This window comes from Onychostoma macrolepis, chromosome 02, assembly GCF_012432095.1.
Source record: "Onychostoma macrolepis isolate SWU-2019 chromosome 02, ASM1243209v1, whole genome shotgun sequence".
Classification (NCBI taxonomy): domain Eukaryota; kingdom Metazoa; phylum Chordata; class Actinopteri; order Cypriniformes; family Cyprinidae; genus Onychostoma; species Onychostoma macrolepis.
This window is the reverse complement of record NC_081156.1, coordinates 7255024-7376919: the sequence shown is the minus strand read 5'-3', so window position 1 is coordinate 7376919 and position 121896 is coordinate 7255024. Positions and strand designations below refer to the sequence as shown.

The window sequence follows — 121896 nt, the reverse complement described above, 5'->3', positions numbered from 1 at the left end:
ATTGGGACATGCTCCCCTGATTGCTTGGGGGGTGTTCAAAATCAGGCTTAAAACTTTCAAGTATGAGGCCAGCCTTAGGAGACAACACTTCCCTGCCATTGAATTTTCCAGCTTTCCGTGTTGTCACTGTTATACTGTGCAAGGCACTATTACACATCTTCTGAAAGAGTACTGAATGAAATGTTGAGTCAGACAGTGATTTACAACTGTGAAGCTTTGGGGGTGCTGATGGAAGTGAACTACTCCATCTGTGTTTTGATCAACGATCTAAATCTGATCCAGACCTAGTCTTTGACAAAAATGAGATTTTCTCAGCTTTTTGTTCAAAATGTTGCTTTAAAAAAAACAAAACAACAATCAAATGTTGATGAGAAAATGCATGAAGCTAGAAAATAATGTTTTTTGTTTGTTTAAAAGCACATGCTCTGTTTTTTTTTTTTTCTTTTGACATAATGCCTGTTCAGAAATTCATACAACAAAATAGTCTGGGGACATGAAAGTTTTGTGAAATGATCAAAAATGCTGGTGGCAGCTGGCAACTTCAAAAAAAAAAAAAAAAAAATGTAGGTAAGGAAAAGAGTTAGACATAGATAGATAGATAGATAGATAGATAGTAAAATGAAACAGATACTATGGTGTTCTGGATGGTTGTCCAGAACAATCACTATTGAGTAAAAAAAAACAAAAAAAAAAAACATTTCATCAGTTCTGTTAAAACCCTTCAGTTCAGGGCCCATTGACAAAATTACACAGACATATAAATTCAATTCGCTGCTTGTCAGAGGAGACGCCCACTACCATCAAAGGCCAAAAACAATCACTTGGTCTCTCATGCCACTTGCAGTCTAACTGTGTGGCTGAATTATAAAAGAGGAAAAGCTGTCGTGTAAAGGTCAGACGGCTGTGGTCTGCTTGATGCTGTGAAAGCTGATGCGGGTGGGGGAGGTGGGGATGGACATGGCTCTCGCCACTCTGACTCGCAGTGCGTGATTGTCCTGCCAGCGATGCCAACGCTTTCTGGCTGCAGAACGTACCTATAAAGAAAAAAAACAAAAAAAAAAACATGAAATTTATAGTATTTTACTTTCAGCATTTTAACTTGTCTGCACTGACTGAGGATATTCTGCAGAATTCCATGAAATGGAAATGGTAAAATATACAAAAATCTTTTTTTTTTTGCATTTGTTTAAAATGCACAGCACATTGCTATATGGTTGCTAGAACGTTCTGAACCTTGTTACGCAAACAAAGTTTAAGTAGATTGCTGTGGCGAGTGGGGCGGGACCGAGAGCCGTGGGAGCAGAGCGAGGCCGGTGGGGTTTAATTACAATGAGCGACACCTGCGCCACTCACCAGTCTCTAGTCCCACGGAGGAGCTCAAGGAAGATAAAAGGAGGAACGACGACAGTGGAAGACGAGAGACGACCAGGCCTGGACTTTATTTTGTGTTTCGATTGCGGCAGTCGTCCGCGAGGGGCTGCCGCTTCACTTTTGTATTTGTTTATTTTACTATTAAACTTGTTTAAATGTTTGCTGGTTCCCACCTCCTTCTTCCCGTATCTATGAACTTTGCTACAATTGCATCTTATGATTGAATCTCATGTAGATTGCATTTTATGATTCATTTTATTATTGCCACCTGTTTAATTCAGTAAATGTTTATTATTATTATTATTATTATTATTTAATCAATTAAAAACAATGTTGCATAAATCATCTCTTCTGTGAGCAATTAACTGCATCTTAATTTAAAAAAAATGTATTACGAAATTTGTATTACGAGCACTTGTTATTTGCCTCTTTATGATGAATTGCTTGTATATCACTTTGGATAAAAGCATCTGCTCAGTGAATAAATGTAAATGAATTAATGTAAATGTAAAATAAATTAATGTACTGTATAAATGAATTAGTAAATAAACAATGTAGCCTACAATAATTTGATTATGGCACAATTGCTGAGATACCTTTTTAAATTCAGAGAAAGTTAAAGAAAAAGGGTTGGTGTTGTCCCCCTCCGTACAGATCAGGCCCTTGTCCATCAGCCCGAGTCCGACCCGAGCCCATCTTTTTCTCCCCTTCTCCCAAATCAGATTATATTGTTTCAGCTATTAAAACAGTTCAGTTTTGTATGTAATGGCAAAATGATTGTATTTCGTTTCGTTTCGTTTTTTGGTTTCACTTTATTTTGATGGTCCTTTTAACACATTCTATTGACTATAAGTAATGTTGCACCTACATTTCTACTAACTCTCATTACTATTATTATTAAGTTAATTTAGAAAAACGTTTGGAGCATTTTTTTGTTCGTTAAATAAGTTTTTTCTTTCTTAAAGTAATGACCAAGCAGCCAGCGGCAGACCAGCAGGTTGATCATAGCCTATGTTTGATTGATTTAGCCTTCTCAAATCATCACGACTTGCCTAAAATACAATCTATAGATACTAAAACAGTTCAAGCATATAACAATGTTTAAACGTTAAACCTAGATAAATGTGCTCTGTTTCCAATAGTTTGTGCGGAGAGTCGAAGCTAAAGCACAGGACATGGAGGTGCCAGCGCAATCAATTGCATTTTTTTCAATGGAAACAACTTGCGCCGTAATTTTTGTTCATAAAAGTAAGAGTAATACATCATTCGGAACTGTAAAGGGTCTACGTTTATTTGTGTGCACTCACAATATCAACAAAACATTTTATAAAATATATAAAATCATTTTATAAAATAAAGAAAACAATGATGCTCTGTCTCAACTTGAACAGGAGCGCTTCACAAAAATGAACCGAAGGTCAGCGAATACATGCCTCACAGACATGATAAATATATCTATAGAAAGCTTTTAATTACTACTTAACAAAATAAATCAAATCAAAAACAAAAACTCTTTCATTATAATCCGTGAAGATGCACTTCATGGTAATTACTTTTGCTGGGGCTTTGCGGCAAGCTTCAGCGTATTGCGTGTATTTGAACGCAGAACTCTTCAGCTGCACTGATGGCGCTCTCTGCTGCTGCGGGACTCTAAACACCGTCGAGCCACTCTTCTCAGTCGCGGCACGGTCTCGTGTTGTTTCCACCATTGTTTTAGAGGACAGATGGGCACTGGACACCAACACCAAAGTCTCTCCCCAGTTGTGAAGCATGGTGAAAAGAGCATTGTGGTTTAGTGCTGCTCCAGGGCTTGGATGCTGTGCAAGCATTGAAAAAACAGTCCATTCTACGATTTATCAAGGGATTTTACAGGGGAATGTCAGGATAGCAGTTCATGACTCAAAGCTTTAGAAAGGTTAGTTGATCCAAAGCACACAAGTAAATCAGCTAAAGGTTTAAAAAAAAATAAATAAATAAAATCTTTTCCTGGAGTCCTGACCTTGAGCTAATGCAGATGCCATGGCAAAGCCCCAAAGAGAGCAGAGCTTTCAAGACAACCGAAAAATATTCAAATTATATTAAAACAGTTTTGTGGGGAGAGATGGTACAAAATTATAAATAAGCAGGTTTTTCTGCTAAGAGAATTGACACGTTATTACATTCAAGAGTTACTTTTCACATCCTGCACTGACAATGATTATTGTCCCGGTAGGCCACAGAAGACCACTCACATAGTTTTCCATTAAATTGTATGATATTAGACACAAATAGTTGTTAACTTCTCATTTGGTGTGCAAAGTCTTGGTTACGTACGTAACCCTCGTTCCCTGATGGAGGGAATGGAGACATTATGTCATGACAACATTAGGGGATTCACTTAGGAGCCCCAATCATCTCTGACTTTAAGAGAAAACGTCAATGACTATCCTTATTAGATGCGCCTTTAGAGAGAAGTGCATCTTCACAGATTATAATGAAAGAGTTTTTGTTTTCGATTTGATTTATTTCGTTAAGTAGTAATTAAAAGCTTTCTATAGATATATTTATCATGTCTGTGAGGCATGTATTATCTGACTTTCGGTTCATTTTTGTGAAGCGCTCCTGTTCAAGTTGAGAAGGCGCATCATTGTTTTCTTTATTTTATAAAATGATTTTATATTTTGAGTGCACACAAATAAACGTAGACCCTTTACAGTTCCGAATGATGTATTACTCTTACTTTTATGAACAAAAATTACGGGGCAAGTTGTTTCCTTTGAAAAAAATGCAAGTGATTGCGCTGGTGCCTCCATGTCCTGCGCTTTAGCTTCGACTCTCCGCACAAACTATTGGATAATGGATACAGATTATTCTTGAAAAAATGTGACAAGCCTTTTGGCGACAGATGTACTGTTTCTGCCATCCAAAGTGACTGAAATAAAGAAAGAATTTAAAATAGCTGTAAAACAATCCTTACTGTGACCTATTTTCTGATTTTCTTGAGCACTTTTGAGTAAGGTTTCAAAATTATGAATAATATAGTAACACTATATACAAGCAATGTTACGGATTTTATCAGGATTTTTATTGTGGTTTGTCATCAAACTGTTACCGTTTCATCCCTAATTGTAACCCTCCTACTTGTAAACAACTTGTAAATCTTTAGTGATCTCTAGTGGGGTTCACAACTCCCCGGGTTAGGAACCACTGTCCTAGAAGGTGTACCATGGCCTTTATTCAAGTCGCTTGAGTCAGCTTCTGTAAGAATTCTGACTCTTTAGATGATCTTGTTACTGGCCCTGACATCCCTTAAAGGGGTACTATTATGCTCTTTTATAAAGTCTTGATTTTGTTTTGGGGGTGTACTAGAACATGCTCTCATGCTTGGTGAAAATCGCATTATTTTTCACATAATTTACATTATTATTGCACATCTCTCCCCAGCCTGGCACAAACGGCTCGATTAGTTCTGGGTTTGATGAAGGCCCGCCTTCTGAAAAACTAAATGTGTTGTGACTGTCCCAGTGCGTTGTGATTGGCGAACAGCTTAGACGGTGTTTCAGTACTGCCCCTTGCCAAGGCAGCAAGTTCGTCAATATTGCTATATCAATTCAGACCCCAAGAATATTGAACAAGAGGATCGCGCAGAACCTTTGCACGCACGGAAATTGCAAGACATATCAAAGCGGTAACATTATTGTTGTTGTGGCTAAATCACGTTTTAGATCGGATGTCAACAACAGCTTAAAAATAACTGCATTTACTATGTACAGATAAGTGCGACGGTAATATGTATTATGTTTATTGTTAATTCTAACATTATAACATGAATTGCTGTGAAACTGTTATCTAGTTGAACTTATTTATAACATAGTCCAACAGATTTACACTATTTGTGGTGGCATAAATATGCAAATTAATTCTCTGCCAGCGGAAGTGCTGTTGGAGTAGAGATCGAGGTTTCCCCAGTAACGCTGTACACAAAGCAGAGCTCCGCTCACAAACGCTGCTTTATCAGACATTACATGCAAGATGAAATGAAAATGACATCCAAAACTTTCTGAAAACAGTCGGTTTCCTTCAGAAATACAGTGATATAAAAACACCCGCACCGGGTTTCGATTTTGAAACAGTGTAGTGCTCAACCAAGCGTCTTCCCGACCCGCCAACCATTCGAATTTCAGTAGGCGGGATTTATTTGAATGATATTCTAATGGGCCAATTTCTGATATCACAAATACAAGAAAACAACTTTGTAGTCCAAATGAGCCGTTTGTTGTAGTTCTTGAAAAGGGATTTTTTAAAAACGAAATATCTCCCTTTGGAGTTGACTTTGAGATTTGTAACTTTGTAGATCTTTTTATGCCCAAACATACACTCTACACACTGACTAAAACTCAAAAAGTGAAAAAGCATAATAGCACCCCTTTAAGAGGATTGCTGATTTACATCCCTCATCATCAAGCCCATCGTGTATGAATTTTGCTCCCAATCGAATGAAGGTTTTGTTACAACCAGAGCTTACCAATCTAAGGTCGCCTCTAATCAATTTCACTCTCAGGTTGTGGTGTTGAGGTATTTTTTTCTTCTTCGACCTTTGAATTAAAGGAGGCTGAGAGGCTGCACAGGCTTTGTCTTGTTAGAATATTATTGATTTATGTTAACAGCATGAGCCTGTGGCATAAATCTGTTCAGTTGTTTACTTGTTTTGATGGCCACAACAGGGGTGAATGACGAATGTCACAGTAGGTAAAGAAAGTGATCTCTTTTCCTTGAGGTACTCGCTTTCTTTGCTTCCACTGTTACATACATTAGGGGGCACTTTTATACATATTCTGAAAGAATATTGAATGTCTGGATCAAAACAGTGAAGAAGAGGCAGAACCAAGTCATTGCATATGTAAGCAGATAAATTTAAAATAATGTGTTCGTCAAACATTTAAACAGCATATAAATCAAAACTGCCTAATGTTACCGAATTAAATGTGGACCCAGGTATTGGTTTAGGACTGTGAAGCTTAGGGGGTGTTGATGAAAGTTAACTACTACATCTATAATTTGATTTTCATTCTGAATCTGATCGAGGCGTAGCCTTTGCTTTTTTAAATAAATTTGTCCACATTCAATTGTTGGTAACAACGGAATACATAAAGCTGGAAATTGTTTTTGGTCACACTTTATATTCGGTGGCCTTAACTACTATGTACTTACATCAAAAAATAAGTACAGTGTACTTATTGTGGTCATATTGTATTGCAAAACACTTTTGCTGCTATTGAGGTGGGTTACGGGTAAGGTTAGGGACAGGTTTGGTAGTATGGGTAGGTTTAAGGGTGCGTTAAGATGTAAGGGATGGGTCAACAGTGTAAATATAAATTTAATTGCATGAATTAATTACAGATGTAATTACATATAGGTATTTTAAAAAATATAAGTACAATGTAAAAACATGTATGTACACAATAAGTGCATTGTATCAAATGATTAATTTAAATGTAAGTACATAGTAGTTAAGGCCATCTAATATAAAGTGGGACCTTTTTTTTTGTTTGTTTTTTAAAGAAGAGGCTCTGTTATTTCTTTTGACATATTGCATGTTGAGATATTCATACAACAAAATATTCCGGAGGCCATGATATATATATTTTTTGAAAATGATAAAAAATGCTGGCAACTTAAAAAAAAAAAAAATGCTACCGGGGAAAGAGCTTGCAGATTAGGGGTGTAATGATCCATCGATATGGATCAATACATCGATAAAAAATGTCTAACAATGCGATATATCGATGCCATGCATAAAATATTGATATCTGAAAGAATAAATAGGCACCTTGTTTTGGCACTGTCCATATTTTCACGCAATGTCCATCTATGCATTACCGCAAACGTGTGCATTCTCGTTCAAACTCACGTGTCAAGACTCAATAATAAGTAATAATATAATAATGTTTAGTTAAACTTTTATTTATTTAAATGTAGCTAAAATAAATTGTTTGCAACCACTTACCTTAAAAAAAAATTTTGTATCATTTTTTTTCAGTGTAGTTGTTTAAAATAGGTGTACAATATCATAATATTGATAAATCTATCAATATACTCCTGTCTCGAATCGTATTGTAATCATATCTTAGCATTTTTTGAGGTATTGGCAAATATCGTATCGCTGGGTATGAGAATCGATATCATATGATATCATATTGTGACGATCCCTGCGATTTACAATATGCATAGCAGCATATTGTTTTAACCCCGAATGACTATTTGTAAAATCATCATTGTGATTTGTACTGATTTAAAAATAACCAGCATTTATAGCTGTAATTTATGTATAGCTATGAGCAACAAGTGCAAAATAAACTGTAAGCTGTCATGCTCTCAATCGCGTAGCATGACTGAAGCTGAATAGACTTAACCTATGAGAAAGCACATTGCAGCGTTGATCTGGTGCGCCTTGTACGCACTGCGGTTGCGGGAATGGTTTGTTGGAACTAGCACAGGTTAATCCTCACACTTTAACAGCATTTATAGCTCCTAACAGGGTGTGTAACTATGAGGAATGATTACCTCAAAATGTACCTCGGTATGTACCTTGTGCCACTGATTATCCTTATCTGTGCCAATGTTGGCTCACATGCCAGGTCAAGAAGTTTATGAAATGCTTATAAAAAAGAAACGCTCAAAAAAAAATTTGATCGTGTTTTCCCACTGAGCGCCCCTCGATAGCAGCGTGAGATAGCTGCAACATAAACCTTAGCTGCAACATAAACCTTAAGAGTGGAAGGCATACTGCCGTCGTCCATTCGTTGTTGCAAAAAATTTAGAATGTCAGACACGGGGCAGTTCTTCGGGTCCCGACCATTTGATTCACACCATCTCTCAAACACTGCCCATTTAGAAGTGTACAGGCGTCTTGTAAGGGGCTCGCGCCTCCATAATCGTGTCCATCACGCGGCGAGACAACAAGCCCAGGTTTACCGGATCCCGCACACCATCCACACATTCAGGGTTGGGGTGCCACACCGAGCCGTCCGCCTGAGACAGGAGATCCCGTCTCAGCGGGATCGGCCACGGGGGAGCCGTTAGTATTTAAAACAGATCGGAAAACCAAGGCCTGTTCATCCAGTATGGGGCGATTAATAACACCAACGCCTTCTCCTCTCTGATTTTGTGCCGAACTTGTGACAAAATCTTCAGCGGGGGGAAAGCATACAGACGGGCATTCGGCACGGTGTCGTGAGTGCGTCCCCGCCTAGGGGAGTGCGTGACAGAGAGGAACAGAGGAACAGAAGAACAGAGGGCAATGAGTGTTCTCCTCTGTCGCAAATAAGTCCACCTCCGCTTTCCCGAACCGTTCCCAGATCAGCCTCACTGTCCTTTGGTTCAATCTCCATTCTCCGTGAGGAATCCTGTCCCTCGATAGCATATCTGCTCCGCTGTTCAGGCAGCCCGGAACATGCGCTGCTCGAATGGAAAGCAGGTGGTGATCGGCCCACAGTAAAAGGCATGCTGCCTGTTCGTAAAGGGCTCTCGAGTGTACACCGCCCTCATCGAGATTGAGTCCAACTGCATCCCCAGATATGTGATTGACTGGCTGGGGTGTAACATGCTTTTTTGTCTGTTCACACAGAGACCTAAGCTCTGCAGGTGAAGTAACAGAGCGCGTTTGTGGCTATTGAGCACATCCTCCGAATGGGCCAACACGAGCCAATCGTCCAAGTAATTCAATATGCGCATTCTGCTCGCTCTCAGAGGGGAAAGTGCCGCATCCATACATTTCGTAAACGTACGCGGTGCCAGCACTAGCCCGAATGGCATCACCGTGAACTGATACGCTGTGCCTTCGAACGCAAATCTCAGAAAGCGCCAGTCATGAGGGGCAATCTGGATATGGAAATATGCGTCTTTCAGGTCCACCGAAATAAACCAACCTCCGGACCGGATCTGTGCGAGTATCTGCTTTAGCGTTGTCATTTTGAAAGCACCCTTTATAATGCACGGTTGATAGGAGACCACCACCTTTCTTTGGAGCGACAAAATACCAGCTGTAAAACCACTCGGCGGGACACTTCTATTGCACGTTTCGCGAGGAGATTGATAATTTCTTGCCTCAGCACCGGCTTGTTGTGCGCCGGAACTGACGACATGACCACGCCATTGAATCAAGGTGGTCTGCGCCGAAACTGAAGCGTGTAGCCGTTCTCTATTACGTTCCGTAACCAGTCCGAAATGCCCGGAATGGACCGCCATGCGCTTGCAAAAAGACACAGAGGGCGGAGCATCTCATCCTCTGTGTTCTGAGCAACGCCGCTGTATACTGGGGTCACGTTCAGAGAGCTCACGGGACAAGTGAGAGCGCTGTATGTTAGTGAGGGTCGTGCCATGCCGATTGACGGGGAGCGCAAGCCTTCTGTTGAATGTGTGAGCGACATGGATGCGTGCATGTGAGAGATGTCGAACCGCTGTGAGGCCGCTATCGCTGGAGGAGGAGAAAAAATCTCTTTTTGTGAGGGTGTCACAGACTTTATTGCATTCTGAACATTCACAACACAGACATTCTCGTAGTCACCTGCAACCGCCAAGGGGACTTCACGAGAAAATCTCGGACGCTTTGTGGCGGGCCCGCCGCTCGGCACTCTCCTCCTCTGTACCCTTCCGTCAGGAACGAGGCTTCTGCTCTGCCAGAGGAGCTTCCCCAGGACGGCTACCCTTCTTGAAGCCGTGCCACCCCTTTGGTGTCCTCTGCCACGGAGTTTTGGAGCGAAACAGAAGGCTCTGGGTCTGGTGCTGATGATATGGAAGCAGATGGGGCCTACTTCGACGGCCGGTTGGAAGCAGATGAGGATCTACTACGTGCTTCCGGCGCGGCAGGAAGTGACTCATCGCTCTGGAACGTTTCTGTGCCTCTGAGAATCCCTCCGCGATAGTCTCCACGGCGTTTCCGAAAAGGCCGGATGGAGATACAGGAGCGTTGAGCAGCGCCCTCCTGTCCGCGTCCTTAAGCTCAGTGAATGTCAGCCACAGATGGCGGTGGAGCACCACCATGTTGCCCATGCTCCGTCCGATCGCCTGTGCCGTCTTCTTTGTGGCTTTAAGTGCAAGGTCCGTTGCCATGCGTAGATCCTTGAACGCCTCGGGATCTGCCCCACCTTTGTGCAGGGATTTCAGGAACTGTGCCTGAAATACTTGGAGCACTGCCATGGTGTGAAGCGCCGAGATCGCTTCTCCCCAGGCCGCGTATGCTTTGTCCGTGACAGGATTCCTCGATGGGCGGAATACGCGTATATCCCCAGGCTTCCGCCCTGTCGACCTTAGTGAAAATCTCCGACCCACTGGCATGAGTGTGAGTCGATTGGGGTGCAGCCCAAGCCTTAGTGACCTCGTCGTGCAGGTCGGGGATGAACGGGGCTCGTTTCCTCGGAGCAGCAGCTCGGCGGACCTAGTGAAGGAACCACGAATCCAACTTGCTCTTAGTAGGTTCGTCGGGGGATTCCCTTTCAAGACAAAGATTGTTCAGGGCCCTGGTGAGAATCCGGAAGAGTTCATCCTGGAACGCGGCGTGTCCCTCCACTTCAGAGTGCTCCTCTGGAGTGTGAGCCCAGTCCTTCTCAGACACCATTAGGGACATTGCCTTTCTGCACGGTTACCCACGTGCGGCTGTCGTCCCACCAGCGATTCGCTTGCAGAGAGAAATCACAGAGGGCGAAGTTCCTTCGGGCCTTAAGCACCCGCACTGAGAATTTCTCACAGTGCGAGCAGCCCGACCTGGTGAGTGTTGCCTCTGCATGGGCGAGACCCAGGCACAGGATGCAGAACTCGTGAGTGTCCGGGGCCTCGATGGGTCCCGAACACAGCGTGCAGATGTTGGACATGCTGGAATGCTGAGAGGGAAATCCGTCTTCTTGCGTCTTCTCCACAGCTGTCTTCGGTAGGATGCGTGAAAGCGGAAGATTCTGAGCTTATGCTGCCAATACGGTGCATTATATAACGGCGGGGGCCCCGACCCTAATCGCCGTCTTGGCTGGCGTTGGCATTGGCGTTGCAACTTACGCAATTCCCACAGTACCAGCTACTGATGCATATGTAATCCCCTGCATGTTCAATTAGTAAATATGTTAGCTAACTTGATAATTCTATAAGCTACCAATAAAAGTGACTCCACTTAATTTTAAATATTTTTAAATCCCACAATGCAGCCATTTTAATAATGTGCACACATTCTATATGTGAGCCAGCTTATATCTATACACACACACATACACATACACATACACATACACACACACACACACACACACACACACACACAAATAATATCAGTTTGACCGTTCTGTTTTGACATGGAAGAGGGAAATCTCTGGAGAAAATTACAGATGTGTCAAGTGATACTGATATTAAGAAGATACCGTTATAGGTGACTGAAGAGGCATTCTATAAGTAATAAAAATGGCCCTATTAAAAGAGAGCAGTTTGCAGTGTGCTGATAGATTGCTCTGCTCCTCTTGGTGTTTGTGTGCAGCGAGTCAGTGTAAATAGCCTCCCACGTAATAATAGACTTGGGTGACAGAAAACAGATAAGGTGAAGGGGTGATATGGCTGTGGAAAGGGCTTGTATATTGATAGTCATCTTCCATTTCTGTCCAACCATGAAATTAAACGCATCATTGACTCACCTCCCCATTAAGAAAGCAGTAAAATACCGACACAAAGAATCCCTGTTAAAAAAAAAAAAAAAGTCATCAGTTAAACAGTCACCTTAATTAACAAAACACTGCAAAATGCTAATAATAACATTTTTTAAAATGTGAAAATTACAATTTAATATGCCATTGTGATTGACACAAGAAACAGAAGTCCATAGCTCTTAAAATATAATATTTTCTGCCTTTTTCAGGGTGTAAAGTGTCAGAGAATTGTGGTTTGACAATGGGTCTTGTACCACAGGGATGTTCTCAGACTAAAAAAAAGAAAAAAGAAAAACCACCACTACCAGCAACAACAAAAAACTCCCTGGAACAAAGCTCCATCCAAGAATAATTGGCACATGTTGTTACTAAGGTGTCAGGCTCCAGTTCTGAGGACTGACTGCAGCGAACAATCAAAGGTTGCAGGGAAATAATGTTCTCAGGGGAAACAAAACTATTTTCCACATTGAAGCCCTTAAAATATTCATGACGGCAGAAGAGGAGATAGACTTCAGACCTCTTCAAACTGAAAGAGAGCAGGAGATCCCACTTAAAAGGTGACATAAGACCAATAAATGGTCCCCAGTTCTCTTGCACAATGTCTTTCCCAATGACATCTCTTAAGTTCTTTCTGGTGTAAATGACAGACACAAGAGTAAATAGAACTGCAAGTGACAATTACGATACCCAGCACCCAAGGGAAATCACACTGATTGCATAAAAGCAATGGCTCATGCATCATCCCATGTATGACTCAAACCAGCAACCTTTCTGTTATTAGGCTTTACCTAATAACTAATAATTAGAGCTTTACTCAGTGGACCAGACCTCCAACAAGTTTGGCACGTTACAGAGACCAATTTGAGTAGGGATACATAAAAGGATTTAGAGACATGGCACAGTTATCCTTATTTCTCCTGTTGTCAGAAATAGAAAGAGGCATCTGCTTGCTGTTGCCAACTTGGTGCATCCAGTGTAGACAGATTCATTGATTCAATTGGGTTTTATGTGCTTTTGATGTAATGTGTTGTGTCATTCACGTCCATTGTCCAGCTTGTAAACTCTAAGTGTAGCTACACTTTCTGTTTCACTTCCCGTGAAAACAACTTATAGTTTCTAGCATTCAGGCAGATTGTGAGGGTCGTGGCAGCCTGTAGTAAACTCGCGTCTGCTATCGAGTCCGGGATGTGAATCCGTCACTTATCTCGGTGCATCTCGGCGTACGACAAAAGAAAAGAAGACAGGATCGCGGCCGCGCCTCTAGTTTCTCACGGCCGCTCCACACGCGTGCTGGACGGCGATCAAACGGAAGGGGCGCCGCTGTCACGAGCGGAGGTAGTCATTCCATGAATCATGCCAGTTATTTTCTCTTATCTCGGTTGTTTTGTCATAAACTATACTCCATTAATTTATACAATAAATATATATTTCCAAGATGATCAAATCCGTATGCACTGCCTCAAAGTTTTATTGCTTGTTTGATCAGCCGTTTGATCAACGGTCTCTACGTAGCGTTTTATAAAGACGGCGGACCTTTTACAAGTTTATTTCCTTTATCGACAAAAGCAACTTATGTCAGAGACAAAGGATAATGAATATTAACATTGTTGCTAATTAATTACATGCCGAATCCATCATGGCGGAGAAAATTAATCGTAGATGGAGGTTTTAATCGCAGGTTAGAATTCTAATCCCCGATTTGTTAATCTCAGTTTAAAATTAAGTGGTGCAACACAACTCGATTTAAAATAAAACCCAGATCAACAAATCCTCGATTAGCTCTAAACTTTGCTTAATTTAATCCTTGTTGGTGAAACCCACCCTATGTCTTGGTGAGATTCACATAAACATATTTTGCAATAATGTACTTTATGGGGAGATCACGTTCTCTGCGTTATGTAAACTGGAATGCTGCGCTTTGGAACAATAGACCTACAACTTGTGGTGAAAAGCAGCAGCAGTCGTCCAGTGAGCAGAGACAAAGGTACTCCTCTCAGAAAACGTACAAATAAAGATCATTTTGGATATTTAATTAGTATTTGGAGCATTGGGATCGCTAGAGGAGGGCTTAATGAACTCAAAAAAAAAAAAAACAACAACTCAAATTCGACCAAAACTGACTTTTTTCACTTCTTTTACTCAAAATTAGACCGTGCGCATTCCGACTCATTTTGCCAGCACGGGTCACATATGTTTTTTTCTTGTTGTTTTTCTGTTGGGAAAAAAATAATAATGATAAAAATGCATCCCTTTTGCTGATTGGGTTCAATTTATGATAAACTACATACTTAAGTTCTAAAAAAAAGTTCTAAAGGATTTTTTTTTTTTAAATGTTATTAAATAATTCATATAGCTTTTTTGCTTTTTGGGAAATGGCATGCTTTAAAATATATATACAATAATGTGTATACACACACACACACACACACACACTCTCTCTCTCTCTCTAATAGTAGTAGTAATAATCAGAGGCGTCATGCCCATTCAAAGTGAATGTGCCCCCTCAGATTTTTGAGCCAAGTGGATTTTGAATGCAGCTTCCAAAAGACAAAAAAAAAAAAAGCTGATTAATATTTTCTATATTTGATACAATTATACCCGCGTGATTAGAACGTTCAGTGCGTCATATCATCAGCTGCTGAATACAAATCTGCATTCGTTGGCTGGCGCTGAGCCAGAGACAGAAGCGTTTTTATACAATTCTGTTGAGTTTATGAATGCAATGACCAATCAGAGGCATTCAGATGAGTCATCGCTAAAATGTGTTCTTCACTGGCTCGCTGACTGAATACTTCTTTCTGGCGAATTCTCTCCTCAGAAACAACAAAGTGCAAATGTGTGTAAGAATATGTAAGTAAGATATTAATTTCATAGTGTAAACAGCTTCAGTGATTTTAATGGGAGTTTTTGAGAGTGCTTGAACTCTAGACTGTCAGTGAAAATGTTCTTTGATAATGTAAATGTTCTTTGCTCTCTTTCTGTACAATGAAAGTGTTATGATTAGTAGCCTAACTTACAATGTTTTTATTCATATTAACTTTCGATGTTAAATTCACATTAAATATAAAGTCAGTCGTATTAAAATATGTTATGGCATGACACCCATATCTGTTAATTAAGTAAACAGACAGGTTTTTATGCATGGTTAATAGATTATATTATTAGGTTACTTTGACCATCGCCCACTAGATCAAATAACATAATCTATAAAGGTGAGAATCAAGATATTTCATGATATAGTTAATGCGTTTGGGAATGTTTCAAATAAAAAGGAAAAAAATAAATAAAACTTGAGTGCTGTTGTGGCTGCTGTGTGTCACATGACGACTACCCCCAATCGTGCCCCTCAAAAATAATGAGTGCATGACGCCCCTGGTAATAATTATTATATAGTAATATATAATAAATAAAAATATATAGACCTAGTTTACACCGCTGTTAAAACTTTGGGGTTGGTAAGATTTTCAAACGATTTTGATAGAAGTTTCTTCTGCTCACCAAGGCTGCATTTATTTGATCAAAATGCAGTAAAAACAATATTGTGACATTGTGAAATATTACTACAATTTTAAAGAACAGTTTTCTATTTTTTGGTATTTTTTTTTATTTCCTGTCATAGCAAAGCTCTGTTACTCCAGTGTCACATGATCTTTCAGAAATCATTCTGACATGCTGATTTGATGCTCAAGAAACATTTCTTCTTCTTCTTTTTATTATTATTATTATTATTATGTGTTGGAAATAGTTGAGTTGCTTAATGGAATGTGGAAGTGCTATGTGCCTTAAGATGCTGGTATGTTCCCCATCTTGTAATGGATCTCCACACGCTTTTTTGTTTTTGTTTTGTTTGTTTTTTTACACAAAATGGACATACGACTACAACTACTCCACTTCATACTTACTCAGAGAAATATTTGTGCATATATTCAGCTGTTAACATAAATTAATGCACACATGATATTTCAGAGTCTCTGTCCAGTGAGAAAAGACATTAACAGACACAAAACGTTCTGTGCTTTCAGCTTATGAAGCAACAACACATACTGTACAGCATGTCTTGACTCTGAATCACAGAGAAACATATGCCGATTGACCAGGTTCTCAAGCCTCTGGCCCTGAGAGGGGAAGACAATACAGACACATCTGCAACAAAGTCAAGCTCCAGTGAGCAAACCTTCACTTCGAGGTACTTTCATCAGCATGTTACAGATTAAGGACCTTCTGCACCCACCGCATGGCCTCATCTGCATGTCCCAGATCACTATGACCCTCTGGGTGCTCCAGGAGATCAGTGCTTCATATTCGAAGTTTCATGTTTAACAGGCATCTTTCATTTAATTATTTAATGTGGAATATGGTTCTTCACATTATTAGTCTGTGAAGAGAAACACAGTTTTATCTTCCCATAAGATGGTGTAACTCTACGATGATAACAACATCTAACTCGTGGACTTTCCATGCATTGTATTCATTTAGAGGTTGTGTTGAGGTAGTACCTTTTTTATCTGTCTTTTACATCCGTAGAATATTTTACTACACATGTGTCTGTCTTGTGTTGAAAAACCATAAGAGACTCATTGGAGACACATTGTTCAATATCTCACAAATCTTTCAGATCTCACAAATCAGTCTGCTGACAAGTCCCCTCCAATTTTCATAATTACATTTTTAATGAAGCAATCCTCTTGAATTGCTACTGTACTGTTAAGGTCAAATTCATTAGCTAGGTCCTGAGGTAAAAGGAGGAAGAGGCCATCTGACACACACACACACTTCAGATGATGTTTGACAAAAACTATGCAAATTACTATGTAGCTCTATAGCAGATCTCAAGGATTGGGATCAGGGCCAGTCAAGCTTTTTTTTAACTGATCGGTATCGGCTCTCCTAGGCCCGATCCTACGTCCTATGCTGGAACGCCACTAGCTAGTGAATGTGCGTACAGCAGTTAATAGATTAGACTAACATTAGGTTATTTTAGCTTTACCCTTGAGTTGGTTCACCCTGAAAGAAAACTACAAGTATTGAATCGGGACTCGTTATCGGCAGATATTCAATATTTAATTACTCGGATCGGATTGGGGCACAAAAAAAACATGATCGGAACAAGCAGAAATTATAGGGATGATTTGATAAAAGGTGCAGAACAAGGGTTAAAAAGTAAGTCTCTTTGCATTAGCTGACTTTAACTACATAGAGAAGTATTTACATAAAAATGATACAAAATGCTTATTGTGTACATACTTCTTATTATTTTATAATCTTTTAAAGTACCTGCATGTAATTATACTGGTGACGAGACTTCAAACCTACCCTTAAATCTACCCCTACCCCTCATCCTACCCTTAACCCTACCTGTATCCCAACCTTAATGGCAGCAAATGCGTATTTGGCAAGAGTCGTATTTGGCAGATGCATATTTGGCAACAACAACAACAAAAACGTATGTACAGAGTAAGTATTGTATCAAATGCTTAACATAAGTGCATAGAAGATTAAAGCTTGTCCAAGATGGGGGGCAATGGGAAGTGAGCAGGGATTATTGGAGTTGGTTTGTTGAATTAGTCATGAACCCAGAGCAAAAAAAACAAGACTGCATAATAACATATGGCTTCATGCTATATGAGTGAATGAGAAAGAATGCAAATGAAAAGGATACAGTAATTTCGATCATAACCCAATATGTTGTGGTGCAACAGTTTAGCTTGTTTTGGTGCACTTCCTCACAACCAGTTTACAGTAAATGTAAAAATACAGTATATGAATGACAATGTACAGTAAGAATCTATATTATATTGAACAAGACAATGCCTTGCTAGGGCTGGGGTTCAAAAGACACTAAGTATACAGTAATATTATTGCTTGGACTGCACTGACACTATCAGACAAGAACTAGGCTTGATGACATAGTTGCTTTATAGCTGAATCGAATTTGTTGGATAATTGATACATTTTGCAACATCGACACTATTATTGAAGTAAATGTCGAACTGATTTGAGCTGAATAATAACACAATTTTCTTCTGCTTATAGCTGAATTGAACTTTCACAGTCACTGAACTAAACCAACAGTGAACTGACTGGGGCTGAATAATGACACACTTTTATTGTTAGAACTGCTTTACAACAGAACATGAATTTGTCTCATATTTGAGGAATTGTGCATCACGGATTCTGTTATGTTCCTGTTTATTACTGTGAAGCTGATTTGAAACAGTTTGTATTGTGTAAATAACTATATAAATAAAGGTGATTTGAATTGACAGAATGTACTTTTACAGTAAATTATTATTTGTTTTTTGTAAGTACAAAACACCTTATAATTTACAGTGAAAAATATAAAGCTTCTACTTTTTTTTCTACTTTCTACTTCTACAGAAGGTCAATTTTTAAATAAAAAATAGGGGATTGCTGCGTCATTTTACCACACACAGTGAAGGAAATAAATAAATATCTAATAACAAGGGCCTCGACTCCCACATAGCCATTAATCCAGTGACGGGCAGCTGATGTTGAGATGCTCTGTGTGCCTACACTTTTGCTGCATTTCAGAGTAGCAAACTCTCGCCCACTCTACCTATTGACAGCAAACTGTAACACAGCAAAGCCACACTGGCAAATTATATAAATATGTTATGATATAATTTGCTTTAGAAATTTAATTCATTAGTAATATGCCACTAACAATGCTTTATAACGAATAGATGGTGAAAGAATCAGGACTCTAATTGAAAGCTTTGTGATCTTGCATCTACTTCTTCCTTTTAATCTTTATTTATATTTGTGGTTCTAGAGAGCACAATGATTTACAGTTAAAAATAAGAATTATTTTGAACTTTACTACTTGTTTTCCCTTTAATTTATTTTAACAAGTGCATCTTATTTAATCTAAATATAAACCAATAGTATTCTCTGCTATCAAGTATCCATTCTTGTAACATTGTTTATGTTTTGGGTAAATTTGAACCTGCTTATTTGAGCATGAAAACAATATGTACAAATAAAAATAACATAAAATGAAATGTTTCAGAGCTGTGTGCCTCAAACTTTACCATATTTCATGACACTCATCATATCCAGTTTACATTGGTACACTGATTTCTATGCTGCTTCTTTTTTTTTTTAGTGGATCCCCTAAGTGAATATTTAATTTTCAAAAACAGCTTCCCATCACTGAGCCAGAGCGAAACTGCTGCTCGTTTGTTTGATTTGCAATCAAGCAGTATTCTTCTCCAGACCAAAACACTTGTGACAGTGGTACCTGCAGCTGTACGGCTGTATGCTGTCCATACCATAAGTGCATAAGTTTTCCCTGCAAATATTTCTGTGCATCTTTATAATTTGTGAATTGATCATTCTTTTGCGTCAGTTCTTTCTTTTCAGTGAATTGGCCAAACCATTCCCATTGAACCATCTGAAGTGGTTTCTTAGTCAGTAAAACAAACGGTATTTAGATACTTAAACATGGTTTCCAGTTTGAGCCCTGAATGATTTAGTCTAGTCACAAATGTTTCTAGCGTGGAACTAAAAACATTAGCGGAAATATGACAGGAATTAAGAGTTAGTTGTTTAAACTTAAACACAGCTCTGTTGCTGTTTACAATACGTGATGCTCAGTCATTTGTTATAGGCTATTAAAATTATAAGCTGTTATTTTTTAACTATAATAACTATACTAGTTCGTAGTTTTTGTATAAAAATGGTGTTTACTGTAAAAAAAAAAAAAATAATAATAATAATAATAATAATAATAATAATAATAAATTTGGATAACTCAGTTATCCACTACTCAGTTTATAACACTTTAGCTGGCACAAAAATGTGCTGTGACAGCCATAGAGTCCATTGAGAGTCAATTGTTAGTCTTTTTTAGCACTACATGAAGAAATGTAACTTTGAGCTGTTATAAAACTTTATCGAAACAAACAGCAATAACAGAGAGCAAGAACACACACACATACTGTGTGTTCAAGCATGTATATTTGCTATATTTAGCGGCCAAGCAGTTAATGGATGAGTGAGTCCTTGAGAGTAAATGAAAACGGCTTGTAAATATACATTTATATGAATAACATATGATCAAATTACATAGAATTGCTTTGATTTGTGTTTATTAAACTAGGTCTATTGCCTAAAACGTGTTCTTGCAAAACATGTTCCATGAATGCTGGACAGAAAGTTCTCTCAGAGTTGACTTTAATATGAGCATATACTAATTGTTAGAATTTTTTTTGTTTTGTTTTTGTGCAAAGATTCCCCCTCTCTGTGTGTACTGTCAGATGAAATCATGCAAAAGCAGCATCCTGATATTTTTTGGACATGACATGTTGGCTCCACAAACAGCCATTAAAAAGGCTTGATTTCCTCACTATATTCCTCTGACAAAATGTTAAATATAGTCCAAATCACATAGTCTTGGGCAACCCTTACCAAAAAGAAGCATACTTTAAGTTTATTTTATTGAGTATACTTAAGTAAAGTTCAAGTTTATTTTAAGTATACTTCATGTAGTAACAATGTTGTGTAAGTTACTCTAAAAACTTTATTAATTACTAGTTACAAATTACATATTCAACAGTGTAATTGCATTACTGTACAAATTGCTCTCTCCAAAAAGTATTTAATCACTTACTACTAATTACTTTCTAAATACTATGGTATATACTTTCTAAATACATATTTTAACGATCTAAGCGCATGATCTAAAGCGCACGGTGCAGGTGCACTTAGGGCGTTTCCAAATCCACTTTTGCTTGTATAATGATGGGAAAAACGGTCAGCGCTCCTGGTGCGTGGTCTAAAGGGGTTGTCCCTATTCTCTTAATGAGTAATAGGTGTGTTTTGGGCATAACGTGCAATAAACCAATCAGGGTCTCATCTCCCATTCCCTTTAAGAGCGAGTTGCGCTCGCGCCATGGCGGATTCACTATTTTCACGGCGGAATTTTAAGGCGCACAGACTGAACGCGTGTCCAGAGAGCAAACTGATCTGCTCATGCGCGAGAAAATAGGTAGACTAATTCTGATACACGCAATGACTATCCATTATGACATGTATGATATTTTTATATGTATGCCCACACAATTATATTATTTTACAATGTAATCCTTTAATTTTTAATATTTGGCACGTTTGTGTGCTGTTGCTTATTACAGGAAAATGAGAACTGCGTCGGGCTGAAACTAGCAAAAACACTTGCGCCGCATTGCGCTGAGTGTATGATAGGGCCCTATATATCAACCTCGACAAGTTAATGAAACAAGGATAGAAATGAATTAATTTTTTCAAATAAATAAAAGATAACGACATAAATTATTCTGGTCACACTTTTGAGTATAATTCTCACTATTAACTAACTATTAACTATGATTTTTGCCTCAATATACTCCCAATTACTGCTTATTAATACTTAGTAAAGTAGTTGTTAAAGTCCGTGTTTAAGTCAATATTAAATGTGTGTTCTAAGTTTGTCACACCACAGAAAAATGTGTTATTAAACACCCAGCCAAATTTGAATGCTAAAAAAAACAAAAAAACACGGCAAGTAAATAAAATAAGGTATCAAAATCTTGAAAAAATAAGCAGTATTCTCTGCTCTGAAACGCTGGGGGGCACTGGCGGCGCTGAAACCACGCCCACTCACGGGAAAGCTGGTGGCTAATTCGTACGAATGACCACACCTAACCCTACCCCTAAACCTACCCCTTACAGAAATCATGCAAAATCCTGATTTGTAGTGCACATTTTACGAGCGCGTGCGTTCTCTGGGATCGAACCCATGATCATATGATCATATCATCTTATAACGCAATGCTCTTCCAACCAAGCTACAAGAAACCCAAACTATAACGCAGATAAAAGAGTACAAAACATTAATATGAAAATGACCTGTTGCCAATAGGGGCACAATTGTAGTATACACTCTGATGGGTTGTATTTCAGGGATTTGGACAAATGACCTATACGGGCGTATTGGTTGGAGGACAGGTTGAATAGTATACTTGTAAGTGTACTATTTCAATACTCCTTGGGACTAAATTGGCCCACTTTCTAGTATATAAAATACACTTTTAAATATACTTTAAGTATAACAGTAGTAAACTTTGAGTACACAACAGTAACACTTTATTTTAGGGTCTCTTAACTAGTTGCTTATTAGCATGCATATTACTAGAATATTAGCCATTTATTAGTAGTAATTAAGCACATATTAATGCCTTATTCTACATGACCTTATTCTACATCCCTAATCCTACCCAATACCTAAACTGAACAACTACCGCACTAACTATTAATAAACAGCAAATTATAAATTTATTGAGGGAAAAGTAGTAGTTAATTGTGAATAAGTGTTCCCTATTCTAAAGTGTTACCAACTAGGGTACCTCTGTGTTTTTAGTTTGTACTGCAACTATACTAAAAGTGGTAACACTTTAGAATGGGGAACACTTATTCACTATTAACTACGACTTTTCCCTCAATAAATTCCTAATTTGCTGCTTATTAATAGTTAGTAAGGTAGTTGTTAAGTTTAGGTATTGGGTAGGATTAGGGATGTAGAATAAGGTCATGTAGAATAAGGCATTAATATGTGCTTAATTACTACTAATAAATGGCTAATATTCTAGTAATATGCATGCTAATAAGCAGCTAGTTAAGAGACCCTAAAATAAAGTGTTACCCTAAAAGTGAACTTAAAGGTATACTGATAGTTTACTAATTAAATACTTGTAGAATTTTTAGTATACTTGGAAGTATAGTCTCAGTAAACTACTAGTTTAGTAGTTTTATACTGCAAGTATACTCGTAAGTTTTCTTTAAGTGAACTTTACATCATACTTTAAGTATACTACTATGTCCCTATTTATTAATTTGTATATATTTTAGTATATTGGGCTTGACTGAGACCTGGATTCGTCCAGAAGACTCAGCAACCCCAGCTGCTCTCTCTAACAATTTCTCTTTCTCTCACACCCCACGTCAAGTTGGCCGGGGTGGGGGCACTGGCCTGCTCATTTCAAACAATTGGAAATACTCAACCCACTCTCCCCTATGCAATTACAACTAATTTGAATCTCATGCTATTACTGTATCAGCTCCTATAAAACTCCAGATTGTGGTAATTTACCGCCCCCCTGGCCAAATTCTAGGCACCTTCCTAAAGGAGCTGGACGGGCTGCTGTCCTCCTTCATGGAGGATGCCACTCCACTCTTAGTCTTTGGCGATTTCAACATTCATCTAGACAAGCCTTATGCTACAGACTTCCATTCACTCCTAGCTTCATTTGATCTCAAACACCTTACCACTACTAGCACGCATAAATCAGGCAACCAACTTGATTTAATTTACACACGCAATTGTACTGCAGATAACATTTTTGTACAACCACTACATATCTCTGACCATTTCTTCATTACATTTACATTACACTTTGCCACCCGTGTGCCACCAACCCCTTTACCGGTTACTTTTAGACGAAACCTACGCTCCCTTTCTCCCTCCCATCTTTCCTCTGTAGTATCCTCCTCTCTTCCCTCACCTACCCATTTCTCATCTCTGGATGTGAATACAGCTACTGGCACTGTATGCTCTACTTTAACCTCTTGTCTAGATGACATTTGTCCTCTCTCCTCTAGGCCAACACAGGCTGCCCCTTCTAACCCCTGGTTAACTGATGTTCTTCGTGAGCATCAGACCAAACTCAGAGCGGCAGAGAGAAAATGGCGCAAATCAAACAATCCATCGGACCTGAGTAGGTATCAGTCTTTGCTCTCATCTTTCTCTGCTGACGTCCACACTGCCAAATCCTCACATTTCCACAACAAGATCAACAGCGCTCCAGACACGCGTAATTTCTTCAGAACATTTAATTCTCTTCTCTGTCCCCCTCCACCACCTCCCACCACTTCTATACCAGCTGATGACTTTGCCACTTTTTTCACAGACAAAACTAGAACAATCAGTAGTCAGTTCTCAGCTCCACACACACAGGACCTCCAACCAACCACATCCACTGCTAATACTCCCATCTTCTCCTTCTGTCCCCTCACTGAGGCTGAAGTATCCAAACTTCTCCTCTCCAGCCATCCTACAACATGTCCTCTTGACCCAGTCCCCTCACACCTTCTCCAAGCAATCTCTCCCACACTCTTACCGGCACTCACACACATCATCAACACATCCCTCCTCACAGGCATCTTCCCCACTGCGTTCAAACAGGCTCGGGTAACCCCACTGCTCAAAAAACCTACATTAAACACTTGTCTGATAGAAAACTACAGACCAGTCTCTCTCCTTCCATTCATAGCGAAAACACTCGAACGAGTTGTCTTCAACCAGGTATCATTGTTTCTTTCACATAACAACAAACTGGACGCTAAACAGTCAGGTTTCAGGAGTGTCCATTCAACTGAGACTGCGCTACTCTCGGTCATTGAAGCCACTCGGTCACTCGGTCACTGAAGCGGTCAACTGGTCACTGGGGTTCCTCAGGGATCAGTTCTTGGACCCCTCCTCTTCTCCACATACACTACATCACTGGGTCCAATCATACAGACACATGGCTTCTCCTACCATTGCTACGTGGCGGACATCTCTGCATGGATGAAAGAACATCACCTACAGCTCAACCTGGCAAAGACTGAGCTTCTTGTCTTCCCTGCCACTCTGACTCTACAGCATGATTTCACCATCCAGCTAGGTACTTCTACAATTACCCCATCAACTTCGATCAGAAATCTTGGTGTAATCTTTGATGACCAGCTGACCTTCAAAGAGCACATTGCAAAGACTGCTCGATCTTGCAGGTTTGCACTACACAACATCAGAAAGATCAGGCCCTTTCTGATAGAGCATGCTGCACAACTTCTTGTCCAGGCCCTTGTCTTTTCTAGGCTGGACTACTGCAATGCTCTTCTGGCTGGACTTCCATCAAACACAATCAAACCAGCACGACTGGTCTTCAGCGAGCCCAAAAGAGTCCATGTTACACCTCTCGTTATCTCCTTGCACTGGCTACCGGTTGCAGCTCGCATCAAGTTCAAGTCATTGACGCTTGCATATAGAACAACCACAGGCTCAGCACCCGCTTACTTCCACTCACTATTACGAATCTACATCCCCTCCAGAAGTCTGAGATCTACTAGTGAGCGACACCTCATTGTACCATCACAGAGAGGCTCAAAATCACTCTCCAGAACATTCTCGTTCATCATTCCTGGCTGGTGGAATGATCTTCCCACCCCTATCCGGAGTGCTGGATCCCTGTCAATCTTCAAGCAACATCTGAAAACTCATCTCTTTCAACACTACTTGACTTCATCCTAAACTTAAAAAAATAAACAAATAAAATAATTTATTTATTCCTTCCCTTGCTAGTTTGTACTTATTTGAACAATGCCTGAGACTTGGTGTTACAAGCACTTCGTCTGTCTGATTGCCTCTTCAAGATGAATCGCTTTATGTATTCCCCAATTGTAAGTCGCTTTGGATTTGGAAAAGTGTCTGCAAAATGACTAAATGTAAATGTAAATTTTGTTATATGAAAGTCTGAAAATACATCAAAAAGAAAGAACAGGGTATCTGCTTGTAAACAATTACATTTTATTCTAGCTTCATGCATTCCTATTTGTAAACACTTGAATGTGGGAAAGTTTCATAAATACAAAAAAAATAAATAAAAAATAAATAAATAAACAACATTTTACACAAAAAGCTGAATAAAGACTATGAATTGGATTCATAATGATAATCAAAATGTAGATGGAGTCGCCCCAAAGCTTGACAATCATTATTACCACTTCATGGGTCAGCATTTTATTCGTTACACAGTTTTGATGCTGTTTTATGTCTGATGATCATGTTAGATTACGTGTGGAAGCATCTGTTGTTTTTATGTTTCTTCTTCGCTTGTGTTTTGGAAATTCTGTACAGAAAATGTGTACTAGCGCCCCCTACCGTATAACAATGAAAACATTCTCGGAGCACATAACAAAGTATAGCTCAAATAACTTTATTTGGTAACACTTTACAATAAGGTGTCATTTGTTAACATTAGTTAATGTATTAACTAACACGAACAAACAATGAACAATGCATTTATTACACTATTTATTAATCTTTGTTAATGTTAGTTAATGAAAATACAGTTTATAGTTTATTCATGTTAGTTCACAGTGCATTAACTAATGTTAACAAACACAAATTGTGATTTTAATAATGCATTAGTAAATGCTGAAATTAACATTAACTAAGATTAATAAATGCTGCAGAAGTATTGTTCATTCTTAGTTCATGTTTACTAATGTTGTTAACAAATGTTAACTCATGAACCTTATTGTAAAGTGTTACCCTTTATTTATATAAGTATACTTAAATGTCATTTTAAGTATATTTCTGAGAAGTAACTAAAAAGTAGACCGAAAGTATACTTTACTATTTTTAGTTTAAAAGAAGTATACTAATAGCACACTTGAATAGACTTCTTTTCCATAAGGGAAGCCAAAACATATAAGCCAAATCTGCTTATACTGACTGCTTTTTAGTCTAGGCAGAAGGAAACACTACAAATTTATAAAACAGTGGGTTGTTTGCATCACCAAGAATAGCTCTTGCTTTCTGCAAAACACACCGTTCAAAGATGACTGATAGTCAGATCTGTTTAACAAGTATGATCTTGCCACACTGTTTAACAACACCATTCAGTGAGTTCATATGTTTAAAATTTCAACTGCCATAATAAAAAAAACAACAAAAAAACAAAAAACAAATGACAGATTTAGTGTAAGAGTTATAATACATGGGCATAAGAGTCCTGCTAATATTACATGTAGAGAACCTCTGTAGAGAGTGAAGTTGCTGCTAGCGTTTCATACATACTGCCTCAGCATGCACATCAAAACGCATCTTGTCAATAGTAATTCCAGGATATTTGTAGCTGCAAACCCTTTCCACCATTTGACCTTTTATGTAAGATGTGGAACAGGAAGGCTGGATCTTCAGTCAATTGCCATGTCTTTTTTACATCAACAAAAATCATTGTCACAACATCTAATAAAATCATTCACCACTTGACATTTCTCATCCCTGCTTAACAAACTAACAATTACATTGTCCAGTGTTGGGGGTAAAGCATTGCACGTAACATGAGTTACTAATCAGCTTAATATTTTTTCAAGTAACTAAAATAATGCATTACTTTTTAATTTACAAGAAAATATCTGAGTTACTTTTTCAAATAAGTAACGCCAGTTAATTTGTTTTTCCATTTATTGGCTGGCATCGCAGCTGAAAGGTTTGTTTGAGCTGCGCCCTCTACTGTACAGACATAAATTTACATTTCTTTCAGCCTGAGGCTAATTAATCTGTGTATCATTTTCTGCCCCCCCCAAAAAATGAAAAACAAGAATTCAGCATAATTCTAATCATTCTTAACGTATTTATTGCAACTACATTTCATCTGTTTTCTCATCATACAACCAGACAAATGAATGGCTTAACATAACTCATACCAGGGCAGAGCCTAGACAGGGCTTTTTTTCTGTCTAGATATAAATTCTATGCTTTGCATCAGCTGGGCATGGCAGGGAATGATATGCCGGCTGTCATTGCTTACCCATGTTACCCGGTAAGTTTGTTTGTTTAATTAAATAATTAATTTAAATCAAACACTAATACAAAAAGGAAAGAATAATGCATTGACTTGAAAGAGTCAATGAAATAGCAGAAAGAGTAGTTTCATTCCCACAAACGGGTTGAAATCGAATATTCAAGTTGTTTATTCATTTTTCTACCCCTGAACGAAAAGTAAAATATTGAGCTGAATTCATGTTTTTAATTTTTTGGCAAAAAAAAAAACCAAAAACGAAAAAGCAACCGTTTCTCATTTTTCTACTTTCAAAATTAAATAAAAATCGAGTGCACGAATGATACACAGATTCTTATTCATTTGACTTTTGATGTGAAAGGCTTTTACATTTGCAAAGATTTAACTTTTTTATATCAAAAACAAAAAACAAGCCCAGCCTAGATGAGAAAATAACACAAAAGTAACGCAACACATTATTTTCTATAAAAGGTAACGCAATTAGTTTTTAGGGAATAACACAATATTGTAATTCATTACTTTTATAAGTAACTTTCTCCAAACCTGACAGTGTCATCAGCAATTTCTAAAATAAATTTGTCAGTGAATTTACTCACACAAAAAGTGCGAAAGAACAGAATGATCTTAAACTCCAATTTAAATTCTGAATCAATGTCATTACAAAAACGCGGGTGCATTGTATAAAAAGCAGAAGAGAAGTCTACAAAGAACAGTCTTTTATGTTTTTTAAGCCATCCTCAACTCATCGTGTAGCCTGTCATTGCTGCAAGGGATCTAAAAACAGTTGCCAATAAAAGTTCATACCTGACTAATTTCTCAAAACATTTCATCACCAAGGATGTAAGAGCAATGCTGCAACGGCTATGAAATCATTTGAAGTTTTTGGATATTTTATGTTTCCTACAGGTATTACTATGGCCTCTTTGCACAAATGAGGTATTTTCTGAAGATTAAGCGACTTCCGGAAAATACTATAGAAAACAGGATCCAGCTGATATGCATATCTTCAGTGGATGTCCTCCAATCTTATCTGGGCCAGAAGATTTCATCACTTGCTCTCTTTAAACCTTGTATAACATCCAGCTGATTAAAAAAGTTATTACACTTATTATGCATTGTCTCAATCCATTCATTTCACTGGTAAAAATCCTCCGAATCAAATCTATAAAAAATATTCAATTCTTGTACTAATTGTTTGTCAGACTGATAACCAATCAATTTTACGGGGCATTACTCTTACTCTTGGATCCAGTTGTAATATGCATGCGCTCTCATGCAGAGCCAAGTCTATTTCTTCTAAGATCTCTCTCTATTCTCTCCTTATAATAATTTTTTTTTGGCCATCCTAATTTTGTACTTTATTTCTTTTTGCAGAGCGCTCTTTCTTTCTGAGTGAAACACATGAAATGCTTTTTTACCTTTAATCAATAAGAGATTGGGTTATCCACAGCCATTCTCATGGCTGTCTAGTATTATTACAAAGTTTATTAAAAAAAAAAAAAAAAAAAGTTTATTACAAAGTTATTAACCCTTGAATAATAAGTTTTAAAATAGACTGGAGCTCTTTTATTAATTATATGTACCATTTTAAGTTTTACGTGAAATGCTCTATTTTCAATTGGCAACCAACCAAGAGACTGAAAATGGGTATTATCCACATGAGTGAAATAACAAATTTTTATTCCAATCCTGTTCCTGCAGACCTACCTAACTGCAGAGATCAGTTCTAACCCTAGACAAAAACACTGGCCTGTCTGTAACTATCAATTGCTCCTGAAGATTCTAATTAGCTGGTTCAATTGTGTTTGATCAGGTTTGAAGCTTATGCTGCCTTCATGTGCTATCTGAATTATCATAAATACAAGTGTCCTAGTCCTGAACCTGGACATGAATGGCCTTTCTAGTTGTATATAAAACTGGGAAACTCAGAGGCAATTTTGATTACTCCGAGTTTTCAACTTTGCAGTTGTCTATAGATTTTTAACTAGTCTGATTATTGTGTGTTAGCAAGATGTAAACAATCCAGGTCCTCCCTGAGAACATCCAACTGTGCACATTTTATATGTCACCTTAAAAAAACATACCTGATTCAACTCATCAGTTCGTTATTAAGGAATTTAAGACCTGAAATGGTGCATTTTCCACTATGTTTCATACAGCATTTACACCTGTATTTAATGTTGTCCACTTGTGATCAAATCGACCAAAAGCCATCTTAATGTCAGGTGTAAACAGAGCCAAAAAAGTTGGCTATGGGCAGTGATGCCTCTGCCTGTATGCAAAGTACCGTGACATCACCAGCATTTCAATATGAATTCTAAAATGTCATTTCTAAATCATGTGTGTCAATAATTATGTATGCCAATAATTATCTTTTGAAAACTGTGGGAGACTTGTCATGGTTGTCTTTTCTGTAATTCAATGAGAATGAAATAATTTTTGACAGTGTTAGCAGTTCGCTTTATATACAGTATATATAGTTTCTGGGGAGAATATTAAAACCGAAGTGTTGTGCTGATATAATGCTCACAGTTAAACAGTAACAATAAAACCTGTCTTCTTTGATTTGATTGGTTATCTCAGTCATTTTAGCATTGACAAGCACTGTTGGACTGCTGATCAGCTCAGATAAAACACTGTACATTGTATGGTGCTGTACAATATCTTTGCAGCACCAAAGTACAGTTATTATTAGGCAGTTGTTTTCAGTAATTTAATCATACATGTATAGGCAGAAAATAGTGTACTGCCATTTCAAATGAAGTCCATGCCACCATTGACCATGTGGTTAACGGAAGCATGGCAGAAGCTGCCATATTAATTCAAACTAACCTACAAAGGTCAGCTGTCAGCTCCATCATCAAACATTCAGCCATGAAAACCAGTCAGCTAGTTACAATTTATAATACTTTTGCAGTACATTAAATGGCATTACTGTACAGAATAGTGAACAAAATATAATTGTCACACAATTATATGCCATTTACTGTACAGTCATAATATTTACAACATACTGTCTTTTACTCTAAGAATTGACAGGAGATAACCTGGTGGCCACTCACGCATATTGACTGAACAGCAGTTGTTGTCTGTTGTGGAAATGTTCAGCACAAAGAATGGCATACGTCTGTCTGAAATAAAGCATGTTACGGATGAAAGCAATGACACCTTTGCCATTGAGGCATCAATCAGCATTCCAGCTACTGCTTGCCTTTTAAAGAAGCTCCAGGGGCCTTTTTTTCTGTAAAATGTTGCATAGAAGCTTTCCTACATTTGATCTAAGACCATTTCTCAAATGTACGCAGCTGAATGGTTTCAGATCTTCAGCTTGTAAATGCCCCCAATTAATGTCATTAGCACATAAAAGAGCACCAGTTCCGAGAATACCAAATACCTGCTACTCAGACTCTGCTACAGTACAAGGAAAACTTTTTTTTTTTTTAAATGTGGCCCCAGTTTGTTTCTGTGAAACAAATTTACCTGTTGCCTTCTGAGAAACATCAAGCTTGAGCGAAACAACTGTGTGCAAGAAACTGAACATTATTTCTAACATTATTTCCTATAATCCAGAGGGAAATACGATTATTTTTTGCAAACTTGTTCTTTTAAACAGTTTGTTTCAATGAACTGGTTCTTTTCACTAGTTCACACAATGTCACATATATGCAATTATATCATTAAAGCATCCTTTATGTGAATAATGATGTGAAAGACGAAAGGCTTGCATGTCTGAAGCTTATAAAGTGAATAAATTAGTCCTTGTTAGCTCACGTTTTTAAAATCATAATAACTTTTATTTCGCCCCTTTATTGAAGTGTTCGGTTCATGCATGTGTATATCAGAGGCTCATTGGTCTACGGTCCATTCAAACAGAGTCAAACTGTTTCCTCAGTTCATGTAGAGATCTTGTAGATCTGTGCTGCTTGAGCCACAAACTGTTTCAGGTGTTTCAGTCCGTAAACTTTAGTAAAATTTTGTAAACTGATTCAACTAGTTGACCAAAAAGAACAGGTTCAAAAGAATGATTCATTTGTGAATCAGACATCATTCCGGACTGTTTGTCTGAGGCTCTGGATTACATGTTCAGTTTCTTACACAGACCGATCATTTTGCTTCATAAGACCTTAATGTATTGTCAGGAGCTACGGGTATTAATTTTGTGTTCCTTGATATGCTGTTTTTATCCTCAAAAACATGCAGCTGCTGACTTGCATTTTATGAATCACCAAGGACCTTACTGTTCTAAGGAGGAAAAAAAGTCACCTACATCTTGGATGGCCTGAGAGTGAGTAAATTAACAGCACATTTTCATTTTTGGGTGAACTATCCCTTTAAGGTACAGCGCTGTGGTGTACATTCATTTATTTCATTTTTTTGTGAGACTTTCTTTTTTCAGTACCGTACTACACACTACCAATGTCAACTATTCTTTACAGAGGGTTTCTGTCTACCAAAAAACCACGCTGTGGACATAACCTAATTGGCCAACGGGCAAGCATCCAAGTGCCTGGACAATGAGAGGGAAACATGTGTGTGGCTATATGTGAAGGTGCTGTGGCAGGCTGTAGACCAGTTCTTAAATCATACAACTCTATAACATTTCTAAAAGAACTTGAGCAGGCCTGTCAGGACATATATATCGGTTATGTTATTGCGTGGCACGATGTCAGTTTCCACCATGCAGAACTTTTCCGAAAATAGTTTCAGGCTCTTCCTCGGTTCATGAGTCTCTATTTTACACCATATTCCCCTTTCCTCAGTCAAATAGAGTAATGCTACTCTACATGGATGTGTAAGGCTTGCAATGACAATTTCGAAGCAATTTTAAGCCTGCATTTGTCATGACACAAGGTTTTTTTTCGCAGTGCTTGAACGAGGCAAGGATATTCACTGTGATGTTGATGAAAATTTATGGCTAAACGTTGAAGGCAGGTTTGATTCAATAACATTGTGTATTTGAAATTATCTCCACTTACAAAGTGTTTACTGTAAATTACTGTTTCAAAATGCAACCACAGTATTGTGGTGAAAACACTGTAATTTTATTATTTTTTTCCAGCATACAATGCCTTAAAAGTGTTCTTTGGTCACATTTTGCATGTATAATTTTTTATGGCTTTGTCAGTTTGTTTGACTAATGTAAGTGTAATATCCATTATGATCACTGTGTATACCATATTATACTACAGTAACCACCATTGTTTGCTAATGAATTAACTGACTGTTATAAGCGCTATATAAAGCGCTATATAAATGCACCATTCAATTAATTCAATAAGTGCTAAGCTTAAAGAAGATAATACTGTTGTGTTTTGGCAATTAAACTGTGTGTAGTGTTTTTCCAAAAACTGTGATATAGAATTACGACCTCAGCGTAAAACAGAAATCTTGTTTCAATTTTCAGATTTCAGATTTCAGTAACTGCATTTCAAAATCCAATTGTATTGTTCAAAAAATTGTGAAAAAGTGTAATAGGCATCTAACAGGCACTAAATCAGCATATTAGAATAATTTCTGAAGGATCATGTGACACGAAGACTGCAGTAAGGATGTTAAAATATTTGTTTTTCCATCACAGTAATATATCTATTTTTATTTGTAATTATTTTATTTTTTTCAATAATACTTTTTTTTAAAGACTTTTAAAATCCATTACATAAATTTCACCTGTCCTATAAACGTTGGAACGTTCCAGAAGACAATTGCTATAAGCAAAAATACAGAAAAAAATGTTGGCAACATTTCTAATTCATTCCTGTTTCACAATATGCTTTATGTCATGAATCCTGTCCGTGGTCTTCCGTCTGCTCGCCACCAGAGGTAGCCTTCCGATTACATTGACTCTCGCGCTATACAAACTGTTACACGTCACCCTGGACTACATTTCCCATGCTCCACTGCACTGATCTCACCTGCAGGCATTCACACACACTGTCGAGTGGGCCGAGTATTGTAAACACACATCGCCTTTGAATAAAGCTTTGCAAATGGATCTGCACGCCTCTCCACCTGTTTACTCCGTAACACTTTACTACAGTCAACAAAGTGAAAATTAGTGTTCTTGTTATTCTTTAATTCTTTCTTGACAATAACAGTTTCCAGTGAGTTTTGGGCATACGATTAACTGTTTGACCAAGATTCATGTAAGTAACACAGACTGAATGAAGAGTTTTGAAAAAAATGGCTTCAGTTTTGGTCAGTTATAAGGTACTTAAATTTAAAGCAAGTATCACATTAACTCTTTTTTTCACCAACATTTTCTCTGAACTGTTGTATAGAGAAAGCAAGACAGGCATGAATATCCCTGTACAGACATAATGTATCACTGACCTGAAAGGACTGTAGAAATGAGTTGAAATATATAAACACAATTTGAGATATGTCATCCTCGCCTGGGTTCACAAAGAACAGCATGTATGTGATACCAAGTAAAGGCAGAAGCACTAGAGTGGCCTTCACCGCTTTCCTGCAGTCACAGAAAGAGAGAAAATGGAACAGTGAAGGAGAGAAGCAAAAAATGTAATTAGATTTATGGCACATAACTGATTTGACACATTCCCTAACTTCAAATATTGAGAAAATGTATGATAACTATTAGCCATGTCAGTGATAACAAATTCACACCAATCAGGGCTTTACTATATTTAAACTACATTCAGATGTCCCAAATGTAACACGGTTGCAGACAATATAAAATGTAACACTCATAAAAATAAAGGTTCCAAAAAGGATTTTTGTAGCGATGCAACAGAGGAACCATTTTTGGTTCCCCAAAGAACCTTTCAGTGATCAGTTTTTAAAAGAACCTTTTTTTTTTCTTCTTTTTTTTTCTTAGAGCAAGGAAGGCTTATATAATCTAAACCTTTTTCCACTACAAGGAACTTTTTGTGCAGTGGAAAGATTCCATGGATGTTAAAGGTTCTTCATGGAACCATCAATGCCAATAAAGAACCTTTATTTTTAAGAGTGTACAGTGTAATATTTCAACATCTGAAGGTTAGGTACATCAAAGGTACATAAAAACATGGAGTTCCTGCTCTCCCTGTTATCAGGTGTGAACTGCAGAGCAGCTGAATTCTGATTATTTTCGCTATAATGACTGTGTGCCAGAGACGTCATGCACCAATAAGCTCTTCAAATGGAATCATTTCCATTCCATTCCAAACCATTAATTTCCTGTTACCCTTAAATACAGTAGTTTGTCTATAACATATCATTTGGCCTCTTATCAAATGTGACAACAAAATACGGCTCTAATGGACAATAAGCCAGCAGAAGAGAAAATGAGAAAAGATCTCAAACTATGATTTTCAGAGTGACAGTAAGAAATAAAAAAAAATATATATATATGCACTGTTCAGCAGCAGCTATAATATTTTAGATATACTTAGACATTTAAAGCTAGGAAAAAGCAGACTCATATTTCATTAGTATAATAAATCACTATGCTTGTGTTACAATATTGCTTCTGCACTTCTACTTCAGTCTCACACTACCACAGTTCTTGCTCTCACATCTCTTTCTGTGTCATCGTGCCGCTTCAGAGCTGCCTACTTCAAACCCTGCCATATTTACATAAGTACATACAAGACACCTCTGTACACTGAAAACACATTTTTGTGATAGGCTACATCATGTTTCCCTTGAATATTCTGTTATAAACCCCACCACACAAAAATTAAATCTGTATGTTTAAAGTTTTCCATTTTAATCATGTAGGCTATACTGTATATGATTTGCATTATCTGTGCAAACTGCTGTTTGCATGCACTTTATAATATTGGGTCATTCACAAACTATTCAATATTTACCAGAGATGGAAACTCGAGTCTGCGACTTGGACTCGAGTCGCACTTAAGTCGCATAAATAAAGACTTGGGACTTGACTTGGACTCGTGACTCGTGATACTCGTAAAAAAACGCAAGTCATTTGGTATGGGAGTTTATATGAATGTATCTCTGAGGGAAAATTTCTTTTCATCTTGCCTCCGTATAATGCATATTAAAGTAGTGTTCATAACCCAGTGCTGCTCTGTTTACAGCAGCAACCAAGGAAACGATCTGCATTAATTCAGCATGTCTGCTGTTTTGTTTCGTACAGATGTTTTATGTAGAATAGTTTCACAAAACTAAAGTCAGATCATTTTGTTTTTGCTTCAAATTTCGAAATAATACAATACAATTTAGATTAAAAACTGCTCATGCTGGATGTATGCAGCCTCTTTGTTTGGATTGTGTTGTGTTTAAAATACAGCGGTTGCTGTATTCTTGAAAAAGAGCACAGACAAAGCCTTAGTTTGTTTATATGAGATTTATTTCATTTGTGTAATTCATTTGATTAATTGGGGTTTGTTTTAAAATTTAGTTTTGTTGTTTGACATATTCAATTTTACAAAGAAATGTGCAGCAGGACCATGTATGCTGGGTTAAAAACGTCAAACAATAATAGCAGTAACTTCAATGATATTAAGTATTCTTCTGAAAGTAAAAGCTACCCACACACATTAAAAAAATAAATAAATACATGTGCTGTCATCCACTCTGCCAACATTGTATGGCAAGTTTGCCACAGGTTAAGCGCAATTGTTTTCTTCTAACAAAAAAGTTAAAAAATATATATATCATTAAAGTTAGTAAGTATGGGTTCTGATGAACTCTGAAATCCAAGCAACAATGAAATCCTAACCTTTTTGAGAAAAGAGGATTAATTATACATAAGCTTGTCCTCAAGACTCAGACTCACTCCATTAATACTTAGCAAATCAAGTGAAACGCCACAACAAAGTTTGCAAATGCATTCTCAGCAAACTCAGATGAAATGTTTCATTTTATTCCCTGCTCTGACTGAAGTAAGTATTGCCCTGAGATACATTCACACATCAGGAAGTCATGCTTTCAGGTCAAAAGTTTCAAAAAAAATCTAAAATGGTAGACTTAAATAGTGGAAAAACTTAAAAGTCCTGAAACTTTAAATCCTCAATCCTCAAAACCAAGTAATCTCAGGTGACATGACAACACAGACTTGTATAAAGATAAAGATGAGCTTTTTTGATTGGGTTTAGAACAGGGTTTAGTGTCTGGCATGCAGAGAAATCTAGATCACAGTACAAGATCTAGATTTTTTAACGACTTTTAATCAGGTAGGTAGGTGCTGTTTTCCTTGATCTATGTAAGGCATTTGATACACTAAACTACAACAAACTCTTATCTAAATTATCATATTTTAATTTCACAGTTAATGCAATGAAATTGATTGATTTGTATCTGATTATGAGGAAACAGTGCATTGAAACCTTTTTCATCCTTAACAGTGGGGTTCCTCAGGGATCTATCGTTGAGTCTCTTTAGCTTGTACCTGAACGATCTTCTAGAAGCTTGTCCTGATGTAAATTTTCAAATATATGCAAATGACACTGGGATTTATAGTGTATACATGCTAAAATTAGAGTACAGGTGGTGCTCAAATTATCTTCTGCAATGACAAAAAACTCTGATTGGCTCATTCAATGCTGTCTAGTGCTAAATGCCCAGAAAACCGCAAAAATGTCTCTACAGATTCCAGTAAAATGTACCTGAATTCAGTGATCTTTCATATTGTATAACACAAGCAGGAAAGTGCCACAAGTATTGAAACTACATGAGGGTAAATAAATAATGACAGCACATTTATTTTTGGGAGAACTATTCCTCTTCTGAACATGAAACAGGATTTCATTCAGCCTGAGCAAACACATCTTACTGCTCTTGCTCATTACAGTTATAGTGAGCAATAGTTAGTTAAAGATCTTTACCTGTATTGTATTGTTTCAGATGTGGTAGAGGCCCTCAGCTTTGTCATTAAAATGCGCACAATGTTGAAAAGGAACACAAAATTTATCTATATCGGAGAGAAAGAAAAGAGATGTAGGTCAGTGATTGTGCATCTTCTCGAAATAGTTTGATGTTTCTGCACATAACATGCAGACATTTCAAGCTGTGGAGAGCTCATAAAGACACTAGTAGGTTTTGCCCCTGCAGAATGGCTTACATTATATACTGTTATTATAATGCTTTTACATGAAGAAGATATAAATAAATAGAACAGATTCAACTTCTTAGCTAACAACAGGTCAATAATTCTCTTAAAGCTCAAGTGATCTATCTGAAAACAGCAAACATTGCTATCATATTAAAAGTTGATATCCTGGAAAGGACTGGCTTAATTATTTACTGATGTTAATAATTCTTCAAAATCGCATTGGGTATTACATTTACATTTTGGCCATCTCAGTCTTTGTAATGGTTTAAGAGTTAATTTTTGTTCACTTTCTTTCAAATTCTTCACACTGTTTCTCTATTTGCTGGAGGAATTGACAACCACAAATCAGAGGTAAGCAATAATACAATAATACTCACAAGAAGAACTAAAATCACAGGCCCCTGATAAATGTAGTCTATGTACTTTCCAGGTTCCTTCCCAAACCAGCATCTGAAACACAAATATTTTGAGTGTGTGGACTACTTATAGTTTACCATTTATATATTACTTGTGGATTTTTAAAAAATTGCATATGTGTTCAATAAAATAACCCTTGAGCCAATAACACTAATGAAAATATTTTTATTCAGTGTCATTGTCAATGTTATGGTGTAAACTCAGTAACAGTTCACTAACTTACCATACAGAATGTGCTTTTGCAGAATAATAGAGAACCTATTTGTTTACTCAAAATATTACTGTTCCACTTAAAGTACACTTAAAGTACTAAAACGTGGGACAATTAGTCTCAAGAAGTACTGAAATAGTACACATTCAGTTCTAGTTCTATTCCTATACTTACTACATAAAGTTATTTGGATAATTAAAAAATATACTTGAAATTTACTTTTAAGTTTACTTCATAAAATTAATTTGAAGTGTACTTCTTTTTTAAGGGTCCTATGACTTCTACGCAATCAGACTTATTTTCACTTTGCAGATGATAAAACAGTTGAAAAAACTCTCATAGACTTACACTGAAGAAGAGAGTCGAGAGATGAGAGTCAGCTCATAACTGCATAGCAATTCACTTACAACGATTAAAAACACCAAAGTGTTGAGGCAGTGTTTTTTTTACAATTCCGTTGTCATGAACAGATTTTTGGGTTACACTTTATTTTAAGGTGTCCTTGTTACAATGTAATTATACATTTAAGTACTGAGTAATATTAATTAACTACATGTACTTGCTATATGGGTTAGGATTAGGGTTTGGCTTAGGGTTACTTGCATGTAATTATGCATGATTTATTGTTATTGTAATAGTAAGTACATGCAATGTGTAACAAGGACACTATAAAATAAAGTGTTACCAATTTTTGTTTTAACAGTAGATATAACAAAAAGGGCACACTTATTTCTTACATTTTTGTTTCTTATTCTAACTATTCTTCCAATTTTATAAACATTTAATCTGCAGGAAATTCCGGTAACACTTTATTTTGATAGTCCACTTTAGACATTCCACTAAAAGTAAGTAACTTTGCAACTACATGTCAACTAGCAGTCATTAGAGTATTAGTAGGCTCTCTGCTTAATATCTTCTAACACTTTATTTTGATGGGTCCACAACATAAAACATACTGACTACGAGAAACTTTGCAAATATGTCAACTTATTCTACTAACCCTAAACCTACCTTACTGAGAGTTAGTAGACGTGCAGCTGCAAATCAATGAGAATTAGTTGACATGTAGTTACAAAGTTACTTATAGTTAGTCGAATGTCTAAAGTGGACTATCGAAATAAAGTGTAACCGAAATTCCACTAATTTCCAAGTATTCTAATTGCAGGCTGATTAATTGACATCTCTTGCCAGATATACTCTACAATTACCCTGTTTAACATTTTTTCACTCCAATCATAAGCATTTCTTTCTGCAAATCAGCAACTTACTGTTCGTTTTCATTGTAAAGTTTTCCAATGGCCCACGCTATAATTATCGGACACGGTATACCTGAAAGAGAGAAGATTGCATACATTGGCAAATCACACTTCACAGACAGCAACTGAAAAAAACAAAAACCATGAAAATGAAACATTGTTTTCCCAACAGGTGATTATCTATTGAAATGTACTAAACAGCGTCATTTTTGTGTACAATATTTCAGTGCAAAAAGCTTTTTATACCCCAACCACCCACAACTTAATCAGGCACTAAATGCACTGAACCTGTGCTGTGGGAAGTTTGTGTGATTTTTTAAATATGCGCCTCATTCACAAATGTCAGCACTATTTGCCTGCCACAATTAACACTGAGCTAGTATTGCCCACAGAAAGATGGATGAACAGAAATGCATTTGAAAACTGTGTATGTGCATTTCTTTTGATCATGGCATTCATCAAAAGATGATCAAACGACAGAAGAAGAGTGTGAAACACTGGCACTTTTTATATTCGTAAACTGGGAATTGCACCCTGCTCGTTACATGTAATACAATTATTGAGCTTATTTAGGCCAATACCCAATATATAGTATAAACTTGCATGCAAATAAACAATGCTGTGCGAGTGCACAATACTCATGAATGAATGTTGTGAAGAAGATGAAACCATATTGAACAAAAGCATTCTCTGAAGTGTTTGATCACACACACACTGTAGGTCAGTCTTATTTCAACAAAGCCACGTTAAACAAAGGGTTGTGTTGTGCGTAGTGTTTCGAGGCCAGTGATTTCTTCACCTAAATGAGCAGGGAGCAAGAAATCATGAATCTATTAGGAATTCACATGGAGGAGCCATTAAACACGTCTGGTGAAAGACCCCAAGAAAAAACAGTTTAACAATGACCAGCAGGCTGCTAACAGAACACATCAGATATTGAGCAAGAGAGATTGTCATGAATTACTTGAGTCTATGTCATCAAACGTATTCATTTTGCAATATGCAGCTGATGCCAGTAAGCTCTCAACCATACTGGCAGCTTTTTAACCGCATTCACTTGTATCACTTTTGCATGCCTATGCATTTTAAAACATTTTCACATTACTTAAAAATAATAATAAAATAGCAACAAACATCTTTTCTTACTACAAACTGTTGTTTGGCAATATTAAACAGCCTATTATTATTAATAGTCACCTTCTATTCTGACCATTAGTCAAGAAACACAGCAGGGGTCATGATAATTACAGCTTTAAGAGCATTCTAAAAAAACAGCTCACTCAAAGCGAATCTCGTGTTTTAAGTTATTTCAAATTTAATTTAATTTGGATGTGACTGAAAGTGATAGTCCGAGTGGGTGAGTTGTTTGCTTTATAATTAGTCCCTCCATTTCCACTAATTTGTTTGACTGATTCATGCCAATTTACAAACATGATAGACAGGCATTATGACACAGCAGGGGTAATGAGCCGATAGCAGGATAGAAACATTGCCTCCTCTCATGACCTTTTGCCTGTATGTAACAGTTCCTCCCTCACACCCAAGCAATGCTACAGGAGCTATACTGCAATATTATTCAGTTTTTTATCTTGTTTTGTTTCACTTTTTTGCCTCCTCAGAGAAAATGTCACTACTCTGTGCATCTTGCAAAAAAAATAAATAATAATATATATATATATATATATATTTGGCCTATATCTTAAACAAGAAACAGCAGAAACAATTTGGTCAAAGGAAATTTATGCCAATAGTGGCATTTTGTCTTATCTGCTGAGCTGGACCCATTAAATCAGCAAAGTGACAGAAGTGTTGGTCGCTTGACTGAAGTATGATTTTCTTGCACATGTACACACTGCAGCTAAATCTGGTTGTCCTTTTATTGCTTAATCCTGATCTGGACACACACAGTTCAGTAATTTACGGGAGTGACAGCTACAACTGAATTGACTCCTGAAAAATTATATGTAGTGTATACAGAACCAAACAGAACAACTTGTTGTTAAAGGGGTCATCGGATGCGACATGCACTTTTACATGTTGTTTGAACATAAATGTGTGTTGGCAGTGTGTGTACAACCACCCTATAATGATAAAAATCCACCCAGTGTTTTTTTTTTTTTAATCTACTAAAATAATTACCCGAGTCAATATCACTGTAGGGTGCCTTTTGGTGTCCTATACATACAGTAAATAACTAATTTGCCATGATAACTTAACATAAAAATGACTATGGAAGGGTGTGTTATATTAGGCTAAGTTTTTATATTCATAACAAAAGTATTACTTGGCTCTTTAGATACATTTTCTAGATTTTTCTTAGTTTTGTGTAAGAGGATGCATGTTATTTTGCTATGTCCCATGCACTGCTCATTAAATTTGACTGAGAGTAGAATACAGTCAAATCATAAAATTAAGTATTTTTGTCCTCTATTAATATTTTGTAATTTTTTTGTTAAACTCAATTTGAGTGTATTGATCATTTGGTCATAAAAATTTTATTTTTATTTAATAAAAAAGAAGAGTTTGGCCATCCCCTTTAGTGACATCAGGACAACAGATTTTTTTGTCAGTATTTTCAAAATATGTCAATTTAAATTAGGGGTGTCAACGTTAACACGTTAACGCATGCGATTAATCTAAAAAATTTAACGCGTAAATTTTTTTTTTTACGCAAATTAATCGCTTGATAAGGTTTGACCCCAACTTCTTCCCGTTATCGCAGCGCGGAAGGTTATCTATCATTGTGTGATGATGGTACAGCGAACCAGTGTTGCCAGGGTAACGGCACAAGTGGGCTATTTTGAAAATACAGTCGCGGGAAAAATTACATTGCCGTGGGTTGCTGTTTTTTTTTTTTGCGGTTCAAATAGATCCTTTTACTAATGTGTATTATACTTGGAATGTATCCCTGGCAACTTAAGAATAGAGGGGCGGTTGTAACATCAAACAACGTGAGTTTCAGCAGCGCATACACAAATAAACATGACAACAGCCACTATAGATTATATAAGATCATAAACACACGATTACGATAGGATATTTGTATGTGACTTTCTCAGAAAAGAAGAAAGCAAACTCATTGCCTTTGCTGTCGGAGAGTATTTCACTGGGAATCTGACTTGGGGGGGTCGTCAGTCTCTCAACAGTAGCAAAAAGAGTGCGAGTGTTGTTTAAGTTACTGTTTTTGAGGTTTGAGAAGAAGGTCTGTCTAGCTGTGGCTAGTTCCACATTGAAAGCATGAAGGCTGTCTTTATAGATGCTATAGTGAATTTCAAGTTTCGTCTTCCGCCACATCAGCTCAGCTTTTCTGCATTGTCATTTCATACTCTGAACTGCTGTTGATTTTCTCCAAGATGATTTTTGTCTGCCAGTCTTTTTGCTGACTTTTACCGGAGCAATATCATCAATAGCATTCTTAGCTTTTGAGTTAAATGAATCCAGGAGAAGATCAACAGAGTCTGCAGAAATGCTTGGTGTTAAAGATATAGCCTTCATAAATAGCGCACTAGTGTTCTTGTTAATGCATCTCCTTCTGACAGAGACAGATCTAGATTCAGTGTTAACAGAGATCAATACTTCAAAGAAAATACAGAAGTGATCAGATAGTGCTACATTCTTAATAACAATGGATGAAATATCTAGACCTCTACTGATGAGTAAATCTAGAGTGTGTCCACGATTGTGTGTGGGTCCATGCACATGCTGAATCAGGTCAAAAGTGTTTAAAAGAGTTATAATTTCTTTTGTAGTTTTGATTTCTGTATTATCTATGTGAATATTAAAATCCCCTGCAATAGTAAAAGTCAAACTCTGAGGAAATCATTGATAACAGTTCTGTGAACTCTTCAACAAAGTCTGGAGAGTATTTTGGAGGCCTGTAAATAATGATAAACAGAATGCGTGGAGCACCTTTCAGCACAATACCTAGGTATTCAAAAGACAAATACTGACCAAATGACACTTGCTTGCATTGATAAACATCTTTAAATAGAGCAGCTACACCTCCACCTCTCCTAACAGTCCTGCAGACACTTGTAAAGTTAAAGTTAGGAGGGGCTGTTTCATTGAGGACTGTTGCTGTCTTCTAGCCATGTTTCATTTAGAAATATAAAATCCAGGTTGTTTGTGGTTATTAAGTCATTGATCAGAAATTATTTATTTTTTTAGTGAGCGAATGTTTAAAAATGCTAACTTGATGGAATTACATTTTGTGTCTACAGCAATCTTCGATTGATGAATTATAGGCAGATTAGATGGGTCAGCCGTACGGCTTGAGAAGGCCTTAGACTTTCTATCACGTGATAAAACAGAGATAGAGAAAGCTACAGGCACACTGGGTTCCTGTTTGTTCTGTAAACATTTGTGCACGTTGCTGCTAACATAGCGGGGACCCGATACACATCACTGAGAGTAACTATCAGTTGTTTTTGGTTCACCTACAGCCAATGGAGGAGGGTTTGGGCCCTGGCGTTGTGGCAGCGGTTGGAGAGCTCTCACAGGAGGAGGAGGGAGACTGCTGGGCTGCAGTCTTTGGTGGTTGTGGGGCCCGCCGTTTTTTAGTTGATATCTGGGGGCATGCAGCGAAAGAGTGGGAGAGTTTGGTCCCAGCATACACCAGTTCCTCCATTTTCTGTGAGAAGCTTAGAAGTGGAGATGCTGGAGAGAGGGATAGTGTGTCTGGTGAGCGAGGCTCTGGCTCTGGTGTTTCCGGTGACTGTGATATGTTGTCCTGGCTTCCCTTGCTGTTTTCCAGAAAGTCGTCCTTGGGCGCTGAGTCTTGGAGCTGTTGTAGTACATCACAGTTTGTCTGTGATGAGGTCTGTGGGCAGTGCTCAGCTGGGACAGTTTCCAAGAGCAGTGCTTGTTGTGGCTGCGTTGCATTATCAATGTCCTTGTGGGATGTGTCAACCACATGATGACTCGGAAGCTGATATGAAGTCCTGTGGTCACTCATATTCTTCATCAGAATGTTCCGAAGTTCCTTGTTCACATCAGAGACGGTTGCTTGAGGAAAGCAGCATGTAGTTGTAGTCCTGCTACTGATGTTTCTGATAATAGAGTCGCCCACTATCAGAGTCCTGGGCTCGGCTGCGCTCTGAGCTGAGTGCCGCTGTCTGCTCGACCTCGAGTGCCTGTTAGTAGCAATGTTAGCTGCTGGCTGATATGATCTATGTTGAATCACATTTGGGGATTCCTCACCCACATTCATCAATACTTCAAATCTGTTCTCAAGCTGTATAGGGGGTGGTAGAATACCAGTGTTTGCAAGCTTTGTCATAGCTGCATCTGGGGTAGAGGATGCTACCGCAGCAATACGAGATACTCGTGACAATCTGATGTCTCGAGTGCCTTTAGGTCTCGCTCCCTGTTTTTGCCATCGATTAATCTGTCGATCAGTTTTGTTTTGTTCCTCTACACTTGGTATAAACTGTTGAGATTCACTAGATTCACAGGACTCACCAGCTGTATGCTGAGGGGGTCCGTGATGACGATCTGCTGTGTGTTCCACCTGTTTTGGATGTCCAGCAAGTAACTTTGTTTCAAGAACCACAATCCTTTGTAGAAGTTTGAATATAATTTGAAAGCAAACAAATAACCCTGTTTAGAAAAGGGACATCATACCTTTCAGAAAATATAATTTGCATCTTAATTTTGCAATGAAAACGTATTTAACAGTAATGTATATATCCATGACAGGGTGGATATATCTTATATATCTAGTTTATGCTTTAAATATGATGCCCATAATTATCTAAAAAAGAATGTGTGGGAGCTCAGCTAATATGTTTCTATAGTATTTAAGTGTCTCACATCAGGACAACAGGACATCACCATAGTGTCTCACTCTATGGTGATATTGACCCACCCCTTTCTCAAATCAAGCCATTCTCAGCTTCTTGTTTGTGTGACATCACACAGACCCAGGCCCTCCCACAATTGTTTGATTGGCAGTAGAGTTTCAGCACAGACTGGACTGGTGTCTTACCTTAGACCCACCCTGAGTGAGCTGTCATCAGTCCACCATTGTTTCGACGCTGGAGCAGATGTAGACACTAGATAAGTATGACTCCTAAGCGATTGAAGTGTTTTGTTGTTGGATGTAATAATGAACATAGCAGTCATCATTTACTCCCGACATCTGAGCTGCTGAAGACACAGTGGATTATGTTTTCTTGTGAAGGGAATACACCCCCCAATATACCTAAATGCAATATACCTATCTTCGCGCGAATCATTCGTGATCCAGCTTCACCTTCAGAAGAAGTGAGTACACTTTTTTTTTTTTTTTTTTTTTTTATGAATCTTTGCAAATTGCCTTTCCTAATAACGTGCTAGTTAGCAAGTTTCACGATGAATGTGGCTAAAGTTTACCGTCTCTCAGAGAGCGGCTCGGAAGAGAGAGGCGGGGTGTGCAGAGTCCATTTGGATTTAAAGCGGCATGCAAGAAAACGGCTTGCTCTGAAAAGACTACCATTGAGAAATTTCAATGTTATAAACTTTTCATTAAGACCCTAAAGAATCATATCAACTTGTGGAAAATGGGCATCCGATGTCCCTTTAATTACATATTTAAATGCGTATCAGAGTTGTCATGCAAGAAATCACAGTGAAGGAGGTACGTCTTAACTCAGTGTTGCCAGATCTTGACATTAAAAAACAGCAAACAAGAACAAGCCTATAATAAATTTAAAACTGGACACGCTGCTGTCTGGGCATGCTGCTGTCCTTATTCCCCGAGGACAGCACCCTGCTAGTACTTCTTGGTGACTTCAACATCCACCTTGACAAGCCATTTGCTGCTGACTTCCACTCTCTCCTAGCCTCTTTTGACCTTCAGCGGCTCAACACCACAGGTACCCATGAATCAGGTAACCAGCTCGACCTCATCTTTATACGCTATTGTATCACAAATAACATCTTGGTCAAACCCTTGCATGTTTCAGATCATTTAATTACTTTACATATTACTTTTAATCTACACCTACCTTCTTCCACAACAGAACTGCACTCCACTGGTTTGAGTCTTACCGCACAGGTAGGTCCTTCAGGGTGTCTTGGGGAGGAGGGGTATCCAAATCACATCAGCTGGTCACTGGGGTTCCTCAGGGATCAGTTATTGGACCCCTGCTCTTCTCTATATACCCTACATCACTGGGACCCATCATTCAGGCACATGGCTTCTCCTACCATTGCTACGCTGATGACACGCAGCTCTACCTCTCATTTCAACCAGATGATACAACGGTACCTGCTCGGATCTCAGACTGACTGACGGACATCTCAGCATGGATGAAAGTACATCACCTGCAACTCAACCTGGCAAAGACAGAGCTTCTCATCTTCCCAGCCACTCCATCAGTACAGCACCAGTTTACCATTCAACAGGGCACATCAAGCCAGGAATCTTGGGGTGATCCTTGATGATCAGCTGACCTTTAAAGATAATATTGCAAAAACAGCACGATCATGCAGGTTTGCACCACTTAACATCAGGAAGATCAAACCCTTCCTAACAGAACATGCAACACAGCTTCGGGGACACTATACTGTAAAAAAGCACCGTCTTTCGGATGAGACGTTAAACCGAGGTCCTGACTCTCTGTGGTCATTAAAAATCCCATGACACTCATCGTAAAGAGTAGGGGTGTAACCCCGGTGTCCTGGCCAAATTCCCTCCTCTGGCCCTTGTCAATCATGGCCTCCTAATAATCCCCATCCACTTGATTGGCTCTATCTCTCTCTCCTCTCCACCTGTAGCTGGTGTGCGGTGAGCGCACTGGCGCCGTTGTCCTGTGGCTGCCGTCGCATCATCCAAGTGGATGCTGCACACTGGTGGTGGTTGAGGAGAGACCCCCCCCACATGATTGTAAAGCGCTTTGGGTGTATAGCAATACACAATAAAGCGCTATATAAATGCATCATTCATTCATTCATTCAATCAGACCTCTGCAAATGATTCAAAATGCAGCAGAATGTCTTGTTTTCAATGAGCCCAAAAGGGCCAATGTCACATTGCTTCTCATCTCTCTGCACTGGCTACCAGCCGAGGCTCGCATCAAGTTCAAGTCATTGGTGCTTGCCTACATAACTTCCACGGGCTCTGCACCCTCCCACCTCCACTCTTTTCTAAGCGTCTACATCCCCTCCAGAAGCCTGCGGTCGGTAAACGAGCGGTGGCTCGTGGTCCCAACGCAAAGAGGCACAACATCTCTCTCCAGGACATTCTCTTTCACCATACCCTGTTGGTGGAATGACCTACCTACCTCCATCCGGAGTCCGGACAGCCAAATCCCTCACAAACTTCAAGAAACAACTGAAAACTCATCTTTTACATGAGCATTTAACTGCCTTTTCTTAATTTAAAAAAAATAATAATTATATTTCTTCACCTTTTCTGTTCTCTTACTATCCTTATCCCTTCCTATCCTAGCTTTTACTACTTTGAACGATGACTGAAATCTTATATAACAGGCACTTTTATTACCATCTTTTATTGCCACATTTATTGCCAGTGTTTATTGCCATCTTATGGTAAATCACTTGTTGTATTCCTCATTTGTACGTTGCTTTGGATAAAAGCATCTGCCAAATGAATAAATGTAAATGTAAAACCAGACGTGTCACATGTTGCGAAATGCACCTGGCTACTTTAATATCTCCATAAAAAAGATCGCTATATGAGCCAAGCCCAAACAGCAAGCCCAACGACGCCTAATAAATGTCACTTATTATACGTGGACATGGCAACCAAGAGTGTGCTCTAATATTTTCTAATAATTATCTTGGTCGCTGTAATATTTGGTCAAAAATAGCGGAAACCAAATGCTTGAGAACTGTAATTTATTGCATTCATTCCCGTATTTAAATATAGTTGTCACTCCTGAAACTTTAGAGTGTGTACATGGTCTGGATGTGCTTAACTGCATTGGTGGACTGCTGCCTACAGGCAGCTCTGAAAACCCACAGAATCCTCTAGCTACACAGACAGAGAACGCTGTGAATGTCAAATATCAAACAGTTTACACAAGTCCTTGGAATGGCATTTAGCATTTTCAGTAATACATGCCTCCAAATATTATGTGGAGCTCTTCACAATAATCTGTACTGCACTTTAAATACTTTATAACATTTAATTGCATTTGTGCCAGAATCTTTCAAGTGCTTAATAATGTGACAATCTGTTATTTAAGATAATGAAATTCACTCATTTTCAGAATGTTGACACCAGTTGTGTTGGGTTGGGTTGCGTTTCTAAATATAAAGAGCTCAGATATTTAAAATGCCATATTGGATATAATAAAATTATAGAACATATAATGAAAAATGGAAGCATTTTATAATTAGCATGACCTGTGTGGCAGCACTAATTTGACATTTCAGTTCAATGCAATCAATAACTGAGTTCAGCAAATGTCATCACAATTAAACTGTCTGCAATTAAGCTGATATTTTGAAGAATGTCAGTATCCAAACAGTAACTTGCATAGTATAGGGGAAAATACTATAGATGTCAATGGCTACCATCAACCGTTTGGTTACAAACATTCTTTAAAATATTTTCTTTTGTGTTCAACAGAAGAAAGAAACTCATACAGGTTTATAACAATATGAGGGTGATTAAATTATGACAGAATTTTTATTTTGGGGTGAACTATCCCTTTAATCAGGGGTATACTGAGATTGAATTGAAACGAGACACTGAGCAGTTGAAATGATGCTTACAGCCTATCTTTTCCCATATTCAGCTCCTTCTTGGAAATCGCCGCCTTGCAGGACAACCTCAGCCCTGAATGGTAAATTCAATGTGCACTGTGCAACAATACTAGGTTAATCTCCTCACATATATGGTTGAGGAATATATATGCTGGCTGGACTTCAGAGGCAGTCAAAGAGCTTAGACTGTGACTAATTTGGCACTCTGTGCCACCAAACACTCAGTTTGTGAGATCGGCCACTTGACTGCAGTGTTTGCTGAACTTCACTCTAACAAAGAGCAGTTTCAGAATGTTGATGCAGAAACACATTATGACTCATATTCGACCAGGAGACTGGCTTGTTATGTTCTGAAAGATGCATAAGATTTTCATATTTTAATCATTCAGAAACACAAAAACGTCCTCAGGTTTCTTCTGGCGGAAAAGCTTACCAATTTTAGGATCTTCCTTTTAGCCTGGCCTTAGCTGCTTCTGACTCGACTGTGACTCCAGGTCATGCATGTCTTGAATTACCTCAATGACTGAATAATTCTGACTAAATCAGAGGCTTTGGTGTCTCAGCACTGAGACCTTGTTCTCAATCACCTTCAAAGGCTGGCTATCATTGCTAACCATACTCTACGTTAGCAGCAAAGTTACTAGATAGAAACCCAAAAGTTGATGCTTCAAAAACCGCAGAACACAATAGTAATCCATATGGCCTGAGTTGATGAATATCTTCTGAAACTAAATAACTGGTTTGAGTATACTTACACAAGTTTCACAATGCACTCAAAAAATTATTCTTGGCACGCTTTATTATTAAGTATTTGCATATATTTGATTTTATTCAAATAATAATTTTTAAAAAATGCATGTACTCTGATTCTTCTCCCCGAGTTGCCATCTTCCACCATTTTGGAGAGTATCCCAGAACGTAATCAGCGCTGTTTACGCTCATCATGCGGGCGCTGTCCAAACAGTCTTAGCCCAAATGTGACCTCAAGCTGGCACTGCTGGCCTCCTGTCGGCAATAGCATGTACCCATTCAGCCAGAGCTGGGCGATGTGTGGCAATGATGGCACAGCGTGAATCACGGCAAACAATATGAGGGCCGATTGTTGGTGGGAGGAGTGTGGCCCAGATCAGTCCAGTAATCATGTGGCCCAAATCAGGCAGTGACCTGACAGCATATTATGAGAGCCATGAAAAAATTAAATATGATAAAATGATCACAGAAATTTTTATGTAGTATTGTTTAAATTTAATCTTTGAAATGACAAGTCAAAACAGAACAAAACATTATCATATCAAAATTAAGCAAATCAGTAAATCAGTCAACTGCATTAAACTGCACTTAATTATAATTTGATTATATTTTATATTATTATTCTCAGTACAAATAATCTTAGAATCCTTACATGGAGAAAGAGAGAGAGAGAGAGAGAGAGAGAGAGCGATATCATTTAACCATTGTCATGTAATATTTATTTGGTTTATCATGGGGCACATAATTTTATTAATATGCTGTCATGCACAAGCATTAAATAAAATGATCATAAAAGTATTTTATTTTTATTCAAATTCTCGGTATCCATGTGATGCTTTGTGTGAGGGACAGATCCAAATTCAAACCATTCATCAGCGATATGTATCTCCTTCCTCTGTAGCTATAGTAACAATTTAAAAATTTGCCGTTAGGAAGTTTTACAACACGTTTTGCAGCAGCGATATCAAACGGTCATTGGCTCTTGCCGGTTTCCTCATAGATTGCGACATGCCGTGTTTCCGGTGATGCGTGTTTTGAATAAGAAACATGCGCCCTCACGGAGTGGATTGATAGTGTTTTCAGCGCTTAACAGCTTTAATTATGCCCTGCTCCTCGCACTAAACTATTATATCCTGCCAGAAAGGACTGCGACTGCAATATATCGTCATTTGGACTTCTGTGGTACTGCTCTTTGACATTTCTGCAATAAATTCTTGATTACACGTGTCTGTCTGTTACGTTACTCTTATAGACTAACTTTATACACTCACTCTTTATTGGTTAATTTGTTCTTTATAAAAACAAAACATTTTCAATGCAATACGTTTTTTATTGCACAGTTACATGACCTATGGATTTTAAGGCTGATTTTCTATTCAGTTTAATTGGCATAGTTTGTGTATACATTACCAAAACATTTCACAAAATGAATAATGGCGATTATAGTCATACACAATACAGTAATATCAAATATTAATATTCTGTATTGGGTCTGGGCTATATAAGGCTCAGGTGTGGCTCAGATTTGGGGATTCTGGTTTACTTAAGGCTGAGAATTGGTACCAATAATAAATATAATAAATTTTGGCCCAGTTCAGGACCAGTTAAGGGTGATTACTGGCTGAGATTCGGGCCGGTTATGGCCCATGCGTGGCCCTTGTCTTTAATCCAGTTCTGGGCCACTTCAGGGCCGTCATTCTTTGCGGTACTTAGGCCGAGGGAAAAGTGATTGTGTGGCCCGGAGCTGGGCCAGAAAAGATGTGCTGTGTGGGGTCTACTGAACATAAACAACGCTGATTACGTTCTGAAATTTGTTGTCATCCTGAAATATGTACATAGGTACATCTTCCAACATGGTTGTATGAGGAATGAAAAGCTACATAAAAGAATTATTGCCAAACATTCAACAATCCAGAAACATAAAATCCTAGACTCTTAAGTATTTTCTTGTTTAAATCCAAATGGTGACTTTTTTTTTTTTTTTTTTTGGATCAGGCAGAGTTTGCAAACAACGTGCCGTAAAAATTTCTGAATATCACACTGTGACTGGCATTGGGACACTACTCATTCTCTTTGTTTATCCTTCAGGACTGTGAAAGTGCTTAGGATGAGTCTGGGATTGCAGAGACAACAGTGGGAAGGTATGTCTTTTGGGCAGAGGCCGCTGGTCCTGGAGATGAACCTATGGATATTGGTGTGGAAGTTCTGTAGTGTCACAATTGGATGTTTGATGCTTTTTAGACTGATTTATGAGCTTAACTTATACTACACAAAAACCTCAAGTGCACGTTTGAAGTCTTTCAGAAAATCCTGATAGAACTGGATACAATCAAGCAGTCACCAAGGCACACCAAGCAACGACAACTGAGATGACTTGTTGCCAATTTAAATGTTAAAAGATTAAAATTTATATGTAGAATGTTCCTTTTATACTCATGTAGTCCTAACATGTAATTGCATGGGAGTATGGTGGCGCAAGCCACTCAACCCCTGAGCCTTATGTCATTTTTTCTGACCACTATCCTGTTAGTCTAAATTATTGCATGTCACAGATTTTTTTTAAATGTTAGTGCAACATAAGTAGTACTGTTATCATTGATATACATCATGTATCTGTCTGTCTACCTCAAGTTTCCACAGTTCTCGAGGAAACTGAGCTTATTTCTGCACTCTGTTAAAAATGTTTGCATGTATTTGTGAAATTGTATTAATTGTGAAATTTATTTTTGAAAATGCTGTTTAACTTTAATGTGCATGTAAATATGAAGACACTTTATTTTTGTATATAGCCAAAACTTTGAAGCATTAATAAATTGATAAACTGTAACAAGGATGGTCTGGCTGTTCTTTTTGTGTGTTGTAGTTAGATTTTGTTGTAGCACATAGTGATTGGGTGGGTGGGGGTTAATAAATATTATGAAATACATTGGGTTTATTAATAAACATTACATAATGTTATGCATTTTAAGTACATTGGGTTTATTACACGATAATACATAATCCTGTTTAATTAATTTTAAGAATTGGGCTTAAATATTTTTTGAGTGTGTTTCAATCATGCTTCAAAATATGCTGATATTTACATATTTTTCTCACATCATTTTGTTTCATAAAACATTGATTTATCATCTGAGATTGTATGGATTACCATTGTATTCAATATATTTATTTTTTGAAGTGCCATCTTTTGGGTTACTATCCACTTGCACTATACAGACTCAAAGAGATGGATTATTTTTCTTAAAAAATATGATGTGTGTTCCACAGAAGAAAAAGGCTATAGAGTAAATAATGAGAGAATTTTCATTTTTGGCTGAAGCTTTAGATTCCTTTAATGAACTTTAGATACTACCACCTGTAGTTCCCCTTCAGGAACTCGAGCTGCGTCGAAACGCTTTGGGAACGCCTTCAGCGTGACCACGCTCTGAATCACGTGTGTAATCAGACTAATGGATGGGTGAGACGTCACGAGCGGGGTGACGTAGAGACCAGGAAGCATAAAAGCATGTGTGGTGGAATCGGCATCAGCTTTCTGTGATTCAGCAAGCGCTGTGTGTGTCAAAAAAAAAAAAGAGCTCATTACGAAGTGTTTGTCACTGCGTATACTTTGCTCTCAGAGGACTCTCTTTGAGGAGTTGGTGGAGGGAATAGAAACGGGCGATCCCCTATCTTATTCCTTTCCCACCAGATCCAGCAGTACAGAGGGTTTGACGCTCCGCCTGTCTTTCTCTGAGGAGGTGGACGTGGAGGATGTCGATGAGCTTTCGAAAAGCATATTGTTTGCATAAGCATATTATGAATGAATTCATTATGAGCAGCATTCCTGGGGAGCGGAGCTCGCGCAGTCAGCTCTCGAGGGGGCTGATTGTGCTTCTCCCTGCTGCAAATGCTCCACTCCCACCGGGCACGCTCCGAGGGGTGTATCCGTGCCTGCGAGCTCGCGGTTCTGGTCCCGCTGCTGCTGAGGCACGGCGGCGATTGAGATCGCGGGGATCGCATATGGACCTGGTTATCGGGTTGGAGAAGGGCTCGCCCTTTTTCCTCCTGCATTCCCTAGATCTAGCGCTCTCTCTCTCGGGGTTCGGAAGCCCACGCTGCGGTTTCCTCCCCCTTTGAGTAAGAGCTCGCTGCTGCAGGACTGGTTTGTCATGATCGATCTAAAAGGTGCACATGTCTTCATCCTTCCTCATCACAGGAAGTTCCTGAGGTTTGCTTTTGGGGGCAAAAGCTTACCAACACTGAGTTCTTCCTTTTGGACTTGCACTCTCACCCCACACTTTCACAAAGGGTGTGGATGCTGCTTTGGCTCCTCTGTGATCCCAGGGCATCCGCATACTCAACCACATCGACGAATTGGTTGATATTAGCTCAAAAAAAGACGTATGGCGGTTTGACATCGAGATGTCGTTCTCGCTCACATGAAAGAGCTGGGGGTTAAGACTAAACGTCAAGAAAGGTGTGCTTTCTCCATTACAGAGGACCATTTATCTTGGCGTGGTGTGGGATTCGACCACGATGCAGGAACATGTGTCCCCTGCTCAGTTTGAGTCGATCCTCACGACTGTCAAGAGGGTGAATTAAGTTAATTTTTTTTCCTCATTAATGTACACACAGCACCTCATATTGACAGAAAAACACAGAATTGTTGACATTTTTGCAGATTTATTAAAAAAGAAAAACTGAAATATCACATGGTCCTAAGTATTCAGACCCTTTGCTGTGACACTCATATATTTAACTCAGGTGCTGTCCATTTCTTCTGATCATCCTTGAGATGATCCTTCATTTGAGTCCAGCTGTGTTTGATTATACTGATTGGACTTGATTAGGAAAGCCACACACCTGTCTATATAAGACCTTACAGCTCACAGTGCATGTCAGAGCAAATGAGAATCATGAGGTCAAAGGAACTGCCTGAAGAGCTCAGAGACAGAATTGTGGCAAAGCACAGATCTGGCCAAGGTTACAAAAAAATTTCTGCTGCACTTAAGGTTCCTAAGAGCACAGTGGCCTCCATAATCCTTAAATGGAAGACGTTTGGGACGGCCAGAACCCTTCCTAGAGCTGGCCGTCCGGCCAAACTGAGCTATCGGGGGAGAAGAGCCTTGGTGAGAGAGGTAAAGAAGAACCCAAAGATCACTGTGGCTGAGCTCCAGAGATGTAGTCAGGAGATGGGAGAACGTTGTAGAAAGTCAACCATCACTGCAGCCCTCCACCAGTCGGGGCTTTATGGCAGAGTGGCCCGACGGAAGCCTCTCCTCAGTGCAAGACACATGAAAGCCCGCATGGAGTTTGCTAAAAAACACCTGAAGGACTCCAAGATGGTGAGAAATAAGATTCTCTGGTCTGATGAGTCCAAGATAGAACCTTTTGGCCTTAATTCTAAGCGGTATGTGTGGAGAAAACCAGGCACTGCTCATCATCTGTCCAATACAGTCCCAACAGTGAAGCATGGTGGTGGCAGCATCATGCTGTGGGGATGTTTTTCAGCTGCAGGGACAGGACGACTGGTTGCAATCGAGGGAAAGATGAATGCGGCCAAGTACAGGGATATCCTGGACGAAAACCTTCTCCAGAGTGCTCAGGACCTCAGACTGGGCCGAAGGTTTACCTTCCAACAAGACAATGACCCTAAGCACACAGCTAAAATAACGAAGGAGTGGCTTCACAACAACTCCGTGACTGTTCTTGAATGGCCCAGCCAGAGCCCTGACTTAAACCCAATTGAGCATCTCTGGAGAGACCTAAAAATGGCTGTCCACCAACGTTTACCATCAATTTATTCCAATTGTTGCTTGTTTTGGGGAGTTTCTGCCTTTACTCTCCTCTTCAGCTGGTGAAATTCATGTTCAATCGATTTAAATCTGGAGATTGACTTGGGCAATCTAAGACTTTCCATTTCTTTGCCCTTATAAATTCCTTGACTGAACTGGCAGGGGGTTTTGGGTCATTGTCCTGATGCAATATGAAGCACTTCCCAATGAATCTGGTGGCATTTTCTTGAATATTGGTAAGCAAGATGCAGGACAGTAGATTGTCAGAGCATCACTCCAGCTTTCAGGAAGTTGTTGGTGATTTTACAGACACGTCTTTTAGGGTTCATTTTCACAGCTTTTATGATTTGTCTGTCATCAACTACTGTTGTTTTCTCAGCCGATCAGGTAGTTGTTGGTTGCTGGTGTCGCTGGTGGTTTCCGAACTCTTGAGTTCTCCATGCCCTTTGTTTTTGCTATAGCTCTAATTGACTTCCTCTTTTATTTTAGCATCCAAATTGCTTGCTTTTCTCTCAAAGTCAGCACCCTCATCTTCATCCTGGATATAACTGATACGACACATTCCCTGCTTTTAATATCTGAAGAATTAATGCAACAGGACACAGTTGATCACTTAGAAAGACCTGTGAGGCAACTGTTCCAATGCTTATGCTCACATCAGATCGAGGGATGAAACTCTAAAAGTGCTGAACTTCTTAGCTGGTAAAACATCTGTGTTGAATCACCCAATAATAAAATGTGACATTCTGTAGTTTTGTCTCATATTCATCTTTTAATCATATTTGTAAATGTCTTGACTCCACAGCCAACAGAGCAATTTTGTTTTTACTGTTCCAGTACTTTTGGAGGGCACTGTATATGCTTAAAACCTTTGATTTTGTTCAGATATTTTCATGGGAGTCATTGTACCATGTACCATGAGTGCAATGATGGCAAATATGTCCCTCACTTTTGATTTATCACATAAACGACTTTTGCAAACCTTTTCTAGGCTGTTCACTGATCGGGATGAAACCATTTAAATAATAACCTATTTGGTTTACTTTATAGAAGACTTTGAAACGTGTCAAAAAAATTCAATCAAATCTGAGGAGACCACGTTTTATGTTCTCATTACTATAAATGACTTTTCATTTTAGACAGAATTAATTCTTTTCACTAAATTTGACACTCATGTAAGGGCTCACTCTGAGGGCACAGAAAAAAATGTGGGCTTTTCACAGGATTTCAGTAAACAATGTTAGCTGATACGCTACAGTATGTTAGCTTAAACTCTAAGCATGCCAGCTAATGCTTTTGTGTGCCCATCCTCACCTTGGAAGCTCTCTGTGGCATCTAGTCAAAAGTGTGTCTCCTACGTGGCATATTAAGTACCTTTGCAATGTCCAAATTCTTTGTGATATTCACAAGAATCACATGAAAGGCGGAAATGTTCCAAATAAACCAAAAAGAATAGCAGACTACATTTCAGCTTTCTTATTCAATGCAAATTGCAGATGATTAGGCCTTTCAAAATAAGCAGACTTGTGTAGAGAAATCAACTCACACCATCCAATGAAGAGGAAGACCCATTTTCGAAGCTTGTCTGTGGAATATGTCATCACAATAGCCGTGTGAAGATAGCAGCCCTCCACAAACATCCAGAAAAAATTGGTCACCACAAAGTAATTATAGATTGTTGTTATAAGACGACACCAGGGCTGTACAGAGAGAAAGGGACAGGGTGTTAATTGAGGTGAATATAAGGATGTTTTACAATACTGAAAACCTTTTACAGACTTGATGCTAAAATAAAACCTTTTATAGGTCATAAAACAACCTCACGTCTCAGTTTTTTCAAACATTTTAAAATGTGTTTTATAAGGTGCTATAACTTGAACTCATGGAAACAACATCTAACAGTTGTGTTTTTTTTTTTGTTTTTTTTTGACTGTACACTCTTAGAAAAAGGTACAAGCTGTATATTTTGAAATGGCATTCATCAAGGCTATTTATCTGTCTTTTGCTTTGGAAAACACTCCTCTCATGTCACTCTCAATGAACACATTGGTCCTTTGTTCTTCAGTAAAGCTTTCGACAACAGTCATTTTTACAGTCTAAATTAGCATTGTATGTTAGAAACAGTTCAAAATGAAGTACATTTGACTTTTGATCTCTTCTCTTCACTGTCAATTACTTTGTCAAGTTTGAAATAAATATGCTGGAAGACTCTGAGGCACTAGATACCAGCAGACTAAAATAACACTAAAGTGTTTTTACAGAGAAAAAATACCCCATGCAATACCTTCAGTAATACAGTAATACAATAATGGTGAGGACTCAATTGGTAACATTATAAATGTATATGTTAGAAACCTACTGATGGGTTTACATACTAATAAGCTGATAAGTAAGTTTATAAGTGTTTCATACCTCATTCGTCTCATAAATGTTTTCGTCAATCAGTTGAAGCAAAAACCACATTACATTCCTCAGAATGAAAGTCGTAATTAAGTTCCAGTGGATTATGTTGCGAAGGCATCGGATGCTCCTTGAATTTAAAAAGATAAATCAATGAAACAATAATTTCAGTAATTACACTGTGACACAGTTTTAGCATTGCATGAGCTGATTAAGGACTTACATATGCATGAATATGAAACTGTGCAAAGAGGAGCCAGAGTTAGAATTCTGAACATGTATTTAAGGAAATGTTCAGTAAGACTTTCTATGAAGCCTGCATATTTAAAGATTATGCGTGTAATTTATTTTTCAAGTGATTCATGTGTCAATTTCACCTGAGGAGCGGAAACACTGTGACTGTGCTATCAAAATATTGTGGTTTGATGAGCATCACATCAGCAACCTTAGCTCATGCAATTAGAGTAAATAATGACAGAAACTGTCCTTTAGCATATATGTGATCCTAATCAGAATCTAAGTGTCCTTCATTTTCATAATATATCAATTTTTCCTTCATTGAATTAGCATTTCTTCACTTTAAGCACGGCCTTAGCACAAGGTATTACTTACACACTACACTCAGAAATAAAGGTACAAAAACTGTCACTGGGCCGGTACCTTTTTAAAAGGTACACTTTTGTACCCATTAGGTTCAAATATGTACACTTTAAGTACTAATATATACCTTTGAGGAACCAAAATGGACCCTTTAGGTACAAAATGTACCTTTTGAAAAGGCACCACCCCAGTGACAGCTTTTGTACCTTTATTTCTGAGAATGTATGGTGCTTAAAATAAACCAACACACTTACCTCAAGCACAGAAAGAGAATGAAGGCGATAACGAGAGCTCCAACAGATATACAGTGACCAAAGTAGTTGATGATGAGGGCTATCTTGTAGTGCATGGGGTACTTCCTCTGTAAAAAATTAAAATAAAAAAAAAGGAACTCAGTGCCCTAACATATGAAATGATAATAAATGATTGTAATTATGGCACAAATCAATAGTTGTTACTCAGTGACCAATATTTTATGGAAGCTTCCAAAAGACTTGAAACAGATTAATTTCTATATTTCTCCTGAGTGCTTGAATGAGGTCACAAAACTGTGACACAGCACTAAAGGCATCCAATTGTCCTTTTGCATAATGCTTGCACGCAGAAGTCGTGTGAAGTGATGAAGTAAGATGAAGACTATATATCAGTTGCACAGCATCCAATACTATGTATATGCTTACTATTTTTGTGTCAAATAAGCTACTCCATAACATGCGATAATAGAAAAATAATGAAAAAGAATGTTAGGCCAGAGGCATTATGGATTCTGTAAACAACATAAAGTAAAAGCATTGACAGCAATATCTGATCAGACATTTTCAGTTGCTTTCAGTAAGTACATAATATATATAATGCACAAATCTGGCAAAGAGATTTTATTTATTTATTTTTTAAATATATTTATTATTTTATATATGTTTTATTTCATTAATTTTATTTATTTATTAGATCTTATTGACTTATAAAAGACCATATTCAAGTGTCATATATTAACATTCAAAGACCATATTCAAACATGAAACAACAGTAGAGTAAACATTGCAGCTGGACAATGGGAGAAATGTTATTACAGCGTTCCCTGTTGGAAAACAGATCAAACGAAGCGTGTCAAATTTACTGTAACTCACTTGACAGCTGTATTTAAAACTTTATGCAAAGGCATAAGAAAAGAAAGAAAGAAAGAAAGAAAGAAAGAAAGTTAATGCCCAGTTCAGGTTTTATTGCACATTTTACCCACCTTTTCCTCTAAAATAGGCTCACAGTTGGAGTAGTTACTTTTCAGTGCCCACGTGCCATTGTCCAAACACTCTCTGTACGCAATTCCTGCAGAGAGGAGAATGAAAGCAGAAGTTTATAAGTCAGCGTAGTTCTTAAAGCCCAAAAAAGCTGTCTTTTAGTTTCTGTGCATCTCCTGAAATGTTTCATTGTTCAGTGCTCACAGCTCAAGTTCAAATTCACAAGTTAAAATAAATGGGTAGTCAAAAACTTCTTTGAAGAAAATGTCCTAACTCAAGAACTTGCTGAATGCGCATGTATAATATAAAACAGCTTGATGGAACTGACTCATTTAAAGTTTTATCCAATTTCAAGGGCTGTTGGCTCGGTCTAGAGTAAACCTTCCAGTTAAGAGTTCACCTATTTGATATGTTGTTTTCCATTTGGCTATTTGAACATGTAATATGCAAATGCACAGAAGGATTTACTTCATTTCTTATTCCTAGGTTAATTTGAATATCTCAGAAAATCCAGCATGCTTTGCACCACCATTTTTTCCCACTTCATGGAAAATTCTTATCTCTTTTCCAAGCTGAACTTAATAAATTAGATTTTTTTTAAATCCCGTTAATATGTTGCATCTCATTATTATGGCAATTTAAATAGAGACTTCAGAATTCACAAACAGTCAGCTGTTTTTATCCATGCTGAATGAAGAAGTCACTTCTTTTTCAGCTTGTTTTTCCAAGGATTATTATTATCATTAATTGATTGATTTGATTGATTTTAATTTATTCATTTACAAACATACTGTTTGTTTGATATCTCAAATGATTTCATCATGGCAAGGCAATACATTTATGGCAAAAGCACTGGGTGATGTAGCGCCTAAGAAAGATAATACACAAAAGTATGTGTTATATTTAATAAAAAAAATACATAAGACCCATCACCCATCAACCAAACTAGGTGTCAGAGGAACTGCAGCTAACAGCCAGATCCAGAACCAGTCCTCTGGTTACCAGAGCAGCAAAGACACACCAGCGAGATAAGACTGTTTTACAACCCAAAGAAATTTAGAGTGTGTTTCACTATCACTTTGAAACAGACAAATCCTTTTAATCCTATACATTATATATAACCACTTGAGAAATATATAAGCACAAAGCAATCCAAGCAAACATCAAATCTTCCCATCTCATGATTTTCCCGTTAATGTTGTATCAATGTAATTTGTAATTTGTATTAACTCTCGACAAACTCCTTTACATCTTAGTATTATAAGAATCTTGAAAATGTTTCCCCTATCACCCAATTAAATTTCATATGCAAACAGAAGACAAAGGATCATGAACTTTCCCTCCAAAAGTGCAATTCCTTATTGCCTCGCTCACCTCCTGAGGGTGTGACATCTTCACACCTAAAAAAGTTTACAAGATGATTCTGGAAGAATTAAAAGTTTGTGAAGATGATGCTGAGCTAAAAGTCTCTGAAGGACCCCCAATTTGTCTTTCCAATTCCCCCAACAGGCTCTGCACCAAACCGGGTTCTCTCTCATTAAAAATAAACAAATAAATAAATAAATAATGAAAAAGAACATTCATTTTACATAAAAATAAAAACATAAATCCCGCACACTGTCAGTACTTGCAAACATAACCAAAAAAAAAGATTTATTCACGTTTGGATCCCATGACCTTCATCAGTCATATACAAATATACTGTTACCACACAATCTAATTTTTTTTTAAATTACAGCAAGTTGTCAGTTTGGTACATTTATTTTTTATTGACACAGGGAACTAGCAAAAATGACAGTCCTCTAAAACTATTAGCTGAATACATTAATAACTGTTAACTGACACTGACCATAAATAAATGCAAAAATAAATAAAACAAAATAAATGTAATAAAGGCCAGGTTTCAGTGAAATATCTCCTCCACGACATCGTTACATCCATCATTCTGTGTGTATTTTGGTTTCTTTCTGTGGATTATGAGGTTGTTGGATATGACAGCAACTGTCTAGGTAAAAATACTAGTGCTGCCAAACGATTAATCGCGATTAATCAAAATAAAAGTTTTTGTTTACATAATATATATGTGTGTGTGTGTGTGTGTGTGTGTACTTTGTACATTTATTATATATGTATAAATATACACACATACATGTACATTTTGAAAATATGTACATGTATTTACATGTATATATTTATATCCATATAATATATATTATACATAAATGTATTTAATATATGAACATAACATATTTTTCTGAAATATATACATGTCACAATTCATAGGAGCAAGGAGTGAGAAGACGAGGAGTAGGTCAGAATAAACAGTCTTTTAATGACAAGTAATCCAACGCAGGAACACAGGAAGACATATAGACATACTATAACAGGGGACAAAACCAGCAGGGGAGAACACAGGACTTATAAACAGGGAACGTAATCAGGAAGAACTGAAACAGGTTAATTAATTACTCAAAAACAATGGAAACTAATAATTAGAACAGGAACTAAACCCAATAAGGACAAACAGGAACTAAACGGGAACACACACACACACACGTGACAATACAGTGGGTAAAAAAATGTATTTGATCCCCTGCTGATTTTTTATGTTTGCCCACTGACAAAGAAATGATCAGTCTATGATTTTAATGGTAGGTTTATTAACAGTGAGAAACTGTTTGATTTTCATTTTAATAAGTGAAATAAGTATTTGATCCCAAAAATAACTGTCAATCTCCCTCGGACTGGGGCTCCATGCAAGATCTCACCTCGTGGAGATTCAATGATCACGAGAACGGTGAGGAATCAGCCCAGAACTACACGGGAGGATCTTGTCAATGATCTCAAGGCAGCTGGGACCATAGTCACCAAGAAAACAATTGGTAACACACTACGCCGTGAAGGACTGAAATCCTGCAGCGCCCGCAAGGTACTCCTGCTCAATAAAGCACATGTAAAGCCCATCTGAAGTCTGCCAATGATTCAGAGGAGAACTGGGTGAAAGTGTTGTGGTCAGATGAGACCAAAATCCAGCTCTTTGGCATCAACTCAACTCGCCGTGTTTGGAGGAGGAGGAATGCTGCCTATGACCCCAAAAACACCATCCCCACCGTCAAACATGGAGGTGGAAACATTATGCTTTGGGGGTGTTTTTCTGCTAAGGGTACAGGACAACTGCACCGCATCAAAGGGACGATGGACGGGGCCACGTACCGTCAGGGCCAGGGCATTAAAAATGGGTCGTGGATGGGTATTCCAGCATGACAATGACCCAAAACACACGGCCAAGGAAACAAAGGAGTGGCTCAAGAAGAAGCACATTAAGGTCCTGGAGTGGCCTAGTCTCCAGACCTTAATCCCATAGAAAATCTGTGGAGGGAGCTGAAGGTTCGAGTTGCCAAACGTCAGCCTCAAAACCTTAATGACTTGGAGAGGATCTGCAAAGAGGAGTGGGACAAAATCCCTCCTGAGATGTGTGCAAACCTGGTGGCCAACTACAAGAAACGTCTGACCTCTGTGATTGCATACAAGGGTTTTGCCACCAAGTACTAAGTCATGTTTTGCGAAGGGGTCAAATACTTATTTCACTCATTAAAAGGCAAATCAATTAATAACTTTTTTTAAATGTGTTTTTCTGGATTTTTTGTTGTTGTTATTCTGTCTCTCACTGTTAAAATAAACCTACCATTAAAATTATAGACTGATCATTTCTTTGTCAGTGGGCAAACGTACAACATCAGCAGGGGATCAAATGATTTTTTCCCCACTGTACATGCATGTATGTGTATTTATATATACATAATAAATATACACAGTACACACACATATATTATGTACACAAAAACTTTTATTTTGGATCCAATTAAACGCAATGAATCATTTCACAGCACTAAAAAATACACAAATGGGTTTTGAGTCACAGTATCCATCTTTCATTTGTTTAAAAGGGTCATGGCATCAGAAATCAATTTTCCTTCATCTTTTAAGAGGACTTTGTACTATGAAAATATCCTGCAAGTTTCATACTGTAGCTTAAAATGTCCTTCTTATTACAAAAAAAAAAAAAAAAAGCCATTTACTCAACCAAGCTCCAAAAATGGCTGATTTGGATATTGTGTTATCCAACACTCACTGCCTTCATTCTCTTAATGGCTGAAGCCTCGTTTACACCACCAGCAAATTTTTTGCTGTATGTGGAATTCTTAGTGCTGTCGCTATAATGATAGTTGTAGACTGCACATTTGGACATATCTTTAGAAAACATCACAGATGATATGGACGGTAAAGCTAAAATATAATTTTAATTTGACTAGGAATTAGTTCTTGTTGCTACAGTAGTTACATTCTCCTGCTGGAGAGTGTATGAATTACATGAATTACAGCTGTGCTAGTCATTTAAATCATTCATCAAATAAATTATCTGTTAATATACAATTTCAGATGATTCATTCATACATCCATATATTCATGTCTTTGTTTACGGACAAATCATATAGAAGAGTGAAATCACACCATAAATTCTCTGTCCTGTCTTGTTTGCACTCGAGATGGGCAACATGTGAGCGCCACTGACACGTCTTCACTCGTATTGGTTGTCACTCCTTTATTTACATCGCTAATATTATAATGCCTTTCAGATGTTTTAATGTGCCCCTATTGAAGTATTGAAGTTCAGCAGAGACACAGTCTGGACCAAGGGGATCCCACGCCAGTATGGTATACACCATAATATGATAAAAATGTGATAAAATTGATTTTGTGACTGGGCATAAACCCAAGGAATTATTGAAAACTCTAACAATATAGATCACAAATTCAGTATTTCTGTCACTTCTTTGCATGCTTAGTGGAGATGAGGTGAGAAGTATCCTTAATTTAACATGTTCTGGCTGATTACACTTACATGTTCTGTTACAAAACTGATAAAAAGAAGAAAAAAAGATAAGATGGGTAGGAAACCGGTTACAATTTGAAAGCTAAAATTTGCAGAAATTTTAATTAAGAATATCAAGTACCTGTTAAGAGTGTGTTGACAGTCTGTGCAGCTGGATGGTTAAGCTCCAGAAAAATCAATAATAAGGATTTTTTTTGGCCATTATAGAAAAAAAAATTAAACTGAGCTTGTGGCCTCCAACACTGATATCTGACTCAAGCCTAATAATAGAAGTAGACATGTCCAGATCTGAAACTGGAAACATAATGATCTAGGTTTCAGTGTATCTGAGCCTGTCTGGTACAAAGGACTCTCTGATGTGTATATTACAGTCTGTAGTTGTTACACATCGTATCACAACAACAAATACCAGAATGCATGTACAGGGGCCATTACAAGTTGTGGCCTAATGGTTAGGGAGTCAGACTCATAATCCAAAGGTTGCGAGTTTGAGTCTTAGGTCCGGCAGGAATTGTAGGTGGGGGGATTGAATGTACAGTGCTCTCTCCACCTTCAATACCACGACTGAGGTGCCCTTGAGCAAGGCACCGAACTCCCAACTACTCCCCGGGCGCCGCAGCATATATGGCTGTTCACGGTGTGTGTGTTCACTGCTGTGTGTGTGCACTTTGGATGCAGAGCACAAATTCCGAGTATGGGCCACATGTCACGTCACCTTCACTTTCACTACACGGCATTAACCCAAACTGTGTATATGCATTTTAAACACTTACATTATGTTCTTTCTTCACCCATACAATAAATACAGGTCCCTGAATAAGATTGGTTTTATAGCGTATTTAATTCAGCTGCTCAGTTCATGGTATAACTCATTTCAGGGGTGACCAAAATTACGATTTAAAATCAGTCGAGCTATAAATGTACTTTCATATTTACAGGTAAATAAATTTATATTACAACTTCAAGTACTTCATATTACATATTCATATTACAACTACTTTATGACCCCCCACCATAGTTTTGACGTCCTTCAGGGGGATCAAGCCTTCTTTATAGGGGAATCAGACCCCACAAACCGCCACTCCAATTCGCTCCCTGCAGTCCAAGATCAATCTAGATTAGTTTGTTTAGTTTGATTAAATGTGTCAATAGATTGAGAAAACAGGATAAGCCTCATACAGTACAAGCGCTGTTTCTGCCAAACACATTAAGCATCTCAAACAGCTGCAAAGTAATCTTTTCTATAAATTATTTTCTGTGTTTCAGAGGAAACATAGCAACAAGTATTCAATATCCCATGAATGTGATATTGAATCAACTATTAACCATGATTTTTGCCTCAATAAACTTCTAATTTGCTGCCTATTAATAAATAAGGTAGTGGTTAAGTTTAGGTATTGTTGTAGGATTAAGGGATCTAAAATATGGTCATGCAGAATAAGGCATTAATATGTGCTTTATAAGAACTAATAACAGTCAATAAGCTAGTAATGTGCATGCTAAAAAAGCAACTAGAGAATTTATAATTGGTCTCTAAACTAAAGTGTTACCTCTAGTATAGTTTTTTTGTTACCCAACATGTGGTTGACAGCTGAAACCGTACAACACTCATCCACCCAGGGGATATGGGATAACAGAGAATGGTGGATTATTTGCTTTAAAATCATTATTTCTAAAATGTTTGTTAAATGAGTATAAATGTATACATGTATGTATATACAGTGGTGTGAAAAAGTGTTGGCCCCCTTCCTGATTTTTTATTTTTTTGCATGTTTGTCACATTTTAATGTTTCAAATCATCAAACAAATATAAATATTAATCAAAGATAACACAAGTAAACACAACATGCAGTTTTTAAATGAAAGGGAAAACAAAATCCAGACCCACATGGCCCTGTGTGAAAAAGTGTTTGCCCCCTAAACCTAATAACTGGTTGTGCCACCCTTTGCAGCAACAACTGCAATCAAGCGTTTGCGATGACTTGCAATGAGTCTGTTACAGCGCTGTGGAGCAATTTTGGCCCACTCTTCTTTGCAGAATTGTTGTAATTCAGCCACATTGGAGGGTTTTCGAGCATGAACCGCTTTTTTAAGGTCATGCCACAGCATCTCAATAGGATTCAGGTCAGGGCTTTGACTAGGCCACTCCAAAGTCTTCATTTTGTTTTTCTTCAGCCATTCAGAGGTGGATTTGCCGGTGTGTTTTGGATCATTGTCCTGCTGCAGAACCCAAGTTCGCTTCAGCTAGAGGTCATGAACAGATGGCCGGACATTCTCCTTCAGGATTTTCTGATAGAGTGCAGAATTCATGGTTCCATCAATTATAGCAAGTCACCTGCTGGTATGATGTTCTTTTTATGAAATGCTGTGTTGGTTTTACGCCAGATGTAACGGGACACACACCTTCCAAAAAGTTCAACTTTTGTCGCATCAGTCCACAGAATATTTGCCCAAATGTCTTGGGGATAATCAAGATATTTTTGGCAAATGTGAGACGAAAAAATCAGGAAGGGGCCAACACTTTTCACACCACTGTATATATTTACTGTATGTGTATATATATATATATATATATATATATATATATATATATATACATATATTTAATCTTTAAAATATGCTGTTTTAATTAACTGTATTCATAAAGGACATATCATGCAAACAGTGGCTGTGTAGTGTATTTTACAGGATTTAAGTTAATCAGGAAATATTAACCTATGTATTCTAGTTTTCCTGTAAAAAAAATAATTAGCATTAATCAATCTGTTATGCTGATTTTATGAATGTTTAGTAGTTATTTGTAACTTGGTGATTATTGGGAGCTAATTTTATATTTATTATGTTTTCACCATCATTATGGTTTGAGTGTTAAATGATGAGGTCTGCAGGTTGCTTCCGCATATATCATCTATAGGACGGACTGGCTCTGGTTCTTGTTGCCTTCAGCCAATCAGATACAGTTTTTTGCAGCTCAGCTTATTTAGTCTCTGAGTGGCATTTATGGCTCAAGTGTCTGGCTCAGCTTATTATTATTATGAGTGTAATAAATAAACCCTGAAAAGGGTGATCACGATCGCAAAGCAGAGCAGTATTCTATCACCCTAAAGGGGTTTATTTTGCGATAACAACCAAATTACATGGTTTATTACATGGCTACTTGCCACATAAGTTCATAATTTGGCAAGAAATATTGAGTTGAATTATTTTATTAGCTCTTTAAAGACAAAGCTTCCGTGAGTTCCTAACAAGCAGCTTTGACCCTAGACAAACGAACAAATTCAAGAAAGAAACGCTGGTCTCAAATCCCCAGATGAGCAGTCAATACACAGCATTGCTATTGTTGAAAATCATTATCAGGATTGTGGGAATAATTCCTCAGACGCAGGGGTGCAGATACACATTTGCTGAGGGGTATGCAAGCCTCATATTTTCCTTGATCGTTAGACAAATAAGAGTAACATCTTTTGACAAAAAAAATGTTTGTTAAATTAGTTTAAATATAGAATTAAACAAGAATTAAATCTATAAAATATGCTGTATTTATTGAACTATATTCATCCAAAATAAAGGGGGCGTATCTTGTAAACAAAGTGTTAAAAAATACAGGAGTTAAATTAATCTGGAAATATTAACCTATGTATGAAGTGAAATAAGCTAATATTCCTGTAAAAATGAACTAGCATCAATCAAGCTATTATATGCTTTTGACAATTAAGAGATCATTGTACTATAAAAACGTCCTGTAAGTTACAGAGCTTAAACTCCTCATTCCTCACTGCAAAAATAGCTTTGCTTAAACCAGGTTCAAGAGCCTATTTAGAATGTGTGAGTCTATGATGTCACAAGGACCTAAAATACTTTTGCATATGACTGTCACTTTAGAAAAACACATTCGCTGGCTCTCTCAGTCATAAACAACTGAGGAGAGAAGAGCAGATACTGAAATCTGAAGGCCAATTCATCCTGTACTGACAGACACAGACAAAAATTGAGCATTTCGGTCAAAGATCTAGATACAAAAGGAAAATAGTAATTTTTTTACAAAATCACGACTGTTTTTGGAGAAGAAACTGCACCTAAAACAACAACACATTACTCCTTTTAAGTCATAATATCTTCTGTGGCTGTTCATTTCTTCACCCGCTCTGGACACATTTGCTTTCTTATCTCTGTGTGTACAGTAAACTGATAAGATATTTCACAAAATATATATATGTTAAATCTGCAATATTCTAACCTGCAATCTTTCCTGATATTTTTAGTCATAACACCCTGCTTGAGCCATTCCTACCTGTTCACTTGTTTTGTCATTTTCTATCATCTCTTCATTGTTCTCTCTATTTTCATGTTAACTTTAAGTATGAAACTACTTACTTACTATGAAACAGTGGTTAAAAACTCCCAAAAATATATATTTTTATAAGTGCTTTAAATTAATAAACTATTAAAAACTTAAATATATGCTAGATCAAGCCTTTAAGACATTTATTTATTTTTTGTGAACAGCCACGTACAAAGCAATAAAACCATTTTATTTGCTAAATGATAAATGAATTAAATTTTTATCTGCAGAATTAATTTCAATAGAAACCGAAGCAGAAACATATTCTGTTCCAAATAATTGGTTCTAGCAACACTCTTCATCACAAGCAAGTGACAATCATTTTTAATGCGTTGTTTTTCATTTTCAACTCTTTTTTTTCTGTCTGTGACTGACTTTAGAGGAGCTAATGTGTGCAGTTGATATGTAATTTTGTAATTACACATTAAATTTTTTTAACTCATTTAAAATGCTACACTCAGCTTTTGATTATTTAACATTTTATTAAAGATGATTTTCAAAGAATGATTTTGGCACAAATATCCCATTGCATATCCCATTTTTGCACCCCATGTTTCACAGACCCACAGCCAGACACAGCATTGTAAATTAATGAAATTTACTGTGGTTCACAGAATACAGTTGACAGCATGTGAAACACTATACTATAATTTATTTATCATAATGAATAATCTAACCCTTAACCTGTTTTCAACCACTGAGTTTTGCATTTCACGAGAACACAAAATTTGGCTTTGCCGTATAAACAGCGTGCTGAGGTGTAAAATCTTGTTTTAGATATGAAGAGACTGGAGACTGACTGCCTATTTCATTCACAACAGCTCCACAAATCAGAGTTTTCATCACTGCATTGACAATACAAAACTTTGTTTTGGAAGTCTGAATGTATAAACAGCACTTTGAGAGTGTTAATTATTATTAAATTTAGCTCTCGTTGACTTTTTTTGTTGTTGCTGTTGTTTTCTGGCATGCTCCAAAATGCCCCTTTTTAGCTTTGCACTGAAGCAAGTTAAGATTTTCATTGTATCAACAAAAGGAAAAAGTGTAATTTAAGTGTAAATTATTTGTTTATTTTAAAGTGAACATTTATCCACAAAGTTATCTTAACAATCATGTAATTAAACTGCCACTGACCCTGAAAAATACTAAAATAAACTACTAAAATAAATTCCAGGAAGACTTACAAAATCAAGAGGGTTTTAAAATAAAGGGCTTGATTCTCCACTTGGGAGGCAGTTTCCTTTCACCTAAAGTATTTACTATTATCTGCTTTTTTTACCCTCATAATACCCAAAAGACAATAAATCAGACAACAAGGCTTAATTTAGGGAATTCGATTTTTTGTCAATAAGTCACCGAAGTTACCGAAGTTGAAGAGTGATTCCTTCAGGTGCTGTCAAACCAGTGTTCGAATTGAGGGGGGGTTGGGGTCCCGGACCTCCCATAAGCATTGGGACCCCCCCATAACACCCAAAAAAAATATACTTGGGGGGTCCCCTCCCTAGTTTTTCAATAAAACTATAATACTTGAAACATGAAACTAGTGAAAATGAAAATTAAATGAAAGGATTCAATTGCTGTATTAAATTTAGACTAAAAATAGCTCATGTTAACATCATATTTTATTTTTAATTGTCTGGTTAGGGAGACCCCCCAAGAGCTTTGACACAATTTGAACACTGTGTCAAACTGAGTAGAAGTGATAACCAGATTCACTTCAAACAACCTTAAAGACAACAAAAAGGAGTGATACTTTTAAAGTCATTGCTATGAGGCTTTATATAACTCGCATACAACTTTATGATCAGTTAATTGCTCTGAGACCCTTTTTTCACGTCGGTGTTGGCAAATATGTTGGGAGAATCAAACGCTCACGCCTCCACAGTGACTGTTCTCTGACTCTTTAGAAGTATCTTCACAATAAATGCTTTCACGTCTCCTCACTATTTTCTCTTTGCCCTTGGTAAAAAACTCCAGCTTGTCCTTTCTTTCATTTATGCACTGAGAAGAGTTTAAATTAGTGATTAGTGATTAGAATTTATTGTCATAAACAGGTTTTTACTGACCTCAATAAATCATGCACTCAAAACATATCCAAACCTTCGCTGTAGTATTTAAAAAAGAGAGAGAGAGAGAGAGATAAAGGAGTCAACATTTACCTACAGGACAGAATAAATGGCATAAAGAAACACTTCTTCCAAAAACCAAATATAGGGGAGTACAGAGAGCCTTGTAATACATTTTTCAGCAATTAACCTGACTGAACTCACTACACATTACTCTATAACAATCCTTAGTCTCCCTACAAAACTGAGTACAATATATCAAGAGTATGCATTTATTTTACCATAGTTAAGAGATGTTGTTGAGCACAACATCTAAAAATAATTCAGGGGACCTGTTACAACTTAAATAAATGCATGGTTGCAAATTAAAATTTATAATTTATTCATTTAATCAAACTTCTTAAGTTCCTAACATTATTTTGATTAGTTCTGCTGGCACAATAATGTGGGTCATTACATTATTCAATTATTTAATGTAACCTAATAAAATTTTCTTATTAATTTGGAAATTGGGTAGTAGATTTCTAGTTCACGGCAATCTTTGCGTAGGATTGTATAAAGAGAAAAAAAGATTAAGTGTTGTTTTATGTGTTTTTAGACCTGTTGGCTGATAGACCTGCTAGTGTTTAATGCTAACAGAGTATCTGTTATGTTAAATCTTTTGTGGTTACTGCTGTGCTGAAGATTAGACTACTGTACATGGAGGTAAACACATTGGGCCTTATTCATGAAACACTCGTAAATATAGGAGTTAATTCTAATTCTAAAGTAATTTGTGTGTAAAACAAACCTTCCCAAAAACTCTACTCCGGATTCAAAACGCTTCGTAAACGTCTGATTTGAAAGTTAAACAGTGTATGTTAATTAATTCCAATCATTCATAAATAGGGCGCACGTGTATGCTCGTACACAATTAGCATAATCCCCGCCTTTGAATTACAGAGCACGCATACTGCATGTCCAGGAACGCAGTGGAATATTCTGGTCTACTTTCTCAGGTTGGCTCCAGTATATTGCATAAATGCAAAAAAGACTAATAGGCCATATGGCTAACAATAAATATTCAACAATAACAATAAATATATATAACAATAAATAACGTGTGTCCACCAAAGCGTTTTAAAGGTCAGGTGCTCTTCTGAAAACGACCAGCTGGTGGTGCTTGAGAACACTTTGGTGGCACAGCGTTTTTCCAGCTGAGATGCTTCGGTTGCTATGATATCCCCGGTGGCAATGTATTACTAGTATCTCATTTTGAAGAATATTACTGAATATAAAAATGCAGTAACCAGTAATATTAACTTTTCTATTGTTATTCAGTTGTTGTACAAGTAGGATGATTGGTCGGTGTAGTGTTTGTCCTGCCCGTCCTCCATTGATGGGACGGCTGGCTAAAAAGTGACAGTGACAAGTGACAATTATGTTTATTCAACCAGGAAAATGTGACAGCATTAAGTGTAACTGGGACATGAATTTGCATTTTATTTATACAAAATAAATAAACAAATCTGTGAGGACTTTTCCTCCTGGTTTCAGAACACCCTGTCACTGCCCTGGAGATACGCCCAGAGCCACATGGGTTAAACTCATGCGAGTCGACATGTTTGGATAAAATATTGTAATGAAAGTGCTTGCAACAGATCCAGTTTACCCAAAGCTAAACTGGAGCTAAACAGTTTATCGACTCTCAGCTACAAAAAAAAAACAAAAACAACAAAACAAAAAAACAAAGCAAACGAACTTGTAAAATATTATAATGGCAGTGCATCAAAATTCAGTGTCATGAGTTTGCCAAAAAGAACAGAGAATGTTTTACGCAGGTGTAAATTTCTTTTGTACCAACTAACATTTTGAAAATACGAACATTTTCATGAATTCGAAAGTTTACGTCAGAACGGCTTTACGAATGATTTACACAAAAATTTGTTCTGCTTGTGTTTCATGAATGAGGCCCATTGACTCTATGGGCCCTATCATACACCGCGTTAGTAATATGCGCCAACAGGCGAGTCCACAACGCACGTACACTCTTTTTACTACACACAAAGGGACGCGCAGCAGCACACAAACATGCCAAATATGAAATATTAAAGGATTACAATGTAAAAGATTATTATTGTGTAGGCTACATAAATATAAAAATGCCTACACGTCATAATGGATAGTCACTGCATGTATCAGAATAAGACTACCTATTTGCTCGCGCACGAGCAGCTCCGTTTGGAGACCTGAGGTCACCAACAGAGGTCACCCAAAAATTATTAATTGAACAGAAAGAACAGTCATGGTGAAATACATAACATTAACACTTTTAACTGTTACACATGGAGAGCTCTGAAAAGTATTCATTTTGTGTTCCCTGCAGAAAAAAAAACATCACCCACATCTGGGATGGCCTGAGAATGAGTAAATTAACAGTAAATTTTCATTTTTGGGTTAACTCTCCCTTTAAATGATCCGATCTTGCTACATGCTCTGAGCAGTACCCTTTATAGCAGGAAGGTTATTTTTCGCGTCCAGAAAATAGCATTGCTTAGAATTGAAGGATAGATTGAAGGATCACTATATTCTTTATGGTAAAGTTTTGGTAACCACGACTGCCAATCTTATCATATTTTGTAACAGAAGGTTTTTTACAATTTATTGCTACACACATGTCAAATGTGTAGAATGTTGTAGTCTGCTTATGAGTGTTGTTTATGGCAGATTTTTGCTTGAAGTGTTGAAGCGTGCATTACAATCTGTTGCAAGCACTTTCATTACAATATTTTATCCAAACATGTCGACTCACATGAGTTTAACCCATGTGGCTCTGGGTGTATCTCCAGGGCAGTGACAGGGTGTTCTGAAACCAGGAGGAAAAGTCCTCACAGATTTGTTTATTTATTTTGTATAAATAAAATGCAAATTCATGTCCCAGTTACACTTAATGCTGTCACATTTTCCTGGTTGAATAAACATAATTACACTGTCCAAAACAAACAAAGAAATTACAATTCTATTTTGCATTTTTATATTAACAATAATTAATGTGATTCATTAATAATCTATAATAATTATTTATTTTTTTATTTTTTTATTTTTTTACATTTATTCCAAAATAATAACCCAATGCAGTAACAATTTAAACAATATATTTTATTTATGAACTGATGCTCAGCTGTTCTTTGTAATTGTCAACTTCTTTTCGGATCATCAGTCAGCAAAACTCAGTAAACTCTAGACAGAGATGTACCTTTAATTTCATCAAGCTGATTGCTCACTAAAAAACCCACAAATCATGTTTTCAGGCCATTTCAAGTTTTATTTTCACTTGACAAAGAGGTGATATCTAAGGGATATTGGGATTTATGTTGCATGTTTTGATTCTTATCACCTGCCATATCTGTTTGGATTATCTTCACTTGTATTTCAAATAAACCGCTGCACATAGATCCTTGCCTTCCTCATCACTGCTGTGCGTTACAGAGGCATTGCCTCCTCTCACCTGATTTTCCCTCATTCATTCTTAATTAAACCTCACCAGAACCACCGCATGCTTTAGGGGGTCTGTTAAAGCTCAATGGGCTCAGGGGAGGCAAGAGAGACAACGCTGTAACTCTACCCACTGGTTTTCACTGTTGGACCGTGCTACTTTAGAAAAATGAGTAATTTATACACTTTTTAATGACATATTTTGTAATGTTTCAATTGTTTCTCTACTATTTTTTCATAAAGTTTTTTGAGGAGGCACTGCCTCCCTTGATTGCATCCTCAGAGGAAACGCCCCTGCCCCAGGATTAAAATACAAATACACAAACACAGATAACATGAATATGTTTTTCCTCTAATGTGAATATCAAAATGGCTGCAGGTTCTTTATATGCAAACTCTAGTAAGCAGGCAGGAAAGACAAAGATTTCTAACAATCAATGGGTATCCTCTTTAGCAACGAGGGGAATGCTAAAAGGAGCTGAGCACTCAGGAACATGACAAAAGAAACTGAATTAGCAATGTCAGATTTAAGAGTTTATTTTTTAGTAATGGAAGGGCTGCCGAGTACCGAGGCTGCTCAGTTTCTTAATGGCACACCAGGGGTTGTATTCTGCGGGGAAATCAAGGACCTGGTGCCACAGTGAAGAACACAGGCATAGATGAACCTTTTGGAATAACGAATATGTCATTAGCCAGCACAAATGGGGAGGACATCTTTAAAAGATGCATAAACCTCTTTAGCAACATCTTCCGCTGCCATTAATATTTATTAAGCAAACTGGAAAGTGGCGGTTCATAAACGCTTACCTGATTCTCAGGGTTAAGCACAATCTATTCATTACTTTGAGTGCTGTCAGTATCCAGTAAATAGTGGATCAACACAGAAAGCTTGCAATAACACCACACACACACACACACACACACACCCACACAGGGACAATTTAAACATATAGCTGCTTGTGATGGACATATACTGATTAAATGTTTTGTGATGCTGCACTTCCATAAATTCATTAGAAATGCACTTACAATTTAAAAGCTGGCCTTCTTTCAACAAAAATGACAAATAGTCATTTCGGCATCGGAAATGACAAGACAAATAACACTAGAGCTTTCTATATTAAAATCCATCCACTTTGTGTGCTGAAGGTGGAAGTTTCAACTCTATTAAACCTAAAGCCATGTTATGGGAATGTTAATGATACATACAGCGGTCAAAAGAAAGGTAGACAAGTAGTTCACAATTGAAAATTACATCATTTATTCACCCTCATCTCCTTCATGTTTATGTTATTTTTTTTCTGTGGAAAACAATACTGTTCTGTCATTAAGAAATAACTACACAGGTACAATACTCAAATAGTATCATGCTAACTATTATTTCCAAATAAGAAACTCTGGTTAAGGATATAGTAAGTAATAGTTTCATAATTAGTGTGAAACTAATCAATGACTAATGGTGGACAAATTAACATTTTAACCACTACTTTAGTATTATGCACTTACATAATAAGTAATAGCAGACTTATGACTTGGTTAAGCTGTGAGTACATTTTAGCAGTCCCCTTAAACGACTATTTACTGTTTACTTTTTAAATGCAGTTTTCAGGACCTTACTCCTCTGGCTAATTTTCACTCAAACAGCCCATTCTGAAAAACCTCATGGAATACATTTATTCTTGCATAGGTGTCAGTAAAAGTTAATCTAACATCAGCCAGTGCAAGATAAACAAAAAAATCAAGTGAATTTGATTTCTTATTTGTTATCTGCAGCACACCTGCAAAAAACAAGTAATCATGTTCTGGTACACTGAAACAATTCTATGTAAATAGCAGAAGTTGTGTTAAGTCATTCATTTTGGAGATAATAGGTTCTTTGTGCGAAACAAATTACCAGAATATTTTGCAATGGGTTGCATTGTAAAAAAGACCCTAAAATATAAAATAAACTGAAATTTAAAATATATAAAATAAACTTACAATAATAATAATAACAATAATAATATCAACATAATAAAATACATAAGATACAAGTCGCAATGTAAAGGGCCAATACTTACTACAGGACACGATAAAGAAATAATTCAACCAAAAATGAAAATTAAAGACAAGGCGTCCCACTTCGGTGTGTGCATCAAATTAAATTGACAAAAGTGATTTTATATGCACAATGAGCATATTAAATGCAAATAAAGTGTCTACTTTAATGTTTCAATTATCATTTGTGAAATAAAATGTCGAAATATTGCAGAAATAATGTTCCATCGTCATTCAGCATAACATATACAGGCATTTATGTAAAAATGAAATAACCTTATTCTGACCTATACTTATTCAAATATATAAAAGAAAGAGTGATACAACAAAATTTTGTTGTATTTTAATAATTATGAACAATAATAATAATAATATAAGAAGAAGAAGAAGAAGAAGAATTAATAATAATTAGTGCTATCAAACGATTAATCGTGATAAGATTTTGTTTACCTAGTATATGTATGTGTACTGTGTATATTTACTATGTATATATAAATACACATACATGCATGTATATATTTAAGAAAAATATGTTACGTTTATATATTAAATATATTTATATATATAATACAAATTATATGAATATAAATATATACATGTAAATATTTTCAAAACATATGCTGTATATATATATATTGTATGCGATTAATCGGGATTAATCGTTTGACAGCACTAATAATAATTAAGAAATAATTAACTTCTTGCTGACAAACAGATAACTCCAGTGGTTTGAAGGATAGTGGCAAAGATTGGTAAAGATTTAAAATGACAATTAATTAGCTTTTTTGGGACTGAACTGTGATCCGTATGAATGCAGTTACCCTCATACAGGTCTCATAGCAGAAGTCACATTAACTAATATTAATATCAAAGTGTTGAAATATTTTACTTCATTTTAGTATTTATTAAGTGGCTTTGGTGTCCATGTTCTTTCAGCAGGATGGTTTCGAAGACTAATAATTGAGAAGATACTTAAAGGTTGGCTGATTGCTGGGCTGGAAATGAACCTTAATGGAAGGGAAAATCTAACCAAGAGAGGAGAAAGGCTGTATAAATATAGCCGTCGTTATCAGCTCAATCTATTTTTACATTTTCTTCTCACCACCAGCTCTATCACGGGACTGTAGTAATTCTGTCAAAGCCCGAGAGCTTAAGCCACCTCAAACTGTGCCTGATCCACATTCAAACCTGTAAAAATGGATGAGAGGTGTAGATTTTGTATAAACAAAAATTTTACTAGTGGGCTAGTGGCACAAGCTTCTGTCACATGTGAGCATGCTGTAGAGATGCAAGTGTAAGTCCCACTGAAAATGCACCTTATTTATTGCAGAGTTAGTCATTTAACAGATTTAGATTCACAGATTAGTGCAATGATTTAAATGCAGTTATTGACAGTTCAGTTACTGACGCGTCAAAGTCAAGATAAACATGCCATTATATGCTGTAGCACTCATTAGGTAATGGAGCAAAGTCAAACAGAAATCAATTATGCCCTAATGTGTATGTGGGCATCCCTTGTCATGCTGAAACAGCTTGAGCTGTCTACACTAGATTTGTCAAGTCAAATCAAGTCACCTTAATTTCTATAGCGCTTCATGCAATACAGATTGTGTCAGCTTCACCGTGATAAACTGGAAAATAGCAGAATCAATTATGGAAACTCAACTATGGAAACAACTGAAATTCTGCTGTTAAGAAGATGTAAACGACAGCAGTGTCATATTTAGCTCAAGTCAGTGTTGGTTCAGTTCAGATAGGACTGCACAATAAGTTGTTACATTCATGATCACAATTTCTGCTTCTCTCGATTTATTAAGCATAATCATATGCGATGCGGTATTTGCCTGCTGGTTATTTATCCTGAAAAGGCTTTATTATAATTGCATTAGTAACTAGGGTTGGGTACCGTTCACATTTTAACCGGTACAGTACCGGTATCAGTACCTGAAATTCGTTACCGGTACCCAACGGTACCTTTTTTCAGTACTTTACTCTCTGTGTAATAACAAAAACATGTATTTCAGTGAAAAAATAAGTTCAAAACTCTCAATTTCAACATTTTGAACAATAGGGCCCAACAATTTATTTTTTCTGATAATCAAATGAAGGCATGAAACATTTATTTATTTGTAATCAAATGAAAATGAAACCCTTTTATTTTTTGGCAAACAAACAGAGGTTTACTGTTAAAATTAATATATGGTAGAAAAAATTGTGTGACTATTCCTTTAAAAACAGTTTTAATAATAGTATATGTTTTTCTACAATTAAGTGGTTAATGTGGTTGTAATAATTATTTTTATTATTTAATTGTTTTATTTAAATTTGACAGTAAATTTAATATATAATACATACATTATACTGTACAAAATTAATACAAGAGTAATATATAGAGTGGGGGAACTATGGCGTCACTTTGTATGCGGATCAGCTGTTAGCATGAAACTGGTTCCCTCGATAAAAAGCCAATGGGATTTTTCCATAGGCTTTTGGATTATTGCAAAAAATAAGCTCTGTGTTCAAACATAGTTCTTGAAACTTACACGTTTTGTCCATCAAGATAATCTTCACAAAATAATATAACTTTGACAAATTTTGAAGCCGAAATAAAAGCGCCAGAACTAAAAAGCTAAACTTAGGCTATAAACAAACTACAGCACCACGGCCGCTCGCCTTCAGCGTCACCACCAGCGCGCTCCCGACAACTGTTACAAACTTATTTTTAACATGTTCAGTGAAGGATTTACTCTGTACATGAATGTTAATCCACGCTACATGAACCTTTTCATATAAACTGGAATAAATACAAAACTAGAGACAAACTAAAACTGAAATGAGACATTAGTAATAAATAGTTTAGTGAATAAACGAAATAATCTTAAAATAAAGGACATTTGAAAGCACGTATTTCTGTACGTTTCGAAATTAGGTGCATTAAAAGTCAATAAATCCTTGATTAATATGAATATTTGAATTAAAAATGTGTCTCCACATACTATTCAATAAAATTCTAGTGCATTTAATCTATTAAATAACAGCAGAGTGAACGAGTTTTTGGATATGGTAAGATTAAACTTATTTTAGTGAACAAAATACCACATTTCAGCTATCGTTTTGTTAGGGTAGGTACACAAAATGTTATTTTATTCATGCTCCTAGGAAAAGCTTCTTGTGGCCGTAAACATTTCATTTTAACTTGGCTTTAAGCACTATGCATCATTAAAGTTTCACTTTCACCACGTAAAGCCGGTAAATGTGGTGTTTACATGGATTAATCGTAATATGACCTTATGGTCTGAACCCAGAGTCTCCGCATCAGTAGGAAAGCAATAAATCGAGCTTCTTCCCTCCGAAGACTTGTGTCGCATTTCGGGGCAAAGCAAAAAAAACAACATTGTCGAAAAACAATATAAAATGCAGGAAACTATTCATTGGTTATTCTACAATTAATTGAATTAAAAATTATACTGCAACTGGAAAATACTATTAATTGATAAACTGTTCAGTGTGATGCCTGTAGTCCCATTTAGCATCTTGTTAGCAACCGTCTTTTTTAAGAAACATAACAGTTTAAAAAAATCACGAGTGGGGTGTAACTGGTGTGTTTTATGTCATAGAATAAAACGTGAAAGTATCTTGAGCCCTTGTGAACCACAGACCTTATTTAAGGGATTTTACCAAAATCCCATTCAAAAAACCCATTGACTCTGGGACGATGGAACCGGAAGTGCTAACTCGCTTCTGGGGTTTTCACCTACAAAGTGACATCATAGTTCCACCACTCTATTTCTGTTACATGTTAAACCGCACTTTTATTTTGACAGGTTGCTGTGAAGTTTCTGTGTGTATACAGTGTGATGTGATGCGATGCTAGTTTTCTCAAATGAAACGGTAAAATTCTCATGAAGTGACTCTTACAGCCTGTAAGTTCATGTGTTCATATCATCATGTAGTGAGAAGCAGAGGCCGAAAATCACCGCGAGTTTACGTGTGCTTCAGTATTTGTGTAGTAAACAAAACCGCGTCTCCGCCATTCATACACACCCGAGGCTAGCGGAACATGCAGGATTCATATTTGCATATCAGTCTTTTTGTGTTTTAATATTCACATTCATATCGCGATTCGAATTAAGTGACAGACCTTCTTTTATTCATCCAAAAACTGATGGCATTCCGCGCTATAGAGTAAATTCCGTTTTTATGAATGGACTCGGCCATCCCGTCTGCTTTTTCACTGAAACCATATGACCCTAAAAATAAAGCAATAATCCCCAAGAAGTTTACAGTGAATTTATAACAGCTAAGGGACGTTCCTAAAACCCACTTAGCTGTAATAAATTCACTGTAAACCACAGTTTCATGGGGCTTATTGCTTTTATAAAACGGTTAGTAAGGTTTCACAAAATAAAACAGAGCAAATAAGTGTAATGATATTATTAAAAACCGTATTCTTCCAACAAACAATGTAGTTCCTCAGAAACCGTTGTGGTTGGAACCTATGGTTGGAACAAAGTGGTTGCCAAGCAACACACTAAGTAAACAAAGGTGTAGGTTTGTAGTGTAATTTACAACGGCTTCGAACGTGGCTCAACCAATCAGAATCAAGGACCAGAACTATCTGTTTTATAAATGTAAGCACACTTCAGAACATTTTGGTTTGCCATCATCATCTCTCTCTCTCTCGTATGTGCCCAAATGCGTTCTCAGGTACCGAAATTTGGTACCGAATGATATAATGTGAATAGTACTCGATAGTACCGACACAATTCGGTCGGTGCCCTTAAAAGTACCGATTTCAGTACCCAACCCTATTAGTAACACGCCTCCTCAAGCTTTCATGGCTGCGGTTGCCAGATGTCAAGAGTTGAAATCCTGCAGTCTGAGCTTTTTCTTTTAAATTGATACATTTTCTGCTTAGTGGTTTACTTAATCATCTCAATCTGGCAATCATGCGCATGCGCTCTCTCTCTACAGTCTACATCACGGAAAAAGTCAAACGTGTCAGTTGAAGTTTAGCAATCTCTAATGTGACTTTCTGCACAAATAACACAGCCAATCTGTTCTCTTTCATAATGTTGTTTGCATTGTTTGCTGTGACTAAATTTGCAAACAAATCATGACGTTGACATTGACGTTCTCGATCTTATATGAAATTGCAGTAATTTTGCTAAAATGTTTTTAAAAAAGTAAAATGACAATAATCATGATTATATTTTCTGAGGAAAATAATAGTGATCAACCATTTAACCATGAACACACAGCCCTAAGTAACAGCGTGAAGTTCATCAATTCTTATAAGTTCAGTTCAGTTCTACACAAGGCAGCAATGTTGTTCAGTATTCAGCAAGTGTCAATACAACGTTGATTCAGTTCAGTTCAATAACAACACTGATGTAGCAAGATGCAATAAAAAACAAATTCTATTTAAGACAATAGTGCCATTATCCAGCTTAATTCAGTTTGAGATGTGTTCTCATCTGGTGGTGTTAGTGCAGTCCTATTGATACATTTCTGAAAGCATTCATGTTAAAACAAACATTCCATATCTATTTGTCCTGTTGTCGGAAATGGCAAAGCACAAAACTCTCACGTCCAGTGTAGACAGGATTTTAAACCCAACCTTGTCTCATAGGAAATATGTGCCTCTAAGTATGTTTCTGCAACACCTTTATTACGTACCTTACTGCGTGTTTCGAGGCAGTTTCAAAGTGAAACATCCAGAGAGTGGCACTAAAATGAGGGGTTCCATATGTGACCATATAGTTTTAAAGATAAATTAAAGCCACCTCTCGTCCAAACTCGAGTCTAGACGTAAAATACCCTAAGGCCTTACAGTACAAACAGATCGACTAGACCTAAAAGATGTCATCACCCTCTGAGAAAACAGACAACCCTCCAGAAGCACAAGGTCAGGTCGAGCTCCCGTGAGCGTAGTCTAACAACAAAGGGTCAAGAATTACATGAACAGGAAGCAATGTGAAATGAAAAGGCATTCAACAAAGCCTATGACTCTTGGAAGCACACAGCAAAGGAGGTTAGAGTGAAACTGAAGGCTTTCTGCTCAGCTGAGGACCTTGATAAAATCCAACTGAACATTAAATCTAAACAAGCTATAGTACACCAAAATTATGAGCCCATTCGACACAATCATACTGTTACTGTGCGTTCACACCAGACGCGACTTGCGCGAATAAATCGCGCTATTCGCGCGTAGTTGGACGCTTGAACATTTTGAGTTTACTCGCTTCATTCGCGCGTGAAATTCGCTTCATTCGCGCGTGAAATTCGCTTCACAACAGACGCGAATTCGCGTCATGGGAGGGGCTTCTGCCAGGCGGCTCCAGTCTCGTTGAAAAATGGCAGACATGGATTTTATTGAGAGGGTAGCTGCGCTTTATGTGTTATGGAAGGCTGAAAAACGGCGTAGACTCGTTCGGCGCCGTGTCTGGGTCCATCAGATCCTTTTTATTCCTGTTTCTGTAATGATACGAAGATGTATCATACAGCTCCGGGAGCCCACAAACAGCTACGATCACTTTGTCCTCCATTGTTGTTTCGGATTCCCGCCGCTCGCTATGTCATAATCACGTCACTACTAGAGCAAGCTCCTGATTGGTTAACGCGGCGCGAATTTTCGCCAAAGTTCAGATTTTTCAACTCGCGCGATTCGCGCGAATCACGCGTTAAGCGCGTCAAACGCCCAAAACGCTCAATTCGCGCCGCCTCATTCGCGCGAATCGCGTAATTCGCGCCGCCTCATTCGCGCGAACCGCGCCGCAAGATGTCTATTCGCGTCTTTGCATTGACTTAACATGTAAATCACTCGCGCTTAACGCTTCATTCGCGTCTGGTGTGAACGCACCTTTACTCCATAGCAAAGACTACGGATGAAAAGAAAGATTTCATTCATGAAAACCACCTGTGTTTTGGGTGCTTAAGAAAGAGCCACATTATCAAAGACTGTAAAAGGCGACACACCTGCAGTACATGTGGTCGACGTCATCCAACCTGCTTGCACATAGAAAGAAACAGGAACCCTGTTGAATCGGCAAGCAAAGATCTCATAGCCACAAGAGACCATGCAAGCAAGGAAATCCACAAGGTTATGGCCCATGCATTGACACAGCATGTTTCCGCCACCTCTAGCATTGTTCCAGTTCTTGTCATCAACAATGAAGCCCAAAAAATAAATCTTCAAAGTCCAACTCTTGGATGATGATGCCATGGCAGAGGCAAATGTTGACCATAAAGATGAGCCTGAAACACCTGTTGAAGTGGAAAGTGGTTCTTCATTCATATCAGATGAAGTTGAAGAGGAAAATAAGAATGGTCCACTTCCCCCAAACCCTACCATGGGAAGGAGAGGCAAGAAACTTCTTGATATTCCAGATGTCACTCCTAGCCAAGCCAGAAAATCGGTGGTAACTCCGTGGTAGAGTTCCTAATTGTAAGTTTGTGGATGAAGAAGTAGTGTTTCCACTACATTTGTTCTGCCGTGGTGGGCCACCACACCAAAAATCATCCCTGCCACGGCTGCAGCTTTTCAGTGAAGTCACTCAATTCATTCACAGTCTGGTAATTTATAGTCAAGGAGATGTTAGTCACACACTGGAAATTATTAAAAGGTGAGTGTAATATAGAGCAAAGTTAAGTGTAATCATAGTAGTGGTGTACGTTATCCCTGCTAAAAAAAAACAAAAACAAGAGAAACCCAATAGAAACCATCACAGAAATTCTAATGGTTTCCATTAAAATACCATTATAAACCATTAGCTTTTTCCAGTAAAACCATTACAAAATTCCTTTTTGTAGTGTGTTTTTGGGCATTTTTCCAATAGGATTTAACATCCCACCAATAGAATCCATCACATACCAGTAGACACCATTATAGTTTCCATTAAAACCAATACAATTCCCATTATAACCATTAAAACCATTACATTTTCTGTTGTGTTTTGGGCAGGGTTCCATTGTTTTTTTCAGCAGGGATGTGTTTAACCCTCCAACATTACAGTAGGGGTGAAATCCATCGCAGTTGATCCGTGATCTGTATGGACCAGACCCCAAGGTTTGGTTTGCATGTGATTTACAGACTAATTGCAAAAATGAACCATCATAGAGTGAACGTTTATCAATTGTATCTGTTTTGTCTCACCAATTTACACATTCGAGTGATTTTAAGCCATTCCAGTGCAAGACGAGGCGGATATAACTTATTTCGGTGTTTGTGTGGTGATTTCTGTGGCCACAGCTGCCGGACACGGCACACGCGCACAACACAGAGTTGATTCCTCATTCACATTTCCTTGGGTTTGAACAGACACATACACAGAGAATTATGTGAAAATAGACGTCTCGACAATCATTCTCCTAAACGCAGGCAATTATGTCTTAAGTGAACGAAAATAATTTAGAAAGAAATCGCATGTGTATCATTATATTGGATCCGTGCATTCTGTCTTAAAAGGACAGCTGCCTATAAATACATGCCGCAGTATGTGTTAATCAAATGTTAATAATCAAATGTCAATAATTTTAATCGAAAAAACTGATTTAATCTAAATTCGTTTCATACAGTGAACACATGCAGTGTTATTTAGGTCTACTCTGTGTTTGTCTTGTCTGGTTTTATTGCAGTATTTTACACAGATAAAACATCTCAGCTAGAAATTGTATCATCTTACAATAGCTTAACTATGAGCTAATCTGCCTCTTCTGAAGTGAGTTAGCAAGTCGGGCTAATATTCCTAACGTTGAAGAGATCACATAGGCTACTAAACTGATCAGATAACAGGTATTACAGCCAGTCTATTATTATTTAGCCACCAATTAATGGTAACCTATTTCCAGCTTGAAATCAGGTAACGTTATGCCCTTTTAAACTTTAGAGGGCATAAAAAGCGCTAATTGATCATTTATCATCAGTTAGGTAACTTGCTACCCTAACAGGGCTATTTAAATAAATCTCAGTAAAATTATTAGATACTAATGGTGTTAAGGTAAGGTATGCCTTAAAATATTTCTGACTGCATTTTCAGATGAGTTTGTTCAAATATTTCTTGAAGAGGAAGACACTGGATCTAGAGGAAGATGACAGTCAGGTATTTAATATAGCTAGGCTGGGATGTTTAAAGGGGAAATCAGATGAAATTTTCCACTTTTTTTAAGATTAAGTTTATTTTTATTTTTTGCACTTAGTTTCTGGTTTCTGATGTGTCTGCCAGCTCAGAAAAGCTGAAAAGAAAACACACTGTCATCCAGTGAGCTGTTTCAATTTGCAGCCGGTTTCTATGTAGATAGCTAGCTATTTGAATAAGACCACCACCAAGCCATGTACAGAATCTCTTCACCTGTCTTGTCTAAATGGAAGAGAAGGGTGGGGTGAGCAGAGCTCATTATCATTTAAAGAGACATAGTCCGAAACAAATGGCTGTGAACACAACTGTTTTTGACAAGGTAAAGGTTGTTTTACACAACCATAGAGGAATTTTAACCAAAGGGTGTTACAGACATTTCATGAAGACAATAATTATACCAACCTGTGGAAAATGGGCATCCGATGTCACCTTTAAGGTGAGCTATGCCTCAAAGTGTTTTTTTATGAAAAATTAATTTTCGTGGCTAGATAGGCCTACTATAGCATTTCACATGTTGCAAATATAGGCTGTGTGATTAAATATGTATATTATGATATAAATAACTAACATTACTGGCTTTCAAATTAGATAGGTAATAAAAAAAGACAGGATGGTGTAGTGGAGGCAGGAAAACACAGTGAAGCAGAGAGGGAAGAAAGAGAAAAAAGTGAAGGACATATGTGGCCCTGGACCACAAAACCAGTCTTAAGTCGCTGGGGTATATTTGTAGCAATAGCCAAAAATACACTGTATGGGTCAAAATTATAAATTTTTATTTTATGCCAAAAATCATTAAGTCAAGTCAAGTCACCTTTATTTATATAGCGCTTTTACAATACAGATTGTTTCTGTTTCTGTTTGTTTCTGTTTCTGTTTATTTCACTTTTAAAGCACACATTAATACAACCTGTTTGTTGCCCAAGGTGCTGTACAAACAAAGTAAAACAAATAAAACCAAGAAAATATACAGAAAATAAATTCAAAATAAACACTAAAAATTCAATGACAACCCCTCATTACCCAGTAGAATCAAAAGCCTGAGATAATAAATGAGTTTTTAACCGAGTTTTAAATGTAAATATAGTTGGAGCTGCTCTAACATACAGGGGTAATAAATTCCACAGTCTAGGTGCAATTACTGAAAAGGCCCGATCACCCCTAAGTTTTAATCTAGACCTAGGAATATTTAGAAGCAGCTGATCAGAGGACCTAAGGGATCTAGTAGGCGTGTGTCGTTTCAGAAGGTCTGCAAGGTAAGGAGGTGCCAAACCATTTAATGATTTAAAAACAAACAATAAAAGCTTAAATTCTATTTGGAAACGTACTGGCAGCCAATGAAGGGAAAATAGAACTGGTGTAATATGGTCTCGTTTTCGAGTACCGGTCAGCATCCTGGCTGCTGCATTTTGGACTGCCTGCAAACGCAACAACGCTTTCTGGGTAACTCCTATATAAAGGGAATTACAATATTCAAGCCTTGAAAAAATAAAAGCATGGATGACTTTCTCAAGGTCTTTAAAAGAGAGAAATATCTTTACCTTAGCCAAAAGTCTCAAGTGGAAAAAGCACTTAACAGTATCAAATTGGAGGATAGAGTGTCAGTAATGTATAATGATAAGATTAAACACTCAATTTTCAGTTTTCAGTTAAAGGCATTTCATTATTGAATTCAGAGATGTCATTGTCTAGCTCAGTTTAGTTTAAATAGTATCTGTGCAATCAAATCGGTGATAATCGCTAGAAATTAAGTGTCCCCATTAGGATATTAATGATGTTCCATGAAGATATCTTGTAAATGTATTACCGTAAATGTATAAAAACATCATTTTTGATTAGTAATATGCATTGCTAAGAACTTCATTTGGACAACTTTGAAGGCGATTTTCTCAATATGTTGATTTTTTTTACAACAAATAGTTGTATCTCGGCCAAATATTGTCCTATCCTAACATACATCAATGGAAAGCTTATTTATTCAGCTTTCAGATGATGTATAAATCTCAATTTCGAAAAATTGACACTTAAGACTGGTTTTGTGGTCCAGGGTCACATATGGCATGCAAACACAGGCTCTCAGGCTGGGAACCTACATTGGTACAGAAAACAACGTTCAGCCCTTGGCTCTACAACACAGAACATGGTGAGTATTACACCACATCTTGCATTTCAGTGTAATATTTTATTAATACTGACAAATGGCACTTTTGTCTGTCTCTACAGGAATGTTCTGCCGCTTATATCGGCAACAAAAGCAGGCACCAAAATGAGGAATGGCCAAGTGACCATTCATTGAGACAGGCTGTCAGATCTATAGATCTACTTAGACAGGCATATGGAGATAGAGCACCACAAACAAGAGTGTGAAGTCGCATGCCTTGTTAACATAAGGTGAAGTTCCTTCATTTTATAATGTTAAAAAGTTATTTAAAGTGCCCCTATTATGGGTTATGAAAGGTTTATATTTTGGTTTTGGAAGTCCCCAACAACAGGTTGACATGCAAAAAAAACACTTTCATATAATATGAATTTATTTTTACCTTATTTACTCAACGATTCATTTTTCCAAACCCCTCCTTTGCGTGACGCTAATCAACGGTGATTGGTCCGATTGGTAGATTTCATTTTCATTTCATCATGTCTGTAATGCCTGATAAAGCAGCGTTTTTGAGCGCAGTGCTGCCTTGTGAAAAAGCGAGATGGTCCTCACTGCAGAACACAAGATCCAGGGGGTGGAGTTGGATCTAGATCCAACTCCTCCCACCTTACATAGACCTAAACCTACCCGTCTCCACCCCCTGATCCATAAACCCACCCATCCCCATCCCCACCCCTAAACCTACCCATCTCCACCCCCTGGATGTGGATCCAACTCCGCCCCCTGGATCTTTTGTTCTGCAGTGAGGGGCTACTGGAAAAAGCGGTAAAGTGCATTTTCATTCTGACCAATACTAAAATCGACTGATGGTCAAGTTTTCCCAGGTCTGTGCGCGCAACAAATGGGCGGGCAATATGCTAATGTTTCATGTTGACGTCAACATGAAACGCCTTGGGATTTGTTTTAAAAAACGACTAATTTCAATGATTCAGAGTCGACTCTTTCTTTTGAGAGACAATAACTTTATACACGGTGCACTTTCAGATTTAAAACTTTGCAGGATGCTTTCATTCATTTAGAGCTGTGTTATACACTGCATGAAAGGTAGTTTGGTCTAGTCAGTGACCTGCATATTGTTGATGCTTGTCTTGATTTGTCATGTTTTTGTAATAGGGAGGCTGAATGGTGTGGTCCAGCAGCTGCAGAATGACTTCCCCTGTTTGCTTCCATTAGCATGCGCTGCCCATCGCCTCGCCCTGACATGTAGGGATGCTTCATCTGAGGTTACCTATATGGCTACCTTCAGGGAACACTTGCAGCAACTCCATCTCTATTTTCACAACAGCGCCAACAAAACAGCTGTTTTGAAAGCTGCAGCAGAGTCCTTGGGCCTAAAGGACTTAAAAATGAAGGTGAGGTCAAATATAAAATACTTGTAGCTTTTAGTAGCAATCTTGGCCACTTTTGCACTTTCTGTATTATTAATGTATACCATGAATAAAATAATTTCAGCAAGTAAAGGATACATGCTGGCTGTCCCAGCATTTGACAGTCATCACACTACAAAAGAACCTCGGTGCAGTCTTGGCTGCCTTGGCTAATGAGACTGAGGTCAACAAGTGCCCAGTTGCCAAGGGTTTGTATGGCTTCTGCTTCACCTACCGCTTTGTGGCAGCATTGTATCTACAAGCTGATGTACTGCCACATCTTGCTTGCTTGAATAAGATTTTTCAGAAAGAAAATGTCAACTTCTGGGCCATCAAAGAACAGGTAAATATGTTTAACGTGCAAATTGTGGCCTGTTTAATTGGTATTGATTGCATTCAAGAAAAACAAAAGCATAAACATTGTGACTTTCTTTCTTTCTTAAGGCATGCCTTAAGGCAATAAGAGATGCACAGCCCCCTGGTTCATTCTTGGCACAGTTGCATGATGACCTCGATGCCCCAGCTAGTTTAGGTGCCTTAAGTATCATCCATGAGGAGGAGAGGGACAGGAGAGGCAGAGACCAGTTGGAACAGCCTAGTGAGGTACTCTGGTCCCGATTCAGAACACAGGTCAATATGTTTTGGATCATGTGAAGTTGTATAATAAGTCTGGGACAACAGAACAGAATAACAAACCCAAGCCTTAGGTTGTCTACCTGTGGAAATTATTTCAATCTACCACATTAGCTAACTGATTTTTTTAGGTGATGGAGCCTTATCAGGATGGCCTCCTGGACAGCCTGGACAGAAGGTTCCAGAACATAGATCTCTTGGGATCCTTTCAGGTACTGGGACCACAAGCGCCCAAGGTGGATGATGCAGTAAATCTAAGACACCTCAAAACCCTGTCCACAAAATTCCTGCAGCAGCCTGAACATATTGCAATGCAAGAATGGCTGACCTATAAGGAGCATTTCTTGACTGGGGCATTCAAGGTACAATGTGATAGTGACAATTAACAGGAGAATTCTGAAGAAAGATGATTGAGGAACTATGTTCTCCTGCTGTCTGTGTTTCATAATTTCAGAACATGGACCAGCTCACCATTTCATCCCAGTATGATGAATGGAGACAACTATACCCTTCCTTGAGCCAGCTGGCAGCCATTGCCCTCAAAGTGCCTATCTCCAGTGTGAACTGTAAGAGGGATTTTTCAGTAATGAATAGGGTAAGACAATTAATTATATTACCAGACATGAGATTACTTGACTTCTCGAAGTCTATGTGTTAACTACTATAAATGTAATAAAACCGGATAATGTAATAACTTCCTGATAACATATAACGTTTTTACCAATTACCATCCTGTTATTTACATTGTATTGCAGGTAAAGACAGAACTGAGGTACAGGCTTCAGGGAGACCATCTGGCAGCATGCATGCGCATAAGCATCAACAGGCCATCACTATCGGAGTTTCCCTACCAAAAAGCCTTAGAACTGTTCTTTAAAAAACCAAGAAAAATCTAATGTTCCCAGTCAGGCTGCACACTTTGCCACTGAGGCAATTATATTGTGTCTTTTACTGTGTTTAAATCATTGCAAATAAATATATTATGAAGTTTGGTTGTTTTAATTTTTTAATTCCTGGCTTGTTTGTGAGTGTGTGTGATTCTTGGCTGGGTAGGTTTAACCACTGGGGGACAGAGGAAAGGGGGCATGGTCCATGGGAAAATCACCCATCGGCAACACCCCCTCCCTCCCTATGTGGAAATGAGGCCTGCCACCACAACTGGAAAAAATCCTAGAGGAAACACTGAGAAGCAAAGAACACTGAGGCTTCCCAAGTACCCGTAGACTCCATAAAATCTGAGATACCTGTAGGTTCGAAAAGCAAGAAAGGAAGAAAAGCTACACAACATTATGCTGATGCTACAGTTGAGCTTGCCCAAGCCCCTGTTGTAAAACATGATAGAAGAAAGTACTTAGACAAAACAGAAAGCCAACCTTTGGAAGAACCCAAGTCAGTGACTGGAATGACGTTCTAAGCCGGCTAGGCCAGACCCTCGGGATGAAGTGCAGGGCTCTACTCAAGCACAACTCCATACTGCGTGAGCTACTGAGCAAACCTACTGAACATGAAAACCCATACATATGAAGCTGGATATGTGACCCTAACCTTCAAAGGTATCAGTGTTCAAATGTCGCAGCATGTTAAAATTGTTTTGAATTAATAACACAATATTTCTCAAGTGTGAAAATTAGGCTTTATTAAGCAAAACTGTGGACCTGCAAATAATACTTTGTGTGAAAAGGGATAAAAGTTGTCTGAGTTTAACAGCCTCTAGTGTTCATTTCAACTGGAAACTACAGTGATTCGTACGCACGTACATACACTCTTAAAAATAAAGGTGCTTAAAAGGTTCGTCACAGCGATGCCATAGAACAGTGGTTCCCAATCCTGGTCCTGGAGAACCCTCAACACTGCATATTTTAAATGTCTCCCTAAACAAACACACCTGATTGAACTCATCAGTTCATTAGTAAAAACTCCAAGACCTCAAATGTGTGTGTTAGATAAGAGAGACATCAAAAACGCAGATGTTCTGCAGATGTTAAAGGTTCTTCATGGAACCATTTAGACAAAAAAGGTTCTTCTATGGCATTGTGAAGCACCTTAATTTTTAAGAGTGTATAGGTATGTTTTTTGCAGTTTTACAGAAACATACTTAGAGGCACATATTTCTTATGAGACCAGGTAGGTTAAACCAGGTGCTGCTCCAGAAATGTAAATTCACTGACAATCTTCACCAAAGTCGAATCTCTGAAGTCTCATTTGTCCTGACACTCCATGCCAGGTTTAATATCACTGACACTAAAGACTCTTGGCACTTGTGTGTGATGCAGTCTAACACAATATGCCAGTTTGAACACGTGGAGAGAAGATTTGCAGTGAAGCATCACTGTCATATGGAAAAGAACTAAATAGATAGTTTAAAATTTATCTTTTTGTACTCCACAGAATAAAAATAGAAACATACAGGTTTGGAACATGACAGTGAGAATATAAAGGAATAATAAATAACTCAAAAATCCAACTTGAATTTATGTATTGCGGATGATAAGGAGAATGTTATACCTCTAAGGAGGTGCTAATGAAATTAGACTTCCATTAAGGTGATGAGAGCACAGCAGGGGTGTAATTATGTTGAGAAGAAACTAGACACTTAGCCTAGAGAAACAATCAAACCAGAGGGGTCTAGGCATCTGAAAGAGTAAAATATTTCATAGTTTGTATCAGTTGACTGAACTTTGACATAAACGAAAAGGTTTTGAAGCTCTGAATTGACCATTTTACATTATCATTAAATGTGAGGATTTACCAACAACACAAGACAACAGAGGATAAGTCATCATTTTAAAATCTTGGCAGTCTTTCCTCAAATGCAGGCATCACAAAACAAGTCTTGTACTGTCTGGTTGTTCATTCTGAAAGGTTGCTCAAATGCCTTGAAAAGAAAGCTGAAAATTGAAGTTAGCCTTGAAAAGATGGCTTTCAACTTATATAATGAAAAGAAAATTGAAGATGAATATTTAAATAAGTTTGGGCTTCTATATTACATTTATTAAAATCACCAATCGTAAATGAAATAAATACTGATCATAAATTGGATGCGCTCCTGAGCCCATATTCACAAACCATTTGATCTTATTTCTCCTAAATAGCAGTAAAAGTTTTTAGCTAAGAGTTTTCTCTTAAAACCTATTTACAGAGTTGCTAAGCCAAACTTTTACTAAGGAATAGAGAGAAGTCTTAAAGGTGCTGTATGTAGGATTTTGACTCTACTAAAGCATAAAAATACCATAATATGTTTGCAGATATTTAAGAAACATGCTAAGTTAACATACTTGTTTATCTGAAAAACAATGCTACAGTCAGTAATTCTCCTTTGAAAATGTGCATTCTGGCCCAGAATGTCTGTGTTTGTTATGGTTTGTGAAAACCGCCCCCTGCCAGTTCACCCAATTGTATTTCGGCACCCCGGGTTGCCAGTTGGTGGAAAACACAGCGTATTTCATTTAATTCATCGGCATGTGCGCTCGTTCCTTTTGGTGTGGTTAATCTGGCAACCTGCGTGTTTTTAAGCTAAGAGTAAGGGCGGGGCGACCTCATTGCTATGGATGATGTCAGCATGCTAACTAACTATGCACACAGTGATTGGCTGATAGGGGAGGAGTCTCTGTCAGAGATTCATTCATAGAAGTATTGTAGAGCATGATAGCATGTTGCCATATTCAAATAAAGGTTTAAAAATAAAAATGTTAATTGCCAAATTCAAACAAAGAAAAATAAAAAAATGTCCTTTCTGAGGCAGATTGCCGGCTAATGCCATTTTAGGATAGTTTGTGGTTTGGTCTTAGTGACTTAGGAGTCCTCTTAACTACTCCTAACGTTTCACAGATTTAGGAGCTAGTTGTAGTGCAAAAATTTATGAGTGCTAAATTTAGACTGATACGCCAATTATTTTTAATATTTTCTCCTAAATTGGCGAGTTATGAGCTACTTTTAGCCTTAAGATGTTTTGTGAATACAGGCCCTGGCTTAAACTGGATGAGTACAACTAAAGAAAATACAGTAAAGAGAATAAGAAGTTTGATTCGTATATATTGTGTGCTAAAAAACAGCAAGAGCTTTTATTGCAAACAAGTTTAGCTTGTTGCTATAACTCTGGTTCCTCAATCACTGGAATAAAATGTCTTACAGATTACTTATGAATTACATACTGTAGATGGTGCTCATGTTGGCATTGAATAAGCAAACTGCTTTTTTTTTAAGAGAAACTACATAATAATACTTTACAGTTGTTTACATCTTAATAGTCACTGTTATTTTAATCCTGTTACTGAGATGCAGATCCATAAAATAAGGTGAGATGAACTGCATGTTCTCACACACTTTTTAAAGGGGATGTCTAATGTTATTTCATGCATTCTGACTTATTTACAGTGTTAAAGTGTTGGATTCTCATGCTAACCATGATTTAAGTCATATGAGTTGGACGTATGACAGAGTATTTATGTGCCAAATACACTCCTTTGAGGTTTGTATAAGTTTCAGAAAGTTTTTTTTTTTGAGTATGACCCCGTACAGAAGTCATCAGCAGCGCTGCACAGGACTTGCTCCTCCAAGTACTGGGACTTGTCATTTTGTTTTTGACAGCAAAATCAACAACGTCACCAAAGAAGTATGTTTTTGGTTGTGAAGGATATATAACCATGTTCACCTTCCCAAAGAACCCAGTATTAAGGGAACGGTGGATGCAAGTGTGTTTGTTTGTTCCCGGCATTTCTGTGACGAATGTTTTATAAACAAATTAAATAAAATTTAAGTCAATAAAGTTTTAGTTCCTGTTTTAAGTCGATATTATACAGCTTGCAGACAATCGCTACGCAAAAGCTGCTTGTTCTCATGACTCTTTAGCTCCCCCCACGGCACGCCTCCAGGAGCTTGATGGTTTTCGGAGAGAAGTGTAAAGCTGTATCTTTCTTTTATAAATCTGATCAAACTAAAGACTCTTCGGTACAGTGGCCCAGTAGTGCACAATACAACAAAATCCCCACAGCAGAAAAGAAATCGCCACAATACAACATATTGAACTAATTTAATTTTTTTGTGCTAATTTCATTGTGTTGCAGCTTGTTTCCGTTGTATTGTGCTAATTTCGTTGTGTTTTGCGGCTTGTTTCCGTCACGTTGTGCTAATTTCGTTCTGTTGTGCCTCGCTTCCGTTATGTTGGGCTAATTTCATTGTGTTGGGCTAATTTCATTGTGTTGCGGCTTGTTTCCATTGTGTTGCAATTTACAGAAGTTAAACCACAAACAGACCACCTTTCCAAAGGCAGGCAAGTAAACTATGTGACACTAACTGAAAGTGACCAACCATGACCAAGCCATCTAACAGAGCAATAACTTAAATATTAAATACCATTAGAGCTAGGTGTCAATGTACATTTGATAACAACAGAGCCCAAACCATGCAGTTCAATAGTTATTTGTTTAACAGATGAATGAGGAGGCAAAAGACATTCAATTCCAAACCAGTCAATTTGAAACAGGTGTGTGGAGGGCTTAAAGAGTGCTGGAGGAGGATGGCAAATGTGAGATGTATTTAAATAAAACTTTAGTATTAAATAAAGGAAAGAGATCAAAATAATGATAAGTTCCCATTCAAAATCAGATCTGGTCTCCAAACTTTCTAATGTATTCTGTCCTGTGAGCATTTCATCCATCTGATTTAAACTGTATACTTGAATCGGTTCTTTTAACAGATTATTCAAAAGAATCATTTTGTTCATGAATCAGACAATGGTCGAGTCGAACATTTATTCATGCAGCCATCGAGGTGAAAAAAATTGTAATACATTACTTATATATATATATATATAGCAACACCTCCTTTTCTTTAATATGTTACTCTGAGGGGGTTCAACAGAAATTCGATCGGTACTGAAAGATAAAACCACTTCACCAACAAATATTCTTTTTTCTATTTTATTCCCACAAGTGCACATTTATATAATTACCACAAAAAAAAACAATTTAAATAATAATTAAAGAATATGAACAAACAAGCAGTCTTTGTCTCTGTGTAAATGAATCAATGTAATAAATGAAACTTATCAACAATGTCCAGACTTTAGATGAACTGAAAGTGATGATGGTGATGAGATGAGTATAAATCCACAAGGTTATTTGAGAGCGATGCAATGATATAATCCAATAAGGAAGAAGAGAAGATAGTCAATGGCGTTCAGAGACCCGTTAACCTCAAAGCCGCGCTGAATCAAGCCATGTGCCGTAGCCTCACTACAGCATGCTGATACACAGATTCACAGATTCATACATCCTCTTCCCAGAGACGTGCAGTGAATCCAAATGGTGCTCATATAATGAACACAATGAAAACAACAAAAGAAGTATAGTCCAATAGTGATATAAATGAGCTGATATACAAGATGAAAAGTCCTTTCTACAAAAGAAAGTAAAATAGCTAACATCAGTCATTATGCATACAAATACACCAAGTCATTATCAAGGTCAGCCAATACTCACGTTTGAGCGTAAACTCTACGAGTTCTCAAAACAGGACTTAAAGGGGTGGTTTACTGCTTTTTTTCTTTGCTTGATTGTGTTTATGGGGTGCAATATAACATGTCTTCGTGTTTCGTTTGTTAAAAAATGCCTTATTTTTCATATATTTCACCTTTATTGTAAGCCGCTTTCTCCTCTGTCATTTGAACGACCGGTTGACTTCCTGATTCTCTGAAACCACTCCCTCAGAAACAGGCAATGGGCTCAGATTGGTTAGTTGGGCCGGTGTGTTGTGATTGGCTAAACTGTGTACTGCACATTGTCCGGAAACTTCACGCCCATTACCTTCACGGGGCGACTGTTGCATGTGCTCCGGTCAAATGTAAATAATGGTGTCAATATTGCCGTCTCAGTTTGAGCCAGAATCAGACCCAGAAAGCGGTAATGAAGAGAGTCAAGCAGAACTTCTGCAAGCACGGCTCTTACAAACATTTCTGAATGGAAGTTTGCTGTTGTGATTACATATCATTTTTTGAAGTTCGCACACGTTTGTCTTATACACACAAAATAGCATCGAACTAACTGGCTACTATAACCAAACAGCGTTGGCTTGTGTTTACACTCTTGATCAAATCGAAAAATTACGTCATAAAGTATACATGGAAAATACATTTACAAAATTAGTACATAATTACAAATTCGGGTCCAAAATGTTTGTACGTGTTTGTCATAGACACACGAAATAGCATTTAACTAACTGGCTACTAAAGCCAGCGTTGGCATTTGTTTATGACCTTGATAAAACTAAAACATTACGTCTGAAATTATACATGCAAATACATTTAAAATTATGAAATCTTACTTACAGGTTGTGGCCCAACAACTGCTGCCTCTGGTTTTAAAGTTGGAACTGCTCCATGTTTTAGTAATAGTTTCTGTGTGAATCCGGCATTGAACTCGTGTAGATTCTGGAAGCTGTCTTCCGTAAAATGCGCGGCACAGAGAGCTGAATTACGACTGTAATTGTCAGGAACATAATCAAACATAAATTTTAACCATTGTTGACGAACTACAGCGTCCGTAGGAAGCCCGAACACAGAAGACCTGACAGCTGGGTGAAAATAACACTGTTTCGACGGCATGACTACAACTCTCCACTATAACTCTTCCTCTTCTACAAAGCCGCAGAACATGGCCTTGCCCCCTCTTTGGCATGTTCCGGAGGGAGGGGTTGATGCAAATTTATGTGTTTTTTACGTATGCAACCCGGGAAGTATCTCGTTGTAGTCCCGTATGAGTCGTTTTTGTAGGCATTAAACTTCCTGATTTTTAAAAGACGATATCTCCGCTTACGTTGAACTTTCAGCGCAGCAACTTTGCAGATACTGTTCATGCACCAACAGCAACATTACACACTATTTAAAATGAAAAAAGTGAAATCGCAGTAAACCACCCCTTTAAAATATGTAGGCAGGTAGCATTAGTTCAACCAAGAGGTTTCCCTCAACCAAACAAACTAACTTGCTCTTTGGTGACCAGGCTTATATCCGGTAACCACGGTAACCCTCAAGCGGCTCCTAGTGGTATTACCCTTCAACCAGATACCTCGACTTAAGCAATAGCCAGTGAAAATACAATAATAAAAAAACAGGTAACGTTTAGACCAGTGTTTCTCAACTGGTGGGTCGTGAGACCGTTCTGAGTGGGTCGCGGAGTGTACGGCCAAATAAACGACATCAACTACAAAAAACATAATTATAATGTTTTTCTGATGCGAGACTTTTATTTTAAAAGACGTGAATGAAAGCTGTTGACACTTCTGTCAGATGCAGTTTAAGTAAAGAGTGGCTGAGAAAAACGCGCTGCGGTCAGATGAGATGTTGACAGGCTTAATGTCAGTGTCATTATTCTGTCCTTATTTTCTTAACATGAAATAAAAAGTCTCTCACCTCAGAAAAACGAACTATCCAGTCTTGTGAGACGTTATATACTGTGCTCATAGTGCGCACAGAACGCGCGAACGCGGCACCGCGCTGTGTATCAATTCACTAAAGCGCAGAAACTACGAACATGCAACGCGTGAAATATAACTGGTACTGCCTGTGTTAGCTGAGAAGAATTTGCATGAAGGTATGATATTCATTCTATTCAGGAGCATGTTCCACGTTTCATTAACAGTTCATGTTAGTATTGACCATATGCACAGAGCGCTATTTAGAACTTCCGGATAAAGATAAGCCAGCTCGTAATCTTCCGGTGAAGCTCATTTTATATGTGCTATATAGGTAGAGACTCTCACAGAAACATCTCCTGCCTCATTCTTACCAGAAACTGAGAAACAAAATAATTGCAACATTGTAAATAATGATTGTGGAATTAACATACAGTTTCATGTTATTAAAGAACATATAATTTTATATGCAGAGTCCAGGAAAGTACCCACGTCAGTATAACTGTGCATTTAAATGCTGACAAATAAACACTATCATAGGCAGTTAGATTAATCTCTTAAACGACGTAATGGTATTCTCGATTAATCAATATCTTACCTTCAAAGCCATGAACACATTTTTAAAATCTTATAAAATTTTAAGCCATTTATGGTTTCTCATTTCTGTGTGGTAAAATTCCCATTATTAAAGGTTCAGCTTTCATTCATGAAGATGACATGAAGAAATATGCTAAAAACGTGTCTCGGCGAAAAATAGACTTTTTAAGATGAAAATGAAATTACCGTTATAACCAAGAGATGGCAGTAGAGGATCACTCATTGGCTGCAGCTGCCATTTCAACTTAGTTTTTCACGTCTTTTGATTTATTATAAAATAAATATTATAACAAATTTAGTACTTTGTCGCACTGAAGTATAAAGTAGGCTATAGCAAGTGCAGGAAGTCACAAATTCACAGTCAAATACAAATTAAATAAGTTGGTATAACAAATAAATAATGCATTCAGTATTTTGAAATGTTTAGATTTAATTTAAATAACTAGGCTACATCGTTTAAGTTTTATCCAACACAGACCTGTAGTTTTGTTAGTCTGAATTTAGTCTGAATCACTTAATGCACAGCTTTATTTTGACATCGGCTCGTCAGGTGATTCATTCCGTCGCCGCTGTCAATCATAGCAATGACTCGCAGCATGATTTAACGGATTCCCTCGCGTAAGTTTAACATTCGCATTTTGTCATTCCTGAAACGGAATATGTAGAAGTTTGGTCATCTTAGACAAACAAAACTTTTCTCCTAAATGTGAATGGATTATGTAGAGAAACCGAGTAAAGGACGCTCTTCTTACTGCACAGTACACTTGACCGGAAATGACTGAGCTGGCTTATCTACAACCAGGAAGTAACCGTGCATAAGGTCAATTGTATAGACGGTTTCATCAGGCGCACGCGCCTGGACCAGAGTTAACTTCCGGTCTATGTTTGTTTATCGGTCCTGTTAGTGGCGCCGGCTACAAATACAGTTAAAGTTAAAGTGATGAGTAATAAAGTTGGGCTCAGGTTGTTGTGCTGTGGGATGTGTTTCACATACATTTATTGATTTGTGGCGACCCCCCACGATATCAAAACTGACCGATTTTCCAAAAGGCTTCGTTGAATAAACGTAATGCACGTTTAAAAATCAAAACGAGGCGCAGGTGTTTTTATATCACTGTATTTCTGAAGGAACACGGTCTTTAGAAAATGTTCGATGTCATTTTCATTTCTTCTTGCATGTTATATGCCTGATAAAGCAGCGTTTGTAAGCTCAGCGCTGCTTTGTGTAACGTACAGCCCAACAGCCGTTTCCGGGGAAACCTCTAGTTCTCCCGCTTTTCCTCCTGCTGGCAGAGAATGAATTTGCATTTTTAATAAATCCGTCCAAGTAGTTATCGCTGCATCTCAGTCCGTCTGATTTACGCAGCAAACATATTTTGCTTGTTATCAAAACATAATCTACTCTAGAGGGACTTAGCTGTTGTTACTGATTGTATTTGGATGTCTACCGGAAGTTAAGTTAGGGCCACAAAAGCGCGCATGCACAGTAACGTTTGTTTATGTTGTTGCCGTTGAAACCGTCTATATTCACCATGGTAACTGTTGTTTCCATAACCCAAAAATACAATGTTATTTTCACTTTATGTCATTTTGTGTATGTTTAAATGACTGTGGTGGCTCAAATCAACTTAATTGTATTAACAAAAACTAGTTTAGGCCTGCTATTTAATAGCCTTAACTTACAGGCTGTTTATTCAGAATTAATCATATTCTTAACAGTCTTAACTTAATTTTTGTGAAATAAATTGGCTTTGTTTTTTTGTTTGTTTTTTTAACACATATACACACACACACATATACATATATATATATATATATATATATATATATATAGATGGTAAGTGGGTGACGGCTTGATGACCATGGGAAACCGTGGGTCCCAAGGCCAAACCAGTTGAGAACCACTGGTTTAGACCGTTACAATACATATATATATATATATATATATATATATAAAATGTATGTATATACAGTATCTCACAGAAGTGAGTACACCCCTCACATTTTTGTAAATATTTTATTATATCTTTTCATGTGACAACACTGAAGAAATGACACTTTGCTACAATGTAAAGTAGTGAGTGTACAGCTTGTATAACAGTGTAAATTTGCTGTCCCCTCAAAATACCTCAACACACAGCCATTAATGTCAAAACCGCTGGCCACAAAAGTGAGTACACCCCTAAGTGAAAATGTTCAAATTGGGCCCAATTAGCCATTTTCTCTCCCCGCTGTCATGTGACTCGTTAGTGTTACAAGGTCTCAGGTGTGAATGGGGAGCAGGTGTGTTAAATTTGGTGTTATCTCTCTCACTCTCTCATACTGGTCACTGGAAGTTCAACATGGCACCTCATGGCAAAGAACTCTCTGAGGATCTGAAAAAAAGAATTGTTGCTCTACATAAAGATGGCGTAGGCTATAAGAAGATTGCCAAGACCCTGAAACTGAGCTGCAGCACGGTGGCCAAAACCATACAGTGGTTTAACAGGACAGGTTCCACTCAGAACAGGCCTCGCCATGGTCGACCAAAGAAGTTGAGTGCACATGCTCAGCGTCATATCCAGAGGTTGTGTTTGGGAAATAGACGTATGAGTGCTGCCAGCATTGCTGCAGGGGTTGAAGGGGTGGGGGGGTCAGCCTGCCAGTGCTCAGACCATACGCCGCACACGGCATCAAATTGGTCTGCATGGCTGTCGTCCCAGAAGGAAGCCTCTTCTAAAGATGATGCACAAGAAAGCCCGCAAACAGTTTGCTGAAGACAAGCAGACTAAGGACATTGATTACTGGAACCATGTCCTGTGGTCTGATGAGACCAAGATAAACTTATTTGGTTCAGATGGTGTCAAGCGTGTGTGGCGGCAACCAGGTGAGGAGTGCAAAGACAAGTGTGTCTTGCCTACAGTCAAGCATGGTGGTGGGAGTGTCATGGTCTGGGGCTGCATGAGTGCTGCCGGCACTGGGGAACTACAGTTCACTGAGGGAACCATGAATGCCAACATGTACTGTGACATACTGAAGCAGAGACTGGGTTGCAGGGCAGTATTCCAACATGATAATGACCCCAAACACACCTCCAAGACGACCACTGCCTTGCTAAAGAAGCTGAGGGTAAAGGTGATGGACTGGCCAAGCATGTCTCCAGACCTACACCTATTGAGCATCTGTGGGGCATCCTCAAACGGAAGGTGGAGGAGCGCAAGGTCTCTAACATCCACCAGCTCTGTGATGTCGAGGAGTGGAAGAGGACTCCAGTGGCAACCTGTGAAGCTCTGGTGAACTCCATGCCCAAGAGGCTTAAGGCAGTGCTGGAAAATAATGGTGGCCACACAAAATATTGACACTTTGGGCTCAATTTGAACATTTTCACTTAGAGGTGTACTCACTTTTGTGGCCAGCGGTTTAGACATTAATGGCTGTGTGTTGAGTTATTTTGAGGGGACAGCAAATTTACACTGTTATACAAGCTGTACACTCACTACTTTACATTGTAGCAAAGTGTCATTTCTTCAGTGTATAAGAAAATCAGATATAATAAAATATTTACAAAAATGTGAGGGGTGTTCTCACTTCTGTGAGATACTGTGTGTATATATATATATATATATATATATATATACATATAATTTTCAATATATACAAAGCAAAGACACATTTAAGGTACATCAAGGCTAAAAGGGCACTATAGGGTAAAAGGCACATTGTTTTTTTTTTTTTTTTTTTATTCTGCTCTAAAGCATCAGATATCGTTAATATAATTTAAGTTGTGATAATCATATTTATACTCATATTTAAGGAAACCATTGTATATAAAAAATATCAATCATATCATAAAGTTTTCAGAATCTTTCCTTTTTAAAATATGTTTTCAGTATTTTTAAACTGAACATTTTGATGAAAAAAAAAATGCTTTTATTTGAGATTTGACATTTTCCATCATACATTCAATACTTTAATCATGATCTTGGCCTTGCCTAGCGCCATGCTTTACTGGTTGAGCTACAGGAATTATAATTTTTATTTTTTTACTATTTGATTGCATTTTTGTCATTTTAATGGGCTAATTTATAAGTATGATACAGTACATCAACATATTATAGACTGGTCATTTACTAGTGATTTGTTTATAATTTGTTCATTATCAACCAAAGTGTATTGAGATATTGATACTACAACAAATGTGTAAAATGAGTGGTTCAGAATACATCAATAAATAACTAATCATTAATCATTTACTAATGATTTATGATCATTTGATGATTTACAACATTTTTAGATTACTTACAGCACATTTGTGACATCTTAACATATCACTTACAAATTATCTACAAATTTCTATTATGTTTAGTAACTGATTATTTCATCAATAATGAAACCATTTTAAGTGAACTTTATTATAAAGTGTTACCCTGTGAAGCAGAGGGAGATACCAGCACTGAGTATCTGTGCCTTAAAATGGATTACTTGGAGAGACAGCACCAGACAGCTGGATGGTTCTTGCCAACAGGAGGGTTTAGACACGACTGCTATAGGCGAAGTGCCTTGGGCAGCAGCTCTGCACAGCAGAAGAGTTCAGTGACACCATGCTATTACACATAACTTCGATGCAAGCTATAAATAATCCTTCAAGTTAGGTTTGTCTCATCGATTTAAGTTAAGTCTGAGAAAGCAAATATGATTTCTTTGATAAACAACTTCTAGATTCACCAAATTCAATAATGTGTCCATAATTATGTAATGCATTCAGCTGAGAATTTTCTTGTAATCCATTGTACTCACTGTGATAGCACTGTTTAGTTGCATGTGCTGTATGTGTTGTTTTAGCACTCACTACACTAAAGCAATAATGTAAATCAGGTAAAGCTGCAAACACATTATCTATTGGTTATAACACACTTCTCCGTCATTTGATGAATTACTGATGCCATGATTGCTATAAATGAGCATAAAATCTCTTTTTAAACAAACGTCTGTGACATTAACTATGGTAAACAAACAGTGCTGACCTTTGTGAATGAAACACATAATAAACCTAATTATAAACCACAGAAAGGAGGCACCATCAGGTCACTATGAGCAAACAGAGATATATTTTACTATTTAAAATACACATTCGGCGCTCAGCAGTGAAAGGCTTAAATTTGCCCAGGAGCCCTGTATTATCCTCTAATGTGAAAGTCACATCAATACACTGAACAAAGTTACACGCTGTGCAAGCTCACAGGAGGAAATCGCTAAGCACTGATTTGTGATCATAACCGCCAGCAGATAAGAGACATTTGGAAAATCTACATTTATATGCATGCAGTGATTTTATCATAAATCATATTAAAATGCAATGATAAAACCAACTGCAGCTGGAGAGAGATTACACATAGATCATACTGTATTCAATACTGCATGTCTGCTCCATGTCTTCTGAACTAATGTTTCAAGATCTGAACATCATGAGGTCATGATTACATAATTATGACAATTACATAATCATGTATATACAATCAGAAAGTATTGTTTTTTTATTAAGGGATAATAAATATGCCTCCTACAATTTGGCATTTTGCAGTGGCATTTGTTGCTGATTTATGAGGACATACTTTATAGTGTGCTGTCCATTTATGTCAAATACCGAATTAATGTTTTTAAAAAATTATTAACTATGAAATATAATCAACATCAAGTAAAACAGTCGCCGTATGTAAGGTACAAGTTAACACACAATAAATGCTCTTTAAACACACCTTATGTTAGATTTTACCACTGTATTGTCTACCATCGCGTGGAATTTAATGAATGAATGTATTCACTGTTTCAAATTATAAGAAGTGTTTTCCACATTTCCTGTGTTTCAGAAAACAGACAATATGATAAATATGCAAAACGTATACAGTTTCCATCCAACTCAGTAACATGTCATGTTATTTTAAGGCATATTTATTCAGATAAAATAAGTTATCCTTGCATCACTGTGACTGAGTGTCAGCATGGATGCAATGCAGTGTGTGTGTGTGTGTGTGTGTGTGTGTGTGTGTTAAGAGAACTTCGCTGTCCAGCTTCATTTCACACATTAATTCAAAGAACATGTGGCAGGGCAGATAACATTGTCTGCAGATGCACAATTGGTGAGCAAACAATTGGCTAAATTATTAATATCATGTCATTTGTATTTATAACCATTGTAAAACTAGCTTTGAGAGGAAAAATACCAAAGGCTATACATGTCCTTTAAATCTTATAAGCTGTGAAATGTTCTAACAGAAATGATAAAATATCTATTTATATCTATATATCTGTCTATCTATCTATCTATCTATCTATCTACTCACTTTGCAGAGCAAATTTTTCTATATATATTTTAACTTTGACTGAAGGACTGACCCGCAGATATATAGGTTATGCACATAAATGCAAAGGGTCGCTCAAACCTTATCCTCGGACGTTTTTAATGAATAGAAAGCAGATAGGAGCCACTTACTAGTGGTGTTGTATTTGACGCCGTTAATGTACTCTGGACAGGGTCGCTCAATTATCCGTCCAGAGTTGCTTCTTGGCCAGCAAGTTCCGATTTCATCCGTGGTGGCGTTACAATAGAGACCTTAGAGGAAAATACAACCGGTGTTGGTTAATGTGCATTATAAGAGCTGAATAAAACAAATGCGCTAACAGAGAAGGTAATCCCACCGTCGACACTCATCGACGCGAAAGACGAATTCTCATATAAAGTGTCCTGAAAAGCATCCATAAGAGTACAGTTAGTGTCGCCGAATTCCTCTATGAAGAACTGAAAGAGGGACGCATCCATGATTACACGCAAGTAAAAGCTTCAGTAGGTAGAAGAAGCGATGACTCTGCCTCTCTGTCAACTTGATACAGTTCTGTCTCTTCTTCACTGATGACAAATGCTCCTTGAGCGCGTGTGACCGCGCGATTCAAGCAATCCTGGGGATTGTTTTGTGCGCGCGTCCATTGACAGGACGATGGTGATGTCATGATGAAGTGTCGAGGATCAAAGCGGCCGCTCTAACAATATTTCCTTCTAAAGACTCCTTCTCTTCATTGCACGTTGACGTCCTAAAATATTTTGTTATTAATGTTTGAAATGTTAAGATAATCTGCATGTACAGTTAGGTCCACATATATTTGGACACTGATACATAATTTCGGCTCTGTATGCCACCAGAATAGAATTAAAATGAAACAATCAAGATGAAATTGAAGTTCAGACTTTAAGCTTTAATTCATGAGGTTGAACAACAATATAACATAAAATACTTAGGAATTACAACCATTTTTATACACAGTCCCCCCATTTTCCGGGGGATTCAAATGTAATTGGACAAATAAATATAATCATAAATAAAATGTTCATTTTTAATATTTTGTTGAGAATCTTTTGCAGGCAATGACTGCCTTAATTCTGGAACTCATGGACATCACCAGAGGCTGGGTTTCCCGTACTGCAGCTGACTTCAGTAGTTGCTTGTTTGTGGATCTTTCTGCCTTTAGCTTCGTCTTCAGCAGGTGAAATGCAGCTCAATCGGGTTGAGATCAAGATATTGACTTTGGCCATTGCAAAATATTTCACTTTTTACCTTCAAAAACTGCTGGGTTGCTTTTGCTGTATGTTTTGGGTCATTGTCTATTTGTACTATAAAGCGCCGTCCAATCAACTTTGCTGCATTTGACTGAATCTGGGCAGAGAGTATATCTCTATACACTTCAGAATTCTTCCGGCTGCTTCTGTCTTCTGTCACGTCATCACTAAACAACCCAGTGTCACTGAAGCCATGCAGCTCATGCATCACACTGCTCCATGTTTCACAGATGATGTTGTATGCTTTGGATCATGAGCTGTTCTAAGCCTTCTACATATTTTTTTCTTCCTGTCATTCTGGTACAGGATGATCATTATATTAGCCATCCAAGGAATGCTTTTCCAGAAGTGGTCTGGCTTTTTTAAAAGGTTTTTTTTTTTTTTTTGCAAAGTCTAATTTTCCACCTCCTGGAGAGGTTTTTCTTTTGGGTGGATGAGGTGAAAGGGTTTTTCTTTTACCATGGAGAGGATTCTCTGATCATCCACCACTGTTGTCCTCCATGGATGTCCATGCCTTTTTATGTTGCTGAGCTCACCAATGCATTCTTTTGAAGTGTTGATTTGGCCGCTCCTAATGTTCATGCTATCTCTCTGATGGATTTGTTTCGTTTTTGAAGCCTAACAATTGTCTGTTTCACTTGCATGGAGACATCCGACCGCATGATCTTGGTTCACACCAACAGCTTTCAAATGCAAATGGCACACTTAGAATCAACTCCAAACCCTTTACCTGCTTAAATAATGAAGGAACAGCCCGCATCTGTCCATGATATCAGATTATGCCAAAAAAAGAGAAAATGTGTACATTTGAAATTAAATTTGATATGTCTAGTGTTGTCAAGTTTTTTTGTATTGAGCTATTTTTATACTGGAAGCCCCTGGATTTCAATTTTGAGCCATTTCCCCCCAAAACGCTATTTTTGAGAGGCTGGTTTTGTTAAGCAGACCAGGCAACCCTGTATATATTCAATATGTAGTGCAGTTTACCTTTAACTCTTTCAAAGATTGACAAATCACATTAAAATTTAAGCGCTCAGCTAACCACAGATGGTCCCTCCTGTCTCTTGTTTCTAAAAGTCTAGTTATGTTCATTCTTAAAATGAACATGATAACATCATTAATAACGATGTTTTCTAACTCTAATTTTCTTGTAACACCATTACCTTGTCATCTGAGGGCCCCAGTGATGTTATAAATTTGCATGGCTTAATAATAAAATAAAATAATAAAATATGAGGTGCCAAACAGGAAATAATTATATAAAAATCTTACATATGATATGATAAGATAATGATATGCAATACATATGATGTAAATCTTAATATATACTTATAAGTCTGAATATATAACTGTAAATCTGAATATATATTTATAAGTATGAATATAGAAGTAAATCTGAATATATATATATATATATATATATATATATCAAACTCGTGGGGTTCATCATCTCATCCACCCAGGGGCACCAAACAGTGATTTTTTTATTAAAAACAGCTATGCACTTCATCTTAACACTACTTTTGCTGTTTCTAGACAGGTTTCTTTTGTAATGTTGTCGGGCCAAACTGGACAATGGTGGGTGGAGTTTGTGTAACTAGGCTATATTTAGACTGTTTTATAATCCCTTAAAAATCTGACACTGGCATAACATCTACTTTAGCATAGCCTAATGAACTTGAGCAAGTCCTTAGTTATGTAATTGAAATACTTATGGGTCTCTTCTCAAAGAATATCACTAAGCAGGGTGTGTGATGTCTTGCAGTGTTAGTCCAAATGCATTGCTGAAGAGAAAATCCTTTTTGTCTAATGCAACGAATAATGACTTTCTTTGAATAGATTCCTTAGGTCACACGACTGTCAGATTTGGAGAATGGTTTGATGATCAGAGATGCTGTTATTCCACTACATTTGTTCCAGGGCAAATTTCCTCCTGGTATTTTTACGCCAAGTTCAGGTGAAAAACCTTTGAGAAGTCAGCAAGCAGTTTCATGTTCTCAAAGAGCAGAAGAAGCCCGAGCTGAGCTGCAGAAATGGAGCGTTACATCAGTGTCGCATAATTTAGGGGATCAAACACTTGCAAATCTACAAGTGATCAGAGAGCATTTTTTAGAGTCCTGCAGCAGTGTGTAAAATCATCTTCTTCTCTCTCTTTTGTACCCTGAAACCAATGACTGTCACGTGTGCTTAGATTTTATGTTTGATGTTTTTAGTTCATGACCTTAATTGTGTCATGCCTTTTATTTTGAAGTTCATTCTTGTTCATTGCCTCAGTCTTGTTCACCGTTTCCTGCTCCTCATGTTCCTGTTTCCTGCAGTAATTTCCTTCAGGTGTTACTTGGTGAACTAATTAGTTCAAATGTATTTATAGCCCTCATGTTTCATTCCAGTCAAGGATTTGGTAGCGAATGTCCACTGAACGCAAGCTGAAATGAACATACACTACCTATAAAAAACAGTCAATACTGGTTATTAATGTTTGTGAAAGAAGTCTCTCATGCTCACTGGTCCCTTTAACTCTATGGTGAACTGGTTGATTATTCAAAGCTTTTCAATACAGTGCACACTAGTGACAGCTTATGGTCAAAAGGTGGAAAAAGGCACTTTGGTCCCTGTATTTTGGCAAATCATAATAAATTAAGACTTGTGAGGAATTTGAATTTGTTTTTCCACACCACCAAAACACCCTCTGAGGCCTATTCCATGAAGCCAGTTTAGCAACAAGCCAGGTAAGTTTTAATTTAGTTTGTGCAAACTCCGGGTTTAAGACACCATGAAAGTGGTTTTGTTTTAAGCAATTTTCATTGACATAGCAACCTACGCTCCACAGTTAAACCACTGCAGGGCAGGTTATGTTCTGGTTTAGAAATCTGGCTTTGAGCAAAGTGACACATCTCTGACACAATAAAGTCACTCCACCAAAGTGCACAACATAGTAAAACATATTTAAAGATAAAATCATCTGGCTTTTAATGATGATTATTTATTATACAGTTGTATGTTTTCCCACTGACAAAGAAATGATCAGTCTATAATTTGAATGGTATGTTAGGTTTATTTGAACAGTGAGAGACAGAATAACAAAAACAACAAAAAAAAAAATTTCAGAAAAACGCATTTCAAAAAAGTTATAAATTGATTTGCATTTTAATGAGTGAAATAAGTATTTGAACCCATGCAAAACATGACTTAGTACTTGGTGGCAAAACCAAGGTCAGACGACCCTTTGATGCGGTGCAGTTGTCCTGTACCCTTAGCAGAAAAACACCCCCAAAGCATAATGTTTCCACGTTTGACGGTGGGGATGGTGTTTTTGGGGTCATAGACAGCATTCCTCCTCCTCCAAACACGGCGAGTTGAGTTGATGCCAAAGAGCTGGATTTTGGTCTCATCTGACCACAACACTTTCACCCAGTTCTCCTCTGAATCATTGGCAGACTTCAGATGGGCTGTACATGTGCTTTATTGAGCAGGAGTACCTTGCGGGCGCTGCAGGATTTCAGTCCTTCACGGCGTAGTGTGTTACCAATTGTTTTCTTGGTGACTATGGTCCCAGCTGCCTTGAGATCATTGACAAGATCCTCCCGTTTAGTTCTGGGCTGATTCCTCACCGTTCTCGTGATCATTGAATCTCCACGAGGTGAGATCTTGCATGGAGCCCCAGACCGAGGGAGATTGACAGTTATTTTGTGTTTCTTCCATTTGCGAATAATCGCACCAACTTTTGTCTCCTCCTCACCAAGCTGCTTGGCGATGGTCTTGTAGCCCATTCCAGCTTTGTGTAGGTCTACAATCTTGTCCCTGACATCCTCGGACAGCTCTTTGGTCTTGTCCACGGTGGAGAGTTTTGAATCTGATTGATTGATTGCTTCTGTGGACAGGTGTCTTTTATACAGGTAACAAACTGAGATTAGGAGCACTACCTTAAAGGGATTTAAAAAGCAACTCTCTTTAATCTCAGCTCTTTACCTGTATAAAAGACACCTGGAAGCCAGAAATCTTGCTAATTGATAGGGGATCAAATACTTATTTCACTCATTAAAATGCAAATCAATTTATAACTTTTTTTGAATTTTTTTGTTGTTGTTGTTGTTATTCTGCCTCTCACTGTTAAAATAAACCTACCATTAAAATTATATACTGATCATTTCTTTGTCAGTGGGCAAACATACAAAATCAGCAGGGGATCAAATAATTTTTTCCCTCACTGTATTTATTTTATGTGATTTACATAATTATACCATTAATCCATTATAAGAGCTATTTTAGTTTAATCATTTTTAAGCTTGTATTTTAAATTAATATAAATATATAAATATATACAGATATGATCAAGTTCTAGTTCTAGTTCTTTTATTTATAAAGCACATTTAAAACAGTCGCAAGACTGACCAAAGTGCTGTACAACATAAGGATCAAAGGTAAAAACACATTCAAACAACATCAACTTGCAAAAGCTAAAGAAAACAAGTGAGTTTTCAAAAGAGATTTAAAAACTGATAAAGATGGAGTAGCTCTGAGGCGTGCTGGCAGGCTGTTCCACAATCTAGTGCCCATCACAGAAAAAGCTGTATCTCCTCTGCGTTTCAACCTTGTGGAAGGAACCATAAGTATGTTTTGATTACCAGATCTTAAATCTATAGTAGGGTTATAAGTATGCAGCAATTCCGATAAGTAACGAGGGGCAAGGTTGTGTAAACATTTATAAACAAATAGGAGGATTTTCAAATTTGATTCTGAAAAGAGTAGACATGTAGTTGCAAATTTACTTATAGATAAGAAAATGTCTAAAGGGGACCATCTCTTCCCCTGCCTTTGGGGATATTTTCAGAGAGGACTGAGGGGGCAGGAGTGCTTAAAATTCCAGGACAAGATGAAGATGTGGATAGACAGCCTTTTGAATAACCCAGAAATGCAGAGGATCTTCTGTGTGTGAAATATTTGGGTCACTGAGGTACCTTTGAACCTCAGCTAGAATCACATTTCAGTCACATTTTTCATTATTCTGATTTCTACAACATGACTATTCAGTAAATACCACAGACATTTACCTGAGGGTCGATTAAGGATAGATTAAAAGAAACAAAATTTTATTAAATTCAGGTTGTCATGCATGATCCACGCACTGTAAACGATTTTTGTAATTTGAACAGTATTTTACTGTATTGTGTACAGTAAGATACTGTAAAATGTATATACAGTATTTTACTGTAAACTGCAAAGGATTATGGGAAAATATATGGTCACTACAGTAAACTACTGTAAATTTACAGTAGTGAACTTGCCCGCAAAAAACTAACCAATGGAAAGGGAGATTTATTTTGTTTGCTGTTTGGTGGAAGCAGCGGTAAAAGGACAAAAGAGACACCTTGCACTGTTAACTGCAAAAGGTTAGTATGTTATTTCTGTTTTATTCAAAACTGAGATATTTTAAGATGTTTTAACTTGTTAACAGCAAACTAACATTATTCATCGTGTCGTTTTTCATGTCAGGAGTTGGGCCTTTTTTTTATGACTGACGGCAGGATTAACGCCGCCATAACGGTGATAACATCCACTGGTGAGTAAATTCACCTATATTAGTCAAAATAAACCTTATTAAACCGAGAAACACGTTTGTAGGTTCTGCTGCCCTTTAATGCAAATTAGTTAATCTGGCGAGTCTTTACTTAACCTTAACAATAAACTAACGTGAAATAATGTTACTGAGGTAAAGTGCATTACCACTGTTTCAATTCAGTGGAGATTTTAAACAGTATTTTGTTTTAGTACTTCTTTTGTTTGTTCTTTTCAAATTTCTAGTCTAGATTTCGTCGACAACGTCGGAGGTGTATTTTGGAGCCTCTTCTTGTGAATGCCATAGTTTCGATGTGTAATTCTCTTCAAATGCTATTTAAGTTAGAAACGTGTGAACCGATGTTGTATGTAACTTTAGAGATGGTCCCTATTCAGTGAGATACGTAAAATAAAAATGTGAGCTAACATGAAACACTGAGGAAAACTGAGTTAAGAAATACCACTGTAAAGTACATCTTTTGTATTTTATTTTCAAGTTTGTGATCTTGTGGTAATGTCGTCTGCATCGGAGGAGTATTGGAGTCTTTTCCTGTGATTGCCGTCGTAACAACAGGTGAGCTTTCATCTAATGTTACTAAAGTAGCCAAATTAGCCACGGGCTGCTGTTCTCCACTAACTTACTTTATAAAGAGAGGAACGGGCTAGCAATATATTAATATAGTAAGTTTTGCTTATAAATATAAAAAATGTGGTAACACTTTACAATAAGGTTCATTGGTTAACATTAACGTTAGTTAAAAACATTAATGAACAATGCTTCTACAGCATTTATTAAGCTTAGTTAATGTTAATTTCAGCATTTACTAATGCATTATTAAAATCACAAGTTGTGTTTGTTAACATTAGTTAATGCACTGTGAACTAACATGGAATAAACAACAACTGTATTGTCATTAACTAACATTAATAAAGATTAATAGTGTAATAAATGCATTGTTCATCGTTTGTTCATGTTAACAAATGACACCTTATTGTAAAGTGTTACCAAAAATGTTTATTTTATTCAAAATGTTTTTATTACTGTACGGTAGTTTTTTTTCTGATTATAAACTATAGTAACACTAAAAGGGTGTTGTGACTGTCTGTTACAGGAGATTTCTCCAAGCAAAAACAAGATCCTGAATATGAGGCAGAATCATCATACAGCCAGCTGTCCGTTTTACATAAATGCAGAATTAGGTAACCCAAAATACATTTTGTTTTACATTGCATTTACATTCATGCATTTGCCAGATGCTTTTAGCCAAAGCAAGTTATATTGTATTTAATGTAGGGGAGCACGGGACACAACCTAACACTGACTTTCTTAGCATGTGTAAATCCACGTGGGGTTCAGAGTATAATTTTTTTATACACTTTAATTTCACACTTGTCTAGTACGAATATATTGCGTTGTTTCATAATTACAGGTGTATATGTTTTTCGTTATTTATCTCAATAGAATGGAAGTGACAACATTAAAACATTAATTTCATAATATTTATGCAATTTGTAAGTGCAAATTATAATTAATTACACTTGTCGCTTTAAAAAAAAAATTAAGCCACTTAGCCAATGTAACTTTTCAGCATAGCCTGTTTTATTTGACTTGTATCCCGTGTATTCTGATGCATAAATTAATGTCTCTGGGCTGAGCCCCGGATATCCACTCACCCTAGAACCGCCCCTGGAATCAAACCCATTAATTCAGCATTCTAGCACTTTGCTCTACTGATTGAGAATGCATTGTAAAAAGTGGAGCTTTAATAATTTGAATGTGATGGATCATCAACTAATTATGTACCTTCCTTTGTAGGTGTGTTCAGATGTAGTATATAAGGTTTTATTAACATCAAAGTGCATACAGCACCAAGTTTGACTGTTGAGGCAAATTCTGTAAACACTGCTTTGAAAAATAATGCTTTTTTTTTTCTTGTGCTTGCAGGTTCATTCAGATCTTTGTGGCACCAAATGCATTGAAAGTCACAGGTCAGCTGGCATTCTGGAAAGAGGGTGCAAAGAAAAAGGATCTGCCTGAATCCCATCCTGCTGTTTCTCATCGGAGAGCTTGTCAACTTTGACTGTCAAAATGACTGAAATTTAACACAACACAAACTCATTTTTACTGTATTATTTGATTTTATTAATACTACCCGTCAAAAGTATTTGAACAGTACGATTTTTAATGTTTTTAAAGAAGCCTCTTCTGCTTACCAAGCCTGCATTTATTTGATCCAAAGTACAGCAAAAACAGTACAATTTTGAAATATTTTTACTATTTAAAATAAATGTTTTCTATTTGAATATATTTTAAAATGTAAAATTTATTCCTGTCATCAAAGCTGAATTTTTAACATCATTACTCCAGTCTTCAGTGTCACATGATCCTTCAGAAATCATTCTAATATTCTGATTTGCTGCTCAAAAAAACTATTATTATTATTATTGTGTTGAAAACAGCTGAGTCTAATTTTTTCAGGTTTCCTTGATGAATAGAAAGTTCAGAACAGAATTTATCTGAAATAGAAATATTTTGTAACATTATAAATGTCTTTATCTTCATTTTAAACCATCTTTGTTAAATAAAAGTAGTAATTTCTATAATATATTATATTAGAATGATTTCTGAAGGATCATGTGACACTGAAGACTGGAGTAATGATGCTGAAAATTTAGCTTTGATCACAGGAATAAATTACATTTTAAAATATATTCAAATAGAAAGCTGTTATTTTAAATAGTAAAAATATTTCACAGTATTACTGATTTTGCAGTAAATAAATGCAGGCTTGGTGAGCAGAAGATAATTTTTTAAAAACATCAAAAATCTTACCGTTCAAAAACTTTTGACTGTTAGTGTACTTACTTGTTTTTGCTTTTCAGTATGTGTATGTTTTGCCATGATACAAAGTGCCCAGGGGACTGTTGTGATGACCTTTTTTTCAGCTAGTTCATCCTAGAGATCAAGACTTGTAATTTGTACTTTTAAAAAGAAAATGTTCAACAATTAAAAAGAATATTATCAGAACTAATGCTCATGAGTTATTGTGATTTTTATGGAGTTGGGGTGGTAAAAATAATGGATTGTGGTGCTGTGCCACAATTTGATTGTTTTTTACAGGTTAAAAATGTTTAAACTACATGAAAATAAACACTACAGCACTGATACTGTAAATGAAATTACGGTAAAAGTACTGTAAATGAAAATACGGTAATAATACTGTAAATGGAATGACACTACAATAAAACCATTATTTTACTGTAAATGCAATTACAGTAATAATACTGTAATCATTTTTACAGTAAATTACTGGCATCCAGCTGCCAGTAAATTACTGTAAAATTTACAGCAACCTTTTTACAGTGTGTCTAATGTAATAAAACACGCATGCACAATACCACAAACTTGGGATGTCCCAGTTGAGTTTTTTGTGCCCCATATTTGACATTACAAGTTGCTTATGGACTGTTTTCATTTTACAATTTAAAATATGTTCACACCGCAGACACTTTAGTCACATATTCCTATGAAATTGCGCTCTCAGCTCACGACACCTGCATGACTGCTGACATAAATGAAAGGAACAGGCTTCATACAGCTGATACCATTAGTTAAAAAAAAATGCTTTAATCTACACCAATACCAGTGTTTGAGATCAGCTCAGGACATCCCTAACACAAACAGTACCCGAGTGTATTACATGGCCGCCTGTGGCTCCTGCTGACTCTGGTTGTGATGAGGGGATTTGAGAGGATTTGGATGGGCTGTTTCAGACTGCCTCAGCTCTTATGATTACAGCACATTCAGTCTGTGCATTTGACTGTTTGCACAAGCCTACAGACGTGAATCAAGCAGTGTTGGCAGGGTCATATGTCTCATATGTAGACATCCTCTCCGAAATAGGCCTCAGGGGGTTGTTACGCAATTGCAAACCTTTCTCATCATTAACTGGTGAGCTCTTTGAGGTGATTGCATCACTCAGCATTCATGTAAGAGGAATCACTGTTGACTCTGACACTTTCTCTCCATTAACAATTCGATGGAAGTTTCTTTGAAGTGGCTCAGTACACAAAATTAATTTACTGTGTGGTAATTTTACTAAGTGAAAGTTTTGAGGTTTGTCTTCGGAGTAACCAAAGCAGCACCTACTGGCTCCCACTTGTTTTTCCAGTGAATATCCACCTCCTGAATCAATTTGTGATTCGGCTTGCCCATCTGATATCGAAACACCAATAGCCTTTCTCTTGCTGTTGTGCTAGACTTGAAATGAGCCACAGTTGTTCATGCCATTACTCTGCATAGGATATGCAGTTTGTGTGTCAGAGCTTCAGGCTGCTGGCACACGCTACCACATTGGCTGCAACATCACTTACCAGACATTGCATCTTCTAAGCCAGCATCAGTTGTAAATGGCTGGTAATCTTTTGCAATCATGTAGACCGAGGCTCCATCAATCATTTGTTTTCTAATCTCTGCAGTACAGTAAAGTACTTGAAATATAACTGCAGTAAAACATACAGAGCCTAAAATTAACACTCGCTAAGTGACAAATGAAAGTAAAGTGTGAGTAAAGAGCACAATCAACAAAGAGTTACAATGAAAGCTCGATAGGAAACATTAGGACTATAAATACATTTTAAGTGATCAGGTAAAGATTGTGTGAAAGCCCACTCTTGTCTTGCGCATTTGTCAAAACATTGTGACAAAGACAAAGTCAGAATTATTATCAAATTATTACATATATTTTTCTTTGGTCATTTTTTATGTGGGAATTTTTGATTAATTTGACTAAGTTTCTCTAAGCAGACACAAATTGTGTGGGGCATAGTGTTAATTAGAATTAATTAGCACGATTGTACATGCATTTTACACTTATTGGAACTGTTATTATTGCTTACCATTAGAAACTTGGTAGATTCTGTTGAATACTTCTAAATAGAAGTTTTGGTTGCATTTATTGAAATTATTACATTTGTAGCCAGCATTAACTTTCACTGTATGGAAAAAAAACAATGCAATGAAAGTGAACACAATGAAAGTAATATTTTCAAAAGGATTGAAACCGTGTTTAATGTTCAGTCACACTTTAGTTTGGGGACCAATTCTCACTATTAACTAACTATTAACTTTTGCCTCGGTAACACTTTAGAATAGGGAACACTTATTTACTATTAACTATGACTTTTCCCTCAATAAATTCCTAATTTGCTGCTTATTAATAGTTAGTGCGGTAGTTGTTAAGTTTAGGTATTGGGTATGATTAGGGATGTAGAATAAGGTCATGTAGAATAAGGCATTAATATGTGCTTAATTACTACTAATAAATGGCTAATATTATATGCATGCTAATAAGCAATTAGTTAAGAGACTAGGGGTGTGCAATGGATCCATTATTTGTATCTGTATCTGTATCTGTAACAATCTCAAAATAATTTGTATCTGTATCTGTATTCGGATAGATCCGGAAGTGGGCGTGGCTTAAACCGGAAGTTCGTGAAATTACATGAAAATACCATTTTAAATGCAAATCTGTTCGATTCGTAGTTTTCATTTAACAAATATGCCTTGTATAACTAAAGGAAGTATTCTTTTTTATCAAAATTATAACTTTGTAAATATGTTCTATTTAAAACTTTATCAAAAAAGAAAAATAACTGTATTCTTCTTACTTTCCAGTGAAACTTTGTGTACAAATTTGACAAGAGACAAGCATTCACAAGCTTAAATAAGAGCAGTAGTAGAAAAAAAAAAAATTGAAATGGAAAGAAAGTGTCTTATAGCAGAATGACAATAAAGCTCACTTGAACTTTAAGTAATTAGATCATCTGTTGCGGGAGTCTGTGATCATTTACGAGTATAAAATATGGCCATGTAGAATAAAGCATTAATATGTGCTTTATAACCATTTTGAACTTCCATAATTGAGCCAGTCTCCCTACACTCTACACTATTAGACTGTTGTATTGTTCTTTATGCTTTTTACTTGTTTTATATTGTATCATCATCGTCATTCACAATGGCTCATGAGACAAGTAGTTCCTAAATGAATTTAACTACACATTCTCTTCTATTATGTCATCTTGAATGTCAACTGATGCATTTATGGCTGAATCCTTGTGAGGTTTTGAGGTCGTATAAATTGCTTCTTTAGGATGTGTTGACTTCTTTGATATTTAACACGGCTCTTTCAAGTACCCTTAGTGCGTTACGCATGTTAATTAGCACAAACATTTAAAGCTTATTGACCCTCTCGTCATTGTGCTATTTATACTAAGGAAAGCACGTTGATAATTAAATTCCCATAGCTCTGCCTAAGCCTTATGCATTGATAAAGGCAGCGCTCGTCAAATTCAGCTTCCAGAGTGTGACTCCAGAGATCTGTAATGGCAGAAAATAATCACGTCTTCCCATAATAGGACGATGTGCCTGAATGGATAAGCATTTAATTAGCTAAATGAGCACTCACTCTTACATGAGAATTAGCTTTAGGGAATTTTTTTCTATTTTTTTTAACATTAAAAAATTCACCTGTAATATTGTGCAAGGCACAAAGGGCTTTGCAGTACTTTTGTAGAAATTGATGAAACTGATGAAATGTAGAGCTGCAAGAAAGAGACATTAGAACTCACTACTGAGATGGAACTATTAGATGTTTGACAAATCATCATAAAATCAATCATAAAAGCATATAAAATGGCTTTAAACACTTTTATCAGATGCTTTTATCCGAAACAATGAGGAACATTATTATCACCAATTTGTGATGAGACAACATATTCAGAGCACACAATGCCAGGTTTAAAGTCTAAGATAGATCAAGTTAGAGCAGAGGTGTAATGCAGGAAAAAAAAGAGAAATAATAAATATGTTTAGGCCTAACTAGAGATGAGTTCTAGTAAGTGTAAGAGAAACAAAGCGTGCCGCCATCTTTAGAATTTTGTCTTTGAACTTCCTTTTTTTTTTTGCATGGCTGTTGAAGAATAGAAGTGGATTTACTGTACTTATTGTAGAATAAACTAAAGTTATCATGCATTGATTTTAAATTTTAAAACGAGCTTTAATAAATTTGTACGACCTTAAGTTCATGCTGTGGAAATACAAATAGAATACAATAGAAGACAACGAGTGCAGCGCTGAGAAGGGGTGGATAAGGTTTGTAAGGTCTGTTGTTGTGGATTAGATAAATGCTTGAAGAGGTGCAACTTCATTTCCTTTTTGAAAGTTGGGATGATTTTAGTGGAGGTTATCAGCTCATTCTACCAGAGAAGCTGAAGGTTTTGGAGATGAGTTTCTGGCAACGTGAAACATATTACTGTGCAAACATAGACGTTCTTTAGTGTGCTGGAAATGCAAAAATTGATGGAACTGCTTCCCTCTCTTATTAGTACAGTTTGACCTGTTCTATCAATGTGTTCCTCCTCAAAATGATGGCTGCATAAAACAGAATTGCTGAAAGCTCTTTCCCCAGAGAATTTTCCATTTCATTTTCAGTAAGGGTTCAGAGGGAAATTTATTAAATTCATTACTATACATCAACAATCATTTATATTCAGGTAAGGGGTGTCAACAACACAAACACATTTTTAACTTCAATGAAATATGCATTTGGAAACATTATAATTGCTAAACTAACAATTCAACAAGACAAAGTCAATAGGTAAGAAATGGTCATACACCATTTAAAATCACAAACCAATACAATTTCGCCCGTAAAAGGGTATCTCTTTTCTTTGTGAATTTTTAATTCATTCATTTTTTACAACCAGATGCTGCACATTTTTTATACGTTTGTACGTTTCACATATTATAGCAATTCTGTGTCGCCCTCTAGTGCTGCAGATGCGCTACAGCATCATGAACCATGAACACTGTGCACATCCACATTTGTCAGATAATACAGCACATATTGAAAAGCAGACACACAGGAGGATGATTACATAAAAAAGGCTTAGATTTGATAAAGATTCAGCATTCACTGATCTCTATTGCATCTGGGGAGTCATGTTAAGAAAATTCTGTATGGATTATAATAATAATATATTATTATTCTCTTTCAAAAACTGAAGCTTAAAATGTCTGCCATAAACAGTGAATTGACCAATTATGCTTAGGTTTCTCCACAAGGCTGCACTATAGCACTGTATAGTGTATCACCCCAACCACCTCCAAAACATCTGTCATCCACTGTTAGTTAGGGTAAGGGTTAGTTGCTTATATTAGCCAGAATGTGTGTTGTTGGACCATCAAAATAAAGTGTTAGCAGATATTAAGCAGACAGACTACTATTACTCGACTGCTGACATATAGTTGCAAAGTTACTAGTTAGTAGAATGTCTAAGGTGGACAATCAAAATAAAGTGTTATGCATTTTGGTAGTGGAGTAGCCTATCTCCAAAGTTGATGTGATGAACAACACTGGTAATTGTCTACCCTGATTTAGCCCTTTGTTTTAAATGCGCCGTAATTGCATTAACTAGCATTAAAACCTACAGACTTCACTTACACCGTGTATCTTAACTTCTTTTTATTCATTCATTCATTCATTATTATTTTATTTTATTTTTTGGATAATTTCTGTTTTAATTTGGTGTTGTTTCCCTGTTATACTTGTGACGTTCCTGGTGAAATGTCAAAAAAGTGAATATGGTTAACTACATTTGCTACACTGCTTGGACACCTGTGTGAACTTGACACTAGTTCATTTCAAATAAATGGCCGAGAAATGTGGAAAAAATTTGAATGTTTTTAATCATAAACGTGATCTTCAGTTTATTCTTAATCTCATTTCTTCTAGTAACTTCTCCTATAGATTACAAAACATTTTTTTCAATGTCTCTTTGAAATAACTATTGAAACATTCATACTGTTGTATACATTTTCTATCAAGCCAGTTGAAGATTTGCTGGAAATGGCTCTTTGTAATCCATGCATTCACATTGCATGCAATCAGGCATCATCCTCTTATGGGTGTAGCCAGCTACAGTATGTATAAGTCTGAACTGCACCTCACCATCTGCTCTGTGTTGCAGGAACAAGCTCCCACCACACCGAACGCCCCTGTGGTAATTCCCAAAGCACCATTTAGCAAAGGTCAAGCCTTTGTGTATTTCCTGCTGGGAAGAAATGCAAGGCATTCTGTGGCTTGCTCTGCGTTAAATCCGGCACTTTTTCTGTTTGTGTGTCTCAGATGTATGGGAGGATGGAGCTGGGTAACAGCACCTTTGCTCAGATAACAATCAGATGTTGTTGGTGCTCTGAGGTCAGCCTGAAACCTCCATTCTTGTTAAATCCATTAGATAGGTCTAAAAGGAATGAAGGGTTTAGAAAACCCTCACAGCCTTTAATAATAACGTGAGTAAGTTTGAAGAAATGGATAATTATTATCAAGTTTCCATGGTCTTGCATGTTTGTATTTTGTTAACAATTCAACACTGTAAAACTGTCATATTACTTAACTAAAATATATTTTATTATTATTATTTTATTAAAACAATCATCAAAATTAAAGGCAGTTTTCTACCCTGAATTTAAACCTTTGATTAAATGCTCAGTTTAACCCTCATGTATTCCAGTCATTTTGTGGAATGTGGATTTTAATTTTTTTTCCCTGAAATGCTGAAATTCCTGA

General features: G+C 37.2%; 2 protein-coding genes and 1 long non-coding RNA gene across 4 annotated transcripts; 2 read left to right on the top strand and 1 right to left on the bottom strand.

The window, feature by feature from the left end:
* Positions 1–893: 893 nt before the first annotated feature.
* Positions 894–106238, bottom strand: LOC131550949 (corticotropin-releasing factor receptor 2). Of its 2 annotated transcripts, XM_058793487.1 has the most exons (12): positions 105799–106238; positions 105593–105712; positions 60015–60100; positions 59032–59138; positions 58190–58307; positions 57324–57477; positions 39552–39612; positions 38033–38105; positions 37429–37514; positions 33968–34103; positions 12021–12062; positions 894–1034 (listed from the first exon to the last, which is right to left on the bottom strand). In XM_058793487.1, the coding sequence occupies exons 1-12, from the start codon at positions 105917–105919 to the stop codon at positions 894–896; spliced, it is 1245 nt and encodes a 414-aa protein (XP_058649470.1). In that variant the 5' UTR covers positions 105920–106238. The 2 variants fall into 2 exon arrangements, with proteins under 2 accessions (XP_058649470.1, XP_058649479.1); XM_058793496.1 differs by lacking the exon at positions 12021–12062.
* Positions 89264–91016, top strand: LOC131550960 (uncharacterized). The gene is made up of 6 exons (XM_058793508.1): positions 89264–89469; positions 89570–89827; positions 89929–90087; positions 90249–90479; positions 90572–90712; positions 90873–91016. The coding sequence occupies exons 1-6, from the start codon at positions 89350–89352 to the stop codon at positions 91011–91013; spliced, it is 1050 nt and encodes a 349-aa protein (XP_058649491.1). The 5' UTR covers positions 89264–89349; the 3' UTR covers positions 91014–91016.
* A 5965-nt stretch (positions 106239–112203) lies between the features above and the next one.
* On the top strand, positions 112204–114484 carry LOC131529337 (uncharacterized). The gene is made up of 4 exons (XR_009268066.1): positions 112204–112271; positions 112765–112841; positions 113380–113467; positions 114213–114484. It is a non-coding gene; the product is annotated as an uncharacterized LOC131529337 (long non-coding RNA).
* Positions 114485–121896: the final 7412 nt, after the last annotated feature.

Bases quoted from the DNA above. Each gene is read 5' to 3' on its own strand.
- LOC131550949 (XM_058793487.1), bottom strand. From the start codon at position 105,919: ATGGATGCGTCCCTCTTTCAGTTCTTCATAGAGGAATTCGGCGACACT. The intron at 39,613-57,323 runs GTGAGTTGATTT...TCTCTCTTTCAG, and splicing joins CTTCCTCTTCATTGGATGGT to GTATACCGTGTCCGATAATT. The intron at 12,063-33,967 runs GTCAGTGATACA...TTTTTTTAACAG, and splicing joins CATTTCTACAGTCCTTTCAG to GGATTCTTTGTGTCGGTATT.
- LOC131550960 (XM_058793508.1), top strand. From the start codon at position 89,350: ATGGCTACCTTCAGGGAACACTTGCAGCAACTCCATCTCTATTTTCAC. The intron at 89,828-89,928 runs GTAAATATGTTT...TTCTTTCTTAAG, and splicing joins TCTGGGCCATCAAAGAACAG to GCATGCCTTAAGGCAATAAG. The intron at 90,480-90,571 runs GTACAATGTGAT...TCATAATTTCAG, and splicing joins TCTTGACTGGGGCATTCAAG to AACATGGACCAGCTCACCAT.